This window comes from Cololabis saira, chromosome 8, assembly GCF_033807715.1.
Source record: "Cololabis saira isolate AMF1-May2022 chromosome 8, fColSai1.1, whole genome shotgun sequence".
NCBI lineage: Eukaryota > Metazoa > Chordata > Actinopteri > Beloniformes > Belonidae > Cololabis > Cololabis saira.
In genome coordinates this window covers 11,218,023-11,336,447 of record NC_084594.1, presented here as the reverse complement: position 1 = coordinate 11,336,447, position 118,425 = coordinate 11,218,023, and the positions used below count along the sequence as shown (strand labels likewise).

Here is a 118,425-nt window from a genome sequence, read left to right as displayed (position 1 = left end):
TTTAATATTGCTGATCATGGCTTACAGCTTAAGAAAACTCAAATATCCTATCTCAAAAAATTAGAATATTCCGAGAATCTTAATCTCAAACTGCAAGCCCTAATCAGCAATATTAAAATAATAAAAGGCTTGCAATATTTCAGTTGATTTATAATGAATCCAGAATGTATGACATTTTTGTTTGTTTTTTTAAATTGCATTACAGAAAATAAAGAACTTTATCACAATATTCTAATTTTCTGAGACAGTCCTATATGTGTAAGGCACTTTGCAGGACATTTAAAGGCAGTGACACCCGTGTCCCCATGGGTCCTTCGGGTTAATTAACTGCTGGGGTGGGACTTTAATCATTGGTGATACAAATAGTCACTTGGCCGTACCTTTAGGGTAAGAGCCTGGGGGAAATAAATAAAACAAAAAAAAATCCATCCAATACCATTAACTCTCTAAATGTAGTATTTGGCCTTTACCAGTCTTGTCATTTTAAGTACTTGTTTTATTTGAACTGGAAATGCATGAAAGAAGGTTAAAGGAAATAGTGTTTTTTCATGTGAGAAAGTAGGATTAAAAAACTGCATGTGGAAGTTGGCATCACCTACAAAGCGAATCACTTATCCTTTAACGTCCATAATGCTCAATAAGATGATGATGTATGCAAGATGCAATATGGGAGTTTGGCCGTAAGCTACAGAGTCAGTAGATGAGCCAGATTAAATACTACTGGGATGCAGGATTTGAATTTTCTGTCAGCTCTCTGAGAAAATGTTGCAACTTTGTTGCATATACTGACACCTGCAGGCCATCAAACGTAACGCACCTTAAATGTAACTATTGTATAACATCTGTAACATCTGCTGAGCCAAACCTGTTAAATACAAAATATACCCGAACAATTCCCATTTCTGATCCTTGTAAATTGATCCACCTTTAAAAGAAAACAGTTAATCTCTCTTCTCTCAAGTCAAATCCACTTGAATAACATTTTAATTCACAAAAATACATTGACCAATATAATGAAAATGTACTAAAATTTACTTTAATAATCCATAAAAGCTGAAACATTGTTGACAGAAAAACACAAGAAGCATTATTAGAGTTGGTTTAGTATAATATATTTTGGCTTCAAGAGACATAGAAATCAATCCTTATTTTTCCCCATATTTCTTCTATAAAAGACCCATTTTCTGAAGCATTATTATGCAAAAAAAATGGTATTAGAATATATTATGGGAGCTATGAAATCCCGGTGACTGCGTATAAAATTAAGTCACATCAGAGAGAGATATTTGCAGAAGAGAAGTCCATGGACAACAGGGCAACAAAGAAAAATACATAATAAAAATAATACATATTATAGACCTTGATCTATTATCACTGACATGACAGGCATGGAGAATAGGTGTATGGCTATAAAAATTTCTCACTTTTCACTTAAACATCTACATGTATTAAATGATGCATTTTTTCCATGCTTTTGAAGAATATTCATAATCATACAACTAAAGAAGTCAACTTTCATGTCTTTGAAATACATTATTGATATTGAAAAGGATGAAAAATACTGAACCCAAATTCTAACTTTGCTTTCCTTCTGAAACAGTTTTTTTTATTTTGTTAAACTGTCAAAAGAACAAAAATTAAAATAAAAAAGGGCAGGGGGGGAAGGGGGTTGCTCTCTGGCCACGTAGGCAGCTCATGGACACTCGAAACTTTCAGAAGCTTTGTTGTGTTTTAACATCATCATCATCATCATCATCATACTCATCATCAGTTTGTTGGTGCAGAAGTGGAGACTGTCCGTACAGGGTTCACACACTGATACTGAGACATAGAGGAAGGCCCTAGGAGGCAAGAGACCAGAGTCTTCGCTCTCTCTGTCACTGTCTTTCTCTTTACTCTCTCTTGTAGGACATCCTTGGCTTTAATAGGAGCAGTTCAGTCAGCTGATTCACCATTTTAGGCTGATGGAGGGAGGGGGCAGGGCTGTTGGAATGCTGGCACGTTCCAATCAGGGCAACAGTTCTTCATTACAGCATTTCTGCAAGACAGTCGTTATCATAAGTGTGCTTAGACCCATAAAAACGTTAAGAGTTACAATCTACTGCCCTCTCGTGGTCGTTTGATGAGATTACATCTGTTTGCTCAATTATATTTATCCTGCCTAAACATTAAAAAGCAAGTGTTTTACATATACCTAAAAATCGTGTACAAATATTCAGAGACACTTCATGCATCTAATGCAAAAAAAAGCAATAAGAATCGTAAATAATGTAGGATTTTATCATCACACAAATGTTTTGTTCTGGAAATTAAATGCACTAAAATTGACTGACTTAATTGAATTTAAAACGGCACAGATAATAATATAAAGCAAAGAATAATTCACTCCCCTGCAACATACAAAAACTGTTTAAGGATAGAGATGAATATGAGTTAAGGGGGGAACATAATCTCAAACAACCAACAGTTAAAACAACACTTAAAAGTATGTGTATTTCAGTTACAGGGGTTAAATTGTGGAATAGCTTGCCAGATAATCTTAAACAAAGTAAAAACATCATACAGTTTAAAAATAGTTTAAAACAGACCATGATTGGTAAATACCAACAAGATTAAAGGATAAGATGCAAGAGAGAGAATTATGGAATTATGCAGGTAATAATTACTGATCTTTTTGTCCTTGTTTTAATCGGGACTATTTATTATTTATTTTTCCTTTTTTCTTTTCTTACTGGTTCTTTGTTGTTACATATTTTTTTTCTGTGTTTTGTGTTTGATTCTTTTTTGGGTGCATGCTAGAAAGCATTTGTTATAGAAAGTGTAAATAATAATAATGTGAAGGTTAAAGGGTAGGCATTTATAAGCTCAGAGCTTCAGCCTATTCCTTTTCGATCCAAATGATTACACGACATGTTATGAATGAGTGTACCATATTGAGCACATGATCGAAATAAATAAATAAATAAAAATGCATGTTAATGATTTCTTTCCATTTCAATGTAGCTGAAAGGTATGAAATGAGCCCTGAAGTACATCAGAGCAGACAACTGCTTCCTCAGAAACGTTCATTACAATGATTTAAGTCTGCTCAGTTGCAGAAATGAAAACGTAAATAAAAAATATTGCCTTCACAAGGTCCTGTTCTTTTGCTCATGATGTGCTTGGCACATCGAGATCTCATTAAATCAAGTTTACCTTTTAATGACAAACAGTTCTATTGGGTTCAATGTCCACCCAATAATAAACTTAGAATAGAGGAGAGTCAAAATGAAATACCAATACAATTGTGGATTAATAAACCACAGTGATATCTATTGGTATATAAACACACCTTGAAGATAAAAGTTCAAAGTTTTAGCCAATGTTATCTCATCCTTATGAAAGGATTTACAGGTGACTGAATTAACTGAGAACTGCTGAAGCAGAGAGCTCCAATCATATCTTTGACATGCAAATAAAACATTTTAGCAACAAGGCAACACCCCCTGCTGGTTACTGGCTGAAACTTATTCTTTTTTTTCCCCACATTTCTCCATTTAAAAACATTTTTAAAAGCCTATATGGAAAATCAAGTTTAAAAAAAAAACACATGCTAATATTAGTGCACGCTCTCCATTCACGTGAATTCATCTCACTGGGTTGGGCAGCGCTGCTACTGCTGCTTTGACGGAAACATCAGCAGCAAATAAAGTCTTCTGTGACGTCTGTCATATAAAAGTCTCCTGGGCTAACATCCACATCAGCTTGTGGAGCTCAAAGTTGAAAGCGTGACGCACATCTCAACCACTCAGCATTTAAACAGTTATAAAACACAGAGGAAGGTCGTGTTATTTATCAAAAGATCTATACACCTTTTCCTGTAACGAATGTGTGACAAAGGCATGCTTTCACTGTTAGTCAAGAAAAAAACAACACAACACTTGCTTAATAAGAAGTAACAGTCTGACAATCAATGTATACGATATCAGCTCAATAAAAATTCCTCTCCACTGAACCCCATGATAGGTAGAACAAGAAACTCGTGATCCACAGCTCATGAGATCAGCGTGCTGGAAAAAAGCCACCAAGTGAAACGCTCTGTCTGCAGCTGGCACTAAAACCCTCTCTGTTGCAGCGTGTGAGCTGGTGTGTTGTAAGCAATGAAACAATGAGCCTAAAACCCCATCAGTGCTGGTTCAAAGCGCCGGCCGGCACGTGAGCCGGGCTTGGTGTGAGCCGGGGGTGCACACGCCGCCCCGGGGCCTTTTCACACAACTCTCACAGTCTGGACCTCAAACTGACCGACACAGACGGATACAGATTAACGCAATGCACGGTTTAGCAACCTTGCCATTTCTTTTCCTAACCCAGTATAATCAGTTATATCAAAACTAGTGTTGTCCCGATCGATCGGGCCCGATCACGGCATTTTCAAAACATCGGTATCGCCCAAAAAGTATCGGGACATACCTAGTTAATAATGTTTTTAACATATATTAAATATAAATATACTTTTACATATACTTAAATATACTTTTATTTTATTTTCGTTTTTTATTTTATTTTCGTTTTTTATTCACTTAGTTTTTTTTTTGTTTTTTTTTTTATTTATGGTTATTTGTGAAGTTATTTCTTGGAAAAAGGGGCTTTCTGCTTCCTTTTCATTCACAATTTAAGAACATTTGTATTTGAATTGAATTGTTTTATTATTTTGAATGAAATAAAGAATAAATGAAATGAAATAGTTTTGTATATCGTTGCATTTAACGGCGGCGCCGGCACTTCTGGCCGGCGTGGCCGGAAGTGACGAAGTAAGCGAAACTAACATGGTTTCCATGTTTGAATTGTGAAATTTTATATCTGTTCATGTTGCATTAAGCTGCTGCTATTCATTTCATGCCATTCAGAATGTTGCACTAAGGTTAAGCCAAAAAGTATTTTAATTTTCTTGTGATTGTGAGTTTGTCTGGATGTCATTCAACTACCTCTTTTGAAGTTAAATTTATTTATTTATTTTTGTTATTGTACTATTCTGCACTTTTTGTTTTAGTTTACATGTTTTTACATTTTGTGGCACCAATGCTGATAAGCTTTGTTGAAAAATATGTCCATGTTGTTCTCCAATGGACAATAAAAGAAACTTGGGATAATTTGAGTTTTAGTCTTCTTTTTTTTTAATTCATTGCCAAAATGTATTTGATCGGGAAAAAGTATTGGAAATGTATCGGGAGCCAAAAAAAGTGATCGGATCAGGAAAAATCGGGATCGGCAGATACTCAAACTCAAGTGATCGGGAGCTAAAAAATCCTGATCGGGACAACCCTAATAAAACACTTATTCCACTCATTTTCTGCGGGAGATACGTGGAACATGTTTGTTTTTTTGTTTGTGTTGTTTTGAAAGAGGCATACCAGATTTTTAGTTGAATGTAGTTTATTCCAAGTAAGCTAAACACTGACCCAAACAACAAAAGACTCAGCAAAACCAGTTCCTGGTGGGATTCAGTTTCCATCTACCTGTGGAAAAGTCTTTTAGATGTACAAGATTACTAGCCTATAAATCTAGACATACCGCTAGAAAATTTGAGTTTGATTTACTGGTATGTCAAGTTGGAGCTCATCAATTATCCTCAAAAGTCTTGAAGAGCCAATCAAATCAGGCTGCAGCTGAGGATTAACAGCCAATTGAATCATCTTTGGCATCGACAGTTAAAGATTCTGATATTTTCTTAGAAAACTGTAAAGATGACAGCTCTCAAATCATTCTTTTGCTAGTTAGATGTATTTTCCGTTTTGCTGACCGGCTACAGCAAAAGTTTAATTTAGTCTTCTACACAACAAACTAGGGCTGGGTGATGTATCGAGATTTTAATATATATCGATATATTTTCAAACGCGATATGGTACAAGACAATATCGTTTATATCGATTTTTAAAAAAAATTATGATTTTGATATAGCTTATTTTGTGACAAATTGACTTGAATGTTTTATTTGAGATTTGCACAACTGTCAACCTCAGTGGAAAAGTCTGCCTGTTACTGTCTACATTGTATTAATTGCACAGTGTATTTTAATTTAATTGTTATGCAGGAAAGGGATATTTGTTTTATTTTATTCAAGAAGCATTTTTATTCTATATATGCAGGCAGTTTATTTTTATTTCATTTATTTCATACATTTTGATATTGTGCAGACCTCTGTTAATAAAGGAACCTGTGTGACATTTGGCACGAGGCTTTGTATTAAAACTGACTGTTTTTTTAAGGGTTTGCCTCAGAAAACAATGAAGCTAACAGAGATGCTATGCTATAATGCTGTGGGGGAAACCCCAATTATGGCACAGAAAAAATATCGATATATATTGAGTATCGCCATTCAGCTAGAAAATATCGAGATCTGACTTTTGGTCCATATCGCCCAGCCCTACAGTAGACTAGCCCTCGAGTACCGGCTTGTGTGCACCCCTGTTGATAAGCAACCCTTGGATGAGGAGGCCCTATGGGCCCCAGACCCTACATCTTTCCAGATGTGGGTCGGATCTATCAAACTACAAGATTACAACATTGGTAACATGTGGTATCACAGACTCAGTGACACCACAGTTTCATGGACAACCAGTTCATGGGGCCCAGACTCTCCCCGTCCCTGCAGCCTGTTAATCTCAGTCTAAACCCACTGATCAAACACAATGCTGTAAAAATGTGCAGCAGTTTGAAGAGGCGCTGGTAACGTCACAAACACTGGGGGAAAAAAAGAAATCTCTCTTTTAATCTTTTTTTTTTATTTTAATTGGAGAAAGCCTGGCTCTTCTTTGCACAAGACTGGCCTTGTTCTGGCTTTTCTCTCTCAACACATGCCTCTTCAAGTGGTTCAAGGTGACACCAGTTTGATATGTACACCATTCAGGATAACAAAGACAAGAAAGTAAATACACTCTGACCTTCTACAGGTTAAAGTGAATTGAATCTTAAAGATGAATTCTTCTATACACTACACATCTGTTACACTTACCATTTCAAACTTAGCAAAAAAAATAGTTTGACCAAATATACCCGCGGGTCTTTACTCGACTTTCATTGCTATGGGATATTAAATGACGACGGCCCAGGATTTCCTCAGAAACACCCAGCTGCTGCAGTTTGTCGATGTCTGACATTTAAATACCAGCCGACGCACTGACTCATTTATTTAACAGTAAAGCATGAGAAGAAAAAAAACAGCTTATGAATGTATTTCACACTTTCTGTTATGTTGGGAATGGTAAGCATGGTTACCATGTTTCAATATAAATATTGATGAGCTGTCTCCTAAAACAGTTCCTTCTCAAACAACTAGGCCTGGGTGGAAAAGATCGATTTTCCGATTCTAAATCGATTCTCATATTAATTCCTAAAAATCGATTTGTATGTCTAAAGATCGATTTTTTTTTTTCCTTCTCCATCATTACAACTTTTGGTATTTTTTTTTATGCCCAAAAAAGGAATGTTTTGTTGGACGAGAGAATAACTAGTGCAATGTTTTTGTCTTTAAATATGTTTAAAAGTATGAAAACATTAAAGTTTTCAGTTATAATTGCATAAATGCTCTATTTCTTTGCTTTATATACTGTCTTGGGGTTACATTTGCATAAAATGCTAAAAACCAAATTCTCATAAATGGGAAAAATTGATAATTCTGCCCCACGATGTTCCTGAAAGCAGTTCTATCAGCATTCTGAGCTGGTTGGTCCTTACACCATCATTAGCTGCAAATAATTGCTGTTGAATCTCAATATAATACTAGTAGTAATATTTTGCATAACTACAGCCATATAATTTATGCAACAGCGGAAAAAAATGTTTTAATAACACTAACCCAAATCAATATCGGAATCGAATCGGATCGAATCAAAGTGTGATAATCGATTCTGAATCTTAAGAATCGGAATCGAATCGATTCTCGACATTTGAATCGATCCCCAGCCCTCAAACAACTGTTAACCCCTGTTATTTAGCTGCACATGAAAAGACTCCAGTAAATGTACTTACTTGGGTCCACTTAGATAAATAGGGTATGGTAAGGCGTCACCGACAATAAATGGGCATTATAGCTTGCTCGTCATTACAGAAACAGTTTTTAATCATGTCCTGCACTAGAAGACTGTCTTACTCTCAGCTGCCTAGAGGGGGTGCTCTCTCTCTGAAGTGCATCTCCCACTTCTCTGGGCTTTTATATGCTTGGTTTGTTCAGCAGAAGGTGTAACCAGTGCTGACGTCTTATTTGTGCTGCATACATTTGATGTGACTTAACTGCAGCAAAGAAACATGTAACCGGCTGTGATGCAACATTCATCCACTCTGGTTGTTGATTCATCATCATGATGTGACACGAGAAGATCAAAACTACAACATTAACTAACATGAGAGAGTTTGTCAATGAATCAATCTCCTGAATATGCCTGTACCATGACTGCTAATAACTAATGTTTTTTAGTTTGTTTTGTTTAAATTGAGCGCATGCACACAAACACACAAACACTCACCTGGCTCAGAGCTGCTGCAGGGCTGGAGGGGGGCATCTTTAAAGCAGAACACAGTTTGATTTCTTTTTTGCCTTCTTCTTTTCCACTGGTGTTTTCCTATTTATCTGTCTGACCAGGTCATAAAAGATCTGAGAGATCACACAAAAAGAAAACAAAATCAGTTGTGCTGCACTTGAAAATTCACCGCCGAGGTGTTTTTTGCATCTTCACACCATTTTCACACAATGTGAAGATGTTTTTTTTCCCCCTCCTCCTCTTTGCTAGTGTCACCCTTTTTCTTGTCTATTTAAATGGTGGTGCTGCCGCTGACCGATTGGCTGCAGCCTCACGCACCGGTCTACCTGTGTGTTCTCTTTGGACGGGCTGCATTGGAATTACATGTCATTGTAAAATGACTAATAAAGAAATCTCATCATTCAGATGAAGCTTCATTTAATGTCAAAGCATTTTTTTTTTTTTTTACAATTTTTTATTAATTTTATGCCAACTTTTAAAGAAAGTCACAGGCACAGCTCTATACATTTTGTTGTAGCAGCATGTCCACTATACATTTGAAAAGAATGAATGCAAAAAACAGGGGCAAAAATGTATTACAACAGTTAGAACAAAACAAAAACATTTCATATACTGTAAATATTTTTTGGACTATAAGCCGCTACTTTTTTCATAGGTTTTCTACCATGCGGCTTATACAAAGGTGCAGCTATTCTGTGGATTTTTCTTCCACCGCTCGGGGCGCTGTAACCGGAATTGGAATCAAAACTAAGACAAAATAAATGCAAAGAAGAATACACTACTTCTTCTTTAGCAGATAGAAGTAGAAGCAGATTTCAAACAGATAAATAAATACCGGATATTTTCTCTTGGTTCTGTCCCGTTTTAATCAGCAAAGTTGCTGCCGTGTTAAAAGACACTGTTAGGAAAGGATCTATTTAGGTACAAACATGTACATCATTTACAGTTCAAAATCGTTCTGTACATGTAGTAAATATCTAATCTAACAACATAAATATCTGTGGCTTGCATATCTTTTTTTTTTTAACTAGAGCGGATGCGGCTTGTATATCTTTTTTTTATTATTTTTAAACAAATAGAGCGGATGCGGCTTATATGCAAAATACGGTATATTTATGCTTGTCTGTCTCCTCCTTGACCCACATACACGCTCTCACACAAACACATATTCACATCCACACACACACCCTCGCATACACATCCCAATACTAGCAATTAATCAACAAAAACAAAAAGAAAAACCCTCCCACCCCAGTGAGTGATCTGCACCATCCCCTCCCCGTTACCCCCTTTATAGGCAAGACTTCACAGCTCTGAGGCTTCCGACCAGGATTTTAAGGTCTTTTCTTTTGCTCCATGAGACCGTGCAACAGAGAGCTCAAGGGTTAAAATATCCATCAGAAGATGCCACCAGTGATAGAGTTTTATTATTTATTTATTTTTATTAGACCCTGGATTTAACCTGCGTTGCGATGTAAAAAGCTAGGCGAGTTATTGCGAGTTAAGAGGGAAGATGACTCAAGAGGCCTTATTGTGTGGACCTATATAACATGACGGTCTTTCTGTTTGGTTTGGTTCTGTTTGGATTCACCAACATCAGAAGAGCTGGCCGGTGCAGGAGATGGAGCAGGTGGTGGATCCATGCTGAATAACCACGGGATTTGTGTAGCGACTTTGCCCAAACCGTGTTACACAAATATGACCAGCAGTCTCCCTCCGCCACTCCGGCTGTTGTGTTTGTTGACCGCAAATAACAGCTATCTGAGGCTCTTCAGCTTGTTAATGACCAGAGTTTTGTGTCTTACAAAGCCACGGTCTGTCATTTTAGTAGCCTGTTGCAGATGATGGTTCTGTAATATGCTGATTTATGGCCTCCACGGCTCTGAGGATGAGGAGCTCACGGACATCCTCGTCTTGTCATCAACAAATCCCGCCCATGATCCGCCACCCAGCATCAGTTCTGTTTACATTAGTCCTGCCCTGCCATTAAGGGTACTCTCTTGGAGGAGGGGTATTTGCAGGGCCAGGTCAACACGCCGCCCCGTGTCACTTAATGTATAAAGGACAGACAACACACTAGATAAGAGTGTTAATCATGGGGTATCTGCCAACTTAAAAGGGTAAAAAAAGGGTTGAACAAGGTTGTAGTCACTCCTACTTAAAACATAATTGCCTCGTTCAATTCAATTCTGAAATTCATTAGTTTTGTTCAAAAACTGAAAACATAATTTAGTACAATCATGAATCTAGAAATGTTGGGACAGTAGAAAAACAAAAGTTATAAATAAATAAAGGTCGTGACTATGACTTCATTTCAGATATCAATATTTTTCAGATATGCGTTTTTATTTATAAGCTAAATTCAAGTGAAGGGAATATTCCTGGACAGTTCAAGACTTACTTTAAATTAAATTCACAGGTTCATTCTTATTCAACTCGACAATCCTCAGATCTTTATCCTCCTAAATTTCTCACTTGCAGAGGTCAATTTTCAGTGAGATTTAGGGGCACAAAATTGTGGAATGATTTCTCCCACTTGGCAAAGAGCTCTTCCTCTTTGAAATGTTACAAAAGACGTTTGAAGGACCACTTGACTGCTGTTTTGTAACTGTTTTCCCAATGTAATGTTGTTTTCCCAATGTAATGTTTTACCATGTATCCATGTTCTTTCTTTTTTTTTCACTCATAGTGACACTCATAGTGACATGTACGGTTTTATTTGTTCAGGAGTCAATATAAGTAATAAAAGTTGTAAAAACAATATCCCATGCACACTCACACACACACACTTATTTTTTTGTCTTTATTCTTTATATATTGCATTATTAGTTTGCCATCACTTTTGTGTAGTTATACTTTTTGTTTTTGTATGTTAATCTTGTGTTCTTTATAACATATGAAATTTTAATATCTTCGGTGGAGGCTTCAAATAAGCCCATTGGGTTTTTTGCCTCTTCCTGCACCGTATTGTATTTATATCTGATATTTCCTGTATATTTTTAAAACTGTGCAAAACAATAAACTAAACTATATGCAACAAATTCCATTTAAGACTTTACTGTGCAAAAAATAAGCTTTGACTTAACCTTGGCCACAGCCAGCATATACTTGGATGGATCATCATATAGTTTAAAAACTGGATTTAAGTTAGATATAGTAGTACAGATGCTGTGTGTTCCCAATCAAGAATGAAAAAAGGACCAGATAGCATCAAATTCAAGAGGGTCAGTGATGGTGTTGGGTTGCATTAGTGCAATTGGCAAAGCTTCCACTTAGGCCTTATTCTGCATTATTGTTGCCATCACATGTTTTCCAGGGATTGCTGCTGCAATCGTGATCAGACTGCATACATGGCAGAAGCATTTCTATATACTGCACTGGCCGGCCTGCAGTTCTGACAGGTCCCCACTGAAACGTGTGTGAAAAACTTTGAAACCAAACATTGGACTGCAACCCTGTACTAGTAGTTCAACAACTTGAAATTTGTTTACAAAAAGTGGCAAGAAAAGAAAAAAAGGTTTTGAATCACTTGGTATCCTCAATGCCAGAATAAATTAAGTGTTGTGACAAGGAATGTCAACATCAAAAAGCGGTAAAAACTGTCTCAAATTTCTTGGAATGTATTGCAGACCTGAAAAGGAAACCTGGAGGAATATTCAAAGTCTTGTGTTAAATTTAGTCTGCAAGTAAATTTAAGTGAAAGTAAATGATATATTTCTTTTTCAAGTCAGCATCTTCCATACATCCAAACTTCCTATGAACAAGGGTTAAGATGGTGTTTGTGGTCTGTTGAAGACATGTGTTATTTGTCTGTGTGTCTACTCACATCAAGGACATTGATCTTTGACTTAGCAGAGGACTCTAAAAAGGCACAGTTGTTCCACTGTCTGGCCAGATTCTGGCCCTGCTCCTTTCCCACCACACGCTCGTCTTCCAAGTCGCACTTGTTCCCTACCAGAATCATCGGCACCTGAGAAGAGAAAATTGAGTGTACATGTTGATTGCATTTAAAGTCAATTCTGCAAATTAGCTGGTATTTACAGCCCTTGGAATTAGGGCTGGGCGATATATCGAGATTTTAATATATATCGATATATTTTCAAACGCGATATGGTACGAGACAATATCGGTTATATCGATTTAAAAAAAAAAAAAACATATATATATATATATATATGATTTTGATATAGCTTTATTTGAAATTTGCACAAATGTTTTGTTATTTGCACAACTGTCAACCTCAGTGGAAAAGTCTGCCTGTTACTGTCTACATTGTATTAATTGCACAGTGTATTTGAATTTAATTGTTATGCAGGAAAGGGATATTTGTTTTATTTCATTCAAGAAGCATTTTATTCTATATATGCAGGCAGTTTATTTTTATTTCATTTTTTTTATACATTTTGATATTGTGCAGACCTCTGTTAATAAAGGAACCTGTGTGACATTTGGCGCGAGGCTTTGTATTAAAACTGACTGTTTTTTTAAGGGTTTGCCTCAGAAAAAAATGAAGCTAACAGAGATGCTATGCTATAATGCTTTGGGGGAAACCCTAATTATGGCACAGAAAAAATATCGATATATATCGAGTATCGCCATTTAGCTAGAAAATATTGAGATATGACTTTTAGTCCATATCGCCCAGCCCTACTTGGAATTATTATTATTTTTCTTTTTTTATCATTACTGAGTCTGGATGCGTCATCTTACTTCCAAAAAGGTTGTGTAGATTATTATAAATCCAACCCAGATTCTCAACGGTTCTCCAGGAGGCTGATTTAACATTCTTATATATGAATCATAATATACATTATTCATGACGACTTATGGCTGGAAGTGAGGCCTAAAGATCACATCTAGTACAATCAAAATATTACATTATGAGTAGCGCATATTTTCCCTTTCCTTACATAATGACTGCAAAAAAAAAAAAAGAATGCATATGGTGGAGGACAAACTGGAATCTGATCCTGAACAGAAATGGGAAGAAACTGCCGTAGCACACTTGAGACACCAGCTCCACATTTGTTTATAAAGGAGAGAAGCCCAGCTATAAAGATGCATATCTCACATGCCTGATGTAAATTTCCATCCTGTAGAAGGTCACATGAAGACTTTGTAGCTGATGAACAGCCAACAATAGCACACCATACCTCCAACGACTTCCTCTGTTGTTCACTCAACAACTTCCATATAGCCAAAACTCAAAGAGCTGACAGTTGTGTTGCTCGTACAATCCAAAGAGCTGACAAGAGTAAGCAACTGTAGATAAACTCGAGAGGTGTGGTGAAATCCCAGTTTAATTTCATTAAACTGCTGCATTTTACAGCCTTTTGAAACACTGACCTTCCTGGAAATGGACATCACAGACTTAAGTATTGAAGTATTCAAAATGGCTTCATCACAGTTAACCTCCAGAAAATGGGTTTAAATGTGTGTCTCTGCATTTCTAACAGCGATAACGTATCACGCAACGGTTGGGATTTTCATTTCAAGTTGCCATTTCTGCTTTCATGCACTGCCAGTGGGCTCCTTTAGGGTTCTGCTTTTTTTCTTTTTTCAAAAAAAAGGCCTGTTCAAACCAAATAATCATCAGAAGACCAGTCTTTGTAGCCACACGGCCAGTTTCATCTTCTTAACTACAGATGACCTGGAAGTCTGCACTGTTAATGGTTAACAGATTTAAAAAAAAAGAAAAGAAAAGAAAAACATGTGCATTAGTTCTGTTCCATTGCGTCAATTTATAATTTCAACTTATAAACAATGGACAGGGTTCAGTTCATGAGTCTATGCAGAAATCCATATGGTTCCATGAGATTTATTTATTACATATTTTTGAAACTGAAGGTATTTTTTTTTTTTTAAAAGAAGAAAAAAACTCTTTCTAAACAAGGTTGGCAAAGTACTGACAGTGCAGCTGGAAAACCCTCATGACAAGTCAGAGTTGTGTTTTGACAAAGGGTCAAAAATACATCAATTTAAAAGGAAGGGAGAATATTTTAGGGAGAACGTCAGCCCCAACTGTCAGTCGGTGGAGACAGAATACTGAGGGTGTTGGGATGCGTCTCATCCTGCCTGATGTTTCCTGACCGGCTATCTGGGGAAAACGCTGGCCTGGAGGAAGTCATGGCAGCCCCGCCCAGCCGGGATAACATCGCTTTCCTTCCTGAATGTTTTCAAGTATTTCAGCTGGATTCCATGCTCCGGCTGCTCTCTGGAATTATGAGATAGTGAGAGTATGTGTGCGCCTTTGTCGAGCACGCTGTGCATTTTCGCAGTTAAACCCAATTCATTAAACCGCTGGCTGTAAAAACTATGGCAGCAGAAAAGGATTCGAGAGCCAAGTCTGAGGAAAAGTCAGCTTTTCTAACAGGATATTTCTGTTTGTAGTATGGCGTAACAACAAACGATTAGCCTGTAGAAGGTCTTGCATGGAGCACCAAATGGTTCCAATATTATGTCAGCTGAGGAAAGCTTTTGCGGTGGGCTTGCAAAGAAAATTAATCTATGAGTTTGAAATCTTGCCATCACCACTTTTTTTGTCAAAAAAAAAAAAAAAGCCAGATATTTATAAATAATACGAGGCCAAACATCAGATATTTTCCTATTCACAGGTCTGCTCTACCGTTGCTGTCTGGATAATGTGGTCATGCTTCCCGATATAATGCATAAAGGAATAGAATAAATATCCAGGAGTACTTCTGTTCACCCTCCTCCTCCTCCTCCTCCTCCTCTTCCCTCCCTCCCCCTCTCCCTCGCCTCCTTTGAGAGGCAGACGACAGGAAACTGAGATGTTTAGATTAACCTCACAGAGGTTGCTGCTTGATGTTTGATATCCAAACAGGCCCTCACACTGGGCTGCTGAGCGACAATTCTCCCAGGGGTCCTGGGAGAACCGCTGGTATGCCCTCCTAACATAAGCTCTGTGCCAAGCTGGGATAAAAAAGAATGACAAAATGGGTGGAAAGAAAAATGTTCAGTGTCAGCAGCATATAAGGTAGCATTAGCCTACTTGAAAAACCACACTGCCCGCGGAGAATCTGAGATGTTAACATGCTAAAGACAGGTCCTATCCCACCCACAATGGCATGCTAAAGGTTGGATTGCTGGGAATACTAGACAGGCACATAAAGAAGGTGTAAATGACACCAACAAGTGCTTCCAAATGAAACATTCAGTCACTCAAGCAAGTAACATGTTAGTCAGAGACAGACTTGCCCCGGAAAAGTCATGAGACCTCTCTTACATAAGAACTGTGGATGGAAGGAAGTGAAGGAAGCAAGCTTTTAATATACTGGTGACTGTTCACTTTATTTTTTCCATTCCTACGTCTTCTCTAAAGGGACATGGAATTTGACCTTACTGTTTTCAGAGTAGAATTGTTAAAGGCCTTTTAATTGAGCTTGGCAACAAAAGTACGTCTACGTTTTTGCCAGCTTTGCAGTAAATGATGCATGGCAGAGGTGAGAATAACAAGGGCTGCTGCAGCAGCCACATTCTCTGCTTTAGGTCTGGAATGGCTTGGAAAGCCTTTTCAGACTAAAGAAACCGATCCCCTCGGTGTGATTAAAAGAAAATATGCTTAGTGTTTCCTTTGGTCGTGCATTCCTGCTAAGGGGAAAAGAAAGATAAACAGATGTCGAAGCTTTTACAGGTAAATACTTAAATTACCTCCGAGTTGATGGCTGACAAGAGGAGCCTTTACAGCCATAACGGATAAGCAAAAAAAAAAACTAAATAAAAACAAGGACAAAAAAAACTTAAGTATGTAATCAAAAAGAAACACGCGTCTAGTAGGAAACGAACATGAACCGCTTGCTTGCATGTTGGGGAGCCACTGATCCTGCAGTCCATCTGTTAGCCTGAGGCTAACCTCAGTTTCTAAGCCACTGAGGCGCTAATGAAGCACCACAGCTTTACAATCCAGCGTGCTTTTGATGAGCTGAGTCTTTCTTTGAATATTATCATCCCCGGCAGTCCAATCACCCAAACAGAGTGCCAGACCACAGTTCAACCACAAGGAAGACCATAGAAAAAGGGGGGGTGAAAAAGTAATAGGCCTTTAAAAGGCCACTGGGGGAGGAAAAAAAAAGAGCAGAATATTGGCACAGATACAGAGAGAGGGGAGGAATGGATAGAAAAGTGTGACACAAAACATAAGCTACAAACAGGCTATATAGATGGCTGAGGGGGAACAGAAAGAAGGGGAAGGAGGGAGCAGGAGAGAGGGTTATGGTAACATTCAGTCCCTCCAGAGATCACCAAAAAAGGGCATCTTAGATCCTGCTGACGCATTATCTGCTACACCAGAAAGGAGATGGAGGGCTTACTCACTCCAGCCCCTCGATTTACCAGAGATACAGATGGAAATGCGCTGCTGACAAACCGCAAACTTGAAAAATAATAAGATGACACAGGCCCTTTTTGTCCATTTAACAATGTTACAGATCCAAACAGGGAGACCAAGGACAAAAGCTCACCGTATGCAGGAATATTACGACTAAAACTTTGTAAAACAAAGAGCGTGTTTTTTATGTAACCCTTAACAAAGAACATAAACACTGATGAAATTAAAAAGCATGATGTTATTCACTCATGCTGAACCACATTCTAAGTCTTTATTATTTAAAGAAAACTCAACACCACATGCATTACTAATGATGCACCGAATTTTCGGTAACCGAAATTGTTCGGCTGAAAATAGCAAAAAAACACTTTTGGTGTTCGGTGGAATAAGTGGGGGAAAATAACGGCGTGTGATGACGCAATCAAACAGCGAACAGCGTGGAGTGAGGGGCGTGCGGTGTTAAACGCAGCAAACATGTCAGCATGTCAGATCATTACTTGGATGTGGGGAAAAGGCAGAGGAGAAATGATCCAGGCTGAGTTGGATTTGGGAAAGCCGCTTGGTGATGGAGACGGTGACGGGACGCACAGCAGAGAAAAGGGCCCGTACTACCGGTGCGCGAAGCCTCAATGTCTGATATTTTTGATGAGATCCTCCAAGAAAATAACCCAGATTTTTACAATTATTATACAAGGCTTCAAATTGCGGAGATCAGCCCCACCGCGACCCGATTAACTGAATTTGAACGGGAGAAAATGAAAAAGGATTAGCCTATGAGAAAAAATACAATAAGTACAGTAAACAAATTGTGACTGGCGGGTATTTCACTGCACATTTATGTGATTTATGCAATGGTGAAAAAATTGGCAAAATAAATGAAAAACTGCGAAGAACCATTGTTCGGTATTATTCGGTATTCGGCCAAGTGTTTATTATCATTTTTGGCCACAAATTTTCATTTCGGTGCATAACTATGCATTACTTTTTGGGAACACCACGTTGTGATCATTTGCATAAGATGCAATGATCACAATGCTGACTGGTATCCATAGCAACAAAGTAATCAGGTGACTGAATAATGTAGCTGGTTTAGCCCAAAGATATATTGGGCATGCATTTAAAACCTCTGTGCTGCTGCCAACCATATCTGCCACTTACGACTATATCAACCATAACAAGCTTCCAGGAAGAAACAAAGCAAAAGAAAAAGTTAAGAATTTGGGAAGCGTTGATGCAAGCATCTTAGTAACCTAAATGTGTAAGCAGCAGACTTACATCCTCTGTGTCCTTTACTCGTAGAATCTGTTCTCTCAGGTCTTGGAGATCGTTGAAGGTGGACTGTGCTGTGATGGAGTATACCAGGGCGAAACCTTGGCCATTCTTCATATACAAGTCCCTCATTGCTGTGAACTGTTCCTAGATGGGGAAGAGATAGGAAAGAGGTGTTATACAACTAACATTTTAGATAACTTTGTTAACAGAGAGTCTTAACTGTCAAAGTCAATGTTATAATTCAAATTTCTGTAGGCTGCTCTGGATATCGGAAATGATCAAATTGTTTTGATCATTTCCAATATCCAGAGCAGCCTACAGAAGTTTTATGTCTTTAGGTGATGGACTGTATGAACTTTTTTGAGATATTTACAGAGGCTTATGGAGGAAACATGATATGTTGAAGCCCTAATGGAGAGGACTTATGAACGTTCTCAAAGCATCCCACATTATTGGGTAGCATGAACCATCTGCAAATACCAAAGCACTATCTGGTTCTCCAGGTAAAAACAGACAAATATACAGGACTGTCTCAGAAAATTAGAATATTGTGATAAAGTTCTTTATTTTCTGAAATGCAATTAAAAAAACAAAAATGTCATACATTCTGGATTCATTACAAATCAACTGAAATATTGCAAGCCTTTTATTATTTTAATATTGCTGATTATGGCTTACAGTTTAAGATTAAGATTCCCAGAATATTCTAATTTTTTGAGATAGGATATTTGAGTTTTCTTAGGCTGTAAGACATGGTCAGCAATATTAAAATAATAAAAGGCTTGCAATATTTCAGTTAATTTGTAATGAATCCAGAATGTATGTATGACATTTTTGTTTTTGTAATTGCATTACAGAAAATCACAATATTCTAATTTTCTGAGACAGTCCTGTATACACTGCTTGTGCACCGTCAACAAACAGTCATTTGAAAAACGTTGGACACACTGCCTATTTAGCTTTTACATATCAGAGCATATTTTACATATTCAGGATGTTGCAATGCTCCAGACCAGAGTCCAGCATAAGCAGATAGCTGCAGAACTTGATGAACAAAAGCAATAATAACAATTAAAAAAAAAAGTATATTTAAAAATAATACAGGCTTAAATTACTCCACATTACAATAGACATTGTAATGACAAAGACAGATATTTCAAGCTTTTGCTGCCATAGGTGGTTCTACAATCTACTGAATCCTCCATGGGATGTACTTAAGTTTTCACAAATTGCCTCTGCATGCCACGTAATCTAGTTAATTTGAGGTTGCATTTATTAAATTTTTAAGCCTTGGTTTTTTCCCCCAATATCCTGATCCATAAAACCTGAGCGATAAAGTCTAACACAATATACATGAGAGAAAGATTGCTACATATTGCTGCACTCATGTGGGAAGAAACAGAGTGTTATGTCATGAAAAAAATAAATAAATAAATTCAATTCCAACCCATCTATTCAATGGTGTGATAAAGGAAGCAAAGCCATTTTTAACATATCCAATTTTCTGTACATAACGTTTCATACCAAAAAGGACAGAATATCTAAGTCACATTCAGTGCTAGCAATCAATAAATGGATTAAAGAGTACTTAAAGCAAAGCTGGTTATGGACAGAGATTTCACTGGCATGAATTTCACTTACTGTGCCGGCTGTGTCAAGAATTTCAAGCATACATTGCTGCCCGTCTACCTCCACTTGCTATAAGAAAAAGAAAAATAACAATGTAAGGCTTAATTTCAGGTCACTGAGCACATTCATTGTTTATGTGTGTATATCCCGGATCCCTCCTAAATGGATTAAAAATGCTGCCTTAACTAAAGGATAACAGAGAAATTGCCAGAGGGATGCAGGTTTGATTGGAGGGTTCACAATCACATTATCATGATGTGGAATTGCAGCGGAGATGCAAACAATTGTTATTCTTCCCTCGTCATGAGACACTCACCTTTCTGTATGAGTCTTCTATTGTAGGGTCATATTTTTCCACAAAAATTCCCTGCACAAACTGAACTGTCTGTAAGAGAAGGTACAGAGAAAATCTACATCAGTTCAACATGTAAATGTGATGTGTTCCATCATACTGATCATCTACAATAATCACAACAAGATGCAAGATGGAAGGTGACAATTTAAGACCACAGTCCAGTAGGGCTGGGCGATATATTGAGAATTTAATATATATCTATATATTTTCAAACGCGATATGGTACGAGACAATATCGTTTATATCGATTAAAAAAAATAATAATAATATATATATCTTTTTTTTATGATTTTGATATAGCTTATTTTGTGACAAATTGACTTGAATGTTTTATTTGAGATTTGCACAAATGTTTTGTTATTTGCACAACTGTCAACCTCAGTGGAAAAGTCTGCCTGTTACTGTCTACATTGTATTAATTGCACAGTGTATTTTAATTAAATTTTTATGCAGGAAAGGGATATTTGTTTTATTTTATTCAAGTAGCATTTTTATTCTATATATGCAGGCCGCTTATTTTTATTTCATTTGTTTTATACATTTTGATGTTGTAGAGACCTCTGTTAATAAAGGAACCTGTGTGACATTTGGCACGAGGCTTTGTATTAAAACTGACTGTTTTTTTAAGGGTTTGCCTCAGAAAAAAATGAAGCTAACAGAGATGCTATGCTATAATGCTTTGGGGGAAACCCCAATTATGGCACAGAAAAAATATCGATATATATCGAGTATCGCCATTCAGCTAGAAATTATCGAGATATGACTTTTGGTCCATATCGCCCAGCCCTACAGTCCAGTGGTATTATTGTACAGATATGTTCATGTAGAGATCAAGCATCAACTGTGCTATATAAAGTACTGTACTTAGTGAGTAGGTTTAAATAGGAGGACAGCTAGGTTCACCTTATAACATCTTAATCCTGGTAGTTTAAAGGTATTAACCTGAATGACACTTTAAGTTAGGAAAGCATGCCTATCGCCATCGATAAATCCTAACAACGTTACAATGAACCACCGCCCCAATGCCCCCCGCCGCTGCACACACACAAACACACACACACACACACACACACACACACACACACACACGACATTCTCCACATCACTCTTCTTCACAAAAACACGTTATAAATAACCTCCTCAACTAGAACCACAAGCAGACAGCTGTCTAATTTTAGTTAATGACAGAAACAAAAATAGGAAAATATAGCAAATTCTTTGAAACTAAGGGGGGGAAAAAAGGAGGAAGACATATGCGGTTGTCAGTAACTGCAAGCAAAAATAAAGAAATTTACAAAATGGACAGTTTCATCTTTGCTCTTTGAGTTTCCCTTTTCTTTTAAACATAGTTTCATTCCAAACAGGGAAATTATTTTCTTGTTAGCAACTACCCACAAAGTATTTAGAAAAAAGAAAAAGTGCATGGCTGTAAAGAGGTAAAACAGAGTGTAAAGCGATTGGGAGGGCATACTCACCAGAGCGGACTTGCCCACACCTCCAGAGCCTAACACCACTAGCTTGTATTCACGCATGGCGGGATTGCTTCACTGGACAGCCTAACAGTCTGCACTGGACAAAGAGGAGAATAAAAATTAGATCAGATTAAAAAAAAACAATAAATAAAAATAAAAAGGATGTGTTAAGAAAAAGAGGAAGAAAAGAAAAACATCCTGCTCACAGAAATGTTCTTTTTTATGACATACAAAAGTCTAATCTGAGTTTCTAAGTCTCAGAAAAAGAGGATTCTACTCATTCCTGGAGGTTATGGACAAGAAGGAGCACAACAATGGAGGGAACACCCATCAGTGTAGCTGCTTCAGGGTGGAGGAGGTGAAGAATATGTGACCCTTGTCTAACGCAAACCAGCTGTAGTGAATATGCGTTAAAGGGGATCCAAAGTTGAGATGATGCATGAATCTGGCAGATATTCCTAAAAATGACATAATACTCTGGCACTCACTCACCAAAACACACCCTTATGACAGAATTGCTAGTCATTTATTGTTGTTGTTTGCAACAAACCAAGTGGGTGTAAGTCTCCTTGTCAACTGACCTAAAACAGTTTAGATGTGTAAAGTGAGACAGAAGGAAATTGTGAAACTGTAGAATGCCGCTTTAAGGGATGTGAAGGCTTAGGATCACTGGCACACTGCAGTATTAAGTCACTAGGGCTCGCCAACCAGGTCAATCGCTACAAGGTAGGCTACATAGTCACAGGAAAGCTGGGGTTTACCTTTAATAAGGCAAAAGGGTTGAAATCAAGTCCAAGGGATGCCCATACATCCTTCAAAATCAACTATCAGAAGCTAATCATCAGCCATTCTGAGAAAAGATGATCCCCCTCCTACACTATTCTTATTTCAGCACACCCAACTGAAATTTTCAGGGAGTGTGTATAGGTCCTCCTCAATTGCAAGCGATGACCATGTGGGATGCGACGCCCCGACTGTGAATCATTTATTTCAAAATCCGCAATGAGGGAGGGGTGCACCAAGACGAAAAAGAACAGGAATGTGAGTGTTATGCAGACACACATCTGTTCTTTCGTGTAAACATTCAGACTCAAGAGTCAAGTGTGTGCACACGGTCACATGTACGATTGTCACACATGCCATTTTACACTTGGATTTAAGCTAAGATTGCCTTCTCTGCTATCCCCCTTGTCTTGTATGAAGGCTGTGTGGACTGACCACTGTTTAGACCCTCCAGGAATCCGCGATTCCGCGATCGCGGAAATTTCCGCGGATTTCACGGCTGTCCGTGGATTTACAGACCTTCCGTGGATTTCAATGTCTGGTGCAGAAAAATCACTTTTTTTACATGTAATTTTCATCCCGGCCGCTAGATGTCGCACATACGTAGTAACACTAGCCGGATAAGGAAAGAAACAGTCACCAGCATCGGTCCTTGGCTTCCACGGAGACATAAAGTAAAGTTTAAACTATTAACTACATACTGTAGATATGGGGAGACATTACTACATACAGCATAAAGAAAACCTTCAGTTATGGAGCGATTTCTCCGTCCGGTGCCCAGTAAGTCAAATGCCGCGTTCCATTTACCTCGGAAGTCGGAACTGGGAACTGGGAATGGCAGCCATCTTGGAATGGTAACTCGGGGGTGGTGAAGCTTCTCCCACTTTCCCAGTAGGAAATCCCACTTCAAGGGGCGTTCCAGTTGAAAATTCCAAATGGGAACTGGGAAATCCCCACTTCCGAGGACAAATAGTACTGTTCCCTGAACACTGGTTTTCCCAGTGTTCAGGGAACAGTACTATACTGCATTTCACAGACCAAGTGTCAGCATTTTATATTTTTATTTTTACTGCAAATGGCCTTCTCTTTTCGTTGCAAATAAATATGCCAAAGTGGGACAAAGAAAATGTTGATGTTCATTATTTTATAACCAGTAATAGTATGTTACACACTGTTTTACAGTTTTAGAGTGTTTTGGTAAAAATTTACCTAATTTTTACATTAAAAATATATATTTTTTAATGCCCGCGGAATATTAACTTTCAAGCCGCGGAATCAAGAATTCCTCTCCGCGGAATTTAAACTTTTTCTTTGCAGATTCCTGGAGGGTCTAACTGTTAAGACAAATGTCAGTAGCCCACGCTGTGATAGAGGCAGTCACGTCATGATGCGACTTCTTTAAAAACCCCACATTGTACATTTCTGTTTATACATTTTTATCTGTCCTAAGTCATCCTATGTCACTTTTTGTAAAGACTCATATCCGGCACTTTAAAACCCCATATTGTACATTTCTGTTTATACATTTTATCTCTTATATATTTGTTTGTTTTTATATTTTTATTGTATTGCACCAATCACCACAACAAATTCCTTGTGTGTGTTAACAAACTTGGCAATGAACCCTTTTCTGATTCTGATTCTGAAGAGGCTGCTATGAAGACTACAAAAGAAAAAAGGAATGAATGAATGAGTAATGTCTAACTGACATTAAGCAGAGAAGAAGGATGGGGTTTTTCATCTTGAATATGTTAATTCACGTTGAACAAATGCGAACTTGATGTACGGCAAGACTTTCCCCATTTGAGTCAGCGTACTGATTACAGCTAAAACAAATTCTACTCAATATTCCCTCAAGGCAACAAGAATAAATAATAATAAAATAATAATAATAATAATAATAACAACAACACAAGAGACCAGGGGCCTGTACTACGAAGCAAGTTCAACATATCCAGGATATCTTTTCCTTATCCAGATTCACTAAGCGGGACAATTGCAATCACGCTAAGCGGTCACACGACGGTGGTTATCAACTCGGTATATCAACCCAGGTTTCTCCAATCTGGATATGAGCGCGTGCACATAAAAGGGGCGGTGTTTTCAGCGCATGACCAATCGCAAGCATGGAGAAGTCCGCTGTCAGAGCCGCTTATTTCAGTAGTGAAGAGCAAACAATAATTTTACGGAAATATGATGAGTATAGGCATATAATACAGGCAAAAAGCAACACAGTTGCAGCTGCAAAATGCAGGAAAGACAGCTGGCAAAAGATCGCTGACTGTATAAATGCGTAAATTCATAGGGATATAAACATATATTTGAATATTCTGGGAATCTTAATCTTAAACTGTAAACCATGATCAGCAATATTAAAATAATAAAAGGCTTGCAATATTTCAGTTGATTTGTAATGAATCCAGAATGTATGACATTTTTTTTGTTTTTGTGTTTGCATTACAGAAAATCACAATATTCTAATTTTCTGAGACAGTCTGTATATATTGGTTCTATAACTATTGTTGTTGACCGATAACTTGTGCTGATGCTGTACCAAAGAATTGGGTTTTTTTATTTATTTTATTTAATTTTTTATTTTTTCAGGAGGGGGGTATTTAGTATTTTAAAGTGACTTCTCAGAATGTTCGAGGGACGAAATTGAAAATCCCTTTTTTGCTATCCCCTTACAAATGCATCTTCTTTTTCATTTCTTCTTGATTTATTTATTTAATTGGTATTAGTTTTGGATTGACTGTATATCGGATTTTGGGTGATGATTTGTTTTATTTATTCATTGATTGATTTATTTTTTATTTTCTCCTCCACCTCTTTTTTCTTTTTTTCCTTTTTTTTTTGGATCGTTCATACAGGTACTCATCAGGGAAAGCAAAGGGGTTTTGGTGGTCCCTGAATACGCGTTCTCTTCGGAGGGATCCTCTCACGATCCGCGCACCGAGCTCCACTGGATTCTCTTCGAAAGGGCATGTCATTTTCCAAGAGAGCTGATTGGTCAGTGGGCGGTGCTTTTACACCCGGCGATCTGTATCTCGAACATAACCTGCTCCGGAGCAGGTTAGCGGTTCAGCATAAGTTACCATGGCAATGTGCCCCGCTAAGAAGTGAACCACCGTCGTAGTCCTGAAAACCCAGGGTTAAACCTGAAGTTACCTCGCTAACCCCAAATCCCGCTTCGTAGTACAGGCCCCAGGACACTTGCTCTGACACCTGTCTGCATGCAAACCTTGCAAAGAGTGCTTGACTCATCTGCCTACAACACACACACACACACACACACACACACACAACCATTTAAGGGCATCGGCGTTTAAAACCAAACCTCTCGCTCTACTCTGCTCTCAACTACACACTGTTATTTCCAACAAAACAAACACGGGGCTGCCATTCCTCCGCTGTCGTAGTAACCCCAGCAAATAAGGAGCGAGGGAAAGCCACATGACACAGAAAACATGCTCTGACATGACATCACCGCATCACTCACTCGTTACAGCCAAAAGGTAGGTATGTATCCATGTAAGGCTGGAAATTGGATTAGGTGGCGCTGGTAGCAACAACATGCAGAAAATGTGAGTCTAAATAAAGTACAAGACTAATTTAATGGACCAAAAGGTTTCCAAACTAAAGTCCAACGTGCTTCCACTTTTTCCTGGTCTACTGAGGCCGATTCAACAGCAATGGAGTTGTCACAGCAACTGACTCAGCAGGATGGGATGACTGACAGTTATTCTCTATATCTTCCACCAAATGCAGATGGGGACTATCACACATCCGTCGGTTAGGGTCCCAACCATACCAACTCATGCATGCATCTGCTGACTTGATAACCACATGCCACTCAACAGAAGCCATTGTGCTCAGAAAATTCCTCTTGGAGTACTTTTTAGTTCTTTTTAAATTGTTAAGAACCTAGATAATCATTAGGTCCACAAAGATTACAGTTCACATAACTTGTTTAAACTGAGCTTAAGCCCTAACAAAAACTAGATTAAATTGAAAGAAAAAAATAATAGTGATGCACCGAAATGAAAATTTGTGGCCGAAACCGAAAATAATAATAAACACTTGGCCGAATACCGAACAATATCGAACATGGTTCTTCAGCAGTTTTTCATTTATTTTGGCAATTTTTTCACCATTGCATAAATCAAATACATTTGATTTAGGCATGCTTTTCAAAGAAAAAAATCTTTTACAAAATTACAAGGTAGAAAAAATATTTATTGAACATAAAGAAATGAAATTTTTAAAATTTACCAGCATTATGTTGTTTTGGTTCCACCTCCTGGTGAATGTTAAGTAAAATTCTTATGGGGTTAGTTTTTGGTTGGCCAACGATTTATTACGGGAGCGGCCAGTCTATTAGGTAAAATTCTTATGGAGTTAGTTTTTGGTTGGCCAACGATTTATGTAGTGCGCAACGTTACGGGACAGAGCGGCCAGTCCATTTCCTTATTTTACAACGCCGTTATTAATTGTTCGGTTTTTTCCCCACTTATTCCACTGAACACCGAAAGTGTTTTTTTTGCCATTTTCGGCCGAACAATTTCGGTTACCGAACAATCGGTGCATCACTAAAAAATAAGAGGAATAACTTTTATAAATCTGTGATGGCACAAATGTCAAGAACAGAGAAAAAGAGGAGGAGACAGCACCAACATTACATAACAACGCTGTCCTATCAATATCCCAATGATTTTTATTTCCAGGAAAAAGCCATGTCTTTTGACACTCAAGTAAAGAAAAAGTTAAGTTTCTGAAAACAAACAGTCCTATTTAAAAACAAACCAGATCTTTATTGTTCATATCAGACTGCAAATGGTGCATATTTGAGATACTTTGTTGTTTTAAAGTCCCATAACCTAAGCCTGTAATTAGAACAAGTTAGTTTCAAGTTCATTAACTGTACCCTGTCTCTAATTTATCATAATTACTTCCATAGTTCTTCTTGTAAACATCCCCAGGGAATTAGGAATTTACAAGCATATAAAACCAACCGTTACCACAAGAGTCATCATAGAAAAAGAAATGTCATGCTGTCACAATTGTATCTACTAAAAATTACAGTACATTTATGTGCAATAGATAGCACTGCTTAAAGTTGACTCAGGAAATAAGGACTTCAGAGGAAAACTGCATCTCTGGTATTGACCTAGATTTAAGAGATTAGTATAACGACATTTATTAATCTTTCTAAAGTCGGCGATAGACTTCTCTGCATCTCAATCAATATCACACATACAGGAAAAACATTAAAGCATCAAATAACTTGCATCTAGCACTTGTATCTCCTTTTCAAATCAGCCACAACCCTGAATACCCCGTTGAGTCACAGCAAAACTGCAACTAGGTACCAAAAATGTGCTGTGGCTTAATTATGACAAAGAGCCGTAACTGACAAACAGTGCCAGGCAAATTCATCTGTGTCAGTGGGGCCTTGACCTGTAACCACATCCTCTTTCCATAGCACAAGACGACTTCATGCTGATAGGATGGGAAAGGGGTAGCTAGCAACAGAAATAACTTCTTCCAGTCTCTGTTCCTGTTCATTACCCTAGACACCAGGCTGGTTTGCCTAGAGGCAGAAGGGAGATTAATGACCTATGTATCACGTTTTAACACTAGGCTGTGAGATAATACACGGCAACTGTGTCATATCAGAAAGAAAAAAGCAAAATCATACAGTTGGACTCTCTACAGAGAGGTTCACTAAGAAATTGCGACAATCTGTTGGAGGCGTCTCCTCCATACTTCACCTGTTTCACATCACTCTCCCTGCAGAAATAACTTTAACTGTCAACCAGGCTGATAGAAAAAAAAGTTTAGATCCAGACAAGAGAGTTATTTAAGCTCTGGGTTATCTCTATGTGATTCTTACAGCAACTGCATAAGCTTGTTACTCCAAATCATGACAGGTTCCTGAAATCAGTGACTGCACCGCAGCAAATATCACAATATCGACCTGGATCATTACAACATTTTTGTTTATTACCCCCAATGTGGGAAGCTGGAAGGAAGCTGTATGTTCACAAAAACAAAGAACAGAACGGATGTCAAACATAAATGTGTTTCAGTTTATGGGTTCAATCTGTGGAATGCTTTGGAAATGGAAATTAAAGAGTGCAGTACATACCAAATATTTGAAGAACAGGATGCTCATTAAGTATGATCATATTGTATGAGTATTTGTGTAAGTGTCAGAACTTAAATAGATAATAGGTCCATGCAGTATATTGAATGTTTTCAATGTACAAAAAGTATATAAAATGTTTTTCTTTTAATTGATTTACTGCTCTGTATCAGTATATGTAGGAGCTGACGGACCTTGATTATAAAAGGGTAGGCGTGATAAGCTAAGCTTCAGCCTACACCTTTTAAGTGTTTAGAGTTTAAAATCTTACTGCTGGTCTACAAAGACCTGAATGGTCTTGGACCAAAATGCATGCTTGACCTGTTAGTTCCTATGAAGCTCCCAGACCCCTGAGGTTCATCTGGATCTGGTTTGTTGTGGTTCCAGAACCAGAACCAAGCAAGGTGAGGCAGCGTTCAGTAATTCTGCTCCTCACCGGTGGAACAAACTTCCTGTAGACCTGAGGTCTGCTCCAACTGTAGATCCTTTAAATCAGGCCTAAAAACATTAGTATACTGAAGCGTACTCTTAAATTAAATACTTACCTGCTGTACTCTACTGCCCTTACTTTTTAACAACTTGTGCTTTTTTATTATTTTACCTCTTTTCTTATCATTTTAATTGTTATTTACTGTTTAATTGTGTCTTGCCGCTTTTAATGTTGATGTAAAGCACTTTGAATTACCTTGTGTTGAATTGTTGCTATACAAATAAACTTGCCTTGCCTGTAAGTGTCAGAACTTAAATAGATAATAGGTCTATGCAGTATATTGAATGTTTTCAATGTGTATATGAAATGTTTTTCCTTTTAATTGATTGACTGCTCTGTATCGGTATATGTAGGAGCTGACAGAAATTGATTATAAAAGGGTTAGCATAATAAGCTAAGCTTCAGCCTACAACTTTTCTGTCTTGTTTTGTTTATATATTTTGGTCTAATGCAATATTAGCATTAACTTCATGTTTATTTGTTGTTTTTTTTGTATTTGAATTCTTATTTTGGAAATGACTGAAATAAAATCAAACAATGTCCCCCCCCAAAGCAGATCCTGCAGGGTGAGTGTCTTGCATTGCTTATGTTACCTGGATTCAGATCACCACCAGCTTATCATCAAAATCTGCATACAAGTGTTCAGTTAATTTTTTGATTTGATTTATTTTATATTTGTACATATATTTGTACATCAAGAGAAGTTTAAGAAAACAAGGAACAAAGAATTTCATCCTTTAACACTTAATTTACATGTGCAAAAAAGGAGTAGGAAGAAGTGTAAACTTATTTAGTCCTACCCCCATTCACTAATCATTTAACTAGAGCTGGGTATCATCACTGACCTCCCGATACGATTCCGATACACTAGGTCCCAAGATGATACGATTTCTGATACGATTCGATATCGATATTTTAGTTACAATAGCGGAATAACGTGATCCTTCCATCGCTACGTCCGGCCAGAGAAGCTCCACCCTGACTGGTGAAAAGAAGCTGCTCACTCCTCAGGTTAAGGAGGAGACTTGAGTTCAGTGAAGGGCCTCCCGGGGCTGTTAGAGGGAGCAATGCCCAGGACCAACTTAAGAAGGAGCACTGGGTGATCAAATTGGGGGGGGGGGGAATCGGGATTTTAAAAAATAATATATTTTTTTTTTAAATCGATACTTGGATTTATGTATCGATAATCGTTCCTACACCTGTATATCGATGAAATATCGATATATCGATATTTTTAACCCACACCTACATTTAACCCGTATTTATAAATACTCACACACTGTACTCACACTGCTAAATAACATTTTTTTTTTTTATTTAACCTTTATTTAACCAGGAAAAGAAACCCATTGAGATTAAAAATCTCTTTTGCAAGGGTGTCCTGGCCAAGAGGCAGCACAAGATTTCAGATATTAAAATTTACAGGAGGTGTAATATGAAATATTAAAATCAAATAAAATCAAATGAAACAAAAAATGGAAATCATTTAAAACAGTTACAAATCAAATTATTATTATATACTGTAATTATACTCACACACATACCTATACATACATATAGTTGAATATTTATATTTATATATATATATATATATATATATATATATATATATATATATATATATGTATGTACACACATGCCCATATAAATATACTTATTTACACTATACTCTCTCTATTAACTGCATCTGCTCTAATCTACTTACACACATAATCACACACATACACCCATGCATACACACACACACATATAATTAGCTGCCCATTTCTGTACATAAATATAAACAAATCTACCCATTCACCCAATAGTGTTATCTGCAGGCCCTTAAACCACTTCCTCTTAGTACCTCGTGAAAACCATGTTTTTATATTTGTTTTTAACCTGGTTAATGATCATTTGAAAGCAAGTGTGCTGAAGCAAGAAACACATGTGGAAGAAAAAAACAAAAAAAACCCTTAACCCAAGTGTCCATGGACAACGTGTATGGGGGAGCAGTGATTTAGGTATTAATCCCGTTTACAGATAAAGCCTATCAATACCCAGCATGTATAATCCCGGCACATGGAGGTGACACAGTCCCAGCCCTGATCCAGCCCTGATCCAGCCCTATAAGCAGCGGTGTGGAGGTCGGAGCGGCTCTGGTCGGGCCACGCTAGCCGCGCAGCTAGCCCGCCCTCGCCGCCTCCCTTCCTGCAAAACACCGCCGGTGTGTCGCTAAAACCCCCCGCAACCAGCCTCGTTTTATCATGCAAAACCCCAAGCAAACACCCAAAAACGTGGGAGGTTTGAAATCCAACCGCCTCCAGGTGTATTTTCTCCCCACTGGAGGAGGGAAAGGAGGGGGAACTGACTGACTGCTAACTAACCCTTCCTGCCCGGCCTCGACTAAAAAAAAATGGGACTCTTGCTTTTTCGCATTGGAGGACTGTTTTGTATCGTTCATGCGAGAGAAATGGGAAAAGTGAAGCGGGGTGGAAATGCAAGGGGATTGTTTGACCCTGCGTTTTGGCAATGGTGAAGTTTTAGGGGTTTGCACTCACCGTGTGTGGCTCGCCGTGTCTCGCCCGCTCCGCAAGTGTCAGCTCGTCCGCTCGGCCTGCGGCTGCGTCTCTGCTGCTGCTCGCTTTTCTTAAGGCCGATTTATGGTTCTGCGTTACACCGACGTAAGAGCACTACGGCGTAGGGTACGCGGCGACGCACACCGTACAGTGCGCGTCGCCGCGTACCCTACGCCGTAGGGCTCTGCGTCGATTTAACGCAGGACCATAATTTAGTGCTTTAAAAGGGCATGAGACGACTCCTGCACGACGCAACAGCGACTCATTTGCATGATGACAGGATGCACGGGGGGGGATAAATAAGTTATCATTAAACCTAACTAAAACTAAGTTTATAATGTTTGGCACTAAAAAAAAAAAAAATCAAATAACAATTAAAATTAGTGGTATGGGAATAGAAAGAGTATATGAAAATAAGTTCCTGAAAATAAGTTCCTATGAAAAACGTATTATTAACTAACGTGTTATTATTATTATTATTATTATTATTATTATTATTATTATTATTATTATTATTATTGTTATTATTGTTGTTATTAATATTAATTAATTAATATTATTATTATTTAATTATATTTTATATTATATATTTAGTTATTATAATTATTAATTGTTATTATTAATAATTATAATTATTATTGATTATAATTCATTATTTATTATTATTTGTTTATTAATTTATTATTATATATTAATTGTTTATTTATCAATTATTTATTTAATTATTAGTTATTATTATTATTATTAAGATGAAAAGGTAGTTAGTTTTGTAAAAAGTGTGTACAAGCCGAAATAAAGATTCAAGGATTCATAACATAAAAGTGTCAGCGGGAATATTCATAAAAACACGCATTGAATGAATACTTTATTGCAGACTCAAAAGTTTCCATATAAAATACATAAAATTACAGGTCACATATTAAAATACATGCAAACATCTGTTCCAATGTTTCCATAGTCCAGATGTGTACCTTGCAGAGGTTTCAAAAGTATTCACATTCATTACTCAGGTAGAAGTATAGATACTAGAGTTTAAAAATACTCCTGTAGAAGTTGAAGTATCAACTCAAGTTTTTTACTCAAGTAAAAGTATAAAAGTACTGGTTTCAAAACTACTTAAAGTATAGCACTTGTCCATCTTGGAAGCTTAAGGAGGATCCTGAATGCATCATTAGATAGATAGATAGATCTTTATTGTCATTATCACCATTGTACAACGAAATTAAAAGTGCTCTCCATCCAGTCAGCGCATCATATAAGAAAATAAAATAACTGAAAAATAAATCAATAAAATGAAATAAAAATAAATAAAATAAATATAAAATAAAATTGTGAAAGTATTTGGCCCCCTTGAACTTTGTGACCTTTTGCCACATTTTAGGCTTCAAACATAAAGATATAAAACTGCAATTTGTTGTGAAGAATTAACAACAAGTGGGATACAATCATGAAGTGGAATGAAATGTATTGGATATTTCAAACTTTTTTAACAAATAAAAAACTGAAAAAGTGGCCGTGCAAAATTATTCACCCCCTTTACTTTCAGTGCAGCAAACTCTGTCCAGAAGTTCAGTGAGGATCTCTGAATGATCCAGTGTTGACCTAAATGACTAATGATGATAAATGGAATCCACCAGTGTGTAATCACGTCTCCGTCTAAATGCACCTGCACTGTGATCGTCTCAGAGGTCCGTTTAAAGCGCAGAGAGCATCATGAAGAACAAGGAACACAACAGGCAGGTCCCAGATACTGTTGTGGAGAAGTTTAAAGCTGGATTTGGATACAAAATATTTCCCAAGCTTTTAAACATCCCAAGGAGCACTGTTCAAGTGATAATATTGAAATGGAAGGAGTATCAGACCACTGCAAATCTACCAAGACCTGGCCGTCCCTCTACACTTTCAGCTCATACAAGGAGAAGACTGATCAGAGATGCAGCCAAGAGGCCCATGATCATTCTGGATGAACTGCAGAGGTCAGGGGTCACCTACAGCTGAGGTGGGAGACTCTGTCCATACGACAACAATCAGTCGTATACTGCACAATTCTGGCCTTTATGGAAGAGTGGCAAGAAGACGGCCATTTCTTAAAGATATCCATACAAAGTGTCGTTTAGAGTTTGCCACAAGCCACCTGGGAGACACAAACATGTGGAAGAAGGTGCTCTGGTCAGATGAGACCAAAATTGAACTTTTTGGCAACAATGCAAGACGTTATGTTTGGCGTAAAAGCAACCCAGCTCATCACCCTCAACACACCATCCCCACTGTCAAACATGGTGGTGGCAGCATCATGGTTTGGGCCTGCTTTTCTTCAGCAGGGACAGGGAAGATGGTTAAAATTGATGGGAAGATGGATGGAGCCAAATACAGGACCATTCTGGAAGAAAACCTGATGGAGTCTGCAAAAGACCTGAGACTGTGACGGAGATTTGTCTTCCAACAACACAATGATCCAAAACATAAAGCAAAATCTACAATGGAATGGTTCACAAAAAAAACATATCCAGGTGTTAGAATGGCCAAGTCAAAGTCCAGACCTGAATCCAATCGAGAATTTGTGGAAAGAACTGAAAACTGCTGTTCACAAACGCTCTCCATCCAACCTCACTGAGCTCAAGCTGTTTTCCAAGGAGGAATGGGCAAAAAAATTCAGTCTCTCGATGTGCAAAACTGATAGAGACAAACCCCAAGCGACTTACAGCTGTAATCGCAGCAAAAGGTGGCGCTACAAAGAATTAACTTAAGGGGGGTGAATAATTTTGCAAACCCAATTTTTCAGTTTTTTATTTGTTAAAAAAGTTTGAAATATCAAATAAATTTCGTTCCACTTCATGATTGTGTCCCACTTGTTGTTGATTCTTCACAAAAAATTACAGTTTTATATCTTTATGTTTGAAGCCTGAAATGTAGCAAAAGGTCACAAAGTTCAAGGGGGGCAAATACTTTCGCAAGGCACTGTATATATAGACACATTCACCCCTCCACACATACATCAATACACGGACCCCACAAGAACCTTGTTACAACCAAAAACGTAATAACGGCCAATAACGTAATAACTGCCAATAATGTAATAATTTTGGCCATTTCAAATGTAATAAAGCCAATAGTGTAATAATGTGCCAATAATGTAATAAAACTTTTGAGTCAATAATGTAATAACTTTTTGCCAATAATGTAATAATTTTGTAATAATTTTTTAATAGCAGGCCAATAACGTAATAACCAGCCAATAATGTAATGCCTTATTACATTATCGGCAAAAAGTTATTACGTTATTGGCTCAAAAGTTTTATTACATTATTGGCACATTATTACACTATTGGCTTTATTACATTTGAAATGGCCAAAATTATTACGTTATTGGCAGTTATTACGTTATTGGCCATTATTACGTTTTTGGTTGTAACAAACCTTCATCAGCATACAATCTTTTTTTTGTTATTGTACATTAGCTCCTGTTTTTGTTAAGAGTGGTTATTAGTGTTGGATAAAAGCTGTGTTTCAGTCTGTTTGTCCTTGTTTTCATGAGTCTGTATCTCCTCCCAGATGGCAGCAGTTCAAACAGTGAGTGTCCAGGGTGTGAAGTGTCTTTTATTATATTTTGGGCCTTTTTCTGGCAACGGGAGTGGTGGAGGTGTTCCAGTGTGGAGAGAGACTACCTGCAACTTCTTTAGCTTGGCGGTGGTATAATCACACCAAAGGTGAGCTGTGTAAAGAGGTGTACAATAGGCTCTGAATAGATTTACCTTAACATCAGCTGTGCACAGATGGAATCTACGGGCAAGCATATTGGCCTGAGCATAGAGCTTACAGCACTGACGCTGGATGTCATCATCATCACAAAGATCCTCATTTATGATGTGACCCAAATACCGTACTCTCTTAACAACATCTAAGAGGATGGGGGCAACTTTTGTTTCTGATCCTCCTTAGCTTTAACAATCAGAATAACACTCTCCTTAGGGTTAAACACAATGTCATACTGGACTCCACAGCTAGAGCACACTTTAAGCAGTTGCTGTAGCCCAGCACTGCATGGAGACATGATGACCAGGTCATCCGCATATATGAGGGGATTAATAAGACTATCACCTATCATACATCCGGATAAAAGTGCCAGAGGGAATATTCATAAACACACGCATTGACTTAGTCATCGTGAGGGACATATTGCAACGCAGATAACACGTTTATTTCCCACAGCACTTATCTGAACATGACTCTCTTTTCAAAAATATGAAGGACCAAGACCAAATTAACTGTAATAAAATATAGATACTAATTTGGTTTGTAAATCAACTGAAAATAGTCTTATCTATAAAATACTTTATCAAATATTTGAATGAACATTTTAAAAACGAGTTATGTAATTAATGATTTATTAAATAAGGCAAGGCAAGTTTATTTGTATAGCACAATTCAACACAAGGTAATTCAAAGTGCTTATTTCGGTCATTTCCAAAATAAGAATTCAAATACAAAAAAAATGAAAGAAAAGAAAACAACAAATAAACATGAAATTAATGCTAATATTGCATTAGACCAAAATATATAAATAAAACAAGACCGAAAATGTGTAGGCTGAAGCTTAGTTATTACGCCTACCCTTTTATAATCAACTTCTGTCAGCTCCTACATATACTTATATATACATACAGAGCAGTCAATCAATTAAAAGAAAAACATTTCATATACTTTTTGTGTATTGGAAAACATTCAATATACTGCATAGACCTATTATCTATTTAAGTTCTGACACTTACATAGGCAAGGCAAGGCAAGTTTATTTGTATAGCACAATTCAACACAAGATAATTCAAAGTGCTTTACACCAACATTAAAAGCGGCAAGACACAATTAAACAGTAAATAAATAAAATGATAAGAAAAGAGGTCAAATAATAAAAAGCACAAGTTGTAAAAAGTAAGGGCAGTAGAGTACAGCAGGTAAGTATTTAATTTAGGAGTACGCTTCAGTAAACAATAATTTTTTTAGGTCTGATCTTGCTTGGTTCTGGTTCTTGGGAACCACAACAAACCAGATCCAGATGAACCTCAGGGGTCTGGGAGCTTCATAGGATCTAACACAGCCTTTCTCAACCTTTTTTCAGTCATGACACCTTTCAAAAGTGAATAAAATCTCACGACACCCCAGAGTAAAATATAATTAAAAACCACACTGCATCGCTGTAAATGCATATGACGCGCACATACGGTGTGCGGCGCCGCGTACCCTATGCCGTAGGCTACGCGTCGATTTAACGCGGAACCATAATTCAGGCTTCACTTTGAACGGCCGGATCACACCGACGTCCAGTGGTTGGAATTCCTTTGTCAGACCTCCCGGAATAACAGCAAGCGTAACGTTCATATTTTTTACTTCTTTTTTTACATTGTCTGTGAGATGGGCGCGCATAGAGTCCCAGATTAGCAGCGATGGTGATGTGTGAAAGAAACCACTGGGTCACCTTACATAGACCTGCCTCAACCACTCATCATCATCCCTTCATCCATCCAGCCCTTTTCATTTGCCTTTATAACTCCGGCTGGAAAAGTCTCTTTAGGCAAAGTCTTTCTTTTAAAAATCACCATAGTTTCTGTCAATCAGCGTGCAGGCAAGCACAACAGTGAACGATGACTTCTCATCGTCACCGTGCTGGTCCCCTTCCTCTCCACCGTGTGATTCACTGGGATGCCGAAAGTCAGCTGGTCTCTAATGATGATGGTCTCTAACACGTCCGCAAATCACGGGTGATTCACGTGATTCAACTTCTCATGGTGGCCTCAATTATGTCTGCCTTACAATAATACAATGGGCGCATTGCGTCATTGGGCGCGGCACATTTTATAAAAAGACGTTTGTCTGCGCCTAATGGTCGTCAAAATACGGTATCTTATTTATTTATTTATTCATTCATTCATTCATTCATAGGCAAAAAGAATGTATTTATGTATGCATTCATATATTTATATATGAAATATCAGAATAGGTAATTTTTTGACGACACCCCTAAAGCAGTCAGAGGACACCCCAGGGTGCCACGACACCCCTGTTGAGAAAGGCTGATCTAACAGATCAAGCATGTATTTGGGTCCAAGACCATTCAGTGCTTTGTAGACCAGCAGTAAGATTTTAAACTCTAATAATGCAATTTAATCTTAAAATCTATTTGAAAATGCATTTTAAAATGGAGAAATGCATACCTGCATGTAAAAGTAATTTAGGAATACATTTTCTATTCATTTTGTGGTTCCTGTCCACTGCGCATTTTCTAATTCTAATAACTGATTCTTTTCAAATGTTATTTTATTTTTTAAAATCATTACTTGATTTAACCTTTTTTTTGTCAAATATATTTAATTGAAGAAAATATTTGAGCTGTAGGACATGAACGCAGTGTACATTTTCTTTTCAGAAGAACAAAAAGAAAACAGAAAAGATAACATCACAACACATGATACACAGGTACATAAGAAAAAACCTCCTATCACATCCACCCTCCCTCCCACCTGTTCTGCTCAGCTGATTTAACCTTTTTGGTTACATTTTCCCTTGGCACTTTGGGCCTTCAACAAAGAAACGTAGACTTAAAAATGTAACTCACCGGTAGGTATTTCAGTTCCAATAAGCTCTGTAATTGGCCACTGTATTGTTTAGCTTGCCTTTCTTTGCTCAATACCATAATAAGTCCACAGAAAAGGTTAAATGATTTGAGCCCCTAAACGTTTCAGTCTTTTTTTATTTCAATAAATGTTTTCATGAGCCAATATCTCAACAAAAACAGAGCAAGTCTAAACGTCTAAATGTAATGGCAAATGACAACTGACTGAAAATAACTTCCCGTTCGAGGTCGGCTTTGGCTCATTCCCTTGTTACTTCAATACAAATCAAGCAGAAAAACGGTCTTGCGTTTATCTTGGATATTTAGTTGGCATTTGGCAGGTTTTTGCCAAATGCCAATATGAAGTTGAAGGAGATCTCAGAGCAGTAGAAGGAAGCCATCATCAGACTGAAAAAACAACACAGATCTATAGGTGAAAGAGCAAAAACCCTAAGTGTGGTCAAGTCGGTAGTTTAGTTCAGTATTGAAAATGTATCAAGCATTAGTGAACATCAAAGATAACTTATGTGGACACAGGCAGAATCCTTTCCTTGCTGAAGAAAAAACTCTTCGCGACATTAACAGATATCAAGAATACAGGACTGTCTCAGAAAATTAGAATATTGTGATTTTCTGTAATGCAATTACAAAAACAAAAATGTCATACATCCTGGATTCATTACAAATCAACTGAAATATTGCAAGCCTTTTATTATTTCAATATTGCTGATCATGGCTTACAGTTTAAGAAAACTCAAATATCCTATCTCAAAAAATTTGAATATTCTGTGAATCTTAATCTTAAACTGTAAGCCATAATCAGTTATATTAAAATAATAAAAGGCTTGCAATATTTCAGTTGATTTGTAATGAATCCAGAATGTATGACATTTTAGTTTTTTTAATTGCATTACAGAAAATAAAGAACTTTGTCACAATATTCAAATTTTCTGAGACAGCCCTGTATTCCTGAGAAAGTAGATGAATCATTGTCTAAATTTACAATCAAGAGACTCCTTTCTGATTGTTTACAATAAGGTGCAAACCACTGGTAGCGATCAGGACCAAGAAACCCAGATTAGAATTAGGCAGAAAACATCAGACAAATCCTCCCATGCTCTAGAATCAGGTTCTTTGGAGAAAATGAAACCAAGATTAACATGTATCGTGAAAAAGAATATGGAGAATGAAAGGAACAGCTCTTGATCCAAGGCATACCACGTCATGTGCCAAACACGGTGGAGGCAGCGTTACGGCGTGGGCATGTGTGGCTGCGAACGGAAATGAAGAGGAATTCTGTACTCACAGTTTACCTTCAGCCAAGTGCTACAGAAATGGTAGGATTATGTGTCACAGTACAGTACAGATGTAAAATGACCAAAAAAAAAACACACTGAGAAACGAACTCAAGGTTTGTAAAGGTAAAGAAATAAAATTCTTCAGTGGTCAAGTCAGTCACCTGGTTTCAACCCAAAAGGCCGTGCTTTTCAGCTGCTGAGGACAAAACACGACAGAAAGGTCCAAAAACAACTCAATTCAACTGAACACAGAAAGTATTCAAAGTTTACGATGTTAAATTTAGAGAGCATCAAATCTTAGTTTTAGTGCAAATCTCCATCCAGAGCAAGCATGAGACAACAGTTCTTAAGGTTTTAAATGATCTTCTTTTAGCAGCTGATCGTGGTCAACACTCTGTTCTACTCCTGTTGGATCTATCTGCGGCTTTTGACACTGTTGATCATAATATTTTAATTGAGCGTCTTAAAAATTGGGTGGGCATTTCAGGGTTGGTTTTAGATTGGTTCCATTCTTATCTGTCCGAAAGGTCTTTCTGTGTAGAAATTGGTAATTTTCAGTCATCTTCATCACCATTAGATTATGGAGTTCCTCAAGGTTCTGTTCTCGGTCCATTACTGTTCTCCATTTACATGCTTCCTCTAGGTCATATTATTACAAAACACAATATTAAAAACCATTTCTATGCCGATGGTACACAATTATACCTTTCCTTTGATAATAGCAACTCCAATCAACTAAATAACCTCCACATGTGCATTGCAGATATCAATAACTGGATGGCATCAAACTTTTTACAACTTACGGTAACTCAAAGAAGACAGAAATCCTCATCATAGGGGCCAGACTCATCGCAAAATCATATTTCTTCCCATCTTGGTCCCCTTTCATCCAATATCACTTCTTCTTTTAAGTCACTTTTAAAAACTCACTATTCTAGACTTGCACTTACCTGATGGTATTATTTGTCTGTTTTTATTACCTCTCAATTGTGTCTTAATATTGTACTAATTGTTTGTTTCCTGTTTTTAATTGCATGTAAAGCACTTTGTGACTTGTTTTTGAAAAGCGCTTTATAAATAAAGGTATTATTAATATTATATTAACAGTGGAGAGGAACATACATGGTTAACAGGGCTAAAACCAAAAGTCCAGCAGACCCAGAATACGCAAGGGCAGCCATCATCTATCTCGACTGGTTGGAAGTCTGAAACAACAAGAAAGAGAGACAGCAATAATGTAATATGCATACACGAAGAGTATGAAAGTGTCATCAATGAAGCTATCCAGAACTATAAGATTTATAAAAGAAAATAAGAGATATTTTCTTCTCCCTGAACAATAACTGGAACCAGGTTCCCCAAAAGAGGAGTCTGATAACTGCAGGTTCTGCCCCCCATTGTACTTTTACAAATTCTAGGAACCATAAGTACCGGTACGCCTGCTGTCTGAGAGCGAAATGCTCTGTTGGGATGATGTGGAACTATGAAGTTGGGTAAAATAAGACGTAGGTAGGCCCTTATGGGCTGTAAATGTGAGGAGAGGAACTCGAAATGATTACTGAAATCAACGGGAAGCTTAGGTTGTGGAAAATGATCTCTACAGGCAAAGTTCATCAAAACTCTGGCTGCAGCAGTTACAATCAGCTGGAGGCTTTTAAAAGTTTTATGAACTTCCCAAAGATAATACATTAAAGGAATGTTGCGATCAACGGTATCAAATACAACACTGGAACAAAGTACAAGATACAAGATACAAGTCATCTACCTGAGGCCATCTTGGCCGTGTTCAGCAGAGCTGTTTCTATTATGTTATCTAATCAAGCAGTAGCTGAAAGTAGATGCAGTGAAGAACTGGCAAAGTACATCCGGGGAGGAAATTCAACATTTGGTAATGTCTATCGGCCTGCAGTCAGTTATTAATCAATAAAGGATTTTTTAATAAAGTTATCAAAATTATGGTTATGATTACAAATTATTTTCAGGCCCTGAAACTGGAGACACTTGAATCATAATGGCTTTAGTTCCTTAATGGTTAGATTATGCTCATAATTTTGTGAAACCTCTTAAATTAAAGCCTAAGGCATGAACTGTAATTACATCTTGTTTTATTTCAAATCCATTGTGATTTTGTATAAAGGGAAATTCAGTAAGAGAAAACAAACTTAACTTCTTGTTAATGGGATTCGTGTATATTATATTAGTTAATTGCGCTAACACCCTCTGGCTCCAGTTTCTCCTGAATATTTGCTTATTTTAATTTAATTCTAATTTTTGAGTACAGATTTAAATTAACTATCTTGTACTGTCAGATGTTTAAGGGTCTTGCTATTGATACTGATTTTAAATGAAGCCCTTGTACACCAAAATGTTGTAAAGTTTTCATTAAATCCAAGTAGTAAAACATCATTTTCAAAACAAAAAGTAATTGATAAATATTCTTATTCTAAAAATATCAACATAAACTGTTTTCTTTATAAAATTAAGAATATTGTAAGGGGTTGTTTGATGTTAAACAAGGTGTCTTAATCTGTCAATTTGTAAACCTAATTATCGATCAAACTTTCTATTTAATCGGATTATTGTCTTGATATTCTCATATTATATAATATTCTGGCCCGTTTTAGACAAGTCCAGTTTTAGTATTATGATTCAAGTCTCCAGCATGCAGCTCCACCAGTAATAAACAATCCTGACCCTCTCACGTCATGTTTGCTGGCATGCCACTAAAGTTTCATCACATTCCTGTCACATTCAGCCTCCTTCACATCTAAAACTAATCATTTTAAAGAAATAACACATGCAAGACAGTGTGTGATGTGAGAGGAAAGTAATCCTTTCTTATCCATTTTGTACTTCATAGAAACAGCTGCATGCTTACAGCCAGAGACCGACTTGTATTTTTGCAACTAGCACCCTCTAGTGGAGTGGGGTAAACTAATGTACAGGTAGCATGGTTTAAACTTTATGTGACATAATCTTAAAAATAAACATTTTCATTAATAATTTCATGAATTTGAATAGAACCTATGGTATAGTTGCACTTATAAGGATTCAAAAGGCACACTTTACAATTTATGGTCTTTATTGTACAATCTGTTAAACAGATTTAACAGAATATGCGTCAATCCCTTGCTTAAGTTTCTCCATTTATTTGAACCTGTGCCATCCATTGTCAATAGCAGTCTTTTCCACATATGGATGATGAAGGTAAAAAAAAAAGTACATATCACTGTCACATTAAAGAACAATCTGATACAACTCTTTAACAATCTAAAATAAATAACTTTAAAAGAAACTAATAATCCAGGAATGGCATTGTGCCTAATAGAACTCTGCCTTCACGACTCTGAATAAGAGGCCAGCCCAAGCATCTGGCATTGATGGCAAATAAAGACTAATATAAGTGAATACAAGAGGAAATCTTTACTGTATATGTACATAATTCATCGTGTTCCATGTTTGACGCGGTTTTTTTCCAGCATTCAACTCCTTCAGAGCTCATCTGCCAGGATATGTGCAATACAACTGCATGTGAACACAATGGAAAGCACACCTCGTTTTCTCATTCCAGAGGTGTCAGGTGACACAGATGCACATGACAAGGCTGAGAATGGCAAAAGGCAGATAGATGTACGTGGCTCTTATGAGAAGGAAAATGAAAGTTCTCTCGTTCACATCTCTGACACTGTCCATAAAGTTGAGTAGAGCTTCTACTGTGTGACGCGATGACATTCTGCACCTCCATTTCTTCTTTTTAACTTCAGCAAGGAATTCAAAAAAAGGCCTAGAGGGTAGGGAGTCCTCTCACTGATATTGTCTGTAGTCTCCGAAAGGTGGGGTGGGCATTGGAGCAGGAGTAGGTTCCTCTGCAAACTGGGGGCCTACAAAGGAAAACAAAAGGAAATAAATGAAATTGAGGCCAACAAGTAGTCTAAGTAAATATAACTGGGGCTATGTACTAATGAGATAGAAAATATGTATCATAAGTCTAATAACAAATTTACATCTACTCATAGTCAGTGTTACTGTTTTCAGGATATTCCAAAAAGCCACAACTGAAACTGTCAAAATTCACCAAAATGTTCAGATGAAATGCAACACCTAAAAGCATCTTTATGTTCAACCTTTAATACCGCTGGCAAACGTACTTTTTGAGGCTTATAAAGTAAGAGAGCCACACCAGGTTTATTATAATCGGTAATAGAGATAGAGGGGTAACGTATTGCGTCACGCATCGCGTCACTTCCTGGTGTTGCGGTCTGTGCTGCTGCCGTCTCACGGCGTTTGCAGGCTCAGATCTCTCCCGACTTTTTATCTAAAACTTAGACTGTTTTCTGGTAAAATAGCACTATATCTGGTACATTACTGTCTTTATTTCAACACTCGCTCATTTTCTCTTCCGTAACTTTCACTGTCACCAATCACCGATACATTTTCTGTCCGTTAGCCTCCGTTAGCATCTTAGCATGGCCGCTCCGGCTCCCACCGCTTCACCTCTTTCCTGCTCAGTGTGTGAAATGTTTAGTTATTCCTCTGCCTCCTTTAGTGAAGACGGTAAGTGCTTAAAGTGTAGCTTATTTGCAGGGCTGGAGGCGAGGCTCAGTCAGTTAGAGGTCCGGTTTGGCCAACTAGACCATAGTCCGATAGAATCCTCTGCGGACCGGCCCGTAGCAGCTGAGCGTAACCGCTCCCCTGCAGCTCCCGAGCAGCCGGCCAGGCAGGGCAGCTGGGTGACGGTTCGGAGGAAGGGTAGTCTTAAAGGGCTCACAGAACACCACCACCCGCTTCAGGTGTCTAACCGTTTTTCCCCACTCAGCGACACATCTGTTGAGAAACAGACCCTGGTGATTGGAGACTCTATTGTGAGACATGTGAAGCCGACTCCAGAGACCTTAGTTAGGTGTATCCCGGGGGCCAGAGCGGGCGACATAGAAGCAAATTTGAAGCTACTGGCAAAGGGTAATCGTAAATATGGTAAAGTTATCATCAATGTCGGAGCTAATGACTCCCGTCTTCGCCAGTCGGAAGTAACCAGAATGAATATTGTCTCGGTGTGTAACTTCGCCAAGACCATGTCGGACTCTGTAGGTTTTTCTGGCCCCCTCCCCAATCTGACCAGCGATGACATGTTTAGTCGCATGCTCTCGCTCCGCCGCTGGTTGTCTCAGTGGTGTTCAGAAAACGACGTGGACTTTATTGACAACTGGGAGACATTCTGGGGAAAGCCCGGTCTGATTAGAAGGGACGGCATTCATCCCACCCGGGATGGTGCAGCTCTTATGTCTAGAAATCTGGCCAATGTTATTAGACACTCCCCCTGACAATGCAGGGTCCAGGCCAGGATGCAGAGCTGTAGTTTAACAGGGCTGGAGGCGAGGCTTAGTCAGTTAGAGGTCCGGTTTGGCCAACTAGACCATAGTCCGATAGAATCCTCTGCGGACCGGCCCGTAGCAGCTGAGCGTAACCGCTCCCCTGCAGCTCCCCGGCAGCCGGCCAGGCAGGGCAGCTGGGTGACGGTTCGGAGGAAGGGTAGTCTTAAAGGGCTCACAGAACACCACCACCCGCTTCATGTGTCTAACTGTTTTTCCCCACTCAGCGACACATCTGTTGCTTCTCAAGGACCAACGCCTGCCAACAAAACTGTAGGATTGCATTATGTAATTAGCGACTCTAAAACTGTAGGATTACATGATATTGGCGACTCTGGCCAGGTGCCTAGCAAAATAGAAGTGGTTGCAGTTCCCCGCCCTCCAAAAGTTCACCAGGTGCAGCGTTATAGAGGCGTTAACCAAGATAACCTTGTAAAAATTAAAACCAATGTACATTTGGTACCAATTACAGACCTAAAAATTAGATGCGGACTACTAAATATACGATCATTAAGCTCTAAGTCTCTGTTAGTAAATGATATAATTACAGAGAGCAGGAGTGATATTTTCTGCTTAACAGAAACATGGTTACAGGAGGAAGAGTATGTTAGTTTGAATGAATCAACTCCGCCCGGCTACTTTAATCATCACATTCCTAGAAGCACGGGCCGAGGCGGAGGAGTCGCAGCAATTTATAACTCCGGTCTCGAAACAAAAATTGAACCTAAGTGCAACTATAATACATTTGAAAGCCTCACGCTTAGTCTGAAATTTCCGAGCTGGAAATCAGAGAAGCCAGTTGTGTTAGTGGTAGTGTACCGGCCCCCTGCTGGTGCGTATCTGGAGTTTTTGTCTGAATTTTCAGATTTCCTTTCTGGATTATTGATCAGCACAGATAAATTCATCATAGTGGGTGATTTTAACATTCATATGGATGTTGAAAGCGATAATCTTAAATTAGCCTTCGATTCTCTTCTAGAATCAATGGGTATCTCACAAAAAGTGGATAAACCGACGCACTGTTTTAATCATACTCTCGATCTCGTTCTCACCTACGGTGTTGAAACTGATGGTCTGTTGGTGTCACCTGTAAACTCCCTTTTATCCGACCATTACTTAATAACGTTTGAATTTAATTTTGTTGATGTTGAAGTGCAAAATAGGAGGTATTATTTTAGCAGATGTTTGTCTGATGAAGTTATTGTTAAATTTAGGGAGGCCATTGCTTATCTTACGACAGTGCGAAATAGTGATGTAGCCGAGGCCAGTGACCTGGGTTCTACCTCTGCAGATGTTGATTTCCTTGCTAGTAACACTGCTGATTTGTTGCATTCAGCTTTAGATGAAGTTGCTCCTTTGAAAAGGAGGGTTTCTAGCCACAGGAGCTTAACTCCCTGGTATAATTCAGATATCCGCATGTTGAAACAAAACGTGCGTAAAATGGAAAGGAAGTGGTACTCTTGTAGGTCTGTAGACTCTCATCGTGAATGGAAAGATATTCTAATAGTATATAAAAAAGCCATTCGCAAAGCCAGAACAGCTTATTATTCAACGTTGATAGAGGATAACAAAAGTAACCCACGTTTTCTGTTCAGCACTGTAGCCAGGCTGACAAAGAGTCACAACTCTGTTGAGCCGTGCATTCCTGCAGCTCTCAGTAGTGAGGACTTTATGGGCTTCTTAAACAGTAAAATCGCGAGAATTAGAGAAGAAATCAACCAGCCGGTTGTAGGTGTTTCTTCAGCTTTAGCGACTTCCCTAGGCTCTGACTTGTCTCTAGACTGTTTTGATCCTATAGACCTCCCTGAGCTGACTTCACTCGTTAATAGAGCTAAGTCAACCACATGTATGTTAGACCCCATCCCGACTCGACTATTCAAACATATTTTTTCTCTTATTGGTACGACAATACTGGACCAAATTAACTTATCCCTAAGTTTAGGATATGTACCACAGGTTTTCAAAGTCGCAGTAATTAAACCTTTACTTAAAAAACCTTCTCTTGACCCAGACACCTTAGCTAATTATAGACCAATTTCCAACCTTCCATTTGTGTCTAAAATTCTGGAAAAGGCAGTTTCAAGCCAGTTATGTGACTATTTGTATAGAAATGATCTGTTTGAAGTCTTTCAGTCAGGGTTCAGAATGCATCATAGCACAGAGACAGCACTTGTTCGAGTCACGAATGACCTCCTTATGGCCTCAGATAAGGGATTAGTGTCCATACTGGTTCTACTGGACCTCAGTGCTGCTTTTGACACTATAGATCATGGCATTTTACTGCACAGGTTAGAGCATGTTGTTGGGATTAAAGGGACAGCTCTATGTTGGTTTAAATCATACCTATCTGACAGGTTCCAGTTTGTTCATGTACATGAGGTTTCTTCAGAACAGTCAAGGGTCTGTTATGGTGTTCCGCAGGGTTCAGTGCTAGGGCCAATCTTGTTCAGTTTATACATGCAGCCGTTGGGAAGTATAATCCAGAATCACGGCATACACTTTCATTGTTATGCTGATGATACGCAGCTCTATTTGTCTATGAAGCCGGATGAAACAGAACCGTTAGTTAAACTTCAGGCATGTCTTAGGGACATCAAGGACTGGATGTCCAGAAATTTCCTGCTTCTAAATTCAGATAAAACGGAGGTTATCATTCTTGGTCCAGAGCATCTTAGGAAGGGATTAGATGGTGTTGCGATGGCTTCCAGTGCAACTGTGAGAAATCTTGGTGTTATTTTCGATCAGGATTTGTCGTTTAAACCATATGTCAATCAGGTTTGTAAAATAGCCTTTTTCCATCTCCGTAATATTGCAAAGATTAGGAAAATCCTCTCACAGAGTGATGCAGAAAAACTAGTTCATGCGTTTGTATCTTCTAGACTAGATTACTGTAATGTGTTGTTAGCAGGATGTCCAAGTAAATTGCTGAATAGGCTCCAGCTGATCCAAAATGCAGCAGCACGAGTACTGACAGGAATTAGCAGGAGAGACCACGTCTCTCCAGTGTTAGCGTCGCTCCATTGGTTACCCGTAAAATTCAGAATCCAATTTAAAATTTTATTACTTGCGTATAAAGCCCAAAACGGCTTAGCTCCGCATTATTTGCAAGACCTGATAGTGCCTTATGTTCCTGTCAGAGCTCTCCGTTCTCAGAGTGCAGGTTTACTCGTAGTTCCTAGAGTATCTAAATGTAGATTTGGAGGGCGGGCGTTCTGCTATCAGGCGCCACTACTATGGAACCAACTTCCAATCTGGGTTAAGGGGGCTGACACCACCTCCACCTTTAAAACTAAACTTAAAACATTTCTGTTTAGTAAAGCCTATAGTTAGTGTTTAGTAAACCTCTAGCTGGTGTTGGTAAATCTCTAGGTAGTGTAAACTTTAGTGTGTCAGAGTCGCTCCTGTGGTTTCTTGTGCTGGCCCCCCCTTCTCCTCCCTTTTCTCTCTTTTGTCCATGTTGCAGCATCCTTTGCCGGACACCGGAACCTGCAGGTGGTCGTGGGTGGCTTGTAGCTTGCATTACGGAGCACAAGTCTTTCCCCGACCCTGCACCCCAACCTGGGACTTGCTGATTGGGCCGGAGCTTCAGGAGCTGCGTGCTGGCCTGCGGTCCCCACCCCTGGTCATCCCGTTGCTGGCCCCCCCTTCTCCTCCCTTTTCTCTCTTTTGTCCTGCAGGTGGCCGTGGGTGGCTTGTAGCTTGCATTACGGAGCACAAGTCTTTTCCTGACCCTGCACCCCAACCTGGGACTTGCTGATTGGGCCGGAGCTTCGGGAGCTGTGTGCTGGCCTGCGGTCCCCACCCCCGGTCATCCCGTTGCTGCTTCCACCTGCCTGCTGTGCTGTTGCCGTCCCTGACCCACCAGTCTGGCCCTCGGCAGGAGGGTCCCCCCTGATGAGCCCGGTCCTGCTCAAGGTTTCTTCCCTCCTAAAGGGGAGTTTTTCCTTGCCACTGTTTGGCTTAAGGTTTTTCTCCCACTAGGGGAGTTTTTACCTGCCATTGTTTATGTAATAACTGCTCGGGGGTCATGTTCTGGGTATGGGTCTCTGTAAAGCGTCTAGAGACAACTCTGTTGTATTAGACGCTATATAAATAAAATTGAATTGAATTGAATTGAATTGAATAATCAGAAGAAAGGGCCCTTTCTTTTTTTCCAAATGTAATCATTGATAAGCATGGAACGAAGTAAACCATCTCTAAATCATTCTTAGTGCATCTTATGGTTTTTACAAAGAAATAAAGATTTTACTCGGTCAGGACAATTCAAGGCTACACAGCAGTTTCTCCATTGCATTTCATTTTTCTCCCGTTTTTAAATTCAATACTATAATGCAGGTTTAGAGCTCTCCCTTTTTTTTTTAAGCTGCGCAAATGTGTAAACTAAAATGTAATTACTGTATACTATTAAACTGGCAGTAGTACTGAAGAGAACCATTTATTGGCAGGCAAAGTTTATTTTTTAGCACCCTTTTATCATATATGACATACTACATTTTATAGAAAGTAATCCATCAAGATGGGAATTTATATTTGGATATCTCAATAAATCAACCATCTAAAATGTGAGAAAATTAATAAATAAACTGACACATCTTAGAGCAGACATAACAAATGCATAACTGCTTTTAATTAAAGTGCTTTACAAAATTGTTCGGATGGACATAATTCTTTACGTTGTATACAGGAAGGTGGTCACGTTTTCCAGTAAGATACAAACTTCTACAGCTGCTGTTGGGCTTTTTTATGAAACAAACTACCCTTTAACTGATAATCACTCACCAGTTGGGAATTGTGAAGAGGCAAACCTCGTTAGCAAGATTCCAGCACCTTCTATCAAAGCCAGCAGAATCCCTCCCATGGCTGCAGAGCCAACCATGGCTATTGGTCCATCTTTAGAAGAATAAACACACATAAGCAGTACATTAAAATCCCCATTTTGCATTGACAGATTAAATAGGAAACACAGACAATGTAGTGTGCTAAACATCTCCCACTGTTCTTCGCTATATCTCTAACAGGGCAATTATACTCAATAGGAAAGTGGAAAAGGAGATCTTTGCAAACTCGTGTCAATTACAGATTCTGCATGAAGAGCCTCGTTGAAATGCACAGAAAGAGGATTGCTGGAAATGATGGCAACAAATGAAATCTGTAACATCAGCCACTGTGGATCTTAACCACTGTAATCAATAAGCAGTGTATCTGGGTGCCCCAAATTACACACAACCGACTCAGAAGGCAGGAAGTCAGAAACAAAAATGGTGGAGAGAAACCGGTTGATTCAGTTGGTTCCAAAAAAAACAAAACAAAAAAACCACAAGCAGAATCCGACTCGTAATACTTTAAACTGTCAGAGACAGTGAGAAAACTATTTCAGAAAAGATTTCAACCATGAGTGTTAAATATGCTTTTCTACTTCTAAAATGATCAAGAAGTTAATTTAAATTTAAGTAGTTGAAATTAACATGTTATGGTGACAAGTAATCCTTAAAACAAGCAGATCATAGCAACATTCTCACATGACTACAAAACTTTGTGGATCTCACAACAGGCAAAACTCGGAAGAGATCTGCTTCTGAAATGCTCCCGACAGGAACTGAGGCTGCACTGAGGACTGGACATTAAATACCAGTTTCCACTGATGTACTCACTTCTTGCAGCGAGGATGGCTCCAGTCATGGCCCCACTTGTTATTGAATTCCAGGGGTCCTCCTTCCCTCGAACTTTTACTAAACCACAATCGATCATGGAAAAGAGGCCTCCCCACACTGCAAAGCTACCTGCAAACACACAAAGAATTCAAACGGGCTGCATCAGAAAAATTGCAAGTACTCTCCCACTGTAATCAAGAAGTTTCCACAGACAATTTATATTAAAATTGCAAAGAGTATGTTGTTAACCTGATAAAAGTCAAGAGTTCTACATTATAAGAAGGAAATCTTGAAGTATCAATATGTTGTTTTTTTTTTTTGTTTCCTTACCTCCAAGTTGTGGGGCTCTAGTCTTGATGGCAGTTAAACTTCCCCTCATCCGGTGGTTCATCCCCTAATTGAAGCAAACACACACAACAGTGAACATTTTTACTTGAGCAGCAAAGTCAAAATCCAAATATCAAATTTCTGATTCAGACAAACACAAAACTTAGGTCCCCTTTCATCCAGGTTATAGTGGGGGTGCCAGAGTGTCATTGTGCCAGAAGGTCATCAACCTGAATGGCAGCTCAGTCATTCTTAGCATGTGAATGCAAGTATGCCAGAGTAAGAGTGCTGTATAACCCTTTGTATGTTATCTTAAAATAAACTAAGTACAGCCAATTTTCCATTTGTGATCCCACAAGAACAATGCAAAGTAAGTGTTGAGCCACATGTATGAGCTTACCGAGGGTGCGTTTCTGAAGCCCTTTACAGCCTGAAAAATCCCCCCTCCGATGGCTCCCATAGTGAATGCTCCACCACAGTCATCCACGATCCTCCAGGGGCTGAAAGCAGACAATTAACACAATTTAGCCTTTTACAACCCCTAGTAAGAAGCTGCACAGTACAGGTTGTAAAGTCAAATCAGAAAGAACATGCATCTGCTTATTATCATTTAAGCGATGATTGTGGAAAAAAAACAAACACATTCAAAACATTAATGGATCTAGATTTCATACTTTAATAATGGACACACTGGTGCAGACCACAAAACTTCCATCAGCTCTAAACTATCACTCTGAATATGGTGTCTACATGCAGCAGTTGGCTCTGGTTTAATTACAATTGGATTAGTGAGGCTACTCCACACATTAGTCAGTTTTCAAAGTAAAACAGATCTGCATCCACACAAGGGTTTTGACTCAGCATTGGAAAACAACTTCATCCACATTATACCACTGTAGACCCCAATAATCCATCCATCTTGGTAGCTACATATGCAGGAGTGAAAACAGGCTCTGTAGGAAATAATACTTAAATGTAAGACATATATGCCTCCTGTTTAACCAGTGGACAAAGGTTGATGCCTTTTTTTACTTTCATTTAAAATTTGAAATGTTTTTTCTTTGAGCAATATAATTATAAAATAAAATATAAAATTATAAAAAAATAAAAAGGGTGTGAGCAGGATTTATAATGCTTAAATCATTTTTTTCTTTTTTATCCAATTGATTTAAGATCATTATAAGGCATTTCCATTAAATTTTAATATGATACATTGCAATTTCTTACCACAAATATGCTACGGTATATTAAACATGAATTGAACGCTAAAGCTGGTTTGCCTTCTCTGAATGTTAGACGATTTACACACTGGATGACTCTGATTTATAAGGCTCTTCTTGGCTTGGTTCCTGTTTATTTATGTTTATTTCTCCAGAGAACTAAAAGCCATTATGCTTTGAGGTCGAATGACACTTTGCACCTGGCTGTTCCTCGTGTTCGGACTAACTTGGGGAAAAAAGCTTTTAGTTTCTCTGCACCCTCTGCGTGGAATAACCTCCAACTTGAACTGAAAATGCCTGAACTTGTTTCTTTTGAAGCCTTTCGCTCACTTCTTAAAAACCGACGAGAATCCTTTCGGCAGTGCCTGCACTCTCATTTTAATGTTTATTACGTGATTGCTGTTATTTGTGTGTGGACGTGTGCTGCTGCCTTCCTTGGCCAGGTCACCCTTGGAAAAGAGGTCTTGACCTCAATAGGTCTTTTTTTTTTTAAACATATATTTATGGATTTTTGTAATATAGTAACATTCAACAACACTTCTAACATCAAAACAGATGGCAGTATGTAAAATAAATAAATTCGTACACAATTGTACCAAATATTAATAATTAATTAATTCAGAAGTGGGGAAAAAAAAATAAAATAAAATAAAAATATTAAACAGAGTAATGTCTGATGTGGCTGTACCCAGGAGATATTAAAGATACATTTATGTAGCCAGACAAAATGTTCTACATTAATAATAATAAAGAAAAAATAAATAAAAATAATAATAATTAAACAGCAACACCAAAAATGTCAAATGTCTGTAACTTCACGCTTTCCTGAGAACCAATGAGGTGTTATTCCATTGTCCTTGTGAAATAAAAAATAAATAAAATAAAAAACAAACAATTAACAAAAGCATACAAATCAGACAAAACAATCATTTCATTTCAAAACCTCAATCAAATGAGCACGAGAAGCCGAACATGTATGTGCATGTTTATGTAAATGCATGTCTCTTCTTCACCTGGCTGTTTCACCTCCAGCATGTGAGCTGATATAAGCAGTCACATGGCAGTCAAAATCAATATCTGACATTTCCAAGGTGCGTTTATAACAACTGTTTGTCAACTCTTTGTGGATATTGTGCAAGTATGTTAGTAGTTAACTCCATTCCCCAGACAATGTGGATAAACTACAAGAGCATGTCTGAAAATGTTGTGAAACCTGCAGACTGGCTGCACAGATGTCTGAGCCACAAGCTGCTAAATGCACATACGTTACTAAATATTTAATTTCCCCACGAATAGCAACAGCTCTACTGTTAACGGCAGAGATCAAATGTGAATGTTCCTGTTAAAGTGTCTGTAGTTGCAGTGAGAGAAGGGAACAGACAGGTGAAGGAAAGAGCCGACAAGGTCACTAACAACGTGATGTAGCCTGTTAGCATGCTGCTAGCAGCGAGCCCGCTCCGCCGTTGGGTTTGTATGGGAAATTAGCCTCGCAGCTAACAACACCCGGCTAGCCGCTGCTATTTGAACTGTTTCGGGATGTGCTGTAACACAAGAGCCGTGACACAAACGGCGTTGGCATTTTAAATCAACCCAAAGCCAGGAAACGATGAAAACACTTTTGTTCAAGCAGTGTTGTTGTGATTTTGTCCCACTCACCACGGCTCTCTGGCATACTCCTCCATTTTGTTCTTTTGCTGTTCCCCGGCCCTGATGACGTAACACCGTGATGATGATGTAATCTACCGATTCTTCTTCGCGGTTTTTTTTGGTTGAATTTCTAAATAATTGAATACCGCCACCTACCGACGCAATTGTATATCGCACCATGCCTGCTTGTTTACATAGATAGATAGATAGATAGATAGATAGATAGATAGATAGATAGATAGATAGATAGATAGATAGATAGATAGATAGATAGATAGATAGATGGATAGATGGATAGATGGATAGATGGATAGATAGATAGATAGATAGATAGATAGATAGATAGATAGATAGATAGATAGATTGAATATTCTGGGAATCTTAATCTTACACTGTAAGCCATAATCAGCAATATTAAAATAATAAAAGGCTTGCAATATTTCATATGATTTGTAATGAATCCAGAATGTATGAGACAGTTCTGTAGATAGATAGATAGATAGATAGATAGATAGATAGATAGATAGATAGATAGATAGATAGATAGATAGATAGATAGATAGATAGATAGATAGATAGATAGATAGATAGATAGATAGATAGATAGATAGATAGATAGATAGATAGATAGATCCTGCCGGAGGATCTGAGAGGAGCTGGAAATGTGGACATTTTTAATCGTAGACTAAAAACTCATCTCTTTGGTCTGGCTTTTATGTAGCATCAAATTTTATAGTTTTATTCTGTTTAACATTTTTTAGAAGTATGTTTTATTTATTCTTTTTTTGCCTTAATTCTTGAACTTTTATCATTATTTCATTTTAATTAACTATATTGTGTCAATGTGCATTGGTCTCCCAGTTTTTATTTTTGTTTTTATTATGCTTATTTTTCAGTCAAAATGTTAAGCACATCTTTATTGTCTATCAGCTAGTCCATCACAGTTGCATTTCTTTACAAAATTACGTTCACAATGAATACATATCAGGTTATAAAAAATAAATAATACAGACAAAAAATAAAATAGAACCTGTATATGAATCTAAAAAATATATATTATCAGAAATATTATCAGAATATAAAAACAGGAACATTTTAAATATGAATTAACAAAAATAATTATAAAATAGAACCTGGATATATAAGAAATGCTGGTATAGTAAGCTAAGTTAACAAGAGAGAAGGCATGCAGGGTCCAACTCAGGTTGACGGTCACATGTATTTCCACAGCAGTGGCCTTGAGGCAGATCGGAGTGATGGGGTGATTTGTTATTTTGTTCTATTTTGTGATATTGTTTAATGGTATTCTCTCAATTTGGATTTAACAGTCTGTGATAAAAAAAAGTCACTTTAAATTGTGTTGTGTGTTTATTAATGCTTATACGACATTCATTCAATCAGTTTCTGATGAGCCATTAGTGACAATTCGATGAGTGAGAAGTTGTTTGACAAGTGAGGAAAAAAAGATCAAAAAAGGTCATTCCAAAGTCTCATTCAAAAATCCTTGGCGTAACAAGACAACTCCATGAAGTATTCATAGTTAATCAGTTTTATTGTTTCCACTTTATATAATGAACACTGTGTATGAATCATTTTTCTGGTTCGTTAGCATCTGCATTGGTCACCAAATGATTATAGGGGAGACATTCGTCTCCTTTCAATTCAATTTAATTCAATTTTATTTATATAGCGTCATAACCCCTGAGCGATTATTACATTACATGTATTACATAACATAAACAATGGCAGGTGCTTTGAGCATTACCTCATATGTTCCCACTTTTTCAGCTGCAATCTTTTAAAAATGTTTGTGAACACGATATGAGTTTTAAGAATACCATGCAGAAAGCTTGAGCAAGACTGACTTACTAAAGCGTCACCTATTTTCTACAGTTTTGGTGTGTTGCAATAGTTTTTTCATAGCACAAATTCACCATAAAACTGTAAAATATAATAACCATATATGTATTAGGATGCATATTTTATTCAGTAATTTTGGACTGAAATTATATCAGCTGTGAGTGGAGCAGATGCAGCCGTTGACCTTAGAGTGAGTCCTGTATTGGAGAGAAAAACACAATCAAGACTATTTCTGCGTGATATAAACCAGAAATATTCTGCACAATTGTAATTTAAGCTCTTTTTAGCATTTAAAATGTTCGTGGTATTTTCTCTCAAGCAGCTTATTTGGCACTGAACCAGTAATCTGAAAATGTTCATTGCTCCCCCTCTTTTTTTCCTCCATCGGAGAACATTCGTGTTGGTCAGAGGAGAAACTACAGTCCAGAGACAGACAGCTGGCTTGTAGCCCGTTATTAGAAAGAGGAAAGGAATGACTTGCAGAGCAAACCTTCATTGAGAAATGACCAAATACGGACATTTCATGGACGAGGAGACCGAGGCCGGGGTTAGGAGAGACAAACCGGCCTGTAAACGGTGCTGCTCCCCTCTTCGCCGAACACTCAGGATGATGACTACCTTTGCAGCCGGTGAGCTGACACTGAACAGCCTCCACTGTTTCCAAACAGCAGATTCATAGATGACGAGGCAGACCTGACATGAAAAAGTAATGTGCTGTGTACGCTGTCGAGCCTGACTGAGGAATCTTCCCTACAAAATAATTCAATTAAACCAGCTAAACGTGAAAGGCTCCCTACTCTACAGGATTGCAGTTGCCCTCTATTGCATGCTAGATTTGCAAGGAAAACAGATTGTAGAGCCTTACATAACTATGCTAACACGCTGTTTCCACAAGTCATTCAAATATTATCCATCGCTCTGCCTTGCTCTTGCTATGTGTGTCTGTATATGGATCAGTAACTTCTATGCTTCCCAGGCAAAATACTCAAGAGTAATATTACATGTGTGAAGCACATCCCCCTTTATGCTCTGAGTCAGAAATAACATTACACGTGCACACATAACAGAGTGTTTTATTGAAGACATACAGGCTCTTTCGGAAAGTCATGTGTAGTGAGACACGTGTCCTTATTTAGGCCACCCTGATTTATGTTCACTTATCAAAGATCGTCTCAGCATGACATTCACTTATAAGGCGTTAACAAACCCCCTAACGCCAGTTAAGTTCAGACATGTAGCTGTGTTACATAAAAGTTATGTAAGAAAGTCAAACACTCAGGCTAAAATGATTCAGTACAAAATGCAACATTAAACACCGAAGGACAGCCGTTTGTTCTTCAGGATTGATTATTATCATATAGTTATTTCCCCACCAATAATCCATCGTGTGCTGGGATTCCACTGGGCTGCTGTCCAAGGCTGCCTGAGATGTCTTGAGATTTGACAATGTGACTCACTTTCACGGGCTACTTTTATCTCGTTAAGTCAGGTCGCCGTGTTTATTAATTCCCTGATATTTCCACCCAGTTTGAATGGACTTACAGCCAACCAGTTTAAAGTGGACTTTCCCCCTCCACTAATAAATAAAAAGGTCAAATTAAGATGATCAATAATAGATGTTTTATAAGAGATTTTTTTATAAAAAGTTACTTGAATCTAAGCTTATCACATGCTCACATTCAGATGCATATATATATAAACCAACATGTTGCATGATTGGCTTCATATAACCTAGTGCAAAAAAAAAAAAGCATCAATAACTGAAGACATAAAGCCCCAAGCTCGTGGCACTCTTGGTAGTTGGTCTACAGAAAGCCCTGCATCTCATTCTCTGCAGAGTCCTTTTGGTCCAGTGTTTGAAGGGAGAACTCATTGTGAGGGCAAGTCATCCAACCGTCTCATGTTTGTCCCACTGCACAGCTCCTCAGCCGGCTGTGGGAACGTCGAGTTTATCTCCAATTACACCTATGGTGAGATGTCCGCTCTCCCTTGCTTCTTGTCCGCTTTACTTTCCACCGGGATGACGCTACTGCAGCCACTTTGGCACCGGCACCTGCGTGAAAAAATGAGACGCAACTTGATTTGAATGCGGACCCAAAGGGCTAACTTTTCCATTACCGTATTTTCCGCACTATAAGGCACACCTGTTTATGTTTATGTTTATGTTCATGTTCTGGATCTCTGGAAAGCGTCTAGAGACAACATCTGTTGTATTAGACGCTACATAAATAAAATTGAATTGAATTGAACCTAAAAGCCTTTAATTTTCTCAAAAACCGGCAGTGCGCCTTATAATGCAGTGCGCCTTATATATGATCATTACGGTAATTTCTGTTACTGTAGTCAGGGGGATTGTGGGTACTGTAGTTGGTGTCGCCAAAGTAATGGAGCTAAAAACGTCAGAAATCGTCACAGACGTTCAAGACAACAGCAGCGACGCTGACTCGCATAACTTTGACGAGACGGATCAACGCTGGTTTTTATTTTGCTAATAAAGTTTGACATACGGTACTTTTCTTCTTGTTTTTTTTTTGCATTTGCTGTAGGAATTTGTAGCATTTTTCCTGCAGCGCAGCTCCATCAGGTAGATACGTAACTCAACCCCAGCCACTATAGTACGGTATTTTACCATATATTTAGTGCGCCTTATAATGCGGTGCGCCTTATATATGGAAATTGTTTCAAAATACACCACCCATTGAATGTGCGCCTTATAATGCAGTGCGCCTTATAGTGCGGAAAATACGGTAACCAGTCCTGCCGTACCTACCTTCTTCAGTTGTTTCACATTGCTACCTCGGATCGAGGCTAGCAGTTGGTCCCTTGAGTTCTTGCTACCGATGCTTAGGCGGGTTCCGTCCAACGTAGGAGGTGGAGGAGGTGGAGGTCCTCCTCCCCCAGGAGGAGGAGGTGGAGGTGGCGGAGCAGGACCTGCATTTCTTTTCCTCAGAGCCAGCTTGGGTGAAGGCATTGGGGAAGGCATGGGAGAGGGTTTGGGGGAGGACCTGGGCGAGCCCCTCAGGGGTCCTCCACCTCCGTTCTTGGGTACCTCCAGTGTCCCCTTCTTCTCCCCGTTGGCCTGGGCCTGCTTCTGTTCCTGCAGGCGCCGCTGCCTCTGTCTGTCCATATTGCGACTCAGTATGTTGGTGGTGGTCATCCTGGGCCCGGCTAACTCGAAGTGGTAGCCCAGTTTGAGCAGTGTGGTGTTGTCTTTGAGGATCTTGGTCATCTCCATTTCGGTCTTCCCTCCGCAGATGTGGCGCTGGTTTTGAAAGCGAAGCTCGGTCAGCGTGGAGTTGTGCAGCAGCGACTGGATGAGGGACAGGATGCCCTTGCCGGTGAGATGGTTGGAGTCAATGTTGACGCTGGTGATAGATTTGTTGCTGCGTAGCATTTTGGCGATGGCAATGGCCACATGGTCGTCTGCGCGGCAGTTGGCCAGAGCAAACGCCTTAACGTGGGCGTTGTGGTGCAAAGCCTCTGCAAATTCGATGAGAGTTTTGGTCTTGATGACCTCAGAGTTGTTGACGTTGAGCTCGGTGAGGGAGGCGTCGTTGCTTCGAACCTGCTGCATCAGCTCATCAAACATGCTGGAGTCTTCGTCCTCTTCCTCTTCCTGCTTCACCTTGCTGTTCGGGCTGTTTTTGGCCACACAGTTACCAAGTTTCTGTGTTTCCTTTAGTTTTCCTTTAATATCATCTTTAATCTCATCTTTTTCCACATTCTCCTTGGCTTTCTTCTCCGTGTTAATCTCTGTATCATTCTCTTTCACAGGATCCCGGTGGTTAACCAGCTCTTCCCGATCACTTCTGCATTCTGTACCGTCACGTTTCACTTGCACCTCACTCTTGTCAGATGATTGGCGTTGGAGTTTGGCATCGGGCTTGTTACGGCCCTCTGCTTTAGGCTTCTTCTCTTCTGATTTACTCTCTTGATCCTGGCTCTCTGGTGCTTTGCCCTGCTTCTCAACCATTTTAGAGACAAGTCCTTGTGTCCTGACGCCCTCAGATTTCCTCTCCCTTTCCCTCCCCAGGTCCTTCTCACTTTTTTCCCGCAGCTTTGAGATAATGTCTTTGGTTTTGCTGTCGTCTCTTTTCCTGTAGTCATCTTTCCTTTCTTTTTCTTTAACGTCATCTCTTTTTTCATGCAACTTTGAAATCATATCCCTCGTTTTGCTGCCTGTGCTCTCTCTGTTTTCTCTTCTGTCTCTCAACCTGCTGTCCTCATGTTTCTCTTTCTCGCTGGCGTCCATCTTTGCGCCGTTCTCTGCGTCTTCCTGCTTCCTGCTTCTACTCGAGCGCCAACTTTGCTCCTCTTTGGAACCTTCCGGGCCTTTGGAGTTTCTGTCCTCTTCCTTGTTCTCTCTTGCACTCGAAACGCTAGATTGCCTTCGCACCCCTGCGGTCACGTCACTGTTTGCCTCCTGGCTGAGACCCATCTTCCTCAGATATTCAGACTTCCGGCTCGCTTTCTTCGGCTCACCCTGCGGGAGGACAAACTTGACTGTGTGTAACGAGGCATTTTCACAGACAGCAAAGTCCTCAGATAAATATGATCAAGTGTCATCACTGACAACAGCAAACAAAACAAATCAGGGCACATCTCAGTGCTCAAATGAATGGTTGGATAAAGAATCTACAGCCTGTCCCTTCGTTTACACATACTTTATTTTGCAAATACGTAAGTGTAAGCATTTTATGTCTTGACATTAAGTTGTTTCACCTTCTCACTTTAGTAACACACTCTCTCAGATACATTACAGCCTGTGTGTTTACAGTGAGCGGGACAAGAAACCCTCTTTTACAGCAAAGGAATACATTTGCAGCCAGTAGTTTGCAGACTGTTTGATTTGTGTGGCTCCATCTGTTTTGCTGTGCGAGTCTGTGGCTTCGGCAGATGTATCCTTAAAAGGCAGTGAGCGAAGGAGCAATCAACCAAGGAATTCCATCAGACCAGGATTAAGATGCTCTGCAGGGCTGCTGCTCCATCCACTGGAGTGCCTCTCCTTTAAACACACAAACTGCCATAAATCTTGCTCTCCGACTGTCAAGTGAGGAGGTCCTTCTGTTTTTGACAGTTCAAAGGCCTTGTAACCTGTCACAGGAATAATCTAAATTCCTCTGTATGTTTCAGAGGCTTTTTATTGCTTCTTATAAAAACGGCAGTGGGAGTGGGGAGAGAATGTAAGCAAACCCCAGTGGGGGAAAACTGTGTTTTTGCTGGCACAGAAGTCGACTCTGGGGACCACTGTTTTTGAGATGGAGCCTGGGTGCATGAGGTCCAGCTGCTTTAAGCCAATTCAAACACAGCGAATCACTCAAAAAACTGCGTTAATGGATATTTTGTTGTGATTTGATCAGTCACGCATTTGGTTATCTAAAATAATTGCCCTTACATTAAGTGATGGAAAGAGCTCAAACGTAAACATATGATTTATAAACATGCCGGTCTCAATTTGATCTCACTAACCTCAAACGACTGCTCCCTCTGACTGAGCCTCTTTTTGGCATCACCGTGTGTTGCTGAGTCCGCGACACTGTTGCTCAGAGGTGGCTGTGCCGACTGGCTCTCCCCTTGGGCGACGGTCTTCCCATCCTCTTGGTTGATGTCTGGCACATTCTTCAAGTCCTCGTCCAGCTGCTCCATCTCCTCAGGGGAGAGGGTGGAGAGCAGGGTGTCCAGGTCTGGGTCCTCGCTGACCTGGCGGCCGGTGCGAGTCAGGCCCCTCACTTTCCGCCGAGACATTTTGTTTGGTTTGTCCGGCCGAAGTAATGGTGGGAGCAGGTAAATCCAGAGCAGGTCTGGGAGATGCAAAGTTTTTTCTATATTCTGTTGCGTCTCCCTAAGCGAAAAGCCACCAGAGGCATCAACCCTGATGCGAAGAGGTTGCACTCGCAACCGTCAAGCCAGGGATTCCAGTGACGGACTGGAGGAGACTCGCATCAACAAAGTGAACTGTGAGGCTGGGACATTCTTCAAAATCCTATTAAAGTGCATGTCCATATTTAGTTCAGGGTAGACAGTCCTTTAAAGGTAATGGGAAGGGCTGAAGTTTACAAAGCAGAATGGCAGACTCGCATAGACTTCCTATTACACAGTTTGTGTTTATGGAGACCAGTTCCTGATTATTGATGTAAAGCTCACTTTGAAATCTCTTTCACAGTCTAATATAAGAACTTTTCTAACCAGTACTCTCAGCATTTTTAGGAAGAAAAAAAAAAATAGTCATAAGATTTGATCCCTTTTTTTATTATCAATGATGTAAGAATCATGTTAAAAAAATAATAAAAAAGGGATATTTTTGAGAACTATTTTCAGAATTAAAAGTATCCATACTCTTTGTTAGTGTCTGGCAGAGGTGTCAAGTAACAAAGTACAAATACTTTGTTACCTTACTTAAGTAGAAATTTTGGTTATCTATACTTCACTGGAGTAATTATTTTTCAGATGACTTTTTACTTTTACTCCTTACATTTTCATGCAATTATCTGTACTTTTTACTCTTTACATTTTAGAAACAGCCTCGTTACTCTATTTCATTTTGGCCTTTAAAAAAATACTAAATTGCTCCATCCGGATAGAGTGAATTTGGTTGTGGTTGTTTCAGATGTTCTTGTCCAGTTTTGTTCTTACATCCGTTCCCTCAGATTCCTGCAACTAAACTTGGATGTACATTCCAATAAAGGTTAGGATAAATGATAACATGCCTCTGAAGTTTGACTTTTTGCACCATTACAATACTTATAGGCAACTAGTCATCATATCTTCTGCTCTCTGAAACACATGTTAATGCTCAATAGTACACATATATGGTTCTTTAATATATTTGCATTATACTAAGATGCATTCATTTTCAATGGCTTTTGTCCGTAATGGCTTTTTTCCCTCTTACATTACTTTTACTTTTATACTTTAAGTCGTTTTTAAACCAGTACTTTTATACTTTTACTTGAGTAAAAAACTTGAGTTGATACTTCAACAGGAGTATTTTTAAACTCTAGTATCTATACTTCTACCTGAGTAATGAATGTGAATACTTTTGACACCTCTGGTGTCTGGTGGAAATTCCTTTAAACTCTTAGCTTGGCTCAAAGGTTTTAGGTAGCCCACCACAAGCTCCGCAATATCTTGCTGGAATTTTGGCTCATTCCTCAGCTGGAGAAGATTTAGAAAAATCTAAACTGACCTAAAATAGATAACGCTTCCTCAGCTTTAATGTCACACATGAAACAAATAAAAGCAAGTTTATTTTAAAGGGTGTGCATGTTTTTGAGCACTTTTATGTTTTTACATAAAATTTGTACTTTTAGCTTGGTCAAAAATATGTCAACGTAAGTAAGTGTTGAATTAAAAACAAACAAAAAGTTACCAAGTGCAAACAAAGGTTAACCCTAACTGAACTATTCCATAGAAAACTGGTGTTGGGACTGAAGCCACAGCTTTATTGTTTATGCGTGGAGCTACTGTCACTTTGGAAAACCGATCCACACCCAAGCTTTAAGTTACTGGCTGATATCTTGTGTTGCTTTAGTACATCTACAGGACCTTCTTTCCTCATGATGCCACCTACATACTGAAATGCACCAATCCACTCTGCAGTAAAGAAGCCACACAATGATACTGCCAACTCCATGCTTTTCCCTTGTTTACTCTGCATTTTATTGTGAAGCACTTTGTGATTTTTATCTGCAAAAAGCACCTTAGAAATAAAGATTGATGCTTCACAACTGGCAATGCATTCTGAGGCCTGAATGCCCCACTCCTCACCCCTTTTACTTCCAAACATAACAATGTTATGACTAACAAGTCTGAATATAGTCTCATGAAACCGTAGGATACGAATTCAAATATTATGTTTTCTGCCCCCCTCCCTCCATGTGGAGCTGCAAACTGTAATCTGGCTCTGTTATGGTGGTTTTGGAGAAGCAGTTTCACTTACAGAGTGGTCTTACAGCTCATGGAAGTATAGAAGGTGTTTTTCTAAGAACAATGATACACTCTTCTTGGTGTCAGGCAGCATCTTCACACGGTGGTTTTGTTGTTCTCCATTGTTGCTTATAATGTTGTGTATCTAACAATGTTATGTTAGAATACAGGACTGTCTCAGAAAATTTGAATATTGTGATAAAGTTATTTATTTTCTGTAATGCAATTAAAAAAACAAAAATGTCATACATTCTGGATTCATTACAAATCAACTGAAATATTGCAAGCCTTTTATTATTTTAATATTGCTGATTATGTCTTACAGTTTAAGATCAAGATTCCCAGAATATTCTAATTTTTTGAGATAGGATATTTGAGTTTTCTTAAGCTGTAAGCCATGATCAGCAATATTAAAATAATAAAAGGCTTGAAATATTTCAGTTGATTTGTAATGAATCCAGAATGTATGACATTTTTGTAATTGCATTACAGAAAATCACAATATTCAAATTTTTCTGAGACAGTCCTGTATATTCTGTGGTGTCAAGTTGTTTGAAGTGAATACTGACATCTAGTGGACAAAATAATCTCTCTCTCTCTTTCACTACCCCGTTTCACAAGAAGAAAAAGGAACACAACAGACAAATGTATTTTACATTCCAAAGTTAAATTTTATGTTAATAGAAATATTTTTTTCCCCACTCACTTTATATTACAATGTCATATCATCCATATAACAGACAAAAGCCATTTGTAGACATGTTACTCTTCCCATCTGTCAGTTTTATTAAAAAACACACTCATGGAGTTGGTTTAGAAGCTCTACTAAACAAACATCATGGAGCAAATGTTATGTCAAACTACATATGAAAGCATCGTACCAAGAAAAATTCAGCGTTCATTTTGTGCTTTATAAAGTCTCAATGCGTCTGTACAAGTCAACGTCACCACCAGAGTGAATCATTTACGCTATGGAGACCATTACTGGTTTTGGTCCAAGTCATTGCATGGCTTCACATTGAGACAAGATACAGCAGTGACTCTCAAGCACATTATTTAGCTTGATCACGACACCCATTTATAAATGTGTGTTGTGGGACATTATGTTTTAATTATGCAAGACGTTTATGCCAGAACAGGGATCATCTTAGGATCTTCAGTTAAAGAGGTTGGTACCTCTCTGGGGGTAAAAAGGAAGAAAACAAAAAGGGTAAAGGTAAAAGTTGAAAGAATAAACTGACATTCAAGGAAATCCATCCTTATGTTTTCTTCCTAACGTTTGGCTAAATGAAAAGATGGCACTTTGCCAGTATATTTCAAACCAAACACCCTCAGAGAAACAGAAAAAAAGGTTCAAAAGGACAAAACACAAACAGAAAAGTGAGCTGCTCTGTATATGCAGTCTTGTATAGTTCGGAATGCATAGGTATTTATATTCATACACCTAAAATAACAATTCTCAGACACATGGCATGACACAGAAGAGCCAGCTCTTCAGGTAAAGAATCAGATGTCCACCTGCAGTTCAGAGGGAGACTTTTTTGAAAAAGCTAATGTTCACATGCTGGTTCAAGGAAGACAGAGAATTGGAGAAAGAAGTGAAAGAACCAATCAACCAATAACAGGAAAAAACAACACTAAACAGAGGAGGCAGCCTCAAGTATCACCCATCTAATAATTACCATGTGAAATTAAAAGTGTTTTGGATGAGAGGCGAGGTGTCACTCAGCTTCTATTTAAGCACTGGTGCTTAGTGCTTATTCAACCACCTTATCAGATCAGTGTCATCTTCTCATTTAAGTGTAAGCTAGAAATCAAATAAATGGATTTCCAGGAATGTTGAAAAAAGAAAATCCTTGATGGAATTCATCAGTAGTCATTTTTGGCTTTGTAGCTCAGTCCAGATGGTGAGGCCATTCACAGCAAGAGATAACCTCAGTAATAATAAATATTAAATGGAAAGATGTTGAAGCGTCATATCTTATGTTACAATACAATAAACTGGTTTAAAACAACTTGTTACAGTATCATAAAATATCTAACCGAACAGATTTACAAAATACTTCTTAAAAAGGTACCGGTAATCTCTTCTCCTTTATAGTCAGATATTATAAGGAGAGACATTTTTTTTCTTTATCAAGCAGCAATACCTGCAACTTTCTTGACCTGATATGTCACAAAAAAATAAACATGAAACATGGATCTCATTGTGGGAATCCTACCTGGCGGTGCAGGTCTAATCTTTAAAACTAGAATCTAATGTATTTCAGACCAGACAACAAGCAGGGGAGAGTTAACTCTGACCTAGTAAAAACCTGAGGGCGTGGAACACTGGAAATGTGCCATGAGAAATTAAAAAAAAAAAAAAAAACATTGCCAAAAAAACAACTGATCAACAAAAACAAGGATGAGAATATGTTAAAATTAATAGGTGAAATAAAAAAGTTTTCTGCACAGAAAACAACCTCTTTTTAATCAAACATGCATCTTTTCTTTCAAATTTGTTTACCCCACATCAGCATCAAAGACAGCACGAGGAAGAAAAAAAAACCCATCAGATACATAACTGCAACAGAATTATAAATGTATTAGTTTTATAATCTTCTGAAATGTGTACCAATAAAATAAATATTTAAAGGGGACATATTATTTATACACCTTTCAAAAGGTTCAAAATTGGCTTAAAATGTCTTATATCCAGTTTTCATTTGCATCTATGTTGTTTTAGGAAGGTACACAAACTATTAAGAAATAACTTAAAGTTTTGAAAGAACATTCACACCAGGAGCTTTCAGACTATTTTGTTTTTCAAAGTGACATTCTACTCATTCAAGCAGGATTTATATCTGCTGGTTGGCCCTTAAACCTACAACCCAGATCCACCCGTTCTCATGCATATAATCGCACGTGGACTCTGCTTCGTCCCCCTTAGGTGCATTTCAGCCCACCTGCTAGTGGAAACTTCAGATCACCACCACCCCGACAACATGGCTCCAGAGATGTTTTTTTTGGGGGGGAGGTTAGAGAAAATGCTCTTTGTTTTTCCTTCTGAAGAAATGACATCACTCGCAGACAATGGATGGAGTTCCTCCCCCAGGTCAACAACAACTACTGAATTTGAAGTCCAGGATGATGTATTGTGCTTTGTGTGTGTTTGCGAAACAACTGTCAGTTTGCAGACAGTGAGAACACATATATTGCTCATTAGCATATAGCGATGCAGATGCGTTCCACGCTGCTAGAAGAAGCTCTTTCAGAGGAGATGACTTTTGCGCCGATCAGTCAGAGTTGCAGAGTTTGCCAAGCCAACAAATCAGCAAATCACTGGGAGGACAGTGATTGTGAGTTGGCACTAGATTTTTATGTGCGAACAAGTCAAAGACTCATCAAAGACAATGTGTCAGAGAGCCATTGTCGGTAGCAGATGAATATAAAACAAGCCAATATCAGAAGCTATCAGGGGAATCCCCATTCCTGCAACAGCCAATGAGAGAGCAAGGAATCGGGTGAGGTCACTATCTGAAAGAAAATACTGAGGGGGAAATCTGCGAAAGAAGGAGGAGATGTCACCCACGTGTGCTAATCCATTCTGTCATATGTGTTCTGCGTCTTATTTTTTCATCCATGCTCTGGACAAATCAAAGTACAAACAGATAATTACTCTACAGTATGAGAAGGTGCCTTGTGACGCTGACGGGTCTGATGGTTTAGGTAGGTGACCGATATCAGCAGAGTGAGCAAGGAGGGTAGGAAGCAGAGGGAAGGGGTGGCCAAATATATATATATATATATATATATATATACATATATATTAAAAACACAATTTTTAGATTTCGGCTGAGGACCAGAAAACTGAGTGTTTTGAGTTGAGATCAAAACTACTCTATTGGTGCTTGGTTGATCTGAACAGAGATCAAAATTGTATAACATGTCCCATTTAAATTCAAATATACTGTTTGTCATCAATCCTTCATCTTTCAATGTAAATTCATTGAGTCTATTTAAAAAAGGTTGTCATCCAAGAAAAAAAAAAAATAATAACATGGAATGACACAACAAATACATGCAGACAAAGGCTACGAGATTACTCTTATTCCTTGTGTAAGGGTCCAGAACAACTGTTTTCTTAATGTTGTGCACCATATTCAGTGTTTCAGAAGTGGCAATAAATACTTGGTTGATACAAAGTTATGATTTAGTCACTCTGTTGGTCACAGAAGTTAGTCCAAACAGGGAAAATTAGTTAGCAGCAAGGCTAGATGACAGATTTTGGTAAAGTCACATTGCTATTAGATGTAACAGTTCTACAACATATTTCAGGACAAAGCATTATCTAGTTTTTGAACTGATTTTCTGAGGTTGACAAGATTTTCCACCAAGTAGTGCAGACCATATTCTATCTTTTAATCAGGCATATGGCTCCTGATGTGGGATATGTGCTTGGCGGGCAGGCCATATTGACAGCTAAATGAATTCCAGTAATCACTAATATGAGACTGATTAAAAGAGCAAGAGAGTTTGATTTATGAGTTATGATTAGGTAATTTTTTTCCATGACAGCTGACATGGAATGAGGATCAGGATTCTGAAGATACCATCAATTTTGTGACGGCTCTTTCAGACTAAAAAAAATGTTACACTCCATTTGCCTGATGTCGCCGAGCCACTGCTGATGGCCAACAGATCTTTAACAGGTATCAAGCCACATGTGTGGGGAATCTCTATTCGGGCTACAGCCAGTGAGAAAACAACACGTTGGGGACATTACCATGAGGAAGGGAATTCAGATGGGGAAACAAGCAAAGCCAGGGAGAGATGCCCACAATGCACCATACTGCAATACAAGGAGGCAGTTACTTTTTGATTACACAAGATTTTTTACTCACCTTCAACTCGCTGCAGCAGACAATCTCTGCTACCTGAGTGTGTGCAAATCCATTCCTTTACACATGTTCTTTGCCTTTTGCTTTTTCGTTTTGTGTTTTGAACAAATCATTTAACTACTTGCAATTAGGGCTGTGCGATTAATCGATTTTAAATCTAAATCGGATTTATTAAAATCGATTTTCCTTTTTTGCAGCTGGCTGCATTACAGACAGAGCTCGTCTAGTCATCTTTGTTTGGTCAAGAAAATTGTAAATGTTGTCACTTTACTAAACCCGAGGATTTACAGTATCTTTCAATTGCACTTCATTCCCAATAGGGAAATTTCTTTGCTATTTTTCTTTAAAAATAAAGATAAAATATTTGAAACAATTTATTCCATTGTCTTTTGTAGTTTTACCAAAAAAATCGAAATCGAAAATCGGGTTTTCAGAGAGAAAAAAAAAAAAAAAAAAAAAAAAAAAAAAAAAATCGGGATTTTATTTTTGTCCAAAATCGCCCAGCCCTACTTGCAATTAATAAATAACTTTTGTGTTTGGTTATGCCTCATTCCCATGTATTTTATTGATGGAATGTGGTTTAGAGACCAGTCAGGCAACAAAATTGCTTTCAGATCCTGTAACGTGTGACCTTCCATCTGCAATCAATTAGATCATGTGAACAGCCAAATGCAGAATACAAAAAAAGTCATGTAATCTGAACAGACCAGCAATCAGCCAACTTGCACAGTCTGATACTGGCATCAAGTGCAATAATTTGCCAAAACAACAACACCAACAAAAACAACAAAAATAAATAAACTTCAACAGCACTAATATTAGTTCACTGTTCTACAGATGTTGAACTTGGATCAGTGGCAGAGCTAACTTGGGTTATAGCTACAGGTAGTTCCTTCATATTTAACCAGGAAGTAAATCACGATAAGGAGTGCACTGTTGTTTTTGAACATCCCTTCAAACACCTTTTCTAAATGCTGACAAGTCTTGTCTGTGGATGACACCCTGTTATTGCGGTGAGTGTGTCAAAGTGAAAGATGCACATATCTCTTTACTTAAAGGATGACTTTAAGCCTACTCATAAGCTGTTGGGGCCATTAAGAGCACAGAACAGCTGCATAGGAGTATTTTACACTGGCGCTGTAGGTAAGTAGGGCAATGCTGTAAAACAACATAAATAAGAGGAAAAAGAAAAAAAAACTTAAAGTGCCTTCTGTTCTTCACAGGAAAAACCACTGCTAGTCGAGATTTAGTTTTGAGTGTGTGCATTAGAATGTGTGCATGAGAAAGAGTGTTGCTGCCTTCTCTTTTTTTTAAAGTCATTTCTCTCAGTTGCAGTTGTTTCCCACTGTGTGTACAGCGTGTTCAGATGAGCCCGTCAGTGACCAGGATACTGAGGTGGAGAGTATGGCGGTGGGGCTGACAGGGCAGAAACAAAAACAAAATGAAATCAGTACAATATTATTGTATCAAAAAAATAAAACACCAAAGATTTCAGAGTGATAGACTCTTAAGAGAAAATGCAGCAAACTCCAAAAAAATTACACTGAGCCCTAATATAATATATATATATATGTATCGGTATGGGGTCCGATACTGCTCTCATATACTCGTACTCGCAAAAATTCTCCGATACCACGCACCGATACTTCATTGTTGATGTAGTTACTGGTTAGCGCCTCTAGGGGGAGATGCTGAGCGGCCCCGCGGCTCCCTGGGTGAGTGTGCAGCCTGGCGGCGGAGCAGCCGAGCTGCCGCTGCCGCTGCTCAGCCAGCTGTTCCGTGTTTCAGTTTGTTCTTCCTTAATTATACAAACTGGACGGTTGAGTATTACCCTTACTCACAGGGAACTTTAATAAACACTCCACGTAACTCAGAGTACAACGTGGTCTCATCGCGGGTGCATCGGCTGCGCATGTGCGGTGCTTTGCCTGAAGCCGTCCGTGTCAAACAACATAGACTACGTTTACATGCAGTCAAAATTCGGGTTATTGCTAATATTCCGGTTACTGAAACATTCGGAATATTCAGTTTCCATGCGTGAGCAAACAGGGTTATCCCTGTTTACATGGTAATTAATCATTCGGGATATCTGGATCAAACCAGCGACGCGCAATTAGCGTCATTTCCGCTTCTTCTTCCTGTATCCAAATTCAAAACAAATGCTGCTTCGCGCAACTTTTCGCTCACCTTCTTGTAAATCTCGCTATCCCCTTACTTTCTTACTTTTCTACCGTCTACAAATGAGCAAATTCGGGTTATTCAAAGGGGTTATTGGTGTTTACATGGCCGTGCAAATTCGGGTTATTGCCAATATTCGGGTCTGCCTTGCTTCCGTCTTCATCCGTTATTTTGAGGTGTGTCCATGCTGCTGACATCCCGCTTGCATTGGTTGTCAGCGCTGTCTTGCCTGGGACGGCGCTGCCGGTTTCACTCGCTGATGTCGCTCTCTTCTCGTCACCATGCTGGGCTTGGCCGACTGGTGGCTTGCCGGAATGTAGCAATGGGATTGTTTATGTTCTTCTTCTTCTCCTCCTCTGCTTTATTGGCGGATCGCAACCAACTTTAAGGTGCATACCGCCACCTACTGTACAAGAGTGTGTAACATCATTTGATTTTGCCTGTTTTTTAAATTTTATTTGATTGTTTGTGTTGTTTCACACGGACGGCTTCGGGTGGGGCGCCGCACATGCGCAGTTGATGTACCTGCGATGAGACTAAAGCGCGGAGGAAAGCCCCGCCGGCTGAGTTTTGTTTAAAATTGAATTTCTGTTGCAAATAAAACCTGTCTTCCAATTCATTGCGTTTTTCATAGCATTCTTAGCCTAGTTATTTTTGTGGTAGAAGTATCGGATCGGTACGGTGGCCGCCATTGCTTAAAATATAAGAAACGCTGCAAATATAATAAACGCTGCTGTAAATAAAAGAAACGCTTCAAATAAAAGAAACGCTGCAAATATAAAGAAACGCTGCTGCAAATTAAAAAAAAAACGACGCAAATAAAAAAGCCACAAAGGAAGTGAATTACCGGGGACTATTTTTGCTGATGCACCGGTGTTTTTTACGTGAGAGGAGAAGAAGAAGACGAAGAGGACGTAAGTGAAAAGGAAGAAATAAGAAGAGCGAGGAATAAAAAGAACAACGAACGAGAAAATAAGTGAAAAGGTTAGTGTTCAACGTCGCTACATGTAATTTTTAATGTGCAACACCGGTGCATCGGCAAAAATAGTCCCCGGTAATTCACTTCCGTTGTGGCTTTTTTATTTGCGTCGTTCTTTTATTTTATTTGCAGCGGGGTTTCTTTATATTTTCAGCGTTTATTTTATTTGCTAAGCGTTTATTTTATTTGCAGCGGCCTTTGTTTCTGTTTGCAGCGTTACTTTTATTTTCAGCAATGGCGGGTCTCGACCACTGTAGATCGGTACTCGGTATCGGTGAGTACACAAATTAAAATACTCTTACTCGGTGTGAAAAAAATGGTAGCGGGGCATCCGTAACACACACACACACACACACACACACACACACACACACACACACACACACACACACACACACACACACACACACACACACACACACACACACACACACACACACACACACACACACACACACACACACACACACACACACACACACACACACACACACACACACACACACACACACACACACACACACACACACACACACACACACACACAATTTATGTATGTATTTGTATCTGGAAAGGTTCTGCTCATCTTACCCTGGCTGTATACGGGATCCACCGGGTGTGGGTGGTAAGGTCCCGGGTGCATCATGTACTGTGGGGGCATGCCAGGATACTGGGGTGCCATAGGATAACCTGCATGTGGATAGTCCGAGGGTCCAAGTGGTTTTCCATAGGCATCATACATGGGCTCTGCTGGATAGCTGGCCATAGGAATATGCTGGGCTGTGTGTTGAAAAAGCAAAGACGGCTATGAATGTAAACTGTGTCCGTGTGGTGATCTGTAAAAACATGGACATACAGAGTACAGGTCTTACCTTCATAGGGTGTTCTGCCTCTCTGCTGTCTTCTCTGGTACAGGTAACAGCACGAGCACATGAAGCAACAGACCATGGTTGCAATTACGGCCACAAACAGGAGGATGGAGGATGCAATGCCAGCCAAAGTGGTGGGGCTGAGAAGAGAGGAAGAGCAGCAGAAACCTTCAGGTGAACAATTCTCCCCATCACTTTGATCATACAAGTCTCCTGTTGCTTCTGTCCTCTCTCTGGATAATTGCAACTCACTTAAGTAAAGATATCTGAGATGAGAGGCTTTGAGATAGATCAGGGGTCGGCAACCTGCGGCTCCAGAGCCGCATGCGGCTCCTTAGCGCCGCCCTAGTGGCTCCCTGGAGCTTTTTCAAAAACGTTTGACCTTTTTTTTCCTTTTTTTCTTCTTTTTCCTTTTTTAATTTCTTTTTTCTTCTCTTTTTCATTTTTTTTTTCTTCCTTTTCGCTTTTTTTTCTTTTTTCTTCTCTTTTTCCTCTTTGTTTCTTCCTTTTTCCTTTCCTTTTTAATCTCGACATTTCGACTTTTTCCTCAGCATTTTGACCTTTTTTCCTCGGCATTTCGACTTTTTTCTCAACATTTCGACTTTTTTCTCAAAATTTCAACTTTTTTCTCAAAATTTCAACTTTTTTCTCGAGATTGTACTTCAACATTAATCTCGACATTTCGACGTTTTTATCGACATTTCGACTTTTTTCATGAAATTTTGACTATTTCCTCAACATTTAGACTTTTTTGTCAAAGTGCATAATGAAAAAAAAATCTTCCCCCAGTTATAACTAATATAGCTAAATGCAGCATGTGTTGCCTTCATTCTAATGCTTATACAAGACTCAGTCATTTTTTGCGGCTCCTGACATATTTGTTTTTTGGTCTAATATGGCTCTTTCAACATTTTGGGTTGTCGACCCCTGAGATAGATAAAATCATCCCCAGTGACTGGCCCTGATAAAGCCATGTCCACATAAATGAATAACTTTACTCTGTGAAACCATCTCCACCGTATTCCATAGTCTCATCAGTGTCAGTGAAGTCAAAGTTCTTAACCAAATCTCAGCCTCAGACCTCTCTCATCTGATCTCCCACCAGGATTAATGAGCTCCAGGATGTGTGAGATGGTGATGGATGGATTTCAGGGCTGTGGAGGAAAACTGCTATGTTGCAGCTTGCTTAGTCCAGCACTATCACAATCACCCGAATGGGACTCAAATGGCATTAAACACCAGTTGATGTGAAAAGAGCTGATGAGATAAAAGTGTCATTGAGACAATATTGGAGTCATTTAACAATGTGCAGCCAATGTATGATGGACTGGTGTGTTCATCTTGATACACCTTACATTTTCAAATAGTCATAATAATACATGTTCTATTAAGAATGCCAATATAATAAAAATGTAGACAATTTTTAATTAATAATGAAAAAAAAAACTGCCATGCTTTGTGGCTAATTTGTTCAGAAACAGCATTTTTGATAAAACGTTCCCCTGTATGAGATCAAATCGCCAGTCTTTTTAAAGAAAATGAAGAACAGTGATTCTAGGCCATATTTAGAAGCAAAGACAATGGCTCTTTTTGTCAAGTAAACTTGTAAATAATAAATCTAACTAAACCCCCACCTGAACTGGAAGAGCATGCAGCGCTTCTGCTCCCTCTCTGTGATCATCTTGAAGGCGTCGAGACAGCAGTAGCGCCGGTGGCAGTTCCCGCAGCAGAACGTAATGAGAGGGCAGTCGAAGCCATTGTGCCAGGTGCCATTTTTATCCACGTACCACAGACAATCTTCGTTCCCACTCACTGGAAAAAAAACAAGAGAAAGAAAGTGTGAGGCAGAGCAACACAACAGACAGGATGATCAAATAGCACCACAGACAGAAGGAAAAAAAAAAGAGAAATGAAAAAAAACAAAAAAACAAATCAACCTAACTTTGTTTTCTGAAGTTTTTTGTTTCTAAAAAAAATTAATTTTTAATCAACGTCCTGTTTGTTTCATCACAGAGGGAGGGGTTTTGGCTGTTCAGTGTTCACTGAGAATTTGGTGCTTTCTGTCTTCAGAGGAAAGAAAAAACTGTTTGCTGACTCTTCTTTCTTACATCTTTCTTATTCCTCACCAGCAAGAGCTGCAATGCATTATTCAAAACTTTCATAAGTTTGAACACAGACTTAAGCTCCAGAAGGACCAGAAGTTTCAATGGAGATTTAAGACTCTCAGACTTCAATATATGCAATTTACATTCATTTTCACTAACAGAAAATCAGCTAATTTAATTATTTATCTTTTGCCACAACTGTACATATAATCACAGAAAATAAATGTAGGAGGCCATTTATTTCAAATAGACTAAGAAGATTAGATAGAAGTACAGAGATGTGCATCACACAATATGAGAACATGCTGTAAGTAAACAAAATTACATATTTATCATCAGTGAGCTGTTGTTCTGGATGAACTGAATATATTTAAAGTAATGAGAACAGCAGACCTATATAGACCCGGCTTTTGAGACTAAATTTGAACTGTGACCTTTAATTGTTGGCACTGACAATAAGCATTATACACTTTTTTTTTTAAATAAAAGTTTCTCTCTTTGCACTGTTGCATTGGTATTATATTGACACACACACACATTGCACTTTTTGCAGAACTTGACACCGTAAATCCTACCTACATAAAGATTACAATGCTCTGGTCATGAACTATTTCAGAGGTTTTAAACCACCTTTCTAGAGAATGCAGTTTGTAATAGATTAAAAGTGTAATGCATCAAGCAAGCAAATGTAAGTATTACATCTGTATTGTCCACACTTTCCCTTTTACATTCTCTACATATTATAGTTTCCAAAAAAAGGATATTTCATATACAAGCCTATGGCATTAGTTTGAGCTTTAATTTACATTCATGTTGCTCAGGGGTGACTTAATTATGTATAATTTGTATTATGTATAAACAGTAAATAATCAGTAAGTAACTACCTGATAGTGAAGTGAAGTGTAATGCATCAAACAGGCAAATGTAAGTATTATATCTGTATTGTATCTGTATTGTCCACAGTTTCCCATTGTCTGTTAGTAGCTGTTATTTACCGAAGTTAACATTAGTCAACTTGACTTGGTCAGGTAGTTACTTACTGATTATTTACTGTTTTCTATTATTCACCATGGAATATACCCACACATGGCTGCATATACATCAATACTAAGAGTTTTGAATATTAATCGATAATTATACATAATTAAGTCACCCCTGAGCAACATGAATGTAAATTAAAGCTCAAACTAATGCCACAGGCTTGTATATGAAATATCCTTTTTTGGAAACTATATGGAGAATGTAAATGGGAAAGTGTGGACAAAACAGATACAATACAGATATAATACTACATTTGCTATAATCTATTAGAAACCGCATTCTCTAGAAAGATGGTTTAAAACCTCTTTGAAATAGTTACTAAATAAACACCGAAGGGGCTCATGAGTCACACAAGTTTTGGATTTAAAAATACGGGAAATTTTCCACCAACCGAAGTCCAGTATATTACATTATAAGACAAAACATGTAAAATAACTACCTGTCAACCACTTACAAGCTACAATAATGTGCTCAGAATCTGATAAGTCTAACTTTTGTTGACACTGAAATGCTCCGGACATTCCTATGTGTGTAATTCCTATAATACAGCCTAAATAAAAACACAAAAAAGTGAATTAAAGCACATGTATTTTAAATATTTTTAGTTTATATACACATTGATTTTCTTCAAGTGAAACATTTACATTTTCTTTTAATTTGTCATTTTCACTGATGACACAGACGCAGGTTTCTGTGCCCAGTCCTGCTCATCTTTAGGAAAGTAAATTCAGTATCCCATTTTTAGAGATATTTACATGAAGTCTTTTTTGGGGGAAGAAATATGGGCTCAAATTAATGCCATAAATATTTTGTATCTGTAAATAAACTTTGTACTTGTATTTTGTGCGTGTGCAAAAAATATTTGTACTTGTAAAATATTTTTTGCACACGCACAAAATATTTCTACATGCACAAAATATTTCTACAAGTACAAATATTTTTTGCACACCCACAACATATTTCTACAAGTACAAAGTTTATTTACAGATACAAAATATTTATGGCATTAATTTGAGCCCATAAAGAAATGCCTTCACCATCCAATCCATCTCTGATTTGTTTTTCCGAGTTTGCTCCATGGATCTATTATTATGGTTTGCTCCCGTTGTTGCCGCTTACCTCGCGAGAGCTGCCACCCAGATTACAGCAAGTGGCAGTTCTCGCGAGACTAGTAACAATTCAATTTGCTCTTTAAAAATAATTATATTATAAAACGGGAAATTTACGGGAAAATACTAATACGGGCGGACGGCAGGGGGAAAAGATGGTTAAATACGGTAGTTTCCCGGACAAAACGGGAGACTTGACAGGTCTGGCCAGACGGCAGGAGAAGACACTGCGTGCTGCAGATAGCGGCATTGAGGTTAACGGGCTGATTTATGGTTCCGCGTTACACCGACGCAGACCCTACGGCGTAGGTTACGCGGCGACGCGCCCGTACGCCGTAGACTACGGCGTACCCTACGGCGTAGGGTCTGCGTCGATTTAGGCTTAACTATTGAACCGTGCGCTGGCGTCGCGGCCTGGGTGGCAGGCCGTTATCTTACCCTGAGAAGAGCTGAGGATGACGGCGAGCAGCGCCACAGTCACCGATACGAGGGACATTTTGCCCGTCGGAAAGACAATTCCCATCTTGAATTGGTACCAAGGTTTAATTGTCAAGGTTCGGCCTCGTTCAAATCCGCTCGTTGAAATGACACATCGAGACGGTGACGTCAGGGTGCTGCCTTCACGGACTGTCGGAAACATCCAAATCCATCACCACCCGTCTAATTTCAAGCACTGAAAGGGAATCGTTTTAATTTTATTTTTATTTTATTAGTTTGCACACAATAAAAGTAACACTTGCAATCAAAATAGTAAAACAAATGTGACAGGAGAGGTCAAAAAGCCAACAGGCTTATGCAGCGAAGCTCCCCTCAATTTAGGAAGTAAAACAGTAATTACAAAAAATCAAAAACAAAAAGACAACAAGACGAAGACTTTAAACAAAAAACAAAGGTTAGACTACATAGTTACAGATCATCAACACACACAAAATAAACAAAAACAAACAAACAAAAAAATCAACAAAGAAAATATTTGTAAATTTTTTGTAAATATTATCCATTTTTTTGGTGTTTACTATTTTTTTCTCTCTTGTACATACTCTTTTTCTACTTTTTCTATTGCTCTTTTTATTATTTAACTACTTATTGGTTATTTCTATTTTAAATTTTTTGTATAAAACGTGTGTGTGTTTTGGCTGCTGCACGACTGAATTTCTCCTCTGGGAGATAAATAAAGTCTTCTATTCTATTCTATTCTATAAAACTTGTGACATTTTTTAAATTTGAATTAAATGAGATGATAAATTTATTTTAAAAATCTCTAGAGAAGCAGAGCTTTTGATAATGTGAGATTTGGAGTTCCATATCTGTACACCACGATATCTGAGGGAAAACTGGCCGTGTTTAGTTTTATAAAAAGGAAGATGGAGATGAATTATCTGTCTAGTATTATATGAATGTATTTGAGAATTATATGTGAAAAAATTACTATACCATAGTGGTAAAGAAAAAGGCAAAAACACATGTTTGTATAAAAACACACATATCTGATGAATATTTATGTCATATACTGAAAGAATTTTGAGTTTTCTGAACAAAGGAGTAGAGGGTTCCGTAGAGTTAGAAAAGGTTGCCAGTCTTACTTAATTAATAGTTTAGAAGTACCTTGAGATGCAAGGACCAACATTTCTTACAGAAGTATTTCATTTTTTTAACAATATCTTTATTGATTTTTCATTCACACTCAGAATATTATAATAAAGGACATTTCACAGCTATTTTTGACTTAACAGTCTTAACCCCCCCTCCCATCCCAACCCACATCCCTTCTCTCTTTACATCTCTCTTGTTATAGGATCCAAAATTAGTACAAAAAACCATACAATAGTATTGTTAATACAGTCCGATGGTACCTCTAGCAAATTAAAGATATACATAAACTAAACCAATAACCACAAATTACACTTTTTCTGTCGCCCTCCAAAATCCTTCCCCTTCTGAGGTTCACCATCATTCTGAAATTTAGGTATCCTGCCCTGCATTTTCCTCCCGTAGAAGCTCCCCTATATCTCCTTTTTTAATAAATTGATCAAATGGTTTCCAGATTTCCTCGTACACCCCAAGTTTGTTTCTTAATGTATGTTATTTTCTCCATTGACCTACATTGTGCCATAGCCTTGATCCAAGCACCGATTGTAGGTGCATCCGTTTTCTTCCAATTAAGAGCAATAATCCTTTTTACCTGCGAAATCAATAAATGTATGTTTTTGGGGTTTCAAATTGAGATCTGTTGGATATAAATGCAGCAATAACAACGTAGGGTCCAGTGGAATATTCATACAGGACAGGATAAGCATGGTTTTATTAATTACCTCCCTCCAGAATGTTTTAATTTTGTCACATTCCCAGACACAGTGCACAAATGTTCCCTGAACCTCATTGCATTTGAAACAATGTCAGGTATATTACCGTTATATTTATTTAATTTGACAGGAGTTATGTATGTCTGCATTAACCAATTATATTAGAGTAGTTTTAGATTCGTATTTGCTGTTTGTTTCTGAGATTTTCACATATTATTTTCCAGTCACCTTCTGAAATGTCCTCTTTTAAGACCGTCCTCCATGTCACAAGTTTAGTCAATGAGGTTTCATTAGAGCCAGATGCAAAACAGTTATACAGGACTGTCTCAGAAAATTTGAATATTGTGATAAAGTTCTTTATTTTCTGTAATGCAATTAAAAAAACAAAAATGTCATACATTCTGGATTCATTACAAATCAACTGAAATATTGCAAGCCTTTTATTATTTTAATATTGCTGATTATGGCTTACAGTTTAAGATTAAGATTCCCAGAATATTCTAATTTTTTGAGATAGGATATTTGAGTTTTATTAAGCTGTAAACCATGATCAGCAATATTAAAATAATAAAAGGCTTGCAATATTTCAGTTAATGAATCCAGAATAGGACATTTTTGTTTTTGTAATTGCATTACATCACAATATTCTAATTTTATGAGACAGTCCTGTCTATTGAAGAAATCAAGCCCCTATAGAAGTATATAATTATAATAAAAATAATTTTTCTTTTTTACCTTCACCGATTAATTCCCCAAAATTACATCATTATTGAAAATGTTCATCGCGCACAATGATTGAATTCAGAGCACAGTGATCAATGGGATTTTATGTGTAACGTGCACATCAGCTAAAACCTGGACACTGTAGTTATTCTTTATGTAGTTGAAACTTCCAGGCGTCCGTGAATGCATCCTCCCTCTTTCACCCACCCGGCAAATAGAAACACGGGCTAATCAAGAATAAATAATTTGTTAAGAAATTAATTTAGAAATAAGACCATATAAGCACATTTTTGGCTGTACATGTATCGATTACGATCAATTCAAACAACGCGGTCAGAGGGTGCATCACGCAAACAGCTCCCCCGTGCGGAAAACACTGAACTTTCCCAGTTTCATTGACATACACTTGCCCTCCACCTGAAAAATAATAAAATAAATATGGGTATCATAACAAACTGAAATGCATGAGCAGCCAAAACGGATAAATGGTCCACTACACCGGTGTTTCATAACTGAGGAACCTTTTCAACTAGATCCAGTGAAGCTTTTAGAGTTGATATTACAATTCAGAAGTACGTGCAAATTTTTCTCTTTACTTTAAAAAAAATACAATAACAAACAGTTAAGCTCATGACTTTACAAGTTTAAAGTATAAAACTAAATGAAATCAAGTAAACTGTGCACAATTTAGCTTTTGTACATGATTGAGTCATTTTTTTGGGGATAAGTATAACTTTTAACAGTTGAAACAGCAGATGTATCAGAGTTGAGTTGTCCAATTACATTTTCCCAAATATAAAAATACATTTTTTTTTAGTTCAGACACAGAAAAAAAAATAAAATTCTGGAAATGTCCTTTTGGGATGTTTATTTAGAAACTTTTCCATTCCAAATATTAATGGGTACAAGGAAATGACAAGGCTGTGAATCACCATGGCAACAGTGAATTCCCCAATACCCACTATACTCCATGATATGACAGCTTGTCTAAGAAATGTTCATTTCTTGTCAGAAACAGTCATTTTTTTCAGGAATATAAGGCCACCGTCGCTGGCATATTTGTTTTTTTTGTTTCCTTCTGTCAATGTAAAGTCTCTAAGAAGAGTGTTCCATATTTTATTTCATATTATTTTATACAGAAACACAAAAATGAGTGGCTAAATTACAAACAGGTCATGGCAAAATAGTCTTTTATATATATATATCAATATCCAACTGCTTCCCTCTGTGAAGAGTGTAATCTTCTTATCCAGTTTATAGAAACTCCAACGTGGAGACCTCTGACCTTCTTCAGGAAGAGACCTGCGCAGCCTCTTACCTCACGATCCTCCACGATGCAATTCATCCCATCTCACATATGAAGAAATGAGAGTAATGGGTAAGTGCAAGGGTTTTTCCCCCAACCCAGACCTCTCCTCTGTCAGTTTTCTTCTTCAGTCTTTACACTATCTTTGTAAATTCACAAGAACAATGTGAGAGGGCAATAGAGCAACATTTCAGGGCATTTATGGAAGATGTTGACATGTTGGAGCAGCAGATGCGAGGCTAGAGACCTATGGACTGCAGGGTTTGTCTCTCAGTGCTGTTGAGGTGGCCTGAGAACACGCTGTAACATGGCTGCTGGGCAAATTGTGTCAGGAAGTCCGTCAAATAAGCCTGAAGGGGAGATAAAAAGTCATTTTAATACACTTTCTACATGCTTACAAAGTCAAAATTAAAGTGGGTTGTCTGTAGGAACCCTGACAAAACCAATACTTGAGTGGAATTACATTTTTGAGTCTTGTGAGAGGCTTAGACTAGCTATTTATTTATGTCAGTTTATTGACTTAGATGCTGACATTAATTGCCATTTCGATGTAAAACCAACTGCTGTTCTCACTCAAAACTGCTTAGATTTACATTGTGCTGGTCCATAGCAAAAGTTTACACTCCTTAGCCTCTAATAATAACAACTTTGTCTATGATTGTGACTTGGATGAACATCAGATTCAATTTTATGATAAAATGAATGCCGAAGTCCAGTAAACTCCAAAAGGTTCACACTATTTTTTCCCGCTACTGTAACTTCATAATAAATAACAATTTGATATACTGTATTTATTTCTACATGATAATTTGTTAGATTTTGTTTTCAAAAAGGTAGAAAAGTAATGTTCGAGTCAAGCATGATGCCTTCAGTTTCTTCCACACATCAGTGTCATTGGATTATCATCAAGTATTGACCAAACTGCAAACCCCCGGGCATCATTGTCGTAAAAAAGAAAAGAAAGAATCAATGCATACTAGGGCTGCACGATTAATCGTTAAAAAAAAAAATCGCGATCTCGATTCATGCTTGAACGCAATCTCATTTCCAAATGACAACGATTTAAATTTTTTTTTTTTTTTTTAAAGATGGCTGCATAAAAAAAGGACTAGGCCTATGTTCTAGGTTGTTGTAGTCCTGTCATGGTCAACTATCATGTTGTCATGTTTGTTATATTTTGTTAATGATTGTGGATTACATTTGGAGAAACATCTACCTTTCTCATCACCTGACACATATTGCACATAAATATTGTTATTGTTAAAATTATTTAAAGACAAGAGAGATGTTTATTGTTTTTATGTTCAATGTCAGCTGTTACAGCAAAAAGCAGCCAGAGGAATAATTTGTTGCCTCAGAACTACAGGATCTGTTACAAGTCCCCTTTCTGAAAGGGTGTTCAACTCAGGGAGGAACAAATATTGTTAAATTGTTATTATTGTTTAAATTATTTAAAGACAAGAGAGATGTTTATTGTTTTTATGTTCAATGTCAGCTGTTACAAAGTTGATGCCAGTCTTTTATCAGGCACCATCATATTTTTTGTAACGTTTACCTTTTGTATCGGCAGCTTCTTAATAGCAGTAAAAGGCAATGGGGGGTTCATCCCAGCCAGAGGAATAATTTGTTGCCTCAGAAGTACAGGATCTGTTACAAGTCCCCTTTCTGAAAGGGTGTTCAACTACGGGAGGAACAAATATTGTTCAAAATTGTTATTATTGTTTAAATTATTCAAAGGTTTGTGTAAAGAAGACAAGAGATGTTTATTGTTATTATATTTTTGTTCAGCTGTTGCAAAGTTAAAGTAATAAGTGCAATAAATTTTATATTGGAAAAAAATCGTGAGAGAATCGTGATCTCAATTCTAAGCAAAAAAATCGTGATTCTCATTTTGTCCAGAATCGTGCAGCCCTAATGCATACCTAATTATGATCACAAAGAACACAACTGACACACACAGCTGCTGTTGCACCTCATGTGTTCAATAAAAGGTGTTTAACTTTTGCTCTAAGCTTTCTACTTTTGAGCAAGCACAGATTTAGAAAAGCAACAATACTCAGTTGCTCATTACAAGTTGGAATAATCGTCTGATGGATCAATATGAAATAAAACACATATAATTAACAGTTCAGAGCATTTACCTGCAGATCAATTTGATATATGGGGTCTTTCAAGGCATCCGGATCATCCTCTTCATCATCCTCATAATAATCATCATCTGTTTATGTTAAAAAAAAAAAGGAAAAAAGCTCAGTGTGGTAAACTAAAACTGACAGAAGTACAATTAGCTAGAATAATTAGCTCTGAGACACTTGGGAAGCATCTATACCGTATTTATTGGAAGCAATGAGATCAGAAAGCAGCTGTCCTGCCAGCCCTTCATCTTCCTCATCATCCTCCCCATCTCCCTCCTCATTGTCCTCCCACATACCACTGGAATCTGAAACACAACGGGTTGCAAAAATGTTCATTGTTAGCTTTTTGCAGGAAATGGAGTAAGCCATGTAAAAATTAAATTAATTGAAATCAAAATAAACTTTAGTTGAAGGAAACTCTTAACACCCTTTAAAAAAAAACAAAAAAAAACAACAAAATATTCAAATTCCCACTTTCTGTATCATTGTGTTTTCTTATAAAAAGAGAGAAACGTAAACAATGACTTTACCACGGTCCATCTATAAATACCAGGGAATTAATTGTTTTTGGTCCATATTGCCCAACCCTAACACAGAGTTTTTGTTTTTTTAAATGCCTGGCATTTCTCTAGGCCTTGACTAATCTAAATGAAAACATTTAATTTCACATGAATTTCCTTCCAGTTTATTCCGAACCTCTGCAGAGAACGGCGTGGCTCAGATCTGGTTTCTCCTATAGTACACAGCATTCATCTCTATTTATTCCACTATGTTTGACGCGTTTATATTGCCAGGGGGAAGTTATAAAGAGCAGCTGAAGATATTCAAACAAAGAACGGTATTCAACGCAGTTACAAACAGTGATAAACAAGCAAATACCAACTGCTGATAGGGATGGCGTTTGTAAATGCCAAATGTGTTTCAAAAACAAAGCAGTAGTAAAAATAAGATTAATACTGACTGCATGGGCTCACAATGCTTGCTTTCATTCCAGTCATCATTTGGTGTTTATGCTAAATCGATTTCGTTCGTTCGTTCTTATTTATTTCCAACATGTATAAAAAAAAACAAGAAAAATAGATAAGATAAACAAATACAGGTGGACATTCCACCACATAAAAAAAAAAAAACACATCAAAAAACATATTTCAGTTACATGTTCGAAAAGGAGTGGGAGGAAATATAAATTTATTTAATCCCACCCCCTTTCCACAACTAAACATAAATTATATGCCTGTATTTATGTTTTATACTATACACTAATTTGTATAAAAAAATATATATAATTTTTACAAAAAAAATTGACACCAAGAATGGATGTTTAAATGTTTTAACTGGTTTTCTAAGTCACTGGTATATATTACCTCCAAGAACGGACTAAAGTGGTTCTTTGATCTCAACAAGCAAAGATTTGGTGCCCACTTCAGACTTGAGCACTTCAATTTTACAAGGTGAACAGTGATTTTACGCACGACTCTCTAAACACTCATTGATTAAATGAGTGGAAAACACTAAATTATTCTTCTATAGTGGAAAAAAAGACAGCTCAATGTGAGAGAAAGACATCTGTAGTGTTTTTATGCACCTTGGCTCCAGTCGGCTGCGTTGGCCCTGCTGGCGTTTGCCTCCACCACAGTTGATAGCTCGTTGATGATCAGTTTAAAGATCTTCACAAGCAAAGGAATGTTGGTCCAGCGCTCTGGGTCTATTGAAAAGAACATAAAAACAAAGTATATTATTGTGCCAACATCCTCTACACTTAACATTTACTATGTAATGTAGCCAATCAAATTTAGTGACTTACTCTTGGCGGATTTTGAGCGTGTGCGGATACCGTCGTCAGGATTATAGATTTCTTCTCCTTTCACAGCAATGTCTTGGAGACGCTTGTCATCAGTGTTGAGACCATGTTGCAGTAGCTTACACAAAGCAACAGTGCTGGAGGGAAACAAACAAAAAAAAAAATCTGACTATGAACACAGAACAGCTAAATGAAAAAAAAAAAAGAAACCACAAAATTTCAGTGAAACTCTTGCAGAGTACTGAAACTACTGTCGGCACTCCAGGTTGTTTCAAACACAGTTTGTGTGAGCTGAAGTGCAGGACTCAACATCATCTCAATGAGAATTATAAATTCAATGTAGGATGCAAGTTGTCAGTTATGGAAGACAGATGCTAGGACTGGGCGATATGGACCAAAAGTCATATCTCGATATTTTCTAGCTGAATGCCGATACTCGATATATATCGATATTTTTTCTGTGCCATAATTGGGGTTTCCCCCAAAGCATTATAGCATAGCATCTCTGTTGGCTTCATTTTTTCTGAGGCAAACCCTTAAAAAAACAGTCAGTTTTAATACAAAGCCTTGTGCCAAATGTCACACAGGTACCTTTATTAACAGAGGTCTGCACAATATCAAAATGTATGAAACAAATGAAATAAAAATAAACTGCCTGCATATATAGAATAAAAATGCTTCTTGAATAAAATAAAACAAATATCCCTTTCCTGCATAACAATTAAATTAAAATACACTGTGCAATTAATACAATGTAGACAGTAACAGGCAGACTTTTCCACTGAGGTTGACAGTTGTGCAAATAACAAAACATTTTTGCAAATCTCAAATAAAACATTCAAGTCAATTTGTCACAAAATAAGCTATATCAAAATCATTAAAAAAAAAATATATATTTTTTTTTAATAATCGATATAAACGATATTGTCTCATACCATATCGCGTTTGAAAATATATCGATATATTAAAATCTCGATATATCGCCCAGCCCTAACAGATGCATTAATTGTTTAAATTTGAGGATGAAAATAAAAATTATTTTTAAGCAGTATCACATTTGTTTATCAAATTGTTAATCAAAAAGACAGTAATCGTGTAAATCTTGAAAAAAAAACAAAGAAAAACAACTTGCATATTTTTCCCCATATGTAGCAGCCTAAACTACTGTTATTGGCTTTTTGCCATTAGTGGTACTGTTTTTTTGTTGACCACCAGGACAAGCAAACATTAAAACTTTGACTCTTTCAAACCAACTTCAAGTGTAGTTTAATATGCGATATTACTGCTTTTGCCACCACTGATAATCAATACAAAATCGCTGTAAATAGATTTCAAATTAAAAGTAAAAAGAAGCGTATCTGACCTGACTTTACCCTCATACTGTCCATAGAAAAGGTGTTGCCTGCTCATCCACTCCGTCATGACGAACTCGAGGGCAGGTTTCCCCGTCGGTCCCGGCAGGCTACACAAAAACTCCAGCAGAGGCTCCAACTGAGAGTGAACTAGGTGAGCAAACACCATGATCAGAGACTGCAGAGAAAGATGAAGAGGAAGAAGTGAAACGTATGCAAGCATCAGACATTACATATTTTGATTTAGGACTATCCTTTCTCCATACCTGCATGACACTCAGGGTTTCTGCTTGTTGCATTTTGCTCAGAATGGCTCTGAGGATCTGATCCAGCTGCTCTCCTAGCTCTGTCCCAGCCCTAGAGATCAGTGTGGACACCAGCCTTCCCACGAAGGCAGCCGTAAACTCGGAGGTCCGGGGGTCTAGCAGCTGGTTGACCACCTGCATGACGTACCAGAGGCCGGTGTTTCCCTGCTCGTCCCTCCACTGGGCAATCTGCTCCAGGGCGACGGACACATACGCCCGCAGACACTCGCCTCCGTTCTGGAGAGGAAGAGAGAGATACGAGTGGTTTAGACCAGAGCAAACCCCTGATACAGGTTACAGTCACCAGCATCGATGCAGTATCTATTCTAGAGATTGGACCAATCTGATCCAACCTTTTCAATTTGTATTGTTGAAATTAGGCCTGTGTTGAAAAAATCGATTTCCCAATTCTAAATCGATTCTCATTAATTCCTAAAGATCGATTTTTTTTTAAAATTTATTTAGTTATGTATTTTTTTTTTTTCATCGTTACATTACAACTTTTGGTTATTTTTTTGTTTATCCCCAAAAAAGGAATGTTTTGTTGGACACGAGAATAACTGGTGCCATGTTTTTGCCTTTAAATATGTTTAAAGGTATGAAAACATTAAAGTGTTAGGTTATAATTGCATAAATTGTCTATATTTCATTACTTTATATACTGTCTTGGGGTTACCTTTGCAAAAAATGCTAAAAACCAAATGCTCAAAAATTAAAAACCAAATTAGACAAAAAATGGAAAAAATAAAAACGGAATGTGGGAAAAAATAAAACCGATTTCATCCGTCTCTGTTTCCTCCCTGGATCTGTTTGGTAATTCTGCCACACGATGTTTCTGAAAGCAGTTCTATCAGCATTCTGGGAGCTGATTGGTCCTTACAGCATCATTAGCTGCCAATACTTGCTGTTTAATCTCAATATAATACTAGTAGTAATATTTTGCATAACTACAGTCATATAATTCATGCAACAGCTCAAAAAACAGTTTTAATAACACTAACCCAAATCAATATGGGAATCGAATCAAATCTTGATAATCGATTCTGAATCTTAAGAATCGGAATCGAATCGATTCTTGACATTTGAATCGATCCCCAGCCCTAGTTGAAATTACTAAATTTATCAGTTTCAGTAAGTTTAGTTTTGCTTACCTGCATTATTGTGTTGTCATCAGTGCGTAAAGTGCATTGCGCCACCACAGGAAATGCCTGACACACCAGCATCTCCGACAGAGGGGGCTTTGAATTACGAACCACCGTGGTCAGGATGTCTATGGATGTCTGGACATGACGAAGAACAGGGAAATCAAAGAAAAATTTAATCTCAGAAAACGTGATGAAATTATGGTTTGCACAGATTGAAATACTGTCTCACATGAAAAAATGTTTTATTTATAGACAGATTGAGAGGTGTGAAGACGCTATGTCTACATATGTCGATGTTTGTGTCTGATTGCTGATCAGGCTGCTCTGAGAAGTTATCTTTGTGCCCTTTATCAGAAAAAAGTATGAGATGAAAAGTATTATGTATGAGAAGTTGAGACACTGCAGCAGTTAATACACAGATGCTGAAAGGAGAATTCTGTCCTACAGAATTTGTGAATGCCTGACTACAGGAAATACTGCATACTAGAGACCTTAATAATCGGGAGGGAGGGAGGGGCAAAATCAAACCCTCATGACCTTGTGAAATCTGATGTGATTGTTAAATCTTTAAAACAAAAAGGGCCAACAAACAAAGACACAGGCTTGTGAACTAAACCCCCCTCTCTGGTGCATCGATTAGTCGACGTTGTCGATAATAAAAATAGTCTCCAATGAATTTAATTGTCGACTATTGTCTGCAAAAAAACACCAAAGAAACAGAGTGAGGCATCACATTCCTTTCTATCTCTGCTGAGAATGTCATATGCGTAATAGTGTTCAGCTGCTATTGCCATCACATAAGGTTTTTCAACAGAGTGAGGCATCTTCCTCCCATCATATCTCTGCTGAGTTGCACATGCACAAAAGAGGACAGCGCCATGTAAACAATATGGCGGCCGCCGACCCAACGCCACGGTGACTGCAGCAAAACTTGTTTAAAGACGTATTTTGAATGAAGTGTCCATCTAACTTGTCTTTTATTTTGTACATATGGACAGTATGAGGCTAAAGTCAGGTCAGATAAGTTCTTTTTTTTTTTTTTTTACCTATAATTTGAAATCTGTTTACAGCGATTTTGCTTTGTTTATCAGTGGTTGAAAAAGCAGTAATATCACATATTAAACTACAGTTGAAGTTAGTTTAAAAGAGTGAAAGAAGGAACGTTACCGCAGGTCCTTCATCCCCACAGCCATCAGACTCTATAATAAGCAACTGTAGCCACCCGTGTGCAATAAACCTGTCTCTTTGTAAGTGCAATAACTGCTAAATACCTCACGTATTTTTGAAAATATTTGTAAATATTTTGTAAATATCTGTTTTTTTGGTGTTTACTATTTTTTTTTCCTCTTGTACATACTCTTTCTACTTTTTAAATTGCTCTTTTTTATTACTTAACTATTTATTGGTTATTTCTATTTTAAATTTTTTGTATAAACCGTTGAGTGTGTGTGTTTTGGCTGCTGCACGACTGAATTTCTCCTCTGGGAGATCAATAAAGTCTTCTATTCTATTCTATTTCTTGTCCCGGTGGTCTACAAAGATTCTTTTTATAACAAGCACATCATTTAAACAACCTCATGCAAAATGTAAAAGCTGAGAGCTAAATAAGAGCCATTTAATAATTATGAGATTCATAATCAATTAGTGTACTAATTGTTTCAAAAGTCAATTACTAATCGACTATCAGAATAGTCACTGATTGCAGCCCTAGTTGCACCTACTACTCACAGCACAGAGTCCAGATGGGATCTTGTCAGGCGGAGCCTGCATGATGCTGACCAGTGTGGGGATGAGACGCATCTGCATGGGACTCTGGCAGCCTTCGATCTGTGCCAGTTCCTTGAAGATGTCTTGAGCCAGCGAGGCAACCACAGGGTCTGAGGAGAAGAAAAGGAGACATGCCCTGAGGAAAGACCGGAGTCGAATCAAAACTAGGTTCTCCTCACTGATAAATGCGTTACTTTTTCTAGGAAGGACTGAAATAGTGCTGCACTTTGCAAAAAAAAAAGGAAAGACGGAATGAAAAAAAAAAAAAATGTAGGTATGCCAAGGAGACACGGTTAGAAGAGCTGCATTAGTACCATTGTTATATTTTAGGAAAATAGCAATGGTGAGGGGGCAGATCTTGTTCTCTGCGCTGGTTGTGAAGGCTGGATCGACGGTGCAGACGATGCACAGCGTCTCCATGACCAGTGTAAGCACCTCCGAGCTGAACTGGGCGGCCAGTTGGACCAGTCCCTCTAAAATGCTGGGGAGGAAGGGTTGAAGGACATGCGTGCTCTCCGACAACTTCAGCTGATCACAGTATCTAAGAAAAGAAAAGAGGGATGGATATTCAGAGTGAGTGAAGCTGTCATCTTACAATTATAACTTACTATGATCAAGTAGTAACCCACAACAAAATTAAAGCTCCCATTAGGGCTGGGGATCGATTCAAATGTCAAGAATCGATTCGATTCCGATACTTAAGATTCAGAATCGATTATCAATATTTGATTCGATTCGATTCCGATATTGATTTGGGTTAGTGTTATTAGAACTGTTTTTTGAGCTGTTTCATGAATTATATGACTGTAGTTATGCAAAATATTACTACTAGTATTATATTGAGATTCAACAGCAAGTATTAGCAGCTAATGATGCTGTAAGGACCAATCAGCTCCCAGAATGCTGATAGAACTGCTTTCAGAAACATCGTGGGTCAGAATTACCAAACAGATCCAGGGCAGCAAACAGAGACGGATGAAATCGCTTTTATTTTTTCCCACATTCCATTTTTATTCCATTTTCGGTCTATTTTGGTTTTTAATTTTTAAGCATTTGGTTTTTAGCATTTTTTGCAAATGTAACCCCAAGACAGTGTATAAAGTAATGAAATATAGACAATTTATGCAATTATAACCCTTATAACACTTTAATGTTTTCATACCTTTAAACATATTTAAAGGCAAAAACATGGAACCAGTTATTCTCGTGTCCAACAAAGCATTCCTTTTTTGGGGATAAACAAAAAAATAACCAAAAGTTGTACCGGTAATGTAATGATGAAAAAAAAAAAACATAAATAAATCAAATTAAAAAAAAATAAAATAAAAAAATCGATCTTTAGACATATGAATCGATTTTTAGGAATTAATATGAGACTCGATTTAGAATTGGGAAATCAATTTTTTCAACACAGGCCTAGTTCCCATGCAGATGCATTCATGTAGATGATTTTCTACAATGCCGCCACAAACAACATTAAAGGGTGGAGTTTATTACTAGATTGTGTCAGAGTTAAAAAAGAAAAGCCAGCTCACCCCCAGATAGCCCTGACGGCAGAGATGCGGACAGACGGCTGCTGGCTCTCGTGAAGGCCGCTGACGGTGGCCTGCAGGAACTGCTGGATGAGCTCGGGAGACATGGCGGCGGTGAAGCGACTGGCTGCCCACAGAGCTCGGCCGAGGAGGAACGGAGACGCCGCTAGAAATGGGAAAATATGCGACATGGTGAGGAACAAGAGAAACAACATTTAAGTGACACTCGGGTCAAAATGTTCTCTCTATGCATGTAACTTTTTTCCTAAAATAAAATAACATGGTGGTATGAAAATATCTTTGAAATAAACTTGAAGTTGGGACACATTTCTCGGAGAATATATAATTTAACCCTGAAATATGGCTTATTTTTTAGGAACTTCATGTCTTGTGAAGATGATGTGAGAGGACAGAGCAAATTCAGATTTTAAAACCGTAGATGGTTAATGTTAAAACTACAACTACAGCATAGAAAGAGAAAAATTACGACGATATTTATTTCAGTGCACAGTATGAACCCAAGATGCATCAATTGTTTAAAAGAATGTAATTTTCGGTAGTCGAATAAAGAGAGCTAAACTGCTGGGCCTCAACTTTTATTCTAAGTATCAGAAATAAATTAATTAATGAGATTATGTTAGTGAGCTATATTTTAAACTTCCCATACTATCACAACCTCTCACTTGGGATTACACAAAAAGTTGAACATTTTGCAAGTTTTTATACTTTTGTACATCTTGAGGAAATATGTTGTTGCATCTTTTGTTTTTGGTTCTGCTGATTTTGATCAAAGCAGTATATTAAAGCCATCAGACGTTAAATCTCACCTGCCAAGTTGAGGTCCGCCAGGATCACGCCGGCCAGAAAACCATGCATGTCAAACTGGATACGACCGCTCTTCACATTCTCTGTTATAATGGTCTTTACTGAGCCCAGGGCCAACATGCAGGCTTCATGGATCTTCCACCTGGTTTATACGGAGAGAAAAAAATCCAAAAAAACAAACACCCATCTAGTCTTAATAAGGTCTGTAATTTCAGAATGCAATGGAGCAAAAAATAAAGTCTTAAAATCTTTGACATCTGCAGTCAGAGTCGGTCCTCACCAGTGCTCATTGCCGCTGTTTTTGGCCTGCTCTGCCTCCTGCAGGTGTCTGGTTGCAGCTGCTGCCAGCGCTGCTGCACTCTCGTTCTGAAACTCTGCAGCCACGGCCTGCAACCACAGGCAGCGATTACAACCAGAATTACAAACAGAAGCGGGAAAAAGACTGGATACCTGGATCTAATACGAGTTTAATAATTATGTGCTTTTATAAGTCACAAGCTATTTGTATGTGTGCCTCACACTCAAACACACCTTTTTCCCCTTTTCCATTTTAAGATGCTCTTTTAAAGGGGACCTATTATGGCATCTAATACCTATTTTAAACAGGCCTTGGATGTCTTTAAAACAAGCTTTTGATTGTTTTTGCTAAATAAATTAGAAATTCTTCTAAACCATCTGTTTATAATCCCATTCTCTATGCGGGATTCTGAGTGGGCGGGGCTATGATAATGAGGCTCTGTGCTGATTGGCTGCCTGAATCACGCTATACAGCACTATGAAAAAAATGGCGGAAGCTCCGGCCGGCGGAGTTAGTTGTGGGTGTGGTTTCACGCATCGGAGGCCATGTAAATCTAAACCTATGTAAATCCCGCCCGTCGTTACGTAGCGACAGGAGCAGAATCTGAACGGCTCGTAGATCCACATCACACTGGACGGCTCATACGAATTTGGTTGCTTTCCTCCTTCTCTGAGTTGGCAGGCTGAGGGGAGACACTTTATATATGTTAAAGCAAGAGAAAACGTGTTTTTCATAATAGGTCCCCTTTAATTCTCACAAACACTAAGAAATCAACTCTGGTTTTAGACCAAAAGTGACCATTAAAAACCAGCGAACAGGTAGAAGTGGAATCCAAATCTAATAGAACCTACAAGTCTTGCCGTTAAAGGGATGTTACAAAGCTAAGAGCCAAAGCTTCGACATTTGATAGTTCATTCATTCATCACTCTCCTAAATTTCCTTCGGGATCAATAAAGTATCCATCATCTTGTTGATTCCCAGTTCCATCACTCACCAGCAGCAGGTCCTGAGCAGAAATCCTGACAGAGTAGGAGAACGTGTCATCGTCTTCATCTTCCACAAACTGCTGAGGATTAGCCGTCCACACTTTTATCTAATAAAACATGAAAATAAAAGGGTCACAAAAAAACTATCAACTGCAAACAGCAATAGCACTGTTGAGTAGTGATGCACCGAAATGAAAATCTGTGGCCGAAACCGAAAATAATAATAAACACTTGGCCGAATACCGAACAATACCGAACATGGTTCTTCAGCAGTTTTTCATTTATTTTGCCAATTTTTTCACCATTGCATAAATCAAATACATTTGATTTAGGCATGCTTTTCAAAGAAAAAAATCTTTTACAAAATTACAAGGTAGAAAATATTTATTGAACATAAAAAAATTATTTTTTTTTAAATTTCCGAGCATTATGTTGTTTTGGTTCCACCTCCTGGTGAATGTTAGGTAAAATTCTTATGGGGTTAGTTTTTGGTTGGCCAACGGTTTATGTAGTGCGCAACGTTACAGGATGGAGCGGCCAGTCTATTTCCTTATTTTACAACACCGTTATTAATTGTTCGTTTTTTTCCCCACTTATTCCACCGAACACTGAAAGTGTTTTTTTTTGCCATTTTCGGCCGAACAATTTCGGTTACCGAACAATCGGTGCATCACTACTGAGTTGAGTTCTGCCTCCAGCCCCCGGCCAGCCATTTCCCACCTGGTCCTCAGTGATCTGCATGTACAAGATGATGTAGTAGATGAGTTCAGGCAGCGCCTTCTTCACCGTGCTCTTGAACTTGTTGTTCTCCAACAGCGTGTGGACAAACTCGAAGATGCTGAACACCAGATTCTCAAAGCCCAAAACTTCACCTGCACCAGAATTAAACAGTCAAGAGCTGCATGTTCTCTAATGTGGACCATTCGCCATTGAATTGAAAGGGAGGGAAACAAAACCTTCTGGAAAATGCTAATTTAACTCACCATCTGAGTCAACAGGGTCGTCCACCTCCTCTGTGTAGTTGACTTCTGTTCTTACATAAGTGAACCACTGGTTAAGGAAGAGTACAGTTGGAAGGGGAAAAAATCTAATCTTTATGTATAGGCCAAATAAGCTACACAGAAGATGTGTAGTTTATTTAGATTAATCTATATGAATATATTCATTTTCACCGCATATTGCAATATGCTCCAATCGAAACCAGTAAGTGTTCTGATCTACGGTGGCCGAGACCCGCCATTGCTGAAAATAAAAGTAACGCTGCAAACAGAAACAAACGCCGCTGCAAATAAAATAAACGCTGCAAATATAAAGAAACCCCGCTGCAAATAAAATAAAAAAACAATGCAAATATAGTCCCCGGTAATTCACTTCCGTTGTGGCTTTTTTATTTGCGTTGGTTTTTTTTTTTATTTGCAGAGGTGTTTCTTTATATTTGCAGCGTTTCTTTTATTTGCAGCAGCGTTTGTTTTTATTTGCAGCGTTTATTTTATTTGCAAAGCATTTATTTTATTTGCAGTGGCGTTTCTTTTTATTTGAAACGTTTCTTTAATTTTCAGCAATGGCGGGTCACGGCAACCGTACTGATCTCACTGACAAAGCAGGTGACTTTCAGAACAGAAAAGATGCTGCAGTAAAGAGAAGAATAAGAGAAGTGGTGAAAAAGTAATTTAAAGAAAAGACAGCAGGCTTGAAATACAATGAGTCCTCTTTACTGTCTGCAAACAGGCAAATACGTCAGAACGTAGTTGTTATACAGCAGGCGTTGTGAAGGATATAAAGCTGCACTTTCAGTCAGTGTGTTCCATACAATGGGTAATATCTGCTGCATGGAGAACACCATGGGTTTAGGAAAGTTCTTCACTAACGCCGTTACTGCCTGTGAGAAAAATATAAAGAATACATACAGATTTAACTCATTGCAATAACTATACAAATGAAAATGGCAAATGTCTAAATACACCATGCACTAGTAAATGACAAATATTGATAAAGTCTTAACCCTCAGGAGTCTTGGGCATAATTGATCTTTATTTCACTTAACGGTTTACCTTGCCTTGTTTGGTATCATTTGACATCACTTGTGTGAATTTACATTTAGTTCTTCATTTTGACATAGCGTATTAACCAGGGCTGGGCGATATATCGAGATTTTAATATATATCCATATATTTTCAAACGCGATATGGTACGAGACAATATTGTTTATATCGATATACAGTAGCTTATTTTGTGACAAATTGACTGTACATCAACGCTGGCAGAAAAGTACCTTTGTGTGCTGAAACCTGACAATGTTGACAGGTTAGTTTTCCTGGCACAAAATCTGTAAAATGTGTTGACTTGTTGTAATTATTTGAGATTTGCTCAAAGAGATGCAATATCTGTTTACATGTTTTATTTGAAATTTGCACAAATGTTTTGTTATTTGCACAACTGTCAACCTCAGTGGAAAAGTCTGCCTGTTACTGTCTACATTGTATTAATTGCACAGTGTATTTTAATTTAATTGTTATGCAGGAAAGGGATATTTGTTTTATTTTATTCAAGAAGCATTTTTATTCTATATATGCAGGCAGTTTATTTTTATTTCATTTGTTTTATACATTTTGATATTGTGCACACCTGTTAATAAAGGAACCTGTGTGACATTTAGTTCAAGGCTTTGTATTAAAACTGACTGTTTTTTTAAGGGTTTGCCTCAGAAAAAAATGAAGCTAACAGAGATGCTATGCTATAATGCTCTGGGGGAAACCCCAATTATGTCACAGAAAAAATATCGATATATATCGAGTATCGCCATTCAGCTAGAAAATATCGAGATATTACTTTTGGTCCATATCGCCCAGCCCTAGTATTAACATATTGGACCTAAAATCAGAGGTAAACTTGAAAATTGAGCGGGAAAAGCTTTTTTTCTTTTTTTAAACTGTGACATGTTTTATGCACTTTTTTTAAATTAAAATACAGGCGATGCCTTACACGTTTTTGGGGATTAAAAAAAAAAATAAAAATACAAGTCAGGTGTCAAAATAAGATATCACAATAATTATTTGCCCCACAAGAAAAATATTTCCTGTCCACCACAAGACAGAAGTTCACATCACAGTCCTGACACTGTCTCACTTCCTTTTATCCACCTGCAGGCAGCATCTCAAAACTTGCTGCCTGCAGGCAAATAAATCCTGTGTTGCCACATCATTTTTTGATTGGTTGATGCGGTGCATTTTTCCACCAATAGAAAATGGGGTGTAATGACAATATTCAGAAACCCCCCCCCCCCCAAAAAAAACAATACAGTTTATTATTCATCATAACTCTGGTTTTGCTAATGTCTCGCTGCTACGTCATCGTAAAATCGGTCATGTGATTTGGGTGTCGACTCCAGAGGGTTAAAGCAGAAATTCAAAAATGAATAAGAGACATTGAAGAGTTTTGCCAAGTGACTACTTGAGGACTTGTTGGTGTAGACAGCCTCACCTTGAGGACTTCCATCTTGAGGCCGCTGTCAGACGAGGGTCCATCAGGCATCTGCAGAGCCTGCACGAATGCCTCTGTGAACTGCTGCACCACCGGGAAGATCAATGCTTTAGCTGCCCCCTAGACACAGATTATAACACTCAGTTATCACACATAAAAACATGCATGTTTGTACCATTGAGAAGAACTAACGCTACATGAGGAGAGTTCAAACAATTAACCAACACAGTAAAGAGAGAGGCAAGGCTCCACTGCATAAGCCAGATTTTTATATATCCAACTGTGACATCTTTTGCTGTGCACACGTCACCTTTTCAAGTTCTTCAATAGCACAGATGAGGTTGGCACAGGTGGTGAATATCTCCACAGCTCTGGAGCGAGTTCGAATACTGTAAATCTGTAAGAGTAGAGCATCATCAGGGAATAATTACTGCCAGTAAAAGAAACCTAGAAAGTTCATAAATTCAGGAGTCCTTGTGTATATCAAGCTAAATATGAAACCAAATAAATGTCTTTGTCTGTTCTTATTTTAAAGGGAATGGCAAAAACTAACTCTTCCTCCATCTAAATTATTTATTGCAATTTAACTGACATCTTCTGTAGTGAATTCCTACAATGTGAAAAATAAAAACAGGTAAAGCCAGTCAAACAGTCACTTTAGCACCTGCTCTAAACCGAAGTCGTGGTAATGAGGGGAACAAAGATGTGGCAGTACCTCGGCCATAGTGAAGATCTTGTACATCTCGGGTAAGATGACTGGAGCCACGAGTGGCATCTGTGTGTCGGTCACCTCTCGAGTAAACTCTGGACAAGTAAAGAGTAAAAAAGTAAAGAGTGTCATAAGAAGGAAAATGAAAATAGAATAGAAGACTTTATTGATCTCCCAGAGGAGAAATTCAAAAAAAGGTCTCAGAAGTACTGATTTCCAACTTTTGAAGTACAATTAAAATGTTTTGAGACTTAGCAAATAAAATGCTAGAATTAAGCCGGATTTTAATTTGACTGGGTTCATTTTAAAGTCGGCACCTTGTGCAGCTGATATGCCACTCCTGTTCTGACCGGCGTTTGGGATGTCACCCATTCAAATACGGTGTTAAACTGATTTAACTTTTATGCAGCGGATCATCATCAATGGCCACAACAGCTGGGGTTGCAGCTTCGAACAGCAGTCTCCAAGATAAATGAGTTATGACCACTAGCATAGTTAATGATTATTGTCCGTCATGAGAGTCTGAATGTGTCTCTTTGGTGAATACCATCAGTGGTAAGATCTAATGTTACCTCCACCTTAGCGAGAAGACAGAAAATACGACCAGAAAAGTGTGATGCAAGCATGCATGCTTCTCAGCGTCACCCACACAACTGTTTACACCTGTGCTCCCAGCTAGATTTGGTTTAAGGGTCACAGGTTTGACACGCTAGAGTAAATCCAGTTGGAAGTGATCTACTACTGCACAAGGTTACCATTTCAGAGGAAAGCAGCCAAATTCACATCTGTTTACAGTAGGGGTGTAATGATACACTAATCTCACGATACGCTACGATACACGATATTGAGGTCACGATAACGATACGATATTATAGCAGTATTTTTTTAACAACCTTGAATGAGGAACATATGACTGGAAAAAAATGTCTTTTATTTGAAAGACACAAAATACAAAACAATACTGTGCGTTTGCCCTATTGTTACAGTTTGTAATGCTTTATAACTGTTTAAGTTTTTAAAGAGAAAGCCAGGCCAACCATTTTCCACAAACTGAACTAAAAGTAAATTTCAGGTTTGCATTATGCATCTTCAGTTTCATACAAGTAAAAATATTTAGCCACAAACTGAATAGTTTCTCTCATGTATGATTTGACTTTTTTCTTTTCCAGAAATTTAACAACTAAAATTAAATAAATAAATAAAAGTAAATAAATACATACAATTTTACATCATAAAAAAGATTGATTCATGCTCGACTTATAAGTGTAAGAGGAGATTTATTTTTGTTAAGAAGGTTATTTTGGTAATTCAGGGTTCATTATTTTATAAATATATTCTTTATATTCTGATGTAAATCAGGGACTATAATGACACTAGTCAGTTTATCTGTAGTGATTAGTCTGTTTTAGATTGGGCGGAGTGATACGCCACAGTACGGCACTAGGTGCTGTGTTGATGTTCTAAAATCCTACACTGTTGAGCGGACATTAAAGTACACTGGAACTCGGAAGAAGTTGTCCCTGTGTTTATCCTACTAAAAAGGTTTAATTTAATAAGGTAAGGCTTAACTCTACATCAGCCTTACATAAGTAAAGGTTCAGAGCTCAAAACCCTGCAAGAGTCCCGTGATCGGGACCACAAAACGGTACTAGTTTCTTCTGAGCGGAGTAAGATTTTGGTCCGCAGGTCGAGGCGCGGTCGGCACGCGCGGTCGGATGCGCGTTACTAGTCAACACAATAGATTAATATTAATAATCCAATATCGCGATACAGTTTGTCACCTCCACGACACGTTTCGTGACGTTTTTGTATCGTGAAATTTTGTGGCACGATATATTGTTATACCCCTATTAGTTTTGTTTGTACAGTTTCTAATTTTTTTTAAATCAGCGAGTTATATATAGTTAATTTTGTACATCACTTGGGTATAATATCATTACATCATTATACAAATACAAGCACAAGTACAAGCACATTAAACCAGCATACGAGTAAAGTAAAATGGTGTCTTAATGTAAAGTTAGAATATTTGGGGCTAGAGCCCGGCTGTGAGTGTGTATAAATGTGTTTAAGAAGGCACTTTTACTAAATTAAAGGTGGAGCTATAGTGTGCCTGTGTAGCCCTTCATAATAATTTGTTTACATACCTGTGAGCACTCTCATGGCTCCGTGCACCGCATTTACGTCTCCACTGACCAGCATCTCCATCAGAAGGGTGAAGAGCTGCGGCCACGCCTCAGGCCAGTCCCAGTGGGCGATCGCTGACACTGCGTACGCAACACTGGAGCGAACTTTACTGATGGACTCCCGTAAACCGCCCGGCAGCAGCTCCCTGATGGCAGCTTTAGCCTAGAAGAAGACAGCACATATTACAGATGTATATAATTTATTCAGTACTTTACATTTTGCGGTGATCTTCTACTCAGCTTTATGCTCTGTACCCTTTGACCTGCTGTATTCAGATCTGATGTTCTGGTGAGTTTTTGACTAGACCACTCTTTTTTTTTTTATTAATAATTTTCCACTGATCCGTCCCCGTAACTGTGAGCATATTTTCCGAGTCTCAGCTGGTGAGAAGTAATGCACTGCAAATATATCAAGTCTCTTCTTATCAAATCCTTTTTGGCGTCAGCAGAGCGGGAACTGGAGCTTATTACAGTGGATATAACTCATTAAATAACCTTTTTTTTAGAGTAGGAGCTTTCCCACTACAGTAAAGATCGTTGATAGCAGTTAGTATAAAGTCAGAAAAAAAACAACAAAAAAAACAAGAGAAATGGACCAACAAAGAAACCCATGGATCATTAAACTGATGCACAATAGTTGAATTACGACGTAATCTTTAACTCGCCTCCTAAATTTTGCCTGACTGTTGTATAGGGATGGGCGGTATGGACTAAAAAATGTATCATGATAATTTCTGGCATTTATCCCGATAACAATAAAAATGACAATTAAAAAAAATACCAATTCAACTCCACCTTTGTAACTATAAATCTCAGAATCAGAATCAGAAAAGCTTTATTGCCAGGTCAGACATAAATCAGACGAGAGAACTTGACTCCGGTTTACACCGATGGCACCATTAATACGGACGCCAATCTATCACCACATTCAGTCTTTGGAGCCCCAAAACACTGCTCTAAAAGAATACTAAATGCTACTAGACTACACCAATTAAATTGAATTGATAAAAACCAATTAAATGAGTTACACCTGTACTGCAAAACTGGAATGACTCAGATCCGCCATGTTTGTTACACAAACACGTATGAATAGGAATTTATCCTCTTTTCTTTCTTTCTTTCTTTCTTTCTTTCTTTCTTTCTTTCTTTCTTTCTTTCTTTCTTTCTTTCTTTCTTTCTTTCTTTCTTTCTTTCTTTCTTTCTTTCTTTCTTTCTTTCTTTCTTTCTTTCTTTCTTTCTTTCTTCACGTACGTTGTGCGTCGATTTAATGCAGAACCATAAATCAGCTTTACACAAAAACGTCATCAACGGGAATTTATCGTTTTTACCGCGAGATGACAAATTCTTACTGTGGGGAATTTTTTTGAAGGTATATCGTGAACGGTAAAATATCTCCCATCCCTACTGTTGTATTATTTCAGTACTCTGTGGTACAAATAAGGTTTGTTACCTTTTGCATCTCTGTTGTTATGATCCTCAAGTGTTACCCTCAAATTGTTTACTCTGAAGGTGCCCTCATAGAGACAGTTTAATCTAAGTTACACTTACCACAGTAGTTAACTGTATATACAATGAATCAGAACAAACAGTTTCCAGTGGAGATAATTTACCTGATCTGTGGTTTCCGGGGGCCTGAACTTCTCTGACTGTGAACACCAGTGAGTTTCCACGTACTGCTTCAGGATGACAGATGCTAACTGCAAACACACACACACACACACACACAACCAGATGTTTGTTCAACTGAACATAAGTGACACATGGAAGCAAATCTAAGTAGGTCATTATGTCTAGATCAGCATCATGACCAAAGGAGAGATTTGTCTAGAAATCAATATGCTTGGGTGTGGAATACACTGCCTGTGTTGGATATTGATATCCAGTCTTTTTTTTTTTGCTCACCTGACGGATGGCGAGTGCTCCCTGAGGGTCAACTGTGAGTTCTGCCAAGTGGACACCAAACTCTATAACATGATAATAACACCAGGAAAGATGGATTAGAAATGCATTTACAAAACAAAGATCAAAACATCAATTTCAGTTTCAACTGTACCAGCACTATATACATTGACATTCAATAATCTGTAAACAAAACAAAAAAAATGAAGCTAAATGTTCAGCTTACAGGATTGTCTCAGAAAATTTGAATATTGTGATAAAGTTCTTTATTTTCTGTAATGCAATTAAAAAAACAAAAATGTCATACATTCTGGATTCATTACAAATCAACTGAAATATTGCAAGCCTTTTATTATTTTAATATTGCTGATTATGGTTTACAGTTTAAGATTAAGATTCCCAGAAAATTCAAATTTTTTGAGATAGGATATTTGAGTTTTCTTAAGCTGTAAGCCATGATCAGCAATATTCAAATAATAAAAGGCTTGCAATATTTCATTTGATTTGTAATGAATCCAGAATGTATGACATTTTTGTTTTCGTAATTGCATTACAGAAAATCACAATATTCTAATTTTCTGAGACAGTCCTGTATATGAGCAGAAAATATCAGCTCTAAATAAATAAATACAAAAGATTTTTCAAATCCTACAGTCAGAACATAAAAAGATAAGAATGTTTTAGCTGAAGCTAAATATGGCTTTTGTGTTAAAAAAAAGAAATCATTTTGGAGCCACAGGGCATGATATCAGGGACAACTTCAAAAAAAAAAAGGAGAAAAACTTCATTAAAAGCTAAAAACCATGTCCACTGTTAATAGGCAGATATATTTGAACCTGCTACAGTGAGCGATAAGCACACAGTTCAGGATAGGCATGAACTTCAGCTTTGTCACCAAAACTGGGTTTTACCAAGAGTGACATCGGGCGCCAGAAGACAATGCTTATGCTGACAATTATACAGAGTGAGTGATTAAGAGAGGGGGCCAGCGGAAAGGGTGGGCCTCACCGCGATGCTGCTGCACAGCCGACTGACAGTGTGCACAATTAGCCTTTCACCAGCGGCCCAAGGACTACAGGACAATGGGAAGTCTGGTGGAGTGCATGAGTTACAGTAAACTGGATACATTTACCCATTTTAGAGCTTCAGATTTTAAAAAAAACAGTGGTTTATTATGGAAATCACTTTTTCAGGAGCACAAAATACCAGGGCAATATGTTAAGACACTGTTTTTTGGAGGCACAGCACATTTTGTAGAATTGAAAAAATAATTAGGGCGGTACCTACTGCCACCAACTACTCTTCTAGTCACTACACTCTGGGCACAAACTCTTAAAAAGGAAAAATATTTGCATTGACTTTTGTTTTTTTGGGATGCGTGAAGTTAAATTGAATAATTTCCCACAGCACACTAGTAGTGGTTTACAAACCACTGTATTAAATGGTGTTTGAACAGAGGGACTGTGGGGGGTCAGTCGGTGTGCAATAGGGCTGTTCGATTTTGCCCAAAAATAAAATCTCGATTTTTTTCTCTCAAATTCCGGTTACGATTATTTTGTGAATTGACAAAATGCAAAGAAATGATTTCAAATATGCTGTTTTTTTATTCAACATTTGCCCCATTGGGCTTTAAGTGCAAACTTTGCTCTTATTAAACCAAAAATGAATGAATAAAGTGCAAAACTCTGTAAAATAAGTTTAAAAAAAGTTTAAAAAAATATAATAAAATATAAAGTTTTATCTCTGAAAAAAAAAAATCAACAAATCAGCACTTGCAAACATACAGTAAGTTATATTTCCAATTAAATAAAACAAGACATTTTCTAATTAAACTAAACTGGGTATTGAGAGGTATTTCCATCAATCATTAATATGGTATCAATCATTAATATGTGTGCAGACAAGGTTTAAAAAAAAAAAAAGTGAAATATCGATTTTACGATTTTCATGTTTTAACATCGTTCTAATTACATAATCGCGATTACGATTTAAAATCGATTAATCGAACAGCCCTAGTTTTTGGGGTGTTTTATTTGTAAATGACAGTGCTGCGTGCGTGAGATGGAGCTGTCAACTTCCCTGAGGGGATTAATAGCAGGTCATGAAATCGCTACACTGGCTTCCAGTGAGTCAAAAGGATAGAGTATAAAATCTTCCTGCTGGTCTACAAAGTACTGAATGGTCTTGGACCAAAATACATGCTTGATCTGTTAGTCCCTATGAAGCTCCCAGACCCCTGAGGTTCATCTGGATCTGGTTTGTTGTGGTTCCCAAGAACCAGAACCAAGCAAGGTGAGGCAGCGTTCAGTTATTCTGCTCCTCACCGGTGGAACAAACTTCCTGTAGACCTGAGGTCTGCTCCAACTGTCAGCTCCTTTAAATCAGGACTAAAAACATTACTGTTTACTCAAGCATACTCTTAAATTAAATACTTACCTGCTGTACTCTACTGCCCTTACTTTTTAACAACTTTTTATTATTTTACCTCTTTTCTTATCATGTTATTTGTTATTTACTGTTTAATTGTGTCTTGCCACTTTTAATGTTGACGTAAAGCACTTTGAATTACCTTGTGTTGAATTGTGCTATACAAATAAACTTGCCTTGCCTTAATAAAGTCGTCTGAATCTGAATCTTTGAAAGATTATCAACTTTACTCTTATCCTGGGAAACCATGTATTGTCGCAGAAAAAATGTGAAACACAATTATCCCACTGGAGGTACTGACTACGTTTACATGCAGTCAAAATTTGGGTTATTACTAATATTCCTGTTACTGAAACATTCAGAATATTCAATTTACATGCGTGAGCAAACAGGGTTCTCCCCGTTTACATGGTAATTAATCATTCGGGATATCCCGATCAAACCAGCGACGCGCGGAGAACGTGATGACGCAATTACCGTCATTTCTGCTTCTTCTTCCTGTATCCAAATTCAAAACAAATGCTGCTTCGCGCAACTTTTCTCTCACTTTCTTGTAAATCTCGCTATCCCCGTACTTTCTACCGTCTACAAATGCCAAAATGTTCATATCCTTCATTACATTTATGAAATGATTAGTCTCCTCCTCACTCCAAAAGTGTGGCGTGGTCTTGTGTTTCCCCGTGCTTATAAGAACTTCCTGGACTCAAAAGACCAGGATTCCTTGTGAACAGAGCATGCGCAGAAAACAAATTCATGTTCCTTTTGATGGGGATATTCCGTTTGGCGTTTATATGATTGAATATTCGGGTTTTAAAAGGAGTAACCCAGGGGTCATATTTGGGTTTTTTAAAACCCGAATATGAGCAAATTCGGGTTATTCAAAGGGGTTATTGGTGTTTACATGGCCGCGCAAATTCGGGTTATTGCCAATATTCGGGTTTTAAAAGGGTTATTGATGTATGTAAACGCAGTCACTGATGCAGTATGACTCCATACTGGACGTTGATGGACTGAAACCAGATAAAAGCAGCTTTGGAGAGGGGGGCAGTTATGAACAAGACAGAAGCCCCTCTGGCCTCCATCCAGGTGATGCAGGGAGCTGGCAGATGCTGGGCGACGACTTCGCGGGAAAAGACCTGTCAGTCAGGCCGTTGCCATAACAACCGCCAGCAGCTTCGACGGTGTGACGTTCACGAGCAGTTCGGCATGAAACATACGACTAATTAAACCCAATTACAAGCGGTTAATTGGGACGGCTTCATGTCGCCACGAGACGTTTATAGATGTGTAATAGCAAATAATGGCTTTTTTCGACGTTTTTTGTGGCGGAAAACAAAAGAGGGACTTTTCTTCGCCGAGGGGTGTTCTGTCAATTTCTGCTATCTGCCGAGAAAAGCTACTTTGTGGTTCTGCGCATGCGCACAGTGGATTTTCAAAGTTTGATTGGCACGTCAATCATTTCTTGCACTATGTAAAATGGATAATATGGGATGTTGAAGTATTTGATCCTTCAAAATACACTACCCATGACATGAATTGCATTACACTTTGTGAACATTATACGTTAAAGAGGAAAAAAAAAACAATTCTATCGCTTTATTTGATATTCATTCAGTCATTCGCCTTTAATTAACCAAGCAGGTCATTAAGAAAATTCTTATTTACAATGACGGCCTGGCAAGAGACAAGGAAGTGGGCTTAGGGAGTAAAATACAGTAAAATTGTAGCTCTACAAAAGGTAGAATACCATTAGGTAGCATTTTTTGGCACAGCACTAGAAATTGGCAGAACACAGGGGTTCCACACATCCCCCATGTGCTGGACCGAACTGGCAGCTAGGGTTGGCGCTAATCAGGACACTTTTACACCGCACACTCACTGCCTCTATGCAACAAAGGAAATGAAACGCTTTTAACTAGTTTTGGGAGTAACTTAAGTAAGTTTGTGAACAATGTGGCCTGCGAGCTTTTTAGCTGGAGTGGGTGAAGTCCCCCCTGCTAAAGGTTGATTTATGGTTCTGCGTTACACATACGCAGAGCGCAGTACGGTACGGTGCGCGTCGCCGCGTACCCTACGGCGTAGGCGCTGCGTCGATTTAACGCAGAACCCATAATTCATAGCCATTAGCTCGTCCAAAGCACTCTTATTGGAGGGAGAAAGATCATCATCCCGCTGTTTTTTAATCCCCCCCCACACCAGCTCCCCCTCACTCACCCTCCGTCACCTCCAGCACCTTGACCTGCTCCTCCGCCGCGGCGCGCAGCTCCTGCTGCGGGGACAGGATGGCGGTGAGCGTCTCCACCAGCGCCTCCTTCAGCCCCTGCTGGACGGGGCCGGCCGGCCCGGCCCGGGCGTTGCACGGGGCACTCATGCCTCTGCTTTGTGTTTGTTTTGCTGGCGCAGCCCGCTACAGTGAGTGTGTTTCTCCAGTACCAGTACCAGCAGCAGCAGCAGCAGCGTGGAGGAGCAGAGAGCCGCGGCCACGGAGCCGCGCAGCGCGCCAATGCGTGGAAACGCGGGGGGCGGGGCTTCCCGCGCAGGGCGTCCGGTTTGGGCGGGGACGGTTTTTTTTATTGACTTTGGCGCCCTCTTGTGGCGCGGCGGAAATTAACTGTCTTCATAGTGAAACTGACAGTTTTACATTTACATTTCATGATTCAGCAACACGAAATCATTAATTAAATGTGTCATTAATTAATTAAATGCAGTTTTACATTTCATGATTCACACGCAACACGAAATCATTAATTAAATGTATAATTAATTAATTAAATGCTGAAATAATAAATATATATTTTTACTTAAAATGAATTGTATTTTAATTAATTAATGACATATTTCATTCTAATTTTAATTAATTAATGACACATTTAATTAATTAATGATATATTTCATTCCCATTTTAATTAATTAATGATGTATTTATTTATTTAATTTTGGCACAAAAAATCCTCCATACAAATCAAGGCCAAAAGTTTTGCTAATTTGAAAATAAAATTTTAACCTGAAAATTCTTTTTTACAGTTTAAATTTCTTTTCAGTATCAGATCTTTTTTTCAGTTTCAGAACTTTTTATTTCAGTTTCAAATCTTTTTTTTTTCAGTTTCAGATCTTTTTTTTCAGTTTCACTTCTTTTTTTCAGTTTCAGATCTTTTTTTTCAGTTTCAAATTTTTTTTTCAGTTTCAGACTTTTGGCCCCGATCTGGTGTGGGGGGCGTGGTATCACTATAACTATAACTATAACTTCTGCACAGTCTCATATCCGGCACTTTACAAACCTCATTGTACATTTCTGTCTATACTTTTTACCTATCCTAAGTTCCTAAGTCACTTTTGTACAGACTCACCCGGCACTTTAAAACCTAATTTTGTACATTTCCGGTCTACATTTTATTTTACTGTTTATACTTTTTATTGTTTATACATTTCATTTCATTTTATCTCTTACATATTGCTTTTATAATTGTATTGTGTTGCACCAATCACCATAACAAATTCCTCGTGTGAAAACTTGGCAATAAACCCTTTTCTGATTCTGATTCTGATGATCAACTGTGAGGGGCGTGGCATCATGAGTGACAGCATAACAGAGAAGTTGTTTCAAAGTTTATTTAGATGGGACAATGCATATTCATGAACACTACATTAAGCAGTGTAAATAGCAGAATTGCTAGTTTCCACCCGCAGTCCCCACAAACAACCAGACACACTCAAACTCACACTCACACCTACAGACAATTTAGAATCACCAATTAACCTAGCATGCATGTTTTTGGACTGTGGGAGGAAACCGGAGTACCCGGAGGAAACCCACGCAAGCACGGGGAGAACATGCAAACTCCACACAGAAAGGTCCTGCTGGGCCTGGGAGTCGAACTGGGAACCTTCTTGCTGTGAGGCAACAGTGCTAACCACTAAGCCACCGTGCTGCCCACGCTGCCCAGAAGGCGGGGGTTAAAATTTTATTTTCAAATTATCAAAACTTTTGGCCTTGATTTGGCTCCATACATAAAGGGGTGTTTTTACGGAAGAATATTAGGGCCAAACTAAGATAAAAAAAAATATTGGAAATTACGAGAATAAAGTCATAATGTAATGAGAATAAAGTCGTAAAATTACGAGAATAAAGTCATAATGTTGCGAGAATAAAGTCGTAATAGCATAAAGTCGTAATATTATGAGAATAAAGTCGTAATATTACAAGAATAAATCCATTTTTTTGTCTTAGTTTGGCCCTAATAGGGCTTGGCAACCAAGGTGCATTCTGGGACGCGGCAGCCATGCTGAATGCCTCGTGAGTGTAAACAAACCGCAGTGTAGTCCCAGTGTAGTACCAGTGTAGTAGCAGTGTGGTAGCACGGAACGCAAAAAAAAAATGTTAAAATGTCGGAAAAGAAGTGGATTTACCGGGATACCTTAAACAAGGAAGCCAGGGACCGGTATTTGGAGAAAATTGTTATAATTAACGGTTTGGATCCATACGAAATCCCTGCCAAAGAGTGGAACTCCGACCTCTGGCCCAGATGACATCTCTGGCCTCTTGCTGAAAGTGTGCAGCGAGGAGATGGCAGAAGCCTGGTCTCCCATCTATCAGAAGTCTCTGGATGTACAGACTGTTCCCTCCTTGTGGAAAAACACTGTTATCATTCCTGTCCCTAAAAAACTCTGTTGTAGGAATAATAACGATTATCGCCCAGTTGCTCTGACTTCAATAGTGATGAAATGTTTAGAGAAAATTATTGTTAACCTACTTAAAATTGAAGTTAGCCATTTATTAGATCCCTTCCAGTTTCCGCATAGGTGTAACAGAGGAACAGATGATGCTGTCACAACCATGGTGCATTTTATAACTAAGCATTTAGAAGATCCTGCTGCTTACGCACGACTTTTATTTGTAGATTTTAGTTCAGCTTTTAACACAGTACAGCCACATTTGTTAGTGAGGAAGTTAGATGAGCTCAACGTTCAACCTCCCATCATTAAATGGTACCACTCTTTTTTAACCAATCGTAAACAAACTGTTAGTGTTAATGGTGTTATGTCTGCACCCCAAATTTTGAACACAGGGGCCCCCCAGGGCTGTGTGAGTTCACCTGTCCTTTTCACATTATACACTAATGAATGCAGAAGCCGCAACAGTGATAATCGTATCATTACATTTTCAGACGACACTGCCATCTTAGGCCTAATGAAGAAGGATAGTGATATTTTGGAGTATCATTCAGAAATACAGTTTTTTGTCTCGTGGTGTGATGAGAATCACTTGTTTTTTAATGTTAAGAAGACAGAGGAGATGGTTTTTGACCCCAGAGGAGTGGGTGACCACAGGCCCGTGGTCATGCACAATGAAGCCGTCTCACAGGTTGCCTCGTTTAAATATTTGGGTGTTTGTATTGATAGCTCACTGTAGCACTGTGAGTGCCACGGGGCCCGACCGACAGGATGGAGAGGACACGGAGTTTAGTGCAGAACCCTTTATTACCAGACACCAACACACAGAACACAGATCACCAGCAGCTTCCCAGTCCAACCCAGCTGCAGTCTCCCAGTCCTCCTTATCCTTATTTGACTGGATAATTAACCAATTTTAACAATAATACACATGCTGGTGTGTTATACTGTCATTGTACCCAAGATATTTACACAGAACATTATATTTTCTGTTTCTGTGGCTGAAGCTCATACCGGTAGTTTACTTGAGGTTACATTTAACAGTGTGGAGATTATTTAATTCATTGGGGTAATTTTTCTCTTTCAGGGAAATCATGGAAAGCCACCAGGCTTTCCAGAAATGCCAGGATCACCAGGTGCTGGAGGGCAGTCTGGTCCCAGGGGTCCACCCGAACCTCCTATCAGGATGATAAAAAAGTGCAAAAGTGCACAATCAGTGGTCTGTCTATAAGCGCTGAGTAAATATGAATGCACATGAGCTGCATGTAGGATATTCCATACATATTCTGGTTTACATGTTACAAAACAGTCATTTGAAGAAGTTTCTTATCTGCAGCCACACTGCTGGAGTCAAGGGCATGCGTTGTAAACCAGTATTCTGTGTCACAAGATAAGATGCCTTACATAGCGATCCAAGTGTATATGTGTCTAAATGATGCAACTACAATAGGCATATTCATAACAGCTTTAATGGATTATTGCTCCTTCTGTACATTAGCTGATTGGGACCAAGGTAATCACAATATATGTTGATGCTAGAGGTGCATTATTTGATCAGGAAATGGATTAGTGTGGAGTTCTGAGAAACCCAAACATTGTTTCCAGTCAGTAGTTGCATCTTTATTGCCCATAACCAGTTTAATATCAAAACATTGTTTTGTATTTAAACATACTCATATACATTTTTTTTCTTAGATATTTTCTAACAACTCGTACATATATTTTACCGGAGGAGCTGTAAAAACAGTAAAAGTACATTCCACATGTCTCAAAGAAAAATAAAATTGTGTCCAGTTAGTTTTTGAAGAACATTAATCCAAACCTCGTAAATAAACTAGGATAATTCCTGCGTTCATAAAAATATCTGCTTTTTGCTGTTAAAGGGGACCTATTATGAAAAACAAGTTTTTTCTTGTTTTAACATATATAAAGTGGTCTCCCCTCACCCTGCCAACACAGAAAAGATGATACCCCATGAAAATCTGCAAGGTCTGCTCCCCCCCACCTTACAGAGTCCCCCAGTGTCATGTGGTTTCTGTGAGCCGTTTAGATTTGTGCATTTTCTTTACGTCACCAAAATGCAAACCACGCCCTCGGTCTCCTCCGCTGCTGAAACCACGCCCACAACCAGCTCTCTCCACTGCTGGAGTGGTGCTTCCTTCAGCCAGTCGGATGCGGCGCCATGGCGCCGCGGATCCAGGTTAAATCATCCAGGTTCCCGGGTGGTTTGGGAGCTGGGTCCTCGGGGGTCCGTCCCAGGTCGGATCAGCTTCACCCTCCGAGATTTTCAGCCAGGGAGATTTTCTGGGGTAGCGGTTGGAATGCTCCACTCACAACATCCCCGCCCTGATATAAACAAGACGACTTTTAATGAGCTTTAAATCCATAGCTACAATGAAATGTGCTAAAATGTACCTCCCAAAATGATTCTACAGCCTTCTTGGAGCCAAATAAGTTTAGTATTAATAACAATAAAATACAATATTTGTAGAATTTTCCAGGTTCCCTTTGTCACCCAAGGACCTGTTGTAATTGTAGGTGTCAGACTTTGCAGCTTCAATCACTTTCTTGGAGGGAACATACTTGTGGCCAGGGCTGGTATGGTTTATCCTGCAAGAAAGAAGTGCGCAAAGAGTAGAATTATCCATACTCATTGTGTTTCCTGTGAGGATCTTTTCCACCATGCTGAATGACCTCTCTGAGCTTCATTGCTGTGAGGGATGCAGAGCATCGCCTTCATCAGTGATGCCAGATTTGTAAAGCTCTCCTCTTTCCCTAGAAGAACCCAGAGCTGTCAACTCTATCTTCCTGTGGGAGATCCTTGCTTGCTATGACTTGACACTCCACCAACTCTTCCCTCAGCTTTTTTTCAAAGCATTTTCTCAAACAAAACAAATTTTCAAATTTTCAAATAACAAAATAACATATTTGAACCATTTTCCAAACAATGAAATAACTGAAAAAATCTGAAAAATGGTTCAAATATGTTATTTTGTAACTTGAAATTTTTTAAATATGTTTATGTAATACTTTACTGATGAGAGAATATGTTTCTCTATTTTTCTTGTTTTTGTGAGGGGGATGTATATTGTTTTTCGGCACTACCTTGTTCTCTATAGCTGATATAACATGAATTACTGTGGCATCAATAAAGTTCTTATTTTTGCCATCTGAGAAAATTAAATATATTATATTTGGTGCCTAACTGTTTCCCAAGTATATTAGTGCGTGTGTGAATGAATAAATGAGACGTAAAACGTACATTTCTTTGTAGAAAGGCGCTTTATGAAAATAAGTCCATTTACTTGTATTAGTTTACAGCGCAGTTTTGAACATCCAATATGGCGGCGACGTTAACGTATCGCAGCAGCTCCATGGGGCGGAGCTTGGACGTAGGCAGTGTTTTTGGGTTGGGTTGCCAGGTTTGTCAGGAACCCGTTAATATAATACATCCATGCAGGAACCCCGACACGTGAAACACCATTGACTCATTTCACTTTAAAATCGGGAGATAAGCGGGAGAAATTACAAATCGGGAGCAGGGCGGGAGAAATGGTTGAAAATCGGGAGACTCCCGCTTAAATCGGGAGTGTTGGCAGGTATGTAACCGACGATGCGCACAGGATGCGCTCCGGAGCCGATCTGTGCGCCCGCCGCCCGCCGTGGGGTTGTGGCGCCCGTCACGCAGCATCCGCCGGGCAGATCCGGCTGAAATTCCGCTGGTCGGTCCCCGGGAGTCCCTGCTATCAGTCCAGGCCGGTTCCTGCAGTCCCGGCCGGTCGGAACCGGTCAGATTCCCCCGTTAAAGCCGCAGTGATGCGCGCTGCTCCAGCCTACTTCCTGGTTCCCAAAGCGGGGTTTCTGACTAAATTGTCCAGGTTCCCAGCCGCTTTGGAAGCAGGGATTTCTGGGGTACGTCCCAGGCTGGATCAGCTTCACCCTCCAAGATTTTCAGCAAAATCTGTCGGTTAGATCACCGGTAACGGGCGATGCGCTGGGCGCCCGGCGTGGCTCCGGGGCCAGCGTTCAGCATCCGCCGGGCAGATCCGGCTGAAATAGTAGATAAATGTTATTTATATACAACTCATATTTTATTTTTTTAACAATAAAGTTGCCATTTGTGAAAATTCAGTGTTGTGATTCATTTACAGGCTCGGGCTGCTCTGCCGGAGCGAGGTTTATGCTCCTCCCCTGCTACACGTCATTCAGGGAGCCAATCAGCACAGAGCCTCATTATCATACCCCCCCCTTCCCTTAGAATGGAGCACAGAAAAAGGGGTTACAAGCGGTAAAACTAGTGACAGGGCCCACAGGCTGGATTTCTGATTTATGTAGAAAAAACAAGCTTTAGATTGTTTTTAAGACATTCAAGGCCTGTTTAAAATATACATTAAATGCCATAATATGTCTCCTTTAAGAACATAATATCTGAGCCCAGACTGTTCAACCATTGCACGTATTGAAACGTTCATCTTGCAATAACTAACGGTAACGCAGCGCATACGCCGTAAGGCTAATTTATGGTTCCGCAGGACAACAAATCAGATGGATGGATGTAACGAGAGAGAAGACAGCTATTTTTTTACATAGATTAACAAGCGGTTGAGCAATAGAGAAGGATACATCATGTTCAGCAATGAACGAGCACAGACGGGTGTTCGCATCACAAACCCGGTGGGCCGTTGGTGCCAGTCCGTCAGCTGTGGCTGTGCCGAAGAGCGGACAGCAGTTCTATTAAAGGAGCATGAGGCTCCTTTTAAGAAATGAGACTCATTAGCGCCACCCTTCGCCACGACGGCCATCGTGGGTACTGCAGCCAACAGCGAAGCCGGCACGGGAGAACAGGGAGAACACGCATGCAGCGTCATGTGACGTCACATCCGCAGGACAGAGCGGGAAATTCCGGTCACAATTGCAGCACATTTTGCAGCACACAGCCTGTTCAAGGCAACGGAGAGACACACTAGAGGGCTCATTCTTTTTGGTTTGGAACGCTTCATCTGACATTATTACTAGAAAACTTAAAACGTATACACATTTTTTTCATAAATCCTGCTTCCATCCTGCCTCATGCTCTTTTAAGGCTGAATTATGGTTCCGCGTTACACCAACGCAGAGCCTACCGCGTACCCTACTTCGTACCCTACGCCGTACCCTACGGAGTAGGCTCTACGTCGATTTAACGCGGAACCAGAATTCAGCCTTTAGCGGGATCTCCTTCGTGGCGAGGTACAACTTTTACTGGCCTACGGTAGCTTTTTAGAGCAGAGCGTGCAAAAGCACCTGGCTCTCTTCTGGCACCAGCTACCGAAACAGCTGCCGTCTCCGCCCATTTCTTCCATCCATGCCCAGCACCATTTAATTTTCAGTCTTTTATCAGCCAAATCAACCTCTACAGACTTCATAATTTTTTTCTCCATCTTGAAGTAGGTGATTCGTATTCTGGCAGGTTGAAACACCGCTCCGCGCCCTGCTGCTGTCAAAGACCCGCCCCAGCTCTACTTCTGATTGGCTAGTGTTAGTTTGGTTACTGGTCACTGTAATTACGCAGACAGTAAAAGCAAGTAATGTATAGCTATAGAAAAATTTGAGAAATGTATATATTTATACACTCACAAGATAAAACGACACATTATAAACACCATATAAGGTTTCTTTTACTACCCTTGTTATTATTTTAATATAATTCCAACAAAGTAGATTTATTTGATATGCTTATATGGTGTTTATATTGTATTCTTTTTATCTGGGATATAATATAGAAATATCTGTATATACAGACCTGCAGAGTCAAATTGTTTACATAGATATTGACATTTGATACAGTAGCAACCCTTACACCAGCTGTAGTAGTCTCAGGATAATTGTTTTTGTAAAACACACTGACATAGGTGTTGACAAAAGTGCATACCTGAAGGTGATGAACGTCATTACATCCTTCAACCATCTCTTGTCCAAGACGACGGCTACAAGGGCTTGTAGCGAGTGAACGCCGGGCCAATGTTTATTCTTGTCCAGGCATTTAGCTTATTACTCTCCCGCTTTCTTTTTTTCACCTCCTCCGATAAAACTTTTATTTTCTTCGGTTTTTTCGCTGCTTCGGCCATGATACCAGCTTCTGCTGAGCTCTGCGCTCCATGCCCCGCCCAGCTTTCGTGGTACAGTGACGTATGTCGTAAAGCAGTCAAAGCCGTAAAAATGTGTAGTTTTTTAGTGTGGCAGGGTTCCTATCATGCTCCTCAAAGTTACATAGTGCCAATGAAGGCGATACAGACCCCTCAGACCATGACAGAGGTGTCATTAAACCTGTTGGAAGTTGATGTACCATAACAATGACTCTGGAAATATTATATTAAGGTGGAAAAGTTACATAGTGCTGCTTTAATGTTGAAGTACAATTTCGAGAAAAAAGTCGGAATGTTGAGAAAAAAGTCGAAATGTCGAGAAAAAAGACGAAATGTCGAGAAAAAAGTCAAAATTTTGTGAATAAAGTTGAAATGTTGAGAAAAAAGGCGAAATTTCGACTTTATTCTTGTAATTGTATTTCAACATTAGTCTCGACATTTCGACTTTTTTCTCGACATTCCGACTTTTTTCTCAAAGTGCACAATAAAAAAAATCTTGCCCTCCTGCATGGCCCTAATACTCTTCCGTAGAAAACTGTTTGTGGTCATACCTTTATTTGTAGACGAAGTCCATGCACCTATCCTTCGTCACAAAAACCTCAGTTGCTTAGTTGTAAAAGTCCTCCTTATTTTCCTTTAGTTTTAAAAATCTCTGCCTTAATGGGGATGATCGCCAGGGATGAAAGCCGTCCTGAATCTGTCCTTTTCTGTTTGAAAAGAGCAGGTTACCTTCTGTCCCACAGTTTGAAACAAACCTTTTAGCTCTGACGTTGGTCTTCCGTTGTTAATCACTTTGACTGAAATTTTTAAGTTTAAATATATAATCTTCTTCCATTTTGGCAGTCCGACAAAGCAGAACATCAAAATAAACGTCTCGCAGCAGCAGCGCACTTGACTCTGCGTGAAGAACAGCAGCCACGAGCACCCGTTGACTCACGTATAATAATAATAACTATTATTATTATTAAAGCTACAAGCAGCGATGAACGGGACTTCGCGCGTGCAATTTTCACCAATTATGGTCAAGGACTCAAAACCAAGTCTGATGACGCCTCCCATGACTCTCTATGTCAAACCATTCAAAAGTTGTAGCAGAAAATAGGGACAACCAATCAGAAGAAGGGGCGGGGCTAATTCAGGCCAATGAAGGTCAAGGACTCAATACCGAGTCCGATGACACCACCCTAGACTCTCTATGTCAAACCATTCAAAAGTTATGGCAGAATAACATATTGGCCAATCAGCTACTAGTATCACTTCCTGTTTAGCGTTTAAGTTTGACGCGGCGCCACGGCCATGCCATTTCACGAAACACTCACAATTTTGATAACTTTTCATTGCTAACGTCTTTTGTGTCTCCTGAGCGAGTTTTATGTCGAACGGACGATCCTGCTAGGAGGAGTTTGTTAAAGTACGACACGTGAAAATGGCATAAAATTGCGCCAAAATGACACGATTAATTCAAAATGGCCGACTTCCTGTTCGGTTTCGGCCATGGCGCCAGGAGACTTTTATTTACGTTGCGACATGATACAGGTGTGTGGCGATTTTCGTGCATGTCGGGCACAAAGTTTTCTAGGCGCTGTTGAGCCATTAGGCCACGCCCCTCTTTGAAATTATTACAATATGTAATTTTTCGCCACATGGGATGTACGTGCCAAGTTTCACAACTTTTCGAGTAAGTTATGCGCCTCAAAAACGCAATTGTTTTTGGATAAAATAAGAAGAATAGTAATCGTACCGATTTCAATAGGGCTTCGCACCAGCCTTGCTGGTGCTCGGTCCCTAATAATCATGCAGGACCGGGGGTCCTGAGGACCAGGGTTGAAGCCCACTGAATTAGAGCCAATATATACTTCTACATTTAAGAAAAATTTATCGGCAGCATATAGGGAAATTATAGTATTAGCCCTAGGACGAATTGCATGCAGTCACTTGTGGCTAATTTCTTTTCTTTGATATATTGGCACTGTTACCTCACAACAAGATGGTTCGGGTTCAACTCCCAGCAGGGTCTTGGGGTCTTTCAAACTCCATATGTTCTCTCTGTGCCATGTGCACACTTCTCAACTGCTCATAAGAGTGACTTGGTGATGGACTGGTGACCTATCCAGAGTTTACTCCTGCCTTTGACCCAAATACAGCTGGGATACACTCCAGCAGCTTCCTGTAACCCTAAATTGGAATAAGTGGGTGTAGGTAACTGATGGTTATATCGAGGGATATAGTTTAAAACAACTTTTTTTTCAATTTTATCTCTTTTCTTATCATTTTATTTGTTATTTACTGTTTAATTGTGTCTTGCCTCTTTTAATGTTGATGTAAAGCACTTTGAATTACCTTATGTTGAATTGTGCTATACAAATAAACTTGCCTTGCCTTAAAACAAATAAAACTAAAGCTATACTCAAACGTTAATGGCCAAATACTAAGAAGTCCCTGTCCACGATATATGAGTTTGTTTTACTATAACTACATTACTTCCAGATAAGAAATCTTGACATTCTGAATAAATGTATGAAACGTTTTTAAATGTTACCTTGGCTAAGTTCCCATATACAAAATGAGAACAGCGAGGAAATAATCTTCCCAGCTGCAGTTACCGTTTTTATTCCCTCGTGCCATCATCCAGCATCAGTGCTTGGATTCTTCTTGCAGCAATCCTTCCCAGAGAAGAGTAATATGTAATACGTCGAGATTTTAGAATAAAATATCAATATATCATGTATGTATGTTCATAAAGTTTCAGTGTCCATACTTCAGACCGTAACATATTTGACAGTTTAAATTACCAGAAAGTAATCGCAGTCTGGCTTCAGTTAACTCAAAGTTTCACCTGACTTTTCAGAAGGGCTTGAATATTTCAGAATTCTCATTTTTCCCATCAACAGCAACATTGATGTAATACAGAGGAGGAAGAAGAAAGCATCACCATTAATAGGGAAGTGAGAAGCACACAATCCTGTGGCTGCAACACAGAAATCCAATAAAGATACACCTTAAAACCCCTTGCTTACCAGAGCCCCCTGTACAGGGGGCTCATGTAATTTGACAGCAGAAGCCTGAAAAGAGGCTGGTAAGTAAAGGGTTTTTAATGCATTATCTATCTTCTTTCTACAACACTGTTATATAATCTCAACTTCATGGGGAAATTCTCATTCATGTTTTTTGCTTTTTGCAGTTCTGTGTACTAGTGCCAACATCAAGCATGGCATGTATAGGCTGGCTTTTGTTTGGTTAACCATGCAAACACATCGCACAAATGGGCAACAGAGTGTTTGTTGAAATTTATGAGTCCCCTGATCCTCAAATTTACTTTGGTCTTTTGGTCATCCAAAAAAACCCAGAAAATATCAGACAAAATGCTGAAAATGAGGCCAAAACAGAAAAAAGAAGCCAGCTTGGAATTTTTCTTGCAGAGCTAAAATAAGCTGCTAATAACCTGTGTGACATTAAGAACGGGTTGCTGACATAAAAACCGTGGTGCATAATCTCACAATATGGCTTCCGCGAATCTGAAGGATTAAGGAACAAAACCTTGCAGGTTTTGATTGCCGTGAGTATTAAAATTATAATACATTCCAGGAAAACGACTTTATGTGCTGTACATCCCATTCTGACGGGGTCAGATGTCAAAACCACAAATACTTATACACAGTTTTCTGTTTTTGATGATGATCAAATCTAATTGTATTAAAAACCAAGCCATTTTCATTTGAAAGCTAGGGGCCAAACTTGCATCACTGATATTTAAACTCTTCTTGTCGAACAGCAGTTAGCAGCACATCATGGATGTCACTGCCCAAAGACCCAC

At 38.5% G+C, this 118,425-nt stretch overlaps 5 protein-coding genes across 6 annotated transcripts; all 5 read right to left on the bottom strand.

Annotated features, from left to right (window-relative positions):
* Window positions 1-1,087: 1,087 nt before the first annotated feature.
* Window positions 1,088-31,662, bottom strand: LOC133448333 (ras-related protein Rap-1A-like). Of its 2 annotated transcripts, none has more exons than XM_061726756.1 (8): window positions 31,550-31,662; window positions 21,595-21,688; window positions 20,081-20,149; window positions 19,777-19,833; window positions 18,139-18,279; window positions 12,343-12,486; window positions 8,502-8,629; window positions 1,088-2,038 (listed from the first exon to the last, which is right to left on the bottom strand). In XM_061726756.1, the coding sequence occupies exons 2-7, from the start codon at window positions 21,649-21,651 to the stop codon at window positions 8,540-8,542; spliced, it is 558 nt and encodes a 185-aa protein (XP_061582740.1). In that variant the 5' UTR covers window positions 21,652-21,688; window positions 31,550-31,662; the 3' UTR covers window positions 1,088-2,038; window positions 8,502-8,539. The 2 variants fall into 2 exon arrangements, with proteins under 2 accessions (XP_061582740.1, XP_061582739.1); XM_061726755.1 differs by having other exon boundaries at window positions 21,595-21,683; window positions 31,550-31,652.
* Window positions 31,663-42,536: 10,874 nt separating this feature from the next.
* Window positions 42,537-53,791, bottom strand: timm17a (translocase of inner mitochondrial membrane 17 homolog A (yeast)). Its single transcript, XM_061726754.1, has 6 exons — window positions 53,696-53,791; window positions 51,220-51,319; window positions 50,823-50,886; window positions 50,493-50,621; window positions 49,621-49,731; window positions 42,537-43,353 (listed from the first exon to the last, which is right to left on the bottom strand). The coding sequence occupies exons 1-6, from the start codon at window positions 53,719-53,721 to the stop codon at window positions 43,277-43,279; spliced, it is 507 nt and encodes a 168-aa protein (XP_061582738.1). The 5' UTR covers window positions 53,722-53,791; the 3' UTR covers window positions 42,537-43,276.
* Window positions 53,792-56,589: 2,798 nt separating this feature from the next.
* On the bottom strand, window positions 56,590-61,497 carry lmod1b (leiomodin 1b (smooth muscle)). The gene is made up of 3 exons (XM_061726753.1): window positions 61,016-61,497; window positions 58,317-60,029; window positions 56,590-57,599 (listed from the first exon to the last, which is right to left on the bottom strand). Exons 1-3 carry the CDS (start codon window positions 61,289-61,291, stop codon window positions 57,573-57,575), a joined length of 2,016 nt encoding a protein of 671 aa, XP_061582737.1. The 5' UTR covers window positions 61,292-61,497; the 3' UTR covers window positions 56,590-57,572.
* Window positions 61,498-68,833: 7,336 nt separating this feature from the next.
* shisa4 (shisa family member 4) lies at window positions 68,834-77,229 on the bottom strand. Its single transcript, XM_061728409.1, has 5 exons — window positions 77,075-77,229; window positions 74,016-74,193; window positions 72,385-72,521; window positions 72,104-72,292; window positions 68,834-69,771 (listed from the first exon to the last, which is right to left on the bottom strand). The coding sequence occupies exons 1-5, from the start codon at window positions 77,157-77,159 to the stop codon at window positions 69,731-69,733; spliced, it is 630 nt and encodes a 209-aa protein (XP_061584393.1). The 5' UTR covers window positions 77,160-77,229; the 3' UTR covers window positions 68,834-69,730.
* Window positions 77,230-80,021: 2,792 nt separating this feature from the next.
* On the bottom strand, window positions 80,022-106,330 carry ipo9 (importin 9). The gene is made up of 24 exons (XM_061726751.1): window positions 106,030-106,330; window positions 101,392-101,453; window positions 101,100-101,186; window positions 99,451-99,652; window positions 97,310-97,398; window positions 96,905-96,991; window positions 96,595-96,714; window positions 94,893-94,993; window positions 94,098-94,156; window positions 93,835-93,986; window positions 93,123-93,221; window positions 92,111-92,217; window positions 91,833-91,972; window positions 91,009-91,171; window positions 89,788-90,014; window positions 89,435-89,583; window positions 87,713-87,841; window positions 86,523-86,798; window positions 86,268-86,434; window positions 84,908-85,041; window positions 84,689-84,808; window positions 83,298-83,408; window positions 83,110-83,186; window positions 80,022-81,318 (listed from the first exon to the last, which is right to left on the bottom strand). Exons 1-24 carry the CDS (start codon window positions 106,184-106,186, stop codon window positions 81,208-81,210), a joined length of 3,126 nt encoding a protein of 1,041 aa, XP_061582735.1. The 5' UTR covers window positions 106,187-106,330; the 3' UTR covers window positions 80,022-81,207.
* Window positions 106,331-118,425: the final 12,095 nt, after the last annotated feature.

Bases quoted from the DNA above. Each gene is read 5' to 3' on its own strand.
- LOC133448333 (XM_061726756.1), bottom strand. From the start codon at position 21,651: ATGCGTGAATACAAGCTAGTGGTGTTAGGCTCTGGAGGTGTGGGCAAG. The intron at 20,150-21,594 runs GTGAGTATGCCC...CTTCTCTTACAG, and splicing joins GTGTGGGCAAGTCCGCTCTG to ACAGTTCAGTTTGTGCAGGG. The intron at 8,630-12,342 runs GTGAGTAGACAC...GTGATCTCTCAG, and splicing joins CAAAGATCAATGTCCTTGAT to ATCTTTTATGACCTGGTCAG.
- timm17a (XM_061726754.1), bottom strand. From the start codon at position 53,721: ATGGAGGAGTATGCCAGAGAGCCGTG. The intron at 50,622-50,822 runs GTAAGGAAACAA...GTGTGTTTGCAG, and splicing joins TAGAGCCCCACAACTTGGAG to GTAGCTTTGCAGTGTGGGGA. The intron at 49,732-50,492 runs GTGAGTACATCA...ATTCTTCTAAAG, and splicing joins AGCCATCCTCGCTGCAAGAA to ATGGACCAATAGCCATGGTT.
- lmod1b (XM_061726753.1), bottom strand. From the start codon at position 61,291: ATGTCTCGGCGGAAAGTGAGGGGCCTGACTCGCACCGGCCGCCAGGTC. The intron at 60,030-61,015 runs GTTAGTGAGATC...GTCCTCCCGCAG, and splicing joins AGAGGGAGCAGTCGTTTGAG to GGTGAGCCGAAGAAAGCGAG. The intron at 57,600-58,316 runs GTAGGTACGGCA...TTTTTCACGCAG, and splicing joins ATGTGAAACAACTGAAGAAG to GTGCCGGTGCCAAAGTGGCT.
- shisa4 (XM_061728409.1), bottom strand. From the start codon at position 77,159: ATGGGAATTGTCTTTCCGACGGGCAAAATGTCCCTCGTATCGGTGACT. The intron at 72,522-74,015 runs GTGGGGGTTTAG...CTCTCTTCTCAG, and splicing joins TGCATGCTCTTCCAGTTCAG to CCCCACCACTTTGGCTGGCA. The intron at 72,293-72,384 runs GTAAGACCTGTA...TTCAACACACAG, and splicing joins AGGCAGAACACCCTATGAAG to CCCAGCATATTCCTATGGCC.
- ipo9 (XM_061726751.1), bottom strand. From the start codon at position 106,186: ATGAGTGCCCCGTGCAACGCCCGGGCCGGGCCGGCCGGCCCCGTCCAG. The intron at 93,222-93,834 runs GTGGGAAATGGC...ATGTTTTATTAG, and splicing joins TGCAGATCACTGAGGACCAG to ATAAAAGTGTGGACGGCTAA. The intron at 92,218-93,122 runs GTGAGTGATGGA...CTGTGGTTGCAG, and splicing joins CTGCTCAGGACCTGCTGCTG to GCCGTGGCTGCAGAGTTTCA.